The 144,179-nt window shown below is 39.8% G+C and overlaps 2 protein-coding genes across 7 annotated transcripts; one reads left to right on the forward strand and one right to left on the reverse strand.

The window, feature by feature from the left end:
• The first annotated feature begins 1,350 nt into the window (after positions 1 to 1,350).
• On the forward strand, positions 1,351 to 59,998 carry RAB27B (RAB27B, member RAS oncogene family). Of its 3 annotated transcripts, none has more exons than XM_004745517.3 (6): positions 1,351 to 1,810; positions 42,087 to 42,258; positions 43,930 to 44,015; positions 48,818 to 48,921; positions 52,132 to 52,255; positions 53,745 to 59,998. In XM_004745517.3, the coding sequence occupies exons 2-6, from the start codon at positions 42,106 to 42,108 to the stop codon at positions 53,932 to 53,934; spliced, it is 657 nt and encodes a 218-aa protein (XP_004745574.1). In that variant the 5' UTR covers positions 1,351 to 1,810; positions 42,087 to 42,105; the 3' UTR covers positions 53,935 to 59,998. The 3 variants fall into 3 exon arrangements, with proteins under 3 accessions (XP_004745574.1, XP_004745577.1, XP_044921589.1); XM_004745520.3 differs by lacking the exon at positions 1,351 to 1,810 and adding an exon at positions 22,050 to 22,388; XM_045065654.1 differs by lacking the exon at positions 1,351 to 1,810 and adding an exon at positions 37,831 to 37,985.
• CCDC68 (coiled-coil domain containing 68) lies at positions 55,827 to 115,966 on the reverse strand. 4 transcript variants are annotated; one of them, XM_045065653.1, is made up of 14 exons: positions 115,732 to 115,966; positions 108,762 to 108,841; positions 105,434 to 105,526; positions 102,664 to 102,794; positions 101,451 to 101,537; positions 97,564 to 97,704; positions 96,252 to 96,377; positions 95,858 to 95,986; positions 89,814 to 89,896; positions 82,963 to 83,068; positions 81,560 to 81,643; positions 71,481 to 71,557; positions 69,213 to 69,311; positions 55,827 to 55,937 (listed from the first exon to the last, which is right to left on the reverse strand). In XM_045065653.1, exons 4-13 carry the CDS (start codon positions 102,778 to 102,780, stop codon positions 69,251 to 69,253), a joined length of 1,011 nt encoding a protein of 336 aa, XP_044921588.1. In that variant the 5' UTR covers positions 102,781 to 102,794; positions 105,434 to 105,526; positions 108,762 to 108,841; positions 115,732 to 115,966; the 3' UTR covers positions 55,827 to 55,937; positions 69,213 to 69,250. The 4 variants fall into 4 exon arrangements, with proteins under 4 accessions (XP_044921588.1, XP_004745583.1, XP_012908174.1 ...); XM_004745526.3 differs by lacking the exon at positions 115,732 to 115,966 and adding an exon at positions 112,617 to 112,943; XM_013052720.2 differs by lacking the exon at positions 108,762 to 108,841.
• Positions 115,967 to 144,179: the final 28,213 nt, after the last annotated feature.

A 144,179-nucleotide genomic window follows, 5' to 3' on the forward strand; every position in this document is an offset into this window, starting at 1 on the left:
CTTAAAGTGGGGACAGTAAAAATAATAGATTCCTTGCCTTTTTCAAAGCAGTGTGATGAACATCAAATGAGATGATCTACAGGCAGGGCTTGAATAATAGCTATTTGGATTAATGTAAACACATACACGGGGGGAGGAATACAGATTATCACTGATGAGCATAGAAAATCATTTTTAAAATATTTTTTGAGAATCATTTGAAATTAATGTGCTGCCTACGGTAGAATAAATTCAGAGTTATGTTCTATCTTTTATCTCTCTCTAGGCCCAGGGACACACGCTTATTATATACTCAGATGTTGCTAATGGATACAAAACAGATTTGCCATTAATACAGATTCCCAGTACATTTTGAATATCTACAATTTAAACCTCCTATACTTTCTCCTAATAGTTCAGAATAATTTTTATTAATTGGACCTTACTTTAGGATAATGAAGTAGATCAGAGCTACCAAAATAACATGTATGAACAACACGTGTGTATATAGAATTTACAGTGCTAGGCACCATTCTCTTTCGCTCACAATAACCCTATCTAGGCATTTTATCATCCCAGTTTTCTAGACAAGAACCTTGAGGCAAAGGAAACAGAACATCCATATTTTCTAATAGAGTCTTGTGGGACCCAATACTTTCTCCCATCGTCCTCTTCTTCATTCTCACTACCAGGTGTGACATTGGGTTTTGGTTTGGGGCTCTTCCTTCATCTTCTCCACCCACAGCATTCTCAGGGAGATGCTCCCTAGCTGGAAACAGCGGTGTCTCCCAGATAGTCCTGAAAGCCCCCTGCCAGAACTGAGTCAAACAATTAAAATTTAAATAGCATCTCATTGTTTCCCAACAATGGTTTGGAACATTTAAATGTTCTTCTCGGAGGAATAATTCCATTGTTATTATACATATGTAACCTTGGATTCTCCCCCTTACCATCAGCCCATAAACTCTGGGATGCCAGAGTCAGTCTGAACTGTTCCCTCAAGAGAGCCAGCCAGGATCTGTGTTGCGGACAGAAGGAGCCAGCGTGCCTAGAGCTGGGTCTGCCACGTGTAGACACTTTATAATTATTTGTTCAGTGCATGTGGACGCTCTAGATTTTTCTTTGCTGTCATAGACATGAGCTCTACTTACTACCCTACCGCTCTGTGAAGTGACATTAGGAGGCCAAAAAAATTGGGAAGGTGCATACTGCTTAACGCATTCAAATGACCAGGTCCCAACTTTCAAAGCATTGATTTCGTTAGGTCCCCTCTTATTTCCCAGGGCAGTTCCTTGCTCTGCCCGCCGTTCAGGAGACATCCCCTGGGAGGAGAGAACGCCGTGCCTTGAAAGAAGCTCGCACAGTGCCCCGGGCTCTTTGAATAAGAGGTTGCAAACACGACACGGGAAAATAGAGGAATAACAGTGAGCTGGCTGCCCGGGCTTACAGCCCCGCAGTGGGGAGGATTTACAGGAGCCCCGCGCCTTTGAGTCACCGGCAAGATTGCCCGAGGTGAGCTCGGCACGTCGGCGTTAGGACGGGGAGACACGCCTTCTTCTCACACAGACCTTCCAGATCCCGGAGGCTCGGCGGCCGACCCGGGGGTGGTTCTCCACGTCCTGCCCCTGGCAGTCCCGACGGGCAGGGGCTGGGGACCGATCCCGAGCGGCAGGTGGGGAAACTAGGAGCTGTCCCCACGAGCGGCGCCCCGTAGAGCAGATCCCGTGCGGTCGCGGGCGCGCGGGAGCCCCGGAGTCCCGGCTTTGGCAGAGCGGACCGAGACCTCTGACACCCGACACCCAGCGCTCCCGCGGAGAGACTTCGCAGGCTGGTGAGTTGCGGCAGCCGCGCTGCCAGGGCAGGAATGAGCTCCCCGCCCGCCCCGGTGCTCCCAGCCGCCCGCCCGCGAGAAGGAAGTGAGACGTGGACGGGGAGCGGCGGGCCGGGAGGGGAGCGAGCCGAGCCCAGCGGAGCGTGTGCCCTGCGGGGGCCGGTGCGGGGCGCGAGCGCGCGGGGCCGCAGCGCTCCCGGGGCACCGCGGTGGGGTCGGCCCCGGAGCCCCGGAAAACCCGGGCCGGCTGCGTTCTGTCTGGGTATTTCCGTAGCAAACAGCTGGTTAGGATTAAACAAACACCACCGCCTCAGCCCCCAAAACAAGTCACAGCAATGCCAGCAACCTTCCGTCTGTATCCCCAAACAGCTCAAATAATTGATGATGATGATGATGATGATGATGATGATGTGGTGTTTAGAGAAGGGCAAGTATTTGAGTGATCCGAGCCAGCTAAGTGACAGGAATTTTTTTTTTTTTTTTTTTTTTTTGCTTCCACAGGTGTGGTGGCCACAGAGAAATCAAAAGTAATTTCTGTCTTCCCGTATTTTTGCTCAGTTATTTCCAAACCCTGATCCTTGCATGGCCGCTGCGAGGGTGTTTGCATGGGTGCTTGTTCACGTGGCCACGGTACCTTAACTTCCAAGAGCTTCCCACCCAATACAACATAATTTGATTCTTCGAAAAATACTGAGGCAGGTGACTGGCGAAGGCTGCAGGCTGTCTTAGGAGGGAAGAGCCATGTTTGGTTCAAGTCGCCACCCCTGCATCATGCTTAGTGGCTTTTTATTTCAAAATCTAAAATTAAGGATATAAGGTTCCAGTTGATTAAATGGTACATTACCAAATTAAGTCCAAGTTAATAAATGTGGTTCCAGGTGGTGCCTGGGTGGCTCAGTGGGTTAAGCCGCTACCTTCAGCTCAGGTCATGATCTCAGAGTCCTGGGATCGAGCCCCGCACCGGGCTCTCTGCTCAGCAGGGAGCCTGCTTCCTCCTCTCTCTCTGCCTGCCTCTCTGCCTGCTTGTGATCTCTCTCTGTCAAATAAAAAAAAAAATTAAATTAAAAAAAAAATAAATGTGGTTCCAGGGTTATTAACAACAAAATTATTATTTCAAATAACAGTATCCATGAATTTTGATATGTTTCTATTTTTTTAATGTGTACTTATTCTTAATATTTAGTTACAGTCATGCATATTCAGTGATGTTATTAATAAATATACATATTTATATGCATGGTTGTATAGTTCTAAATTTGAGAAGTTAACAGAGAAGATGGACTTCGGCATTACAGACTTAGGCATTTAAGTTTGTTGAATTTTCAAGTTATTATAAAGTCCACATTGTAGTATTAAATGAGAACCATACTTGCCTTGTGCCATTCCCCCTAAAGAGTTATTTTTCATCATTTCTTAGCATGATCCTCTACCCAGATGGGATCAGCCTTTCTTGAAGGCAAGAGGAGATTCTTATGGGTGACCCAAAAAGGGTCATCTTGACAGTTTTGTATTAGTGAGGCTTTTCTGCGTAAGGGTTATGGGCCTCTCCTAAATTGTTACCATCATTGCTTTCAAAAGGAAAACAAACATTTCAGATGAAACTGGATGAGCCTGTTCTCATAGTTGCCAAGAAGTAATAAAGGGAATCTGTCAAATGTGAGCAATGGCGGCTCTCATGGGCCATTTCTGGAACAGGAATATTTGACCTGATAACGAAGGTGACCTCAGACATCCATCCTCTCAGCTCCTGAGACACCAGCTTACTCTAAAATTATCTACTGGTTTCTGAGTTGCTTTTCATTTAGTTAACTGGTTTTTGGTTTTGTTTTGTTTTGTTTTGTTTTTTTCCTGGAAAAGTGGAAGTCAGCCAAAACTCCAGGTTGTTCCGAGCAGAAATCTGCTCTTTTCCCACCCTCACTCTTTGAAGTTTCAGGTTGGGTTTTCGGTCTTTCAGATCAGCAGAGCATGAAACATAGACTATTCACATAAAGCTCACCTCGCCATTAATCTAGTTTCTTGAGTTGATTCATCAAGGTAGCTTAGTCAATAGTTCAGCTCTTAAGCAAGTAATTGTAATGTTGATATGCAGGAAAACAATTACAGTAAAAATAGACAGGACAAACCAGGTGTTTCCCATTGGAGAGTATGTCACTTTCTAGAGTTGGTGTCTAAAGCAGAATGATTTTTTACTCATTATTAGGTGTAGTTGAGCTGAAGTTTATGATATAGTAGTAGAACGTAGCAACATCACTAAGCATAATAAAAGCCTATTGTAAACCCCATTCGTGGAGTTGAGAGTTTTACTTAATTTGTTTCACACAATCATTATTCGTGTTTTTCAAATACTAACTTTCTTTCGTAGGTCCTCCTTGAATGAAGGAAACTTGTCTAAATGACCAGTAATGATACTAAAACTCTGTTTAACACATAATTACAAAAAATACCATCTCAAATCTTTTTACGTGAACAACTTCCATGTATTAAGAAAAATTATTTAAGTTTCTTGTTCACTTATTTAGCAAGTATTTATTACTGCCAAGCACTCTCTGGGCTCTGTGTGGACAGAACTGGACAAAACAGACAACAGATGAACATCCCGGCCCCACAGAGTTTGCCTTTTACCGGTGAGACAGGGAATAAACAAGATACACAGAAGCTGAAGCTATACTTCATGAGAGATAAATGCTGGGAGAAAATATAAAACCGTGGGGGCATGGCCCAGCAGGTGTTGAAATTTTAGATCAGGTGCCCAGGGAAAGCTTTCTTGCAAAGATGATATTTGAATATTGGTCTGAAGGAAGTCAGGGAGTGAGCCGTGCGATTTTGAGTAGGAAGAGTTTTCCAGACAGAAAGGATAACAAGCAGGGCTTTGCCTGGCATCTTCTAGGAAACCAAACAGGCTGCAACACCTGGAAGGGGGCTGGGGTAGCAAAAAATGGGGGTGAGGTGATAATGGGGCTGGGTCACAGAGGGCTTTGAAAGTCCTGAAAAACATGTTGACTTTTGATTTTTTTTTTTTTTCTGAATGAATTGAGAAGACACTAAGATTTAGATACTGTCCATTGAAAATTCATTCAAGAGACTAATCATACTCTGAGCCTTGGTATTTTTCTAAGCCAGTGGGTAATAGAGGTTAATATCATGGAAATTACATTCGAGCTTAGAGATAGACACTTAAGTTAATATACAGATTAGCAATCATCCAGGTTTCAGTGCTATTTTAAAAAATGTAATGTGAAATAAGGAGAGTGACCTGGGAGGAGTAGGAGGATGCTGTATGATTTGGAAGCAAAGCCTCAGAGAAGGCCATCTTTCTGAAAGATCACCCTGTCCTCCTCAAAGAGAAGGGGGTATAGGGTGAGCAGAGAAGAGACCAGGAGACTAGATAGGGGGTTATGCCAGCAGATGACAGTGGCATAGATCGGGAATAGTTGTCCTGGAGAGAAAGAAATAGATTCAGGACCTCTTTGAAGACAGAGCCAACAGGACTTGCTGACAAATCAGATAAGGGGGTGGATTGAAGAAAAGGGAGAATCAAAATGATCATCAGGTTTCGTGTGGAGTTTTATAAGACAGGTGGTGAAGCTCTTTCCTGAGGTGGATGAAGCCAAGAGAAAAAAAAAAAATTTGGAAGGGAAATGCACAATTCATTTTCAGCCTTTTGAGATACTCTTAGGTATCCATGTGGAAATGTTCAATTGGGCTTTGGATATAGAACTAGGAGCACTTGGAAGAAGTCACAGCTGCTCATAGAAATTTGGAAATAGAGATTCTGTGGGAGCTATTAGACCTCTGGTCTTGAGGATATTACCAAAGGACCACACTCTGGCTTATTGTAACATCGAGGGATCTTGCAGAGGAGTCAGTAACCACCCCCGCCCCCCCCCAAAAGAGTGTTGTCACAGAACCCAAGCCAGGAAGTGTTTCCAAAAACAGGGAATGGTCACTTGGGTCAGACATTGCAAAGATGCAGAGTGAGACGAGGACCAGGAAGTGATAATTGCCTGTGGCAACTTGGAATCATTGGCAACCTTGACAGAAGACAGAGTTGTTAAAAATAAGGAATTCAGATAAACTAACTTTAACAAATGCTGGAAAGAGCATTTTGCAAAACCCCCAAAGAGAGACTACTAGAGAAATTCATGAGGCTACATAGAGGCTCTAGTAAAAGCCATTTTAAAAAACTGGCTTCTAGAACAGATGAACAAAGGGGCACATAATTAGAAATCCTTACAAAGGTGTTGTGAGCTGTCGAGAGAGAATGAAGAGGAGTAAAACCCAGAGTGGGCTGAAGCCTGGAAGGAGTGCTGAGGAGAACCAAAGATTCTTCTAGCGTTGTTTAAAGCGAAGACGTGAATAAGGAAGTTAATGGATGTGAGTGAAAGTAGAATTACTCAGTTTCTATTGTGTTTCCTTCTAATTTCTACAAAAAAAGAAAATAGTGTTCCAAAATGGGAAGGAATTGATAACACCAAAAGAAAATTTAAGTCAAAGGAAGTTGAGAAGTTATTGTGACCGGGAGTAACTTCTTTAAATGGGCAAGAGTAATGCTGGGTTTGGTCAAGAAAACCTGTCTGAGGAAACTTGTGTTTCAGTGGAGACTAAAGGATATTTGGGTGCGACTCAAGTGGGCAGTCAGGACAGAACGATCCAGATGGAGCCGAGGAACCTGCTGAGATCTCCATCTGGGAAAGAGTGTGGTGCCTTCAGTGAGCTGACAGAGGGTTTAAGTGGAAGGCAGGGGGTTAAGAGGGGCTGAAAAGACCACTCAGGAAGTCATGGCAGGGACTGAATACAACCAAAGAAGACCAAGGAATGTTCCACTCCAAAAATTCTTTGTTGCAGCCAAGAGATGGCCTGTGCTGGGAGGCTGCACCAAATGACCTTTATTATCCCTGATATCTTGATCTAATCTCTGGTATCTGGGGATAAGGGCATCTCCAGAGAGATGAGAGGGCGAGAGGAAAAGTGGAGCATAAGGATGGGTGTGTGCTGTCCTCGGATGGGGAAAGCTGCCTCAAGGCCCAGACTCGGTCTCTTCTGAAGGCCTGGTGTGCATCTGTTTCCGGTACAAACTGGGAGGAAGTCTTTGAATTCTATGCTGTGGTTTTCTCTGTCAAACGAGTGTGTGATGATAACTGAGTTGTTGCAAAGATGGAATGCCCTTGAATCATGAATGTTTCTTTCTCATTCCCAGCAGCGTTTCTAATCAAGTGTGGTCTGCGTGGTTCTCACTTCTTACAGTTTGTCACTCTCTCAAAGGACACTTTGACATTCAAAATAAACCCATGCATGAGGCCAAGGAAACCAGAAGTTAGTTTCCTCTCAGTTCCTGGAAAGTGTTGAATTCGGGTGATTTTTGTGAATAAAGTCTTGAAGTCTGGTGCCTTTGTTCTAAAGTAGTAATGTCGGTTCTTAAAATCAATATAGTAAATATCCACATGCAGGGAGAGTCTTGGCAGCTTGAGAACAGAGAATTATTTCAAGAGAAAAGAAACAATTCAAATTCATAAATGTTGACTATGTATTTAAAGAAAGATGCCATGTTTGCATCATACTATTTTATAACCAGTAGAAACATTTTTATTTGTCTTATTTTTTAGGAACTGTGTCTTTTGTTTGTTTGTTTGTTTTTTAAGAAAGGTTCTATTTTATTTTATTTTTTAAAGATTTTATTTATTTATTTGACAGACAGAGATCACAAGTAGGCAGAGAGGCAGGCAGAGAAAGAGGGGGAGCAGGCTCCCTGCCTAGCAGAGAGCCCAATGTGGGGCTCGATTCCAGGACTCTGGGATCATGACCTTAGCCGAAGGCAGAGGCTTTAACCCACTGAGCCACCCAGGCACCCCAACAGGAACTATGTTTTTTAAAAGTGTGTAGATGAAAAAAATAGTTCAAAACTGCTTTCAGATTAGTTTTTTTTTTTTACAGTAAGCATGTTATTGTGTATGATAACTTGATCCAGAAAATGAAAATAAGGACTCAAAGAATTATTGACACCCTTTGAGAAGAATCTGTAGAGCACAGATTCTACTGTAGAGCACAGATTCTACTGTAAAGCATAAACTTTAAAGAAAATTGAATTCGTTATCTCAAAGTTGACAGTGATATTCATTGCAATAAAAGATCTGCTCACCATAGTAAAACTGATTATAGCAATTTAACCTCTGGCATAATTTTTGTATATTTGAATTTTTTATTGAAAAAAGTCATAAAGTGCCTTTGATGTGTCAGCAACATATTTGGTATTTTGGTTGAAAAAGGCTGAATAAAGCAATTCCTGCTCTTGAAGAACTTAGAATCTGGTATGTTAGAGAGATCCTTGAAAAGATCATTTTAGTGTCACCAGCTAAGGTTTAAGTTAGTCTAGGTTTCAATGCAGTATTGTGATAATAAACAGGAAGAGAAATTTAAGGGGGTTAAAAACTCTAGAGAGATCAGTTAGGAATGGGAAATAACATCTGAAGTTAGCTCAGTGATTGTATGCTTGGAGAAGAGAAGTCAGATTAGAGAAATAATGAACAAGAATGGCATTGACCAGGGGTGTCTGGGTGGCTCAGTGGGTTAAGCCTCTGCCTTTGGCTCAGATCATGATCTTGGGGTCCTGGGATCGAGCCCTGCATCATGTTCTCAGGGAGCCTGCTTCCCTTCCTCTTTCTGTCTGCCTCTCTGCCTAATCATGATCTCTCTCTCTGTCAAATACATAAATAAAACCTTAAAAAAAAAAAAAAAAGAATGGTATTGACCAGATAGTAGGAGAAAGAAGAAATTTTTATAAAGTTTTTATTTATTTATTTATTTTTATTTTTTATAAAGTTTTAATAGCTGGTTTTTAAGGAGGCAATATAGATGGGTGAAAAGTGGTCCCCCAAATTGAAATTAGGTATCAAAAATGGTGAACCAAGTTAGGGGACAAAGATACACTGCACATCGGCTGTCTGTGCTCATTCAGTTGTATATGTTCAGGGTAATAGATTCTGGAATCCAAACCTCCTAGAAGAGGTCAGCCTGGTGACAGCGACTGAGATATGCTGGCTAAATCTGCAAGACCAAGTGTCGTCTCTCAGGGAAAGTAGTAGTCGGAACATCAGACTCTTGATTTTCTTCTTCTTCTGTCAGCACTGATCTGCTTTGGCTAATGAAGACACTTAAGTTCTGAGAAGAGGGGAAATGTAAGGTTATATCTAATTATATATATTCGTTGTCATTATTATTATCATTATGGTTAAATTGGAAGAACATATTAAGGATATCTTTACTCTTAGTTTATGAATAGGACATCATTTATCCCTTTCTGTAGGGCAGTCACTTTGAGTAATACTTCCTTTCTCTAGGATTCTGGTCTGTATTCTCTCTCAGCCCCCACTTGTGAAAAATGGCAAGTATCTCAGTAAGGAATGTGTTCTAGTGCCATGGAATGGAAACCCTAACAGATTCCCAGAGGGACTGAATCTATTGGTTTGGGCTTATTAATACCATGTCGTACTAACGGACACCCAACCAGTATCAATAAAAAAAAAAACCAGTTCCCTCCCATTTACTTCAGTAGCTTTGTTCTAGCTCTGCTATGACTGACTTTGTGTCACTTTTAATCTCAACCTCTACTTACCAAAACATAGTAAGTATCTTGATGTTCTAAGAGTTAAAGAATAATTCTCTAATAATGATTACTTTTGCTATTTCCCACAATATGTAAAATATTATCAAATGTAAATATATGTCAAGGGATTGACAAGTTTAGGGAGACATTCTCTCTCTGCTACCCCTTCTTTTCTCATCCCATTCCCATCGCCATGACAATATGCTTTCTAGCTCACTATTTGAAAAAGTCCTGGGAATAGGTCATTACATTTAAAGACATTCTGAATTTTTCTGATTATTTCTGATCAGAAGCATATTTCTGATTATTAAGTAACTAGTATAAGAACATTCTGCATGCCTACTTGTCAAATTGAGGTGTTCTCTCTTTCCCTTCTGGATTCCAGGTGTGTAAAGCATTCTTTGTTACAGATACATCATTTCTGACATCTTGTTCTGCACAAATGTGTTTTTCATAAAAGCTGTGACTTATGATGAACCTGTGTAGATCACTATCAATTATAGCTCTTTGATCCTGTTGTCAGGGATGAAAATTTGCATTGATAACAAGTCCTTGATTAAAGACTGACAACAACCACCATCATTTTCAGCTTTGAAATGTTACCACCAAAAGAATGCATTCATTTAATGCACCAGTTTTCAAATCTTGGTCATTGTGTAGGAACATCAATAGTTTGGTCATTTTCATTTTGATGAGCACAGTTTTGCAAATTCTACCTTTTCTTACTACCACTTTCTGTTTGGGTAGGTTTTTTTTTTTTTTTTTTTTTTTTTTTTTTTTTTTTTTTTTACATATATTCTTTTGAGGTTTCAGACATTTATGCCAAGCTATGAAAAGGATGAAAGAAGTTTAAAATAAGCATGTCTCACATGTCTTCTAGCCATGATCTTTATGAGTCTAGTTTCTTTTAACATTATTGCCAAAATCAGCCCAAGGAATGATTTAAAGGCAGAATTGAATTGAGTGATGTGGGTGACAGTGAGGTCTTCTCCAAACCACAAGGTCTTGATGAAAAGAAATTTAAGGGCAGAAGTAAAAGTTTTTTTTATCTATTTAAGGTTTTTCTCTTGGCCTGATATTCTCTCTAGCCCTCCAAGATACTGAGAACATATACCAAATCCAGCACTAATTAAGAAAAATCTAAGAAGTAGACTGAATCTTGAATAATATCTTTTTTAATTCTTCATTTTATTTTCATGTTTATTTAATATACAGTTTAGTTTCAGGTGCACAACATAATGATTCAACAATTCTACACATTTCTCGGTGCTCATCAAGATAAGTGTACTCTGAATCCCCTTTATTTCAGCCATTCCCCCAACAGCCATCCCTCTGGCAGCCATTAGTTTGGTCTCTGTATTTCAGAATCTATTTTTTGTTTGTCTCTCTCTTTTTTTGTTCATTGGGTTTTTTTCCCCCTTAAATTCCACATAGGTGTTAAATCATATGGTATTTATCTTTCTCTGACTGACTTATTTCACTTAGGACTATACCCTCTAAGTCCATCCATGTTGTCTCAAATGTCAAGATTTCATTCTGTGTTTTTTTTTTTTTAAGATTTTATTTATTTATTTGACAGAGATCACAAGTAGGCAGAAAAGCAGGCAGAGAGAGAGAGAGAGAAGGAAACAGGCTTCCTGCAGAACAGAGAGCCCAGTGTGGGGCTCAGTCCCAGGACCCTGGGATCATGACCCGAGCTGAAGGCAGAGGCTTTAACCCACTGAGCCACCCAGGTGCCTGAAAATTTCATTCTTTTTAATGGCTGAGTAATATTCCATTGTATATATACACTGCATCTTCTTTATCCATTCATGTGATGAACACTGGGTTGCTTCCACATTTTTTTCATTTTTTTTTTTAAGCAGCAAATATAATTTTATTCCCATTACTTTGAAATTACCCTGCTTAACTGGATCTGAAATGAATTGAGACTAGAACTAAAGAGGAAAATAAATATTTTTATGATAATCACTCCAGTGTCAAGTTTCCAGAAGTAGATTTATACACTAGCAATGGTGTCTATAAGTAAATCTCTAACATTCTTAAGAGTAATTGCTTTTGTCCTGAGGCTTTATTAAAGAAGAAAAGATTCTTTTTTTGGAGACATATTAGAGAGCTGATATATCCTCAGCTTCTTCCTACATAATTGGGAGTAAGTTAGGTTCTTATAAGGTCAAGCATTCTTATAAATTCCTGCCAGAACAAAAAAATGTATTGCATAGTCCATATTGTCATGGAGGTAAAATTGTCTCCTTGAGTTTTTTTCTTTGACATTTGTTGAAAGTGGAGCAAAGAACTTCCTTTTTAGTACATGTCAAGAGAAAACTGTTCTTTTTCAGAACATCTCAGAGCCCAATTTTCTCTCTTTTTAGTATTTTGTTGCTTCTAAGATGGGGAATTAGTGGCTTGTTGACTATTCTTTCTAACGACTTAAACTCTCCTAAGTAGCTATGACTGAAAACAGCTCATGAATTACTCTTCCCAGTGAGCATATTTACTTTATGTAGCAAAAATCCAAAGACATGCATAATGTTAGAAGTTGCAGGTGTAATGTCAGAAGTGCAACTGTAGGGGAACAATTTGGGGCAAAAAAAGAACTTTATAAATAAAAGCTAATGTGGTCCATGTTATTGGTGTTACTATGGCCTGAAAATTCTTGAGCAGCTCTCAGATAAAGTCTTCCATTATTAAGGACAGATCCTGGGCTAGATACGTGTTCAAACCCTCATTCTGAAAATTTTGTCACATCCCGTTATAGGAAGGATCATTGGTGTCCTTCTGTAGAATCTCTTAAGTCAGTCCTCAGGAAGGGAATAAGTCCTCTGATAGTTTGAGTCTTGCTCACCATTACTGTCCATAACACTTAACTATATATTCTTTTTCTTTTTTTTTTTAGAATGGGAAAGGGTGTGTGCTGATTTTTTTTTAAAAGACTTTATTTATTTATTGGACAGAGAGATCACAAGTAGGCAGAGGCAGGCAGAGAGAGAGGAGGAAGCAGGCTCCCCGCTGAGCAGAGAGCCCCATGCGGGGCTCGATTCCAGCACCCTGGGATCATGACCTGAGCCGAAGGCAGAGGCTTAACCCACTGAGCCACCCAGGGGCCCCTTAACTATATATTCTTGACAGTAACTTCTTCGTGTCCTGTCTCATGGATAAACATTACAAATATATGTAAGTAGACTCAGGTGGTAAACTGCCAGACACTGTGGTTAGTCTGCAGACGGAAGTAATTGTAATTGACTAATCAGCAGAAGCCTTTTTTCCCATCAGGAACGGTAGCATTTTTCTGAGCCAACCTCAGCCAACCGCTAGCATAAGAGATGGGCTTGTAAACGGCTCCATAACCTCTCAATGGGTCCAGGCCCACAATTACAAACTAAATGGCCAACCTTTTAGATACATGATACCAAAGATCTCTTGGTTGATTGCATCTGGGTAAATTTAGAGTGATCTTTAAAACCATTACTGTCCTTTGAGTTGTTACCTTCAGAAATAGACACCAGTATACTATTCAGTCCAATTTCTAATCTGTCAGTCTAGAAAAGCCAACTTACTACATCAAAGAAAATGGTTCAGAATTGAGGACTTAAACAATTCACAGGGATCACAGATTAAATAGTTTGACTTTCCTTAGAGTTAAAAATATACCTTACTGATTACAGTAAGTAAAACAGAGACCTGTGTTTGCCACATTAACTTATTTGGAAATGTTGTCAAGCAACAAGGTAGGTCAAGTGTCTGATAGCAGAGGCTTCTTTGTAAGAAATAGCCCAAAGTGAAACTAGCGAGTTCATCATGGGAAGATTTGGACCTGGGTTTCTGTCTGTACTTGGCTTATCTCCAAATAATCTCAAGTCACTGAAATTTATAAAACTGACATGGAAGTAGTTGACCCACTTGTTTGTAAGAAGGGTTATGTAAGATGTCATCTATTTATTCCACTGTAGGAAAAACCTGGGTCAGGTAATGACAGGAATTTTTAAGAGGGTTTTATGGGATTTTTAATTTTTTAATTTTAAATTTTTATTTTTTTGCAGAACTACTAGAATACTTAATCAAATGTACTGATTTTACTTCCAGTATCTTTTCAAAGACATGAGATTTTGAGCTATTTTTCAGAAAAAGAGTTCTATAAAGCTTTATGTTTGAATAGAAATTTAGACAGATATTTTCAACTAATTTTTCAGTATAATTTGATTTTTCTGGACAGTCTGAAGCCCATCAAAGCTTAGATGGCAATATCAAGAAAGACAAAAATAAATAAATAAATAATCGTTAGGAGCACATAAAGAGGTTAGGTAGAAATCCTTTTTTACTATGGTATGGGTCAAAACAGAAATCAAAACATTGGTTATAATATAGTTTAAGATATTTATTGGTATTAGGTTTTATCTTTTACTTTTAAGAGAAAAAATGCCTATTTAATAAATATTCTTGCTGCTACCTACCATTTTACCTTAGATTTGCTAGTTTTAGACATAAATATGTGTTGTAAATATCTTCAATTCATGCCTTTGTAATTTTTTGGCTTTCTATTATTTTTTAATGAACAGAGATTCTAAAACTCTGTAAAGTCAATCACTGTCCTTCAAATTCATGTATACCATTTATCACATTTGTGTCAGTGAGTAGCATAATCTGAGTGGGGTTTGTGCCACAACTTTTTCTGATGATTGAGATTCAGAAAGGCATTAAAATAAATTAGCACCATATGCAAAATTTAAATATTTCTTAAATATGTTATATTTTAATATTTAATTTTCCTATTTAGTATTTAATACACTTATTTAATACTTCTATTTAATATAGTTAAATATTTAATATTTAATATGTATTAAAGTTTTCTGGTAATAGTGTACCTATAATTTTAGATTTTTTAAAAAGATTTTATTTTATTTATTTGACAGACGGAGATCACTAAGCAGGCACAGAGGCAGGCAGAGAGAGAGAGAGGGAAGCAGGCTCCCTGCTGAGCAGAGAGCCCAATGTGGGGCTCAGTCCCAGGACCCTGGGATCACGACCTGAGCCAAAGGCAGAGGCTTTAACCCACTGAGCCACCCAGGTGCCCCTAACTTTAGATTTTTAATAAAATGTATTTTTTTAGTTGTTTTAGTAGTGCTAAGCTACCCTATAATGACAAGGTGCTTTCGATGGGAGAACTTTCTCTTGAAGTGATTTTAAATATAGCATCAAGGGTGTAATTGGAACTCATCTCTCCTGTTTTTTCTCCTGGTTCCCCAGGGACTATGGGTAATAGTAAAGATGTTGAAAAACTAGCATGGCACCTGCTGACCAATAAGAATAAAGGAGCATCTAAGACACACTGGTGTGTGCCTGCTGCATACCAGCTGGGCCAGGGGACCAGTGTTAAACTATTACACAGTAAAGAAGGGAAAACTGGTTTCTTTGCAAATGAGACATATCCTAACCTTCAGCTCAGTCTACTTGATCCCAACATGTTAAAATGTTATATGGTAAGGGGGGGGGGTTATTTCTATTCTTCTGAAATATAAATGTAAATGATGAAGTCTTCCTTTAAAAATTTCTTCAGATTTTATAAACTTTGGCCAAACTGGAGCTATACATTTTTCCTCCAGTTTCAGATAATTGAGATCAAAATAATAATAATAAATAATAATATATATTAATATATTAATATATAATGTATTAATAATAATAAATAATAAATAATCTTTAAAACCATGACTATGAGAGCAACCATCCCTCATATGATAGAATCTGTATGTCTGTTTCTCCTTCAGATAGGTTTAGGATCACAGTCCAAACGAAGGGCAGGAAGTGGAACTACCACAGAACTAGAAGTAAAACCATTCCATAACCATGAGATGGCTTCTATCATAGTAATCAGGGTGGGGTCTGAAATAACAAGGGTGTGACTTAAAGAACCAAGCCAAGTTCATGCATAAAACACAGGTACCATTATGGTTTTTCTATATATCAGTATCTTCCATGAGAAATAACCTTGTGGAAAAAGACATTGAATTAGCCATGAACCAACCATGACAGATAGCCATGAGCTGAGATATCTCTGGAGTGCCCTGGTGCTAATAGTCCCAGTGATTGTTGCTGAGTGAAAGATCGAGGAGGCTTTGAGAAGGAAAAGAGATGGAATTTTCACTTCACGAACTAATCTGTTTTTATATAGAGCTAATGCTAATATAGTTGATCTCTGGAGCACCTACTCTGTGCAGCATCCTAACTGAACAGACTGATCAGCTTTGTGATTAGTCCTACAAAATTCACATGTGTCTGTCTCACCTTTCTACCAGCTTTTGCCTAGTGTGTGTTCTTATGTTGGTGTCACTGAAGACAGAGGTGTAGGGGAGGTAAGAGTAGCTGTTCTAGTTTAATAACATGTTTCATCATCAACTAGAAAGAAGAGTCTCCCTTACTACTTTTGCTAACAACTTGGCCAAAATCAACACATTATGTATCAGGCTTCTTTTCCCTGAGACATACTAGCTTTTCAATACCAGGTCATATAGCCTGATATATTTTTTCTAATTTTAGGGTAGGAATCTATTGGAGAAGAAAAAAAGTTCCCCTGAGTTCCCCTAGTTAAGCAATAATGGTTATAATAAAAGGGTCACCGCAATAGGAAAAAGTATAGTTGTGAAATCGGTTAATGCTGTGTCCATTTTAGGCTCACCTTGCTTCTCCTATCCTTGTCCCAAGAACCTAAGTCCTTTGTCCGACTCCCTGGCAGCTCCCCTGGGATCTGCTCCTCTTGCCTTTGCTGTAAGCTTTCTCTCATTTCCACAAGAGAATCAAAGTGTACCTGTCCCTGGTCCCATTCCCTCAAGCCCCTCCTTTCCACTCCATAATCTGATATTCTAATTGTGGCTAACATGTTAGTTGGCCAAAATATAATAGTGTTAGTTTTGGGAAGTCATACAACAAATCCACATAATTTTCCAGTTGTAGATTATGTATTTGCCTATTAGTTAAACTTTATTTGTAACTTCAAGATCAAGATTTCTGGTATCTTTGTGGTCATTCGCAAACATGCATAGACATGGGGAAAATTGTGAGTCTCCTGATGTGCGTGTTCTTAGCTGAGGTCAAACAAGTTGATGCTGTCTTGTTTCAGTTTCTTACCTTTCGGTTTCTCGTGAGTGTCCTTTTCATGGTTTATTTAATGCCACATGTTTCCCATTTTTGTGCTTTTAGCTGGTAGTTTTCTGTTTAAAATGCCCCCAAGCATATGGTTGAAGTGATTAGTGTTCTTAAGTGCAAGAAGGCTGTGATGTGCCTTATGAAGAAAATACGTGTCAGATAAGCTTCATCGAGGCATGAGTTATGGTGCTATTGGCCATGAGTTCAATGTTTGTGAATCAATGATAATATGAAACAAGGTGTCCTTAACAGAAATACACATAAAATAAGGTTTATATTGAACAGTTGGTGACCAGAAGCTCACAGGAACTTAATTCTGTATTTCTCCTAGGAACAATGGCTCCATCTTCAATAATTCAGTATTTGTGTTGACTTTACGGAACAAAACTACCATGTTTAACAAGAATCAGCTATGTAGGGGCGCCTGGGTGGCTCAGTGGGTTAAAGCCTCTGGTTTGGCTCAGGTCATGGTCCCAGGGTCCTGGGATTGAGCCCTGCATTGGGCTCTCTGCTCAGTGGGGAGCCTGCTTTTCCGCCCCCACCTCCTGCCTGCCTCTCTGCCTACTTGTGATCTCTGTCTGCCAAATAAATAAATAAATTCTTTTTTTTTTTAAGATTTTATTTATTTATTTGACAGAGAGAGAGATCACAAATAGGCAGAGAGACAGACAGAGAGAGAGATGAGGAGAAGCAGGCTCCCTCCTGAGCAGAGAGCCCAATGCGGGACTCGATCCCAGGCCCCTGGGATCACGACCTGAGCCGAAGACAGAGGCTTAACCCACTGAGCCACCCAGGCACCCCTAAATAAATAAATTCTTAAAAAAAAAAATCAGCTGTTTACTTTCTCCCACAGAAACGTTTGTGATAATTTAGAGATAAAAACACTGTTAAGTAGCTAAAGGAACGAGAAAAAAAACAAGCAAAAACAGAGTCATGTAGTCCAGAAGTAGAGAGAAGTAAAGTAGTTTATCCAGGGATCCTTTAATCACTAAAACATTAAGGAAAAAACAAAACAGAACACGGAATTCTGATCTTCCAGGCAACCGAAACAAACAAAAATAATGAGGACCATAGCTTTTCTTATCAAATTAAAGAACGTATATCAATTTATTGGGAGAGACACATTTCTTTTTCTATTGTTACATTTTAATAGTAACTTCATGGCAAAAAGCCCATCATGGATAATGTTTTTAATTGTAGTTTTATAAATAATGTAGAAACGGACCTTGTATGATTGCTTTTATATTGACTATAAGAAAGCCCAAGACACTAATCTTAGCTCATTGTTCTATGAAGCATTTCCATGGGGATCTGAAATTTTCTGTATGTTTCCGGAATGCTGAAGTGAAATATGATACTATCACACAGGTTATACTGACATTTACATCTTTAAAGAACTTCAGATGAAATTATTAAAGTGATGGAATTATCCAGTTTTCTGGTAAATGGGAGGATTTGGTGCTTCCAAAATCACTGTAGAAAGAGGACATGTGAATTTGGTTTTGGGTTGGAGAGTCAACATGGAGCATCCCAGAAGAATATGGAAAGCTATGGCCCCCAACCCACACCAGAGACCACTCCAGTTTGGAACACTGTGTTAATTAGAATTATTGTGTTGATTATGGGGTGAGATATACCAGAAACTGACTCCACCAAGCCTGTCTCTTTTAAATATCTGTCCTCATTTTTATTTTTGAATTCATCTTACCACTGGTGCTAAGAATTTTCTGACACAATTTGGAGAGAGTCATAAAGTATAAGCTAAAATAGTGAGTAAAGAAATGTTAAGATAAAAACAAACTGAGGGTTGCTGGAGGGGAGGGTGGTGGGAGGGATGGGGTGGCTGGCTGATGGACATTGGGGGAGGGTCTGTGCTATGCTGAGAAAAAAAATATAAAGGAAAAAAAAAAAGAAAAAAAACCCCAGTTATTCAAATGTACATATATTTCCCCAGACTCTAGATAAGAAGATATTTAAGTAAGACTAGGCTGTTGATTATCATATGATCTGTCTGATATGAGGAATTTGAGAGCAGGGCGGGGGGGAGGTCGTGGGGGATTTAGGAGGGAAAAAATGAACAAGATGGAATCAGGAGGGAAACAAACCATAAGAGACTCTTAATCTCAGGAAACAAACTGAGGGTTGCTGGGAGTAGAGGGAAGGCATAGGGTGGCTGGATTATGAACATTGGGGAGGGTATGTGCTATGGTGAATGCTGAGAATTGTAAAAGACCAATGATTCACAGACCTGTACCTCTGATGTAAATAATACATTACATGTTAAAAAAAAAAAAAAAAAAGTCTAGGCTGTTGACCTACAGAGTGGAAAAAACAAGAGCTTCAGGAAACTGAAGGAAAACCTTTTTTAACCATCATAGTTTATAAACGATATAAACAATTCAATTTTCCTATTTTTAAAATGAAGAAGGGTAAATTAAAAAAAAAACTCAATTTAGTTACACATAATAAATCCAATTAAATGGAGATACAGGGACGCCTGGGTGGCTCAGTTGGTTAAGCAGCTGCCTTCGGCTCAGGTCATGATCCCAGCGTCCTGGGATCAAGTCCCACATCGGGCTCCTTGCTCGGCAGGGAGCCTGCTTCTCCCTCTGCCTCTGCCTGCCATTCTGTCTGCCTGTGCTCGCTCTCTCCCACTCTCTCTCTGATAAATAAATAAAATATTTAAAAAAAAATGGAGATACAGTTTGATTTATTGGAAATAATACGAGTTTTATGCAGATTTACTATTGGCAGTACTTTACCAGAACATAATGCATTCTGGAAAATACTTACTGAATCAAATATGTGTAAATATAGGGGCACCTGGGTGACTCAGTGGGTTAAGCCACTGCCTTCAGCTCAGGTCATGATCTCAGGGTCCTGGGATCAAGTCCCTCATCAGGCACTCTGCTTAGCAGGGAACCTGCTTCCCTCTCTCTCTTTGCCTGCCTCTCTATTTGTGATCTCTCTCTGTCAAATAAATAAATAAAATATTTTTTAAAAATGTGTAAATATAAAAAATAAATACATTTCATGGTATGGTATGGGTGATAAGAGGTGGGGAGGTATCTGTTTCCAGAGAGCTCAAAGTAATATAAAATCCTCCATTACTCTTGGCTATTTAGATAAAATCTTTGGTAATGTTGATCTAGCATTTAATACATATTCTTTAGTATTATATACTTTCAAAGAAAATGCTCCCTTTTATAAGGAATAAAGAGGAAAATCAATAGAATATTTAACTGAAGATAAAAATACTGCTCTACCAAGATGGACAAATCGAGCCATTGCCTGGCCAATAGCATCTTTGGGCATGGTTTTAAATGATCATTTCTGAAATGATTTTTACTGAATTCACAATCGTGATTACTGGCTGCTCAGAAGAGTTGATGTAGTTTTGAAGGCACGAAGTTTGAACATGGGGAAATCAAGTCTTGCCTTAACCTCAGTGTGCTGCTCTAGTAGTCAATGGGCTGGAGGGGACCCTTACCTGCCTTCAGCCACTCCTATCCCGACCTCTGACAGAAATCCTGGCAACTATTCAGGGAGTCTGTGGCTCTCTTTTCAATGGGATGATAGCTTTTGGTCAACTGTTTATAAAATTACTAATTTTAAAGCTCTTGAAATATTATTAGCCTTTGATCATCAACTCCAGTAGATAAACCCCTACTTCCTCTTCCGCACACATTGCCATCTAAAGAAGGCAGATCATTGGGGGATGTGTCTAAGATGTGTAGCTGAAAATAGATTTTGGAGAAATCTTTTAAAAAGCATTCACAGTAGAAAACTAAAGAGTCCTGTAACATATTCCTGTCTCTGATAAGCTATGAAAATAATACTGGTTTGGTAAGGTAAGTGACATTCTGCTTCTCTATTGCAAATATTTACTCATGCTTTTTAAACAATAAACTAGCCAAAGGTAGGCTCAAGGTATAAATTTAATTTAGCTGATTAAATCCTTTGTAATTTAGCAAAGTTTCCTCTCCATACATAAAATACCAGTAATATTTTATATTAAGACCCTCAACTCTGAAGGACAATTAACATATTCCTAGATGATCTCGTTTTGTGCCCTGCCCCAAAACAGTGAAACTGAGCTCATACTTATCTTCCAAATGTAACACACTTTGTTTAAAAAGCAGACTTCCAGTTTTACTCTAAATATGATTACATTTGCATAAATGTCATTTATAAACAACTGTCCTGGAACATAGGCATAGCATAAAGCAAGGTATACCTGTATATTTACTTAACAAAAAAACACAGGGCTGGCATGTTTCATAGCTCGGTGACTGATGCTGGCCTAAAATGAATGTATGCATTCGTTGTTCTTCCTTTCTGTATTGCTTTTCATGCTCAAATACAGATTTCCTGACTTTGGGAATCTGCATGCTGAAAGACAGTCCAGTATTGTCTTGTGTTTAAAAGCAACAAGCTGTGGATTCTGACTGACCTAGATTTAAACCCCAGGCCTGCCAATCATTAGTTGTGTGATTTGGGCAAATTAATTAATCTTTCGGAGTTTCACCCTTTTCGTTTGCAAAACCCCCAAGGGTTATTGTGAGGATTAAATTAACTAAAGTCTATAAAGTGCTTAGCGTAATAGCAACTCCACAGGAGGCTGCCAATATTAATTCCAATTATAATCTGGCAGCTCAACAAGTGATTGTTAATATTAATTCTATTTATGTCTACACTGAAAAACCAGAGTGTAATAGAATAAGATGTTTTGACAGATTCCTCTCAGTTTTGTTTTCTAAGCGTATAGTCTATATTAGTTATGTCCTCTCTATATTGATTCTTCCCTCCCATTACAATTATTTTTAATTTTTATAATGTCATTTGTTTTAAAAATAAGTAATACTTTCATGTGGTTCAAAACTGAAAAGGCCCAAAAAGTGCCTCCCGTCTAGTTCCCCTCCCAGAAGCAAATCTCCAAACTCCATTTCCTACATGTGTAATTGAAGAGTTAGCTACACATATTGTTGTTGCTCCCTTTTTTTTTTCTTTCTCCCTTTTTTGCACAAGTTATCACACTGGTTCGGGTTGCCAGATGAAATCCATCACTCCAGTTAAAGGAACAGTATTTGTGACACGATTATGCTAAAAAATAAATTGGTCTTTTTATCCAAACTTCCAATTTAACTGAGTGTCCTGAATTTTATTTGCTAACTGTGCCATCCCTAAATTGTTAGTCATGCTGTTTAGCATCTTTTTGTCTGCTTTCGATTTTTTTTTTTTTTTTCATTTGAGAATCATCTGAGCCGGTTTTAGGTTTCTCTATCTGAATCATTCAGGGTTGTACTTAGGCAACAGTATCTTCTCCCCTCCCTGGCCCAGTGGGGGTCTTTCACTGAGAAAGAGTCCTTTATTGCAGTCACAGAATGGGAAATGTTATTAATGTGTTTGCAGTTGCAACACTAATTACAAAGAAATGCAAAGATTACAAAGAAATTGTTCCTGATAGTGCTCTATACCAAGATTATTTTCACCTACTCAGGGTCTCCCCATTGGCTAAGTGGCTAACCAGGTGTTTTACAAATGCTGTAGGACCCCGTTTATGCAGGAGGGATCTGAGAGCGAGGTTAACTAATTTGTTCATGCCACACATCTAGTCATTAGAGGAACAGGAATTAGAGCCCTGTCTGGCCCCAAAGTCTTGTTGGGGTCACACCCTGCTCTGACCTAATTCTGAGATTCCCCTTTTCTTAACGCTCTTCAGAAACAGCTTGTTTTTAATTTGAAAAACAATTCAGAACAGCTGTTTCTGGTTCTCAGCGGATGACTGTCTCCGTTAAAATGCCTTCTGGAGAACCCTGACAGACAGAAACCGAACAGGTAAAATTCTTTGGGGTTCAAATTTCACTCGTCTCTGTAAATCCTTTGCAAGATAGTTCTGGATTTTGTGTTTGTTGGTTCACCTGCCTTGAGTCACGTGGGCATGAAGGGCTTATGAAAAAAACAGTCGAACAGCAATAATGACGAGCTATGACTTAGGGGCAAAGGAAGCAGCGGTTTTTGGTCAGGACCTTGATCACTGTGCTCAGAGTGTGTGTATATCGTTCCCATGTCTTGATGGGTAACTAAAATTAAGGCACTGGATTAAAATGGAGGGGTGCATATCCTATACCTACACACGCTGAGTATTTTCTTTCTCATCCTTTGTGGATATGTTTTATGAGATGCATGATGTAGAAACAGACCACAAAACCATTCTGGTTTTTGTAGCAGAGGACACAATGTGAGTATCTGTGTCAAGGTCACTTCCCGATAATGATATTTTCCGGTGAATTTGAGGCAGAGATTCAGGGAGGAGAGATCGAACTGAATCCCATTCCCGGCTTTGCTCCTTTTGTCTGTCTCTGTATTTACAGCACTTACGGTAGTCTTGCATACAGGTGATGTTCCGTAAATGTTAGTTGAGCTGTCTTGATATTCTCTTTTAAAATTGAGAATAGACTGTGTTCTGGGTAGTTTGACTATGCAGGGATATGAGGGGGGCTGAACCCGGGCACCATTTCATGGACCCAGAAACCTGCAGATCTGCACTGGGGTCTTAAGTTCTCTAAAGTTTGGTCATTTCAACTCACCTAGAAGCATCTTTAAAGGATCAACCAGCCTTGAAATCTTAACATTCAGCAAAGAGCAGATGTGAAAGAATTTCTTAAGGCCTGGTGAATTTTGGAGAGCAGGTGATGTCTGACAGTGCAGAGCGAGATGCTAAAAATAAATACATCAATAAAAATAAAAGAAAGAAAGAAACCACCATTGGAGTGATTCCAGTAGTTTGGAATTGGGTTTTGGTCCAGCATCCAAAGAATAATGCTATGACAGCAACAAAGAAATTTTAAGTTTTCTCGAAGGACTATGAAAGAAGGGGGGAAAAGTGGAGACCAGGTCAACTTCTTAATATCTTATTAATTTTCTTAGTGATTTGTTCATTTTATGAATTGGTCTCAAGTTTGTTGACTTTGTCTTTTTTAGAAGTATGACAATCACGTATGCCTTGCCACATAGTGGGTTCCCTTGCTCTGAATTACTGTTAGTGCACCTTGTCTAGGTGGAGGGACTAACCTTTATAAGCTCAGAATAATATTTAGCTCTTGGTGGGAGTTTCCAAAATTACCCTTTGTCCAGCCCAGGTCTTTAATTATCCTACTTCTAATGTTTTCACCTTCCTTCATCTTTGCTTTTCAGACCACTCATTTGAAGTTTTTGGTAGCCTTTTGCCTGTGGCTTCTTTGACATCCAGAATCCAGTAATGCAAATATGTCTTTATAAGTTATGGCTCAACAATTTGGAATGTCCCCTTTCCTGCTCACCTTTTTATTGCCTTTTTATTGACAATTTTTATTGTCCTCCTTATGTCTTTTTTCAACACATAGCTGCAGACTTAATGTATTATTAGGCAAAGTACAGATTATTATAGATTCAATTAAATGCCACTGGTAAAGGGCAGGGTGGTTTTCTTAAGTTAATTATTACAATAGCTTTTAGAATCTGAGAAGCTCAACCAATTATAATAAGGGTATTTAGAATGGGTTGGACATTTTTAGGGGCAGCTAGGAACAAAATTTTGAGGGAGGGGGAGAGGGGCTTGATTCTATATGCCCCCCCTCCTTTTTAAGGTGTCCCTCTAGCAGCCCATGTACTTTATTTTACTAAATTTCTTCCCTATTTTCCCATTCAGGAATTTCACTGATACAGCTATGCCTAAGTCTACTTTTGCCTCGTTTTCATTATTTATTCAACAAAATATGTTGTGTCTCTTTTTACCAGATACTCTGTTAATCAACATTTGCCTTGGAAGACACAGTTAGGTGACTGTGGGAGGTAGTGAGTTTACTGTGTCAACCTCATCAACACTAATGAGCAAATTAGTTAAAATATCGCCTCCTTGGTGACCTCTTGCTCTAATACAGTTAATATCCTTCTACTAGATCCTTAGGATTATCTGTTTCATAAAGAATTCATGAAGGTTTTAGGCACAGTGGCTGGGCAGATGCTAGGGTTCAGGGAGGTCTTTTAGGACACCTCAAAATACTGGCTACAGAGGCCATCGTTAGAGAGCAGTTACCAAAGAGTACATATGGAGAAACACAGGAGGTTTTCAGGCAGCTGACCTTTGTACCACACGAGGGAAGATCAGCCATAACTTTTTTTCTTAAGACGTAGAGGCTGAAATAAAGCAAGTGAATTAAGTAAAAAAGTTTGTAATCCTCTGTAAAATCTTTATAATATAGGTTCTGAAAACTCAGCACTAGCTGAAATTTGTTCCCAGACAGAGCTGCCTTAAGATTCCAGGTCCTTACTGAGCAGTTACTGTATGCTCTGTCCAGGAATCCAGGTCAGAGTGAAAACAGTCACAGACAGATCAGTGGTACTCTTCTTCCTTCAGGTTACCTATGATGTGAGTTATTTGCATTCTGTAGTGATAATGTTTTCTTCAATTTTCTTGCAACACTAGCCATTTTCATAGATTTGAAACAGGATCCTTGCTTTTTCTTGAAGTACAGGTTATTTTTATTTTGTACCCTCAGAATTTGAGATCTAAGATAATGGGTTGCTTCATTAAAAAAAAAACAAAAACAAAAACAAACTTTACATGGGAGATGGTAGAAATGAGGATTTGAGCCCATGATTTGCTCACATGAGATTCTACGATATTGTGATTTATATTATAAGAAATATATGTATTTGACCACTCAGGTGACCAAAATGTATTTGTCAACTATATTTGGTCTTTATCTTCAGTTCCTGGATCATAGCTCCAGAAGCCCTTGGAATTTCCGGAGGGGTAAGAGCAATGGAACATCTCTGTCATAACATCTGGTCTCCCCTTCTCAGTTTCTGACATAGCTTCAGAACCGTCAAGGTGACCTGGATGTCTCGTATATATAACAAATTCCTTTCCGTTACAACCAGGTCTATGCAATGAAACAACTTTTGGGAAAAGGCCAAGGGTTGAGGGAACCAACCAGGAAGAGAGGGTTGGAACTTTCAGTCCCACCTGCTAATTTCAGGGTAGGGGAGAGGAGCTGGAGGTTGCATCAATCACCAATGGCCAATGAGTTGACCAACATGCCTAAGTAATGATGCCTCCATAAAACCCCCCCAAAAGGAGGGGATTCTGGGGGTTTCTAGGTTGGGGAACCAGAATATTTCCACAGGTGACCATGCCAGGCCCTAAATTCTATGAGGACAGAAGCTCCTTTGTTTGCTACTTTGCCCTATGTATCTCTTCGTCTGACTGTTGATTTGTAACCTTTAACAATCTTTGTAATATATATCTGTAATCTAGGGAGGAAACAGGTTTCCTGAGTTCTGTGAGCAAATTAATAGAACTTAAGGAGAGGGTTGTGGGAGCCTCTGGTTTGCAGCCTGTTGATTAGAACTACATACAGGTCCCTTCTGAGCGACAATTGGCATCTGTATTGGAGGGCTTGTTGGAATCTCCAATTTGTAGCTGGTCAGTTTGTAGCACAGGTAACAACATGGGCTTCCCGCTGATGCCTAGAGTGGAGGGCCATCTTGTGGGACTGAGGTCTTTACCCATGGTTTGGGGAAGCCTACACACACACACACACATACATACACACACACACACACACACACACACACACACACACACATTTCCATTCCTGGAAATGGTCCAGGAATCCAAAGGAGGTTTCCTCTTCAGTCATCCCACCCTTAAGCACTTAACTAAAACCCTTTCTAGCCTCTCATCAAATTCTAGCCTCTCATCAAAATCTTCTGTATTTTAAGTGGACTTGTTTCTGAATATCAAAGGAGTAGAGGTAGGTATTCAAAACTGCAATTAGTAGAGTTGGAAACTGTACACTCAACTCCTAGGGTTCTTTAATTTTATAGCTTTATCCTGAACTTGTGAGTTTCAGATTAGTTTCTTCTTTGAATCAACATATCAGGTAACTTTGATGGTCAAGACACTGTTTCTTAGGAAGAGTGTTCAGGGATTTTCATGCACAGGCTGGACTTCTTCGAGACCAGCTGTCTCTGCATTACAGAACCACACAAATTCAATCTAACAGAGCATGTATTAGTGTCTCCAGCAAATATTTGTTGAACACCTATTTTTAGCTAGACTCCGGAGTGAACAAAGCGTGCGAGGATTCAACCCACTCGAGCTTGCAGCCTAGATGGGAAAGTGAGTGATAATAAACAAGAAGAACCATATCAGCTGGGAAGAAGGGCCACACAAACACTAGACGAGAAAGTGAATGGGAGCCTTTGTTAGATTTGGGATCCCTACCAGATCCCCCTGATGAAGACACATTTAAAGGGAGAAGCAAATGATAGTAAGAAGACCATTTGTGAGATAGGAGTGGGGGAAGAGTGTAGGCCGAGGGAACAGCCCATGCCATGGTTCTAACACAGGAGGAAACGCGGCTCCTTGAAGGAATAGAGAACTGGTATAGCACAGTCCGCCGGGTCATACAGCGCTTTGTAAGGCAGGAGAAAGGACTCTGGGTTTTATTTGCAGTTTGATGAATGCCACTGGGAAATGGGAAGCAGGACAGTGATGTTGGCCGACTATAATTCTGAGGAAAATTGGCTTGTTTGCTGGAGAAGGACGGAGGAAAAGGCAAAGCCACAGACCTGAAGACAAGTTAGGAGACTCTTAGTAGCTGCAGTGACCGTGCCCTTTGTTCACATGAGCCCCTTCTGAGAGTGAGTAGGCGTGGCAGGTGCGTATGCCGTCAGAACACGCAGTCCCTTGAGCCGTCACATTTGTCTTGGTAACGTAGTGGAGACTTCATGCCATTTCATTTAATCTCTGCAATAAGCTTGGTGTGCCTGGCACATGATCAGTGCCCAATAAATGTTTGTTGGGTGAGCGAAGGCGCGGAAGTGGGGGTGATTAATATCCTTGCTTTAGAAATGGAGCGGTGCTACAAGTATGTGTTGAAGACGAATTTTAACTATAAACCCCATCCTTTTTCCTCAGTTTCTTACAGAATGCCTCATTCTTGTTGCTTCTTAAGCATTTCTGGATCATCTCACATGTATTTCCGCTTTCCTCCTTCATTTTCTCCCAGCTCCTGGGGTTACTGTTCTACACACAGAGGTTCTGTAAATGGGTTTGCTGTACCAGTTTTCATCAAAGGCAGGGATCAGACTGGCCATTGACAGTGTCAGGGCCCCAGGCAACTTTCTGATCTTTCCTTTGAAGCACCCTGAGGCCTCCACCTGGGCAATCTGTCAGGGATAATTAAAGAGGCTGATAATGGGCGTGCCTTCATGTTCCCCTCGCTCCTTGCACAAATAACCCCCTCCTCTGTCCTCTGCTGCTCATCCAACAAACCGGCACCACCTTACTTCCAGGCGAGGAAACCTAGGACCCAGTACACTCGTTCTAGGCAGAGTAGCCCCTGCCTGTTGGATAGATTGCATCGAATTCTCAACGAAAAAGATGATCTCATTCTCCTACTTTGAATTATAGGCCTAGAAGAAAGTTCAGATTTGTATATTTTATATAATTTGTATTGTAAATTGTACATATTTCTGGCTTCCTCCATAAACATTCAAAGCAGATTTATCTTCTAACAAGATCAGTTTCAGTAGAGGACTGGCTTTTAGGGAGTGGTGTGCACAGGCCTCCTGATGTTTTCATGCTTGATAAGCCTCTGTGCCTGTGTGTGTGTGTGTGTGTGTACACACGCATGTGTGCTCATTATGAATCAATAGCTGATGGGACCTAGTCCATGCTGGGCTGGAGAAAAATGTCCCAGCTTGCATTCTCATACTTCTTCCTCGTATTTTATACTACTCACTTGTTTTGCTTAGGACAATGTAAACCTGTCTACCAGGAGATACAGTGTATCATTTACTAATATTTATGATTATTCAATAAGTAAACCTTACTTATTGCTGGGTTTATAAAACTAGTTTCTGTTTTAGATCTGAAGAAAAGTCTGCTCTTTTACATGCTGTCAAAGGAATGATACTAGAGTCCCACCCTTAGCTTAATTAGGGGAAAGACAGTGGGGGGTGGGGTGGACTGGGGGGGGCATGAGTCTGCATCTGTCATTGTGTATGTATGAGCAAGAAGATTAGCTGCTGAGTCACATTGTCAGGGAAGAGCAGAGCCAACTTTCTTCTGAAATATAATCCCCCTCACAGTCTTGCACAATGGTACATTCACCTTGATGTGTTCAACAGAAATATATAGATAGAACAAATCTGAAACTTCTCTATTTTGTTATTAAATGCAACTAGGAGTTTGACTTCTGAAATTTAATATACAAGCATTTAACTTCCATATTTTTTCCTTTTATTGTAATAATACCTATCCACGTGGGCTCAACTTGCGGCAGGAAAACCTTTACTTTAGCTATGATAATGTAGCTTGCTAAAAGAAATGGTTTGCTTATTGCTAGAACCTTAGGAAACAGACACTAAAGGAAGATATTTGGATTTTCCTTTTTAAAAAAAGCAGTGGAGGGGCATCTGGGTGGCTCAGTCTGTTAAGCATCTGTCTTCAGCTCAGGTCATAGCCTCAGGGTCCTGGGATCAAGCCGTGCATCAGGCTCCCTGCTCAGCAGAATGCCTGCCTTTCCCTCTCCCTCTGCAGCTCCCCCTACGTGAGCTCTCTCACTCTCTCAAATAAAGAAATAAAATCGTAAAAAAAAAAAAAAATTAAAAAGTAGTGGGAATGATATAGGAAGATCACTCTTTGATGTTGGGGGAGATAGATGAATTCCCCCAAATTTCTTAGAGATGCAGACTTTCCATAAACTGGAAAGTGTCAGATATAACAAATATATTCTTTGTGGCATATAGCTCGCTATGATTATTTTTCCCACTCAGATGTTAACCTTTTCCTTTCAATCTTTTGATTTAATATAGTAAATTATTATACTTGTCCTTTTGTTTAAAAAAAAAATACCGGAAAGTAAAATGTAAATCTCTGATGGAAAATGTGATCATGTTTTTCCTGGGCAGGAGGGAACTTGCGGGCGGTGATGTTTGCAGAGATGAGATAGAACATGACCCAGTCTGTATTCCTGTAGCACGCTACAGAGTTTTCTCTCCTCTTAAACCCCATCTGGCAAATAGAGGCAAAGCTAATTTCATAAGAACTGTCTTGTAACAAATCTTAGTTTAGAAAAACTCCCAACTCTTTGGCATTTCTTTGCTGAGCTCATGGTTCTTTATCAGTGAGCTCAGTCCCGGTGGATATGAACAGTCAAGAGAGGGTGTTCCCACAGGAAGGTCCCTTTCTCAGTTTAAAAAAAGATCGGACAAAAGCATAATGCAAAATTCTGAGTAGCAACCTTTTTAGGAAGTATAATTTAGCAAACCACTCACATTTTTAAATATTTTATGACTTTTCTCCATCTCGAATTGTTATTAACCAACAATGTTCACCAACTCTTAAGTTAATAAATATTATAGAATGGAGTGCTACCCTGGCCAGCGAGGGTGCTGAGCAAGGCACCCAGCTGCCTTCTGCTCTGCTCTGATGAGACTTGAAAATGCACCAGACAGCAGGACAAGAGTGCATAACTGTAAATATCTTTGCGCTAATGAGGACTTCTCTTTTCTCACCAGTAACAGCTGGGGGTAAAAGTCATCAAAGACAAAATCATAAATGTTTTATATTGGAAAATGCTAGGTGAGTCTAAGACATGGTCAGTTGATTAGGTTACTGCCAAGAAGTAAACAATAGGCTTATTAAAGCTGTAATTAGGCCTTGTGGACATACTGTATTTTTAATCGGAGCTTCAGCAGGGGATAAAGTAGCTGAAATAATCTAGTGCTTTGTCAAGTGGAAGTAAAGCCAGCTTTTAAAAATGTAGCTATGCCTTTTTCTTGGGATTTCTACATGACCTTTGTTCTGAGAAATTGGGTGACTTCATTTTAAGTTACAAAGTAACTTGTAGGAATTGATTAATTATTATGTGGTTTTCTTACATTGTGTCATTGATCATATGGTGGTGTTGTTTTTAATGGTTCCCTATGTTTTGGCGAGTTAAGCGTGGAGGGGAAATATAGGATGATGGAATGTATTGAACCACGTACTTTACCTACTTTACGTACCTACGACTGCAGGTAAAGACTGTAGGAATAGGGGGGCCTGGGTGGCTCATTCATTAAGCGTCTGCCTTCGGCTCAGGTCATGATCCCAGGGTCCTGGGATCGAGCCCCGCATCCCGCTCCCTGCTCTGCTGGGGGCGGGGGAGACTGCTTTCCCTCTTCCACTCCCCCTGCTTGTGTTCCTGCTCTCCTTCTCTCTCTCTCTCTCTGTCAAATAAATAAATAAAATTAAAACAACAACGACAACAAAAAGACTGTAGGAATCAAGGGTTATGTAGTTTGCCCATGGCCACATAGGGGCTAAATGGCTGAAACTGAACTTCTAAACCCAGGCCTGTGTCCTCCAACAGCTGCCTCTTACATCACACCACCATTGACACCTTATCCTGCAGATCCAATTTCTCCAACCGAGGCCCCCCAGAGTGCTGCTTCTGCTTCCACCTGAGCCGTATTGGCTGTAGCCTCTGACGCTGGGTATACCTGCTGCCTCCAGGACACGAGCGCTCTGCTCACCCCCGTCATTTGTTCTCCCCACATCGAACTCCAGCTCTCATCTCCCCTCCTCCATAAAGCCCTCCTGATTTTTTCTGCCCCCACTCCTGCATCATTTGATGAGTTTTTCTTTTTCTTTTTTCCTCCAAATTTTTATTTAAGTTCTGGTTAGGTAATGGACAGCGTAACGTTAGTTTCAGGTGTAGAATTCAGTGCTTTCATCACTTACCTACAACACCCAGTGCTCATCACAACAAATGGGCTCCTTCATCCTCATTGCCTAGTTTGTAGTACCTGTCTACCTCCCCTCCAGGACCCAGCAGTCTGCTCTCTGGAGTCAAGAGTCTGTTTCTTGGCTCGCCTCTCTTTTATTCCCCCCTATGTTCACTTGTTTCTTAAATTCCACATAGGATTGAGATCATATGGTATTTGTCTTTGTCTCACTTATTTCACTTAGCATAATACTCTCTAGCTCCACCTACATTGTTGTAGATGTAAAGAGTTCATTCTTTTTTATAGCTAAGTAATATTACATTGTATATGTGTGTGTATTCCATTATATGGAATATATAATATTCCAATAATTCCATATAATATATAATATTCCATATAATGGAATTATATATATGGAATTATAAATATATATAATACCATATATAAATATGTGAATACCATATGTGGTATTCATAAAGATTATATATGTATACACATATATACATATATAGATACATAGACATATATGTTTATATATATAGACATATATATTTATGTATGTGTATATAGATAGATAGATGAATACCACATCTTTATCCACTCATCAGTTGATGGACATTGGTTTTTTTCTATAAGTTTGGCTATTGTTGATAACACTGCTATAAACATTGAGATGCATGTATCCTTTGAATCAGTATTTTTGTACCTTTAGGGTAAATACCTAGTAGTGCAATTAATGGATCATAGGGTAATTTTATTTTCAAGTTTTTGAGGAACCTCCACACCGTTTGCCAGAGTGGCCGCACCAGCTGCATTCCCACCAACAGTGCAGGAGGGTTCTCCTTTCTCCATATTCTTACCAACACCTGTTGTTTTCTGTGTTGTTGATTTTGACCATTCTAACAGGTGTGAGGTGATATCTCATCATGGTTTTGATTTTCATTTTCCTGATGATGAGTGATGTTGAGCATCTTTGCATGTGGCTGTTAGGCATCTAGATGCCTTCTTGGGAAAAATGTCTATTCATGTCTTCTGCCCATTTTTTAACCGGATTATTTGGTTTTGGGGCTTTATGAGTTTTTCACTCTCTGAATACCTTTTAGATTTAGAGCCATAGATTTTCTGGTATAGAGCTCATTTCAAATAATGTATTAGATGAATAAACTTAACATTTACTTATTTTCTCTCCACTTGTAATAGCATTCTGTATTTTCCACTAAGCCTCATACATATTGCAAAAATAAAATTCTGATCCAGAAATTTCAATTAACATAAGCATCTGCAGAATATAGAAAGAACCCTTGAGATAAATAAGCACTTTCTTTGGACTAATTCCATTCTTTGTAGATATAATCTCTCTTTTTCAGCATTTATTAAGCTCTTAAAATGCTTCCTGTTAATTATCAACTAAAACAGCAGCTAGCCAACATTCTTTTCCTAAAGAGGTCATGGATTTTTTGTCTTTTTTTATTTTTGGAATTATATGGCTCTATGAGTTACTAGAATTAGGTTTAAGTGAGAAAATTGTAAGAATATGGAGCTCATCTTTTCATTTTTCTATAGATATGTGAGCCCACAGATGCTATCTAACTTGGCTTCCTCACATTTGAGAGATGCAAAATTTATGGGCAGATATTTTGATTAATATGCCCTTTCTCAGATAATGAGGCAAAGCAGTGGAAGTTTGGCAAGACTTCTCAAAGCAGCAGCCAGCTGGAAAATGATCACAGTTTTGCAAGATTATTAGACCAATGTCTGAAAACTTAGGAGAACATCTTATTAAATGCTCATCTCTTTAGCTCAAACTCATATTGTTCTTCTCTGAGGAGACGTTAAGGGTTGAAGCTTCTACTCGGTGTTTTCCATATGTCACATAACTCTACAGAAAAAAGAGATAGATTGACTGTCATCGTAGAGGACACATGCCCTTGTCATGGTGAAAGAAAGCAGCTCCCATGGCCGGGGCTGGTGGGCCCACTGAGGCAGGCACCTGTGGTGGGAAACGTACCCATCTTCCCATCCAACCACTGTCTTAGGAAACAATATGTCTTCATGAATGGTCTGTTCAGCTCTCCTGTTAGCCATATTGTGAAGCTAGGAGTTATTTTTGCTGTTGAAATTAGAAATAATTAGAAATAATTCAGCACCTTTCTGTGCTGAAAGGTAGTATGATGGTTCTTGGGGCACCTGGTTGGCATAGTCGGTTAGGAGGTTTTGGCTCAGGTTGTGATCTCAGGGTTGTGAGATGGAGTCAGCTGGGTGCTCAGCAGGAAGTCTGCCCCAGATCCTCTCTCTCCCTCTGCGCCTCCCTCTTATTTCCCCCTCCCCCACTTGTGTACTCCTAGGTGCACACACTTTCTCTCTCAAATAAAATCTTTAAAGGGCAGTGTGGCGGTTCTCAAACTTGACAGTAGGTTGGAATATTAAGGTTTTTGTCTCACCATCAGGAGTCAGATTTACATGATTTAAGGTGTGGTCTGGGAGTTTTAAAAACTGCCACATTTGAGAAATCACTAAGTTAGGAAAACCCATTTTCTGGTCTTGCTGACTGGCTTCAGGGAAGGTGTCAACCGATGTGTGTATACTTCCTAATGTGTTGTATTGCCGCAAAGGTTTTTTCCAGTCCTGGGAAAGATACAGGTCTTTCCATATGAGGCTTTGTTGAATTGCAAGGAATTTAAATTGATTTTTCTTGTTCTGGAGTTAAAGTCCTAGGTGAAAGGCCCTACAAAAGCATTTTGTTTTTCTTTAAAGTAGGCTCTCTAATAAAAAGTAGATCATGTGGCTCACTTATGAAGACAAGCATAAAACCTTTCCAAGTCAAATACTAAATCTTTCAAAAAATTCTTAACGCTTAATTTACTTAATTGCAACATTTATGCGATATCTTCCATGTTTCGAGTGAGTAAATAATGTTTTGAGGAATACTCCTAATTTTTAGGGAAACAAAATTTAGAATATGTGAGGAAACAAAATGAGACAGAGCTAGGGAAGCACGTTAAGGGCACTGCACTAGCGTGGATCAGCAGCAGAAGGACTCCAGCAACTCTGTGGCTGATGGCAATCAACAAGGGGAAATTTCTCTGGACAGTAACAAGATCAAATCAGATCACCTGACTCTTTTCTTGACCAATGGGTTTTTCCTACTCTGGAATGAGTTGCTGAAAGAGATGAAGAGTCTAACCTTCCGGAAGAATTTCCTGTAGACAGGTCTCAAGGTGAAAAAAAGGAGAAAAACAGTTCCTAAATCTGGCTGTTCTACTGTCATATTTTAGTGGAATTTTTGAACTCTTATGTTCCAGGGCCTGGCTGCAGAGATTCTGATTTAGCCCTTCTGGAAAGGTCTTAGAGTTTGTACTTGTAAACCTTCGAGGGAATACTGATGATCCCCAATGTGGGGACTCACTGGATGATATACACAGCCAAGTTCTTGTCCAGTGCTGTTCCACGGGGTCCTGATGACCAGTCTTCCCTGTTCTTCAGTGATTTTCAATTACTCCTGAATTGTGAACACATTTGCTCAGTAGACTGGCTATTGGGACCCTATCAAATAAAGAATTTTTTAAAAGATTATTTATTTATTTATTGGGAGGTTGGACAGGGTGCACACCAGAGGGAGAGGGAAGAAGAGAGAGAATTTCAAGCAGACTCCACATGCTAAACATGGAGCCTGAAGTGGGGCTTCACCTCAGTCCCTGAGATCATGACCTGGGCCAAAATCAGGAGTCCGACGCTTAACTGACTGAGCCACCCAGGCATCCCATATGAAATATTTTTATAAAAAAGAAATTGATATAAATGCGAGAATCAGGCTCATAAAGTATATTCTACAGGTACTTTCCATTGGGGTTCAGGAAGGTATTATTACCTGAATACACCTGATTCTTGCTAATAATTGACTTCATTGTAAACAAGTATTAATTAACACCTAGAAAGTAGAGCTCAGCTAAAAATTTTTTTTTAAATAAAATACGTTATTTTTACTTCCTTAGGCTTTTAAAATAACTCTGTGGAGTATAATTCATATATCATAAAATCTACCCTTCAAAAGTATACAATTCAGGGGTTTATTATAGTACTTTCACAAAAAATGTGGCCCCATTATTATCTAGATCCAGAATATTTTCATCATCCGTCCCAAAATGCCTCTTCCCCATCAGCAGTCGCTCTCCATTCCTTCTCTCTGCATCCCCTGGCAAATGCTAACTTATATTCTGCCTCTATAAGTTTGCCTATTCTGGGCATTACATATGTATTGAATCATAAAACCTGTGGCCTTTTACATCTGGCTTCTTTCACTTACAGTGTTGCCAAAGTTCTTCCATGTTGTAGCATGTGTCCCTACCTTATCCTTTTTATGGCTGAGTAATATTCCATTGGGTGGCCCTGCCACATTTTGTTTATCTGTTCATCCACTAATGGACATTTGGGTTATTTCCTTTTGGGGACAGTTTTGAGTATTATGTACAAGTTTTTGTGTAGATATATGTTTGCATTTCTTTTGGGTATAGACCTAGGTGGATAGAAGCTGGCTTCTATACATTCATTTAGAAGCTGGCTGAATGATCTATGGGAAGATACTTCTAGTCCCTCAAATTGTGTATATGTTAGAAATTTCTTGTAATAAACAGTACAGAGAAAAAGGAAAAAAAAAAAACCTTTCATAGATTCAAAAGTTGCCACAAAATGAAGCCAATGGAAAAAAAAATGTTACTTTAAAAAATATATATTTAGGTGAAATCATTCATTGGCTTAGAAGTGAGTTTAATATGTGAGAATAATTTTTAAAATATGTGAGAATAATATATCAATGGAGATAAATCAATTTAAAGATGACTTGTGTTAGAGTTTTTACCCTTTATTTTCAGGCCAAGTAAGCTGAACTTCAGAGTTCAATAACTTCTTGCTTTATCTCTATTACATTAGATCTCTTGATCACAGAATGAAGCAAAATGGATACTTTTATCTTTTAAAATAGATTTGATTGCAGTAAGAGACACAATGACCATTGTCGGCTTAAGTAAAGGTTGCTTGATTAACTTGATATTGATATATATTTATAATTGGGTTTGAATTTTCCATATAGGCTCACTTCCATTAATTTTAAATAGCCTTTAAGAAGAATCAAAATGAAAATCAAAACCTTCTTAACAGAAGAAAATGCTATTGAATACATAGTTGTTTTTTTTAATTACCCCCCCATCTCCCTTCCCTTCACAAGATGCCTCTGTTCTACTGCTGCGCAGACTATAGGTCCTTTGAGTACCATCCATAATTTATTTATTTTTTAAAAATATTTATTTATTTTGGGAGGAAGAGGTAGAGCAGGAGGGAGAGACAGTCTCAAGCAGACTCCTTCCTGAGCATGGAGTCGGACGCAGGGCCCAGTCTCATGATCTGGGGATCATGACCTGAGCCAAAATCAAGGGTCAGACAGTTCACCAGCTGTGCCACCCGTGCGCCCCAGTTTCTCTAGGACATGGATGTGGTTATGGGAAGCAGAATTCCAAGGTCAGACCATGAGAACCACCCTCAGGCGATCACTCAATGACATTTTGCTGTGGGAATGCCAGATCTCAAAATGTACCTACTGGAGCCCAATACAAACCAGTCCTATAAAGTTACATGGGAAAATATTAGGCATCTGTCCATTTTATGTTTGACAGCTTTGTTTTATGTAAAGCACCACGAAGTAATATCACTGATACTTTGTTTGTTATTTTAAGCTGTCTAAAGTGCCTTAAGATATTAAGTTGGTTTGGGGGACCTTGGACGGCTTCAGTTCAGGTCATGATCTCAGGGTCCTGGGACTGAGCCCTGTGTTGGGCTTTGTGCTCAGCAGGGAGTCTGCTTGTCCCTCTGCCCCCCTCTCCCTGATCATGCTCTTTCCTGCTTTCAAATAAATAAATTCTTTTTTTTTTAAAGATTTTTTTGTTTAAAGATTTTATTTATATATTTGTCAGAGAGAGAGAGCACAAGCAGGGAAAGCAGCAAGCAGAGGGAGAATCAGGCTTCCCACTGAGCAAGGAGCCCAGTGGAACTTGATGGATCATGACCCGAGCTGAAGGCAGATGCCCAACCAACTGAGCCACCCAGGCACCCCACAAATAAAATCTTTAAAAAAAAGAATTTAACTTGATTTTTATTAATTTAATAAGTTCAAGTCACAAGGTCATAGCTTTTCACAGCATTTTTAGGATTGTTACTTGGAGAGCTCACAAAGAATATTTTAAGTTCGCATGGGGAAGTCTGCCTGTACAGTAGCCATCCATACATATCTGTAGCATTTGTTAAGCTTCCCTCTAGAGAAAACAGAGTGTATCCTTGGAGTCATGCAGAATATCATGCGAATTACAAGGTGCCAGTGAGTATGTGTTAGATGGGTGAATGAGTGCTTTTATGGAGAAGCCCAGTTCTGACCCCTGAACTATTCAACTGACAAGTTTATGTATTCTCTGCCGATACAGATCTCACATCCAAAATTACAGTCCTTCTGTGCTTTCTCTTTTCCTAGGTTCTTTGAAACTGCTTCTCTGAAGATACAAGTATTCTATTTTGAGAAGGTTTTTATAGAAATAGAAAAATGAGCTCAGGAAGCCAGACCTGGAAGGTCCCACAGTGATCATTTAATCTAAATATTCCCTTCACAATTGAGGAAGGAAGGAGAATGTAAGTCCTGAACTTGGAAGGACTCCACTTCCACCAACTGCTCAAAGATTAATTTCATTAATTATGACATTTGCATGGCTCCGATGCTCAACACACATGTACTGATCCCCTAATCATGCCAGCAACTGTTCTGGACTCTGGATCCAGCAGTGGACAAGGGATATTAAGTTTCTGAGCAAATGAGATTTATGTTGAACAAGAATGAGGCATAGGAGTGGGGGGAAAAGAAAGAAACTCTGGGCAGCCTCATTTGAGATAGTCTAACAATGAAAATCATGCTCCTGGCAGTAACCAAAGAAAATTCCCTTCCCCCATAGAATGAAAATATTTCTACTTTCTACCTATCTAACCTACTTTTCATTTCAAATTATAATGAACAATGGTCTTGGATTTTATTGTTGTTGTTGTTAGAAACTGTCATCCCACAAGTAACATAACTTTTGTGCACATGACTTCTCCTCTGTAAGCTGAAGAGGGTTATTTAAAGTTCCTTCTGCCTTTGAGACTCTTCATTTAGTAGAGCCTTGCAAGTGTTTTTGGATTCTTTTTCCTTCTCTTCCAGCCCCTTACCTTCCATGAAGGGCTTGGAGGATGGTGCTTCAGGTTCGATATCTAGAAGACCTCTTGGCTCTTGTGGTTTAGCTTGTGACACAGTGATAATGGGAGAGAGTCAGACATACTTCCTGAAGTACAGCAATCTTCTGGCTTTTTCTTTACTTTTAGAGCCATAGAAGGAAGAAGTGACAAGAACATCAATCATTGTGCAGGAATAAATACTGCTAAACTTGTCAGCTTTTTGATCCTTCCCCGATCATTTTTTTTTTAGCTCAGTTCTTGGAAAAGGAAACTTTGCCAAAGCTTTTATTTTTCTTTGTGGTGTCATATTTGCCAGGCCAAGGATAGAATATCAAGGTCATATGATTTTAGGACTCAGAAAATCACATGGTAGTAAAAGTGGAACCTAACGAAATAATTGTATATAAGTGGTAATACAAAAAATGAGAAAATTCATTTTCGAAAGCAACTTAAAAGACAAACTGTCTCATACCGAGTTTACTTTGTCAATTTCTTTAACGAGTCTACTGGAGACACTAAATAGAGGTTTTCTATAGTGTCAAGTTTTGTACTGATTTCAGGTGGAATTTTTACTCAGTGTCCATAATCCTACATTTATAGAAGAGAGCCAATGTGAGCCACCATGAAACTGATCCATGGTTAGTCAATTGTTCACTCTGGATTAGAGCCTGACTGGGAGGCAAGTCAGTATTGCCTCAGGCAAGTTTATGTACCAACAACAGAGAACAAATTGCAGATCCGGAATACCTGGCAGGTCATGTTGTTGGCAAGTGGTGATAGTTTCATTGTACAAGTGGGAAGTCCTAGTCGATGCAGTGCTCCTGTATCTTCTCTCCACATACGTAATTCCTCCCTTTGTTATAAGATTAAATACAAGTTCATCTTGCTCTACGAAATCTTCACAGACCACTACAGCCCATGAAATTACTGTTTTGTTTGAACTAAAAACACAACTATTTGACTCATCTGTCAATCATATTTCCTCTTGTAAAGCTAGGTCTTTTTTTTTTTTTCCATCTTTAAGCCTTAAGTGTATGTATGCCAGATACTAAGATAATAAATCTTTAAAATTTTCATTTTTGGACCTGATACTGTATATTGGAGGTATTTAATTAGATTTGCTCAAGGCTTAGCTTGTCTTAACTCTGTCACAAAAATAGTGCAGAAAACATAGTTAACTTTAAGCAAAAATTGGAAGTACGCTGATATATCTTCTTGACTTTATTATGTTCATTTTTCCAGGCCAGGGGGCCACAGTATCCCCCAACTTTATCTTGTATTTAGGCAGCCAGTTCCTTTAATTTCCTCCCCCTGATCAAGACTTGTGCTCAGGGAAGAATTTAGCTTTTGTCACATATCTCAGGATAGGTTTAATCCTTCTTTCCCAAGAGAATCAGCAATTTCATCCAGTTCTATTAGTGAAATGCCAGACGTTATCACCCTTCAGAGGAGTTGCACATGGGCAAGTCTGGGAGGCAAAGAGAGAAGAAGGTCGAGTGATGGTGGCCCAGATAGACCCAAGTGGGGGGAATTGATGGCAATCTCCTCTAACAACCAATTTAACTCAGAGACTAGGAACAGCAACATCTTCAACTAAAACGTCCTGGTAAGTATTTAGAATCCTCTGAACTCAGAACTAGTCACTGCTAGGTAGTTAGTCAATGAAGACATTTTCCAAGAAGAATTTCAGGTCAGTACCTGAGCTATCTGCATCCTTGTATTGAAGAACACTGGTTGTTGATGGAAGCTAAGCAACTCTTCCTGAGCAATGACTATACTTTGTATAGCTACTAAACAAAAAGCAACAACAATAAAAGAACATTTCAGCAAACATTCACCTTGAGAGTCCTACTCAATGAAGAAAGCATACTATAGAAGAGGAGAGGTTTAGCATAGAAGTTATGTATTGGCAGCTCTCAAAACACTTCATTAATTAAAGAAAAATGCACCCATAATATATTTAACAGGATTTAGCGGCACGGTAGCTCAAATTTTAGAGAATTCTAATGCAAAAATTTTTCTGATCTTCCAAATGATGTAATGGTACTGATTTGCTAAGTACCTAATTATCATTTTCATCATTATTTATCCCTTTTAGTTTTGATCACTAACTAAAATGACTGTGTAAAAAATAAAGTTTTATTTGAAGTGATGAATATGTACATCATATTCTTACAGGTAAAAAATGATTAAAATTATCTAGCCATTTTTTAATAAGATTTTATTTATCTATTTGACAGAGATCACAGGTAGGCAGAGAGGCAGGCAGAGAGAGAGGAAGGGAAGCAGGCTCCCTGCTGAGCAGAGAGCCCGACAGACGTGGGGCTCAATCTGAGCTGAAGGCAGAAGGCCTTAACCCACTGAACCACCCAGGCGCCCCTTATCTAGCAATTTTTAGATATATCTGTGGGATAACTTATTGAAATTTAATTTTAATTGCCCCAGAACTGGGGAGTCTGATGTTTTCTGTACCTGTAGAAATGGAAAAATATTCTGCCCTTTCATCTAATCGGAGAGATACTTTTCTAAGAACTTCTTTGCAGGCTTTCCTCTACGTAGGACTATCTAACCTGTTTCTACAACTCACGAACCAGAAAATTTTATCAAATGGCAAATCATTTTGCTGACCTCCAGAGTGGAAACCTCCTTAAATATTCTGTAAGTGATAGTGTAATTCAAAGGTAATCACCAGTGCAGGTGTTCTAGGCAATAGCCCCTGGCCTTACCCAGAGTCCTTATAACAACAGGAGAAATTAAGACTGAGGCAAAAGAGGTCAGCACAATGGGAAAAATGGCGAATGGCATTCTTTCAGGCAGGAGAAATACTAGCAGAATTACCATAGTCATGTTTCTTACTAGCTTTTCTCCTTTTTCAAGGTCTGGAAAATATTCAGCAGGTTTGCCAAATACAACAGATTTGCCATTGGAGAACAGAGGCTTTGGTATTTCAAAACAGAAGATTTTTAGACACTGCTTTTGAAATGATTTCAAATCAATGTTTTTAAAGGTTGTCATCTCAGTTGTTAAATTTTTTAAATTAAAAGGGAATATTTTGCATGCACATAATAGAAAGCTCATTATACATGATTAGATGCAAAATGTTTCCCGCGGCTTTTCTCTTCCACTTACCCATATGTAGTTTCAATGTTTTCCTAGCCTACCTGCATCATCTTGGGCTGGCTTTTTGGTTTCCTGTGACTTCCTCCTCTTCCTGGCCCCAAAGGGCACCGACTGTAAAACTAAAAGCCATGGCTACTTTCTACTACTACTGTGGCAATGACTGTTGTGGGTTCCAGATAGTTTTTGTCCCATATGAACTGACAGGATGTAAAAAGATTTGTACTGAGTGAAATAATGGAGGTACTCTTGCTCCCTAGGCTGCTTTGAGCAAGTTAATTCATAATTTGACAAAATAGAAGTATCCAACTATTTTAACCTTGAAATGTACATTTATGTTGTGTTTTGAAGGAAGGTAGAGGGAAACCGAGTTTTATCATAACCTACTATTTTTCCTCTTCTACACAGGCCCACCAAGACCATCACTATGACAGATGGGGACTATGATTATCTGATCAAACTCCTGGCCCTTGGAGATTCGGGGGTGGGGAAGACGACATTTCTTTATCGATACACGGACAATAAATTCAATCCCAAGTTCATTACAACAGTAGGAATAGACTTTCGGGAAAAACGTGTGGTGAGTTTTTAACCATACTGTTATGTTAACTTTGTTGCTCATTTCTCTTCCCCTTGACCCATTGAAAAATAGAATTAAGAACCTATGTTTATTGTACCACAAAGTGTCTGTCTTTTTTATCACAGGGAACTTATAACCTGTCACTTTAATTCAATTGAGAATATTCTTAATGTTGTCAACTTTCAATAATATTTTGCCAAGAAAAATGTGGAGTGACACTACACCTGTCTCCAAAAGCATATAGGACAAAGAAATAATTTACAGGTTTATAGGCGTGTTTTCTGTGAATTCTCTAGGAGTCTTTCAAAACTTGAATGATCCGGGTTTTAAAACCCTTAACTCTTGATCTGAGTTAAGTTTCTCCATAATAACTAGTGTTCATTTCTCAACTCTTCAGAGAGAAGTTAAAAGAATGATTGGCAAATAGCTGGAAAATGAGCTTTGTAAGTGCTTGCTGCATTTTTATTTATGTGTAGACTCAGCTATCAATCACTAGCTTATTATGAACAGAATGTGAGACCAGTCCATGCTATTTTCCAAGATAAGGGAGCTTAAGTGAGAATTACAACTGCTTTCTTCTCCTATGCTAGACGCTAATGACAGGAGTAAGGATATTGTGACATGTGAGACGCGTAGCATAGACACATGAGCTGAGCCAGATTTACTGCCACCCAAGGTATTCTTGATTGCCAACATGGCTATGGCTTCTAGTTGATGTCTCAAATCTACTCTTTGCTCGAGACTTGGGGGGAAGAAAGGGAAATCACAGTTGAGGAGTTAAATCATGGTTCCGTATACATCCTGTACCTCATCTGAAGATCAATATATTTTAGGGTCTTCTTAGCACCCTTGCTTGCAACCCCTCCATGTTTTCCTATGACTTCACCCCTCCCAAATGCCTCCACTCACCTAGGTAGATAAGTCCTTGCGAAGTTTTCCCTTTGAACATTTTTACTAAACCATGCTTATGCTAAACCACACTATAAACATCTCTATTAAAGCGTACTTGAGAGCGCTGATGAAGTATTAAAGTTGTTAGGCTTTGCTTAAATTAGAAGCCAAAAGGCCATAATTTTGAAAATGGAAACATTAAGAAAAAAAGCATTTGAAAAAAATGACGAGTAAAAGAAGACTTGAAATATCTTGTGAAAATTTATTGAGAAATTCTATGTGCATTTCATGGGTAGGTCACTTTGGAAGCCCATGTCACAGCAAGAGATATTCAGGTATTAGTAAAGCTTTTTACCATTTTAAAAGTACGTTCATATCCGTTATGTCATGTACTTTCGCAGTAACTCTGTAAAGAAGGAAGAGATTGTGGGTCTCAGTTTGCTGTAAGAAAATAAGATTCAAAAACAGTGAAATGAAGGGTTGATACTCGAACTTAGAACTTGGGTCCTAAATCTAATGTTTGCTCCCTCCGTGAGGAAATGACAGAAGGTGTCTAATTTAAGTTTGCAGTATGCCTAAATTGTGTTGAAAATCATACTTGTACTTGACATTTAAAAGTGAGAGTATATGTGATACTTCTGGAAAAAACAGAGCAAATATTTATTCTGCACTATGAACTTTGATTATAGTAATTGAGAAAAACATGCTGAGTGAACCCAGAGAATTTGAATGTTGACAAAATCCAAAGCAATATGAACTGATGAAAATTGTATCTTTTAGGTTTATAATACCCAGGGACCAAATGGCTCCTCAGGGAAAGCATTTAAAGTGCATCTCCAACTCTGGGACACTGCCGGACAAGAGCGGTAATAGTAAATTACTTTGTTTCTAGCTACAAACAGCCGAGAAATACTTCAAGTAAATGTTGTTATGTGGACTTGAAAAGCACATGTTGTACAACTCTTCTCCTTGTTCCAAAATAGACATTTATGTAAAGAAATAAAAACAAATTATTTACAGTTAATTAACGATAACTAGCATTGCGGATTTGGTACAGATTTCAAAAATGGGATCTTCGGCCATCGCTGGAGATCCTAGTTTTGTGTTGTCTTTGTACTTTCTAATGGGGGGGAAAAACCTTCTCTAGAATTTAATTAAAGTGGGAAATTAACATGATTACGAGTACAGCCTGGAGAGGGAATTGAAGAAAGGGTGGTAAGACCTTTCCCATTTTTTGCCATTCTTCTGCACAGACTATCTGTCCTTGTCTCTTGACTGGGTTAATTTTCTAAAACTTGTGCCACACCATTGCTCTCTGGCTGGAATGTTTTTTTCCTTCCCTATCTTTCCCAATCCTCTCCTTTCATGAGGCCTGGCTCATGGACCACTTCCTCTGTGGGGCCTTTCTAAATGCCCATCTGGAACAAACTCCCTCTTTCTGTGAACTCCTACACCTATCCAACCATCCTTAACCTACTCAGTTAATTCTGTACCACCTTGTAAGAAGGCAAATCTTCGGTTTTTGTCTCTAATGTGGTTCTTCGATGTACCTGTGGCCTTCTTACCCCAACAAAATTGTCAACGTTATAGGGACAGACTGTGCTCAGTTTTCTAGCATCTTCTCTGGTACGATGTCCAAGGCAAAAGAAGCTCAGCAGACAAGAGGGTTGTTTGTTAGAGCTGGAGGTGCCGATGCATTATTTGATGGAAAGATGTGTCTTTGAGATCCAAGGTTTCAAAGTACTAAAGACCACAAGCTAGTGAAGCTTTACAATATCAGATTAAATAAAAATTGGCAGTAGATTGTCAGAGAAGATGTTTAGAAGGCACATACCTCCAAATTCTGCATCACATGTCTTAGAATGTTTATGCTTGTAAACACTTAAGTTTTTGAAATGCATCCAAAGTGTTCTCGCTTTCAGTGAGTGTAAACGCCAGGAGAGGTGCCGGGCCCTCTCCGTTAGCTCTTTTGACTGTGAATTCCATTTACACACATTCTTCAACACTGCTAGTTCTTCTGAAGTCATTCCTCACAAGAATTTCTGTTCATATGTCAGTTTTGTTGTCACAAAGATGAATGTTTTATAGACCAATTTAATTCATTTTTGAAGAAGTAATATGAGAAAATGTGGTTCCCATATGTCCTCACACATGATATGTCAGCCTAGCAGGATGGTAGGCTGCTCTGCTCTGCCCCCCTAAGACGGCTGCTCCCTGAGGGAAGTGAGGAAAACCAGGGACAGTCTTGGTAACACTGAGGTTATTCATCCCTTGATAATTTTGCATTCTGTATACATATAAGGTGTAGCCAGGCAACAAGATAAACAGTTTCTCACACCTCAGCCCTGTGCCTAAAAACACCTGGCAGTATAACCTGTATAAGATTATGGTTATTCATAAAAGTGGTATCATGGGAACGAGCTAAAAATTGAACACTTTATGCAAACCTCAAGGCTATAGGATATAGCCTTAGTTCCTAGTGAGGGAGAAGGTAATAATGTGACTCTGGGATTTTTTTGTTTGTTGTTTGTTTTGTTTTGTTTTGCTTTTTAAATGTGGTCCCAGCTTTCTCCACCCTACTGACTCACTGGACAGAATGAGATTGCTGAGTAAAGCTGGAAATCAATGACCTTTCCTGTGGAGTCACCTTGGGAAGAAGGGGGATAACAAGGGTGCTGGGCAGGATGGTCTAGGATATGAGCCTGTTCTAGAACAAGAATGTCCTGTCCGTGTTGCTGTCGATGCAGAAATGCTTACCCCTGTGAGATCCACACAAACATGTTTTAAAAATAATGTAGCCCCACTGGGGCGCCTGGGTGGCTCAGTTGGTTGGACGACTGCTTTCAGCTCAGGTCATGATCCTGGAGTCCCGGGATCGAGTCCTGCATCGGGCTCCCAGCTCCACGGGGAGTCTGCTTCTCCCTCTGACCTTCTCCTTGCTCATGCTCTCTCTCACTGTCTCTCTCTCAAATAAATAAAATCTTTAAAAAAAATAAATAATGTAGCCCCACTAAGCAGAATGGCCCTCTTGTACTTCCATGCCCCGCCCCCCATGGTGACAATGACACTCATCCCATGCTGCGTGTGTTGATTTAGCGTTGTCAGCATTGCACTGCGGCGAAATGCATATCAGGCTGTCACCAATAACACACATTTTTTAAAAAGAAACATTTACCAAGGGAGCATCTTTAGACTCTTTTTAAAACCTCCTCTGCCATGACTTGGACCCAGGAGGAGCCTATAACCTGGAGGGGGGGGTGGTAGGAAGGCTGCTTGGGAAAGTGTTATTTCCTCTGAGACTATATATATACACTCATACACAATGTATGAGTGAGTGAGTCTTATCCAGGCTAAAGAGGTAGGAGGTAGAGGAAGCATGAAGGCCAGGTTACCCACAGAAAGAACAGCATGTGTGAGAGCCCAGGGGAGAGAGTGAACTTTCTAAGAACTAGGAGAAGATCAGGATGCCTGTGGGTATTCAGGGGATGAAGCTGGATAGATGAGCTAGGGTCAGTTCACGCAGAGCCTGACAGTGTATTGATGAGTTCAGTCATCATCTTAAGAGCAATGCAGCCATGCATCACCATTTAGATGTTTTTAGCAGAGAGTTTATCTAGTCAGCAAGAAGGCATCAGTGAAGGGAAGGGTCCCAAGCAAAACTGGAGACAGGAAGCCTATTAAGACGACTGTTAAAGATACTCAGATGAAAGAGGATGGGGTCAAAACTAGAGTAGATGGACAGAAATGAGAAGATCAGGAGACGCTTGGTGATTGTATACAGCAGGTGAAGGAGAAGCTGTGGTCAACCCAATGATGGTAATGCACGGGTAGAAGAAGAGATCAGGAGGAGGGGCCAGGTTGGGTTTAAACCCTGAAGTTAGAGATGCCTCAGTTTCCTCCAACTGGACACAGCATGAAGAACAGGACAAATCTACACCTATCCATTCAACATATAGGTGACAACTGAGCCAGAGAAGTCGATGAGATTACTCAGCGAACATACGTAGAGTAGGAATGGGTTGAGAATAGAATGCCATGGAAACCAAAGAATCCACAAATGGGCTAAAGTGAGAGACCACACATTAGGAGTACATTGAGGATAGGAAGGGATTGTCTGTATTTCAAAGTTATGTGCTTTTCTGAAAACCCATTTCCAAATTCATTTCTGTTATTAGCATAACCCAAGCCTTCTGTGGTACCTGTGTGGGGTCTCTGGTTTTGCCCATTCCTGCCACTGAGTGGATCTCAGCACACCTTCAATTTTACTGAAGAGTTTGGGGTGGAGGAGGTTAGAGCAGAGGAGAGGAAGACTTTATACAACACATGACAGAGTATATTCTTTAAAATCCTCCAGTAGAGATGAATTTCTTGCTTTCTGTCTCCAACCACTACGTCTCTCTGACCTTGTCTTGCTTCCCCTAATCATCCTCCTCTTCCTCCTTTCTCCAGTGTTTTTTCCTCTTCCTCATGAGACAGAGGTGCCAGACTAAAATTCAGCCTTATCCCCACAGTGTTTATGAAAGTATCTTCCCACCAATGTTGTTTTTTCCCTGCAAAAGAACCCCAGTTCCAGTTACTAACAAGTTGTGGTTTACTTTTTAAAAATAATTTAATTTAATTTAATTTTGTGTGTGTGTTCCAAAATTCATTGTTTATGCACCACATCCAGTGCTCCATGCAATATGTGTCTTCCTTAATACCCACCACCAGACTCACCCAACCCCCCACTCCCCTCCCAAACCCTCAGATTGTTTTTCAGAGTCCATAGTCTCTCATGGTTCTTCTCCCCCTACAATTTCCCCCAACTCCCTTCTCCTCTCCATCTCCCCATGTCCTCTGTATTACTTCTTATTCTTTACAAATAAGCAAAACCATATGATAATTGACTCTCTCTGCTTGACTTATTTCATTCAGCATAATCTCCTCCAGTCCTGTCCATGTTGATACAAAAGTTGGGTATTCATCCTTTCTGATAGAGGCATAATACTCCATTGTATACATGGACCATATCTTCTTTATCCATTCATCCGTTGAAGGGCATTTTGGTTCCTTCCAGTTTGGCAACTGTGGCCATTGCTGCTATGAACATTGGGATACAGATGGCCCTTCTTTTCACTACATCTGTATCTTTGGGGTAAATACCCAGTAGTACAATTGCAGGGTCATAGGGTAGCTCTATTTTTAATTTCTTAAGGAATCTCCACATTGTTTTCCAAAGTTGTGGTTTTCTGCATATAATCACAGGCATTCATTTTTAGGCTACCAAGGGCTAGCTTTCTTCTAGGCACAGACAAAGGAGATTGAAGAGTATAAGTTAAAGTACTCATTTGAAAGTAGCTTCCATTTCAGTTATGGACCACAAGAAATCTGTGAACCAACAAGAGAAAGAGTCCAAGGGACTCTGCAAGCCATCATGTGATTGAATGTTACTAACTGTGTACATAAATGCTCTAGGCCATAAAGCCAGGATGTAGTCCTAAGAAAGGTCTACAGCCAGATGCCTTTCCCTCACCTTTCAGCCATCTTTTTGCTCACTCTCTAATTCTGTAGGAGAATCCATGGGATGCCATGGGGATTTCACATTTCAAAGGGAAATAGTGTCGTATATACTGCCATAATAATGTCTGTGGGCTAACTTCCAGAACTATCCATTGTGCTTTCTTGGCAGATTCCGGAGCCTCACCACTGCATTTTTCAGAGATGCCATGGGTTTCTTATTAATGTTTGACCTCACCAGTCAACAGAGCTTCTTAAATGTCAGAAACTGGATGAGTAAGTGGGACCAAGTCACTTTCGTTGGCCACTTTGGGCCCTAACACTCTATTTGCTGCTTTGCCTTCCAACATGGAACCAGATTAGGTTCCACAGATTAACCTTGGGATCCATGAGATTAGCATTTCCTGTGTCACCTTCAAAGTAATAGGCTGCGTGTGTGTGTGTGTGTGTGTGTGTGTGTATTCAAGGTCTTTATTATTGCAAATGAAAGGCTATTAATTCCACTTATCTAATTAGTCTTAAAGGATTTGTTACAGCTATGTGAGTTGCCCCATCTAATCCAGAAAAGAGACAGAGAAAAGCAGCAGTGTTTTCTGAGGGGTTCGCTGTCTCCAAAAAGTGTACCTTTGCACACAGGTTAACTAATGGATGAATTAATTAATGGATGGGTTAATTGGGTGGGAAACTGCTCCAGAGCAGACAAGCCACATGAAATAAGGTACGGTGTGTTGATCAATTCACATTGAAATGTTACATTTGGGGGGGGGGCATTCAGATATAAGGAAGACTTGAAATGAAAAATCTACACAGTTTAGACATAAGGTAAAAGTGGCCTAATTAAAGACGGATCAATAGTAGTATTTGGAAAGTAGTATTTGATTTTTCTTTTCCAAAAATTAATGTAACACTAAAGGAAATATTTCATTTGCATTTTCATTACAAATAAGAATTTTAATCCTAATGGAATATACAAGCAATTCTATGGACTGGTGATGGTTTGTCATTTCTAGATTTGTTGGGGCTATCTGTGGCGAGAGGGATTTTTTTTTAATAAATATTGGGGCACCTGGGTGGCTCAGTCAGTTGGACATCTGACTCTTGATTTCAACTCAGGTCATAAACTTGGGGTCGTGGGATTGAGCCCCGAGTCAGGCTCCTCGCTCAGTGGAGAGTCTGCTTAAGATTCCCTCTCCTTCTGCCTCTCCCCCTCCAAATAAATAAATCTTAAAAAACAAAACAAACAAACAAACAAACAAAAAGACACTGGATCATGTTATTCCCTTTCTCAAAGTCCTTCTGGGACCTCCCAACTCACTTGGAATGCAATCCAGAATCCTGCACTCTGCTGTAAGGCCTTGGTGATCAGGACTTAGATTCCTGTGTAATTTACTCTTATTCTGTCCAGCTCACTAGCCTCCCGCCGAACGTGTCTCTTGCTCTTCCCAGGACAAAAAGCACATTCCCTACTTTGTGGCTTTTGTACATTCCAACTTTCTCTGCCTTGATGTCTCTTCTCCCATTTATGGAGTATGATAGTTCTCTCATCTCCTTCCAGGGTTTGTTCAAACTTTATCTCTTGGAAGAAGCCTTCCCTGACCACCCGTCTAAACCAGTATGCTTCAGGGCACCTGGGCAGCTCAGTTGGTTAAGCATCAGCCTTCAGCTCAGGTCATGATCCTGGGTCCTGGGTTCAAGTCCCGCATCGGGCTCAGTGGGGAGCCTACTTCTCTGTCTCCCTCTGCCCCTGCTCCCCTGCTCAGGCTCTCTCTTAAATAAATAAATAAAATCTTCAAAAAAATAAGTAAGTTGGTATGTTTGGCTACTTTGTGTCTCCTCAGTACACTTTATGTTCTCTTTTGTCATGCCACAATGTGACGTTATATTACGTATTTCTTTGTTTACTTGTCCTTTTGACTCTTTGCCACTAGAATGTGAGCTCTATGAAAGTGCAGACTTTGTTGGCTTTGTTCCATTACAGTAACCCCAAGCTGGGATTAGTGTCTGGCACAGAATATTCCAAAAATATGCACTTCTATTCTATATTATTTATAATAAATACCTATCACTGCTTTCAATGTGAGTTCAGTAATATGGTTGCTACCATGAGGACAAATACCAACAAATTCTGCCTTCCTTCATTGCTTCTCCAACTGAGGGTCTATCCTGGGATTTGTCTCTATTTCCTTTTATTATTGTATCTCTTTCTCTAAATTTTGGTGGTTTTATTAGATTCTGAGGAGATAAAGAGATAATAAGATTATTAGAGTCTTTCAGAGAATGATTTGTTCATCCTTTTACAAGGCATATTTAAAAAAAAAAACAATCCAGAAGGATACTACTGGGATTTAAGGTAATTAATGGGCATATCTCATGACGCTTTAATTTTGAACACCCAAATAATCAGTGTTACAGGCAAGCCTTGTCTTCCTCCTCAGCAGAGTTGCGTACAGCAGGCCTTGAGAGAGGAATTAAAGTAATCCTCATGACTTCAGAAGCGTAGGTTCGCAGATTTCTTATCGTTTCTTTCCTTCCCTCCTTCCCATTCTCCCTCCCTCTTTCTTCTCTCTTTCGCACAGTGTGTCCTGGAGAAAAGGAAGAACAAGCCATGTGTCTTAAAATTGTTTCTACATGAGGGATGCCTGGATGGCTCAGTGGCTAAACATTTGCCTTCAGCTCAGGTCACGATCCCAGGGCCCTGGAATCAAGCCCAGCATTGGGCTCCCTGCTCGGCAGGAGGCTTGATTCTCCCTCTCCCACTCCCCCTGCTTGTGTTCCCTCTCTAGCTGCCTCTCTCTCTCTCTCTCTCTCTCTGTGTCAAAATAAATAAATAAATATTTTTAAATGGTTTCTCCATGAATTTGTGGTGGTTCAGAAATGTTCTGTTCTAATAGATCATCACCTTGGACTTTAGGAGATAGAAATGTAGCTGCCTAGGGGTGCCTGGATGTCAGTCAGTTTAGCATCTGACTCTTGATCTCAGCTCAGGTCTTTATCTCAGGTTCATGAGCCCTGAGCCCTGCATTGGGCTCTATGTTGGGTGTGGAGCCCACTTTAAAAAAGAAAAAGTAGCAGCCTCTTAGAGGAAAGAGCAGACTTACACACTTAAAATTCCTGTTCTATTATCTCTACTTATATCTGAGGAACAAAGAGTCTGAAGCAGTATGTCCATCTTGGAGAACGTTTCCCCAGGTATACAAGGGCACTGATAAGTGATCATAGGTGGTTTATAGCCAGCATTATGCCTATTCACAATCTGCAATTTTTGAGGCATCATCTTCTTTCATTTTATAGCCAAGGAAGCTGCAGTTGAGTGAAGTTAAGTCGCTTGGCTAATATGATCTAACTAGCAAGCAGCCAAATTGGAGGTGAACAATTAAATTAGGAATTTGAAGTAGGAAAAAAAGAAAAGGATTTCAGAGTACGAGCAATCATCTGACATTACTTGTTTATAACTAACGTGCTTGGTCCGTCTGCTTTCTTCCTAAGGCCAACTGCAAGCAAATGCTTATTGTGAAAATCCAGATATAGTATTAATTGGCAACAAAGCAGACCTGCCAGACCAGAGGGAAGTCAATGAAAGGCAAGCCCGGGAGCTGGCTGACAAATACGGGTAAGTCATTGACACAGATGTGTCATCTGACCTTGCCCACTGCTGCTTAGTAATGGAGCATGAACATGAGGTTGATATTGGAAGGAATCCCCTTGAATCAGTTATGGCCCCTGAATGAAAAAGATCTTTCAGGGGAATGTATGTGATCTTTCAAATTGAGTCCTTGCTAGTAATAGCAGCTAACATTTGCTGGATACTTACTATATGCTAACAACTGTCCCTAGACTTTAACTCATTTAACCTATCATAAGCATATATAGGGGATCTAGAATCATCCCATTTTATATATGAAGAATCAAGGCATAGAAGGATTAAGTAACTGATGGAAGACCAGGTAGCTAGTAAGTAGCAGAGGTTGAATTCAACCCAGGCAGTCTGAGATCAGAGCTCATGATCTTCAACAGGCTAGTCTACAGCCTTCCCACTAATAGCTCCAAAACTCTAAGAAATAACACCTGACCAGGACATAATATTGTAATTCTTATCCTAGCCTGAGCCTAAATGGCAGATTAAAAAAAGAATTAAAAACCCCCTACAATGATAAGTTGACTTCCAACACTGTCTTTACATTTTTGGATTTTTAAGATTTTATTTATTTGAAGGAGAGAGAATGAGAGAGAGAGAGAGAGAGCATAAGAGGGGAGGGTCAGGAGAAGCAGACACCCCGCTGAGCAGGGAGCCCAATGCGGCACTCGATCCTGGGACTCTGGGATCATGACCTGAGCCAAAGGCAGTTGCTTAACCAATTGAGCCACCCAGGCAACCCCCAGACTTTAAATTTTTTAAAAGATTTTATTTACTTATTTGACAGAGAGAGAGATCACAAGTAGGAAGAAAGGCAGGCAGAGAGAAAGGAGAAGGCAGGCTCCCTGCTGTGCAGAAAGCCCGATGTGGGGCTTGATCCTAGGACCCTGAGATCATGACCTGAGCCAAAGGCAGATGCTTAACCATCTGAGCCACCCAAGCACCACCCCCAATTTTAAATTTAAAGCAGTTTCATCCTACCTGCCAATTTTTTGCTGAAGAATTTTCCATGAAAGCTTTAAAAATGTATAACTTTTGATTCCATATAAATACAGACTATTTATTTACATGCATCTTCTATTCAGTGCCTGCTTAATTTCTAAGTCAAATTTCCAGATAATTGATTAGAAGGGAAGTGATATCTTAATGGTAAGATTTATCACTAGTTTAGGTATTTCTACCCTCTTAATTTTTTTGTGAAATGGTGATAATGCCCTAGCTTCAAATTCCCAAGTACCTCCTATTTCCTTGTCCATAAAATTGTTATACCCATATGAGAGAGCAGCCCATCAATTTTTACTCACTGAGAGAAAAAAGGTGCTTTCCAACTCAGTGGATGAAACCATGATTATTTCACCATCTCTCAGCCAGCCATGTTTTTGCCTGTGTTCCTCATGTGTACATCTTCTTGTGTCTTTTCTGATTTCTTCCTCTCAAAAATAATGCGTCACCTCTTCGATGCAAGTATACCATATTTTGAAACGAGTGCTGCAACTGGCCAGAATGTGGAGAAAGCTGTGGAAACCCTTCTGGACTTAATCATGAAGCGGATGGAACAGTGTGTAGAGAAGACACAAGTTGCCGACACAGTCAATGGTGGAGACTCTGGAAAGCTAGATGGGGAAAAACCAGCAGAGAAGAAATGCGGCTGCTAGACACTTCGTAGGAACTGATCATCAAAAACCCCACCCAAATATTACTTCCAAAAAACAGCGACAAACCACAAAATTGTTTTTGAGTAGACCATGCATAATGGCATGTCTTTCTTTTTCTGCCAGAAAAATCTATTTTAAGAAACCAGAATAGTCAACGGTGTTCAAAAGAATTCAAACAAGATCAGAGATTTCCTAATGTGCTCTCACGGTCATGGATGCACAATTTTGGAGGGTTGTTTTTTTGTTTGTTTTTGTTTTTGTTTTTGTTTTGGTGAAGAAGATGAGTATATAAGAAAATATTCAAGATGGTATCAGTGAGTTTTAAATCACAACAAAAATGACCATGTCACGTGGGAGAAAAGAATAGGCCACAAAAGGGAGAATATAGAAAGACGATTTTTTTTTTTTTAAAGATTGGATTTACTTCTTAAGTAGAATTTGATTTGTACTTTTAGTTTTGCATTCGTGGAACATATTAGCTAAAAATGGGTATACAAGGAACAATTCTAAATGGATCACTAATAATGACATTGCTATGTCCACCCAACAAGCTGTCCTAGGGTGACTCAAGCACTGGTAAGGTTATGAGATTATAGATCAGACTTCTGTTAAAATGTGGGAGATTGTGCATTAATGTCATTTTTCTATTCTTAATAAATGGCTGATAGACAAGAACAGGACTGTGAATGACAAAGTACAAGAGAAATGGCCTAAGAGAAAAAAGAAAGTATGAAAATATGGCATTTGGACAAATGAAATTAAATGTGTCTGTTACAGAAGTCTGGAAGGATCATTTAGCCAAATTTCCCTCAAGCTAATTAGAAGTTTGACATTATCAGTTGGGATTAAGAGAATCTCCAGAGGTTTCCCTTTCCAACAAAATTTTGGAAATCGGTTCAGTGTTCAGTTTCACATTTCATTTTTCTTAGTAAATGGTCCCAAGGGGAAATTAAAGATGGTCATTTATTAAATGTGTCTTTAAAAATGCAGTCGAGGAAAAGTATTTAGCCTTAATTGTTTTTAGATAAAATATGTTGGTGATATGAAAACAAAAGTGACAAATAATTGTGGGTTTCTTTTTAATTTATAAAAGCACTGGAAACTCTAAATCACACTTCTACTCTCCACACCCACCCTGACTTTTGAATCAATTGCAAAAATTATAGGTGTGTCACTTTGTAGATCAACAACTTCAGGATGATGGATTGATTTTATGGTCACTCTTGAGTTTTCATGTCATTCATCACATAAAAATTAATGATACCTCATGCCATATTACAATATATCTCACATTTGTTTTCATCTGCCTGAGGCAGAATACCCACATCTGAACTATATTTGGGGACAGGGCAGGAGTGGATCTGTATCTTTTCTCCAAAAATTTGGTTAATTGCTTTATTTTTTCATATAAAACTGCCTTTTCTTTTTAAAAATCATTACAAAAGTATTTTCCATTGGCTGGTTCTTATTACAGTGCCTAAACTGATATTACATTGTTTTCTTAATCTTTGTTTTTGATAAGCATAAGCAACTCCTATTAAATTGTTCTTTAAATATTTCCATTTCATCAATAACAAAGGCATCATGCTTCAATTTCTCTTTTTATCATGACTATATAATTTTGATAAGATGGTACTTCTTTCTGTGAAATTGCGCCAATTAAACATTTTTCCATACTCTGGCCATATTTTTAAATTATAAACATTAGAAAACCAAAACCCAAGCCCCCATTCTCCTTACCTTTGAACCTCTCTGTACAGTCTAAATCTGGTATAGAATTCATATTAGGAACACAGATCCGAGAGATTGTCTACAGTGTTCTTACAAAATTCTCAGTGTGAACTTCTCAGTTCTTCTGACTTCGGAAGCATAATGCCAGCTTCTAAGTTCCATTGTGCTTGGGTATTCCCTCCAATGCTGTTTTTCTCTGTGATGTGCTTCATGACCTCAGTGCCTGAGCCATGGGGATTAAAAACTTTCAGCCAACACCTGAGATATTTTGACTGAAAGGAAAGTGAGCAGAAACACTCTAATCAATGCTGTGGCAAAATCTGGTAAACTTCTACGGCTATTTAATCAACTCGCCTTTGGATTCAAATTGTGATGTCTCTGGCATTCCCATGATAGAGAATGCTGAGCCTTTATGAAATCCTAAAGGTATTCTATTTTGGATTTTTTTGTTTCTCTCTCTTTCCAGTTCTATGACTGACTGACTGACTTTTGCCAAGATTCTGTCATTGCTAGTTATTTGACAGGCATTTATTTCAGGGTCTATTTTAAGATCATTATTTGATAGCCGTAGCATGAAGCAGAGAGTGATGATGCCATTAATTATAGAATTCTGCCTATAAAAATAACAATTATTGGGCAACAATCTTAAGAGGCATGAAATTTAAAGAAGACAAGAAAAGTAATTTAAAGTTGTATTCTCTAATAAATAAATACTTGATCTGAGAAAATATTTTCTCTGTCAAGTTTGACATCTGATCCCAAATTCTATGTCACCATTACAGGAAATTCCTTTACTTATTATTACAGAATTAACTATTATGTAGAATTCATTTTACAGGTTCAAGCTGAGTTGGGAACATGAAGTATACAGACAGGCTTAAAGAATGGCATACCTCCTTTAACCCAAAACAGCATGAATTTTTAGCCAAGATGTATCCTGTTATTTGTTATCTCCCAAATGCTTTGGTAAACTATATTGTATTGGGGGGAAATATTTAAAATGTACATGAAATTCCTCTCTGATATAGAAATAATTTCTGGAGTGCTTACACTAGTTTGATGTTTACATTGCTCTAACACAGTGCCTCGAATACCTCTATGACCAAATTTGTCTCCAGCCACACAGCTCATTTCCTATCGTATCCTATTTGAGGAAGGCCTCAGTGAGACACTAATGCAGCTAAAGGCACTCTGATATCTTCAGCAAGGGGACAGGATGTTATTAGAATCTGGAGATAATTACCACCATCTCCAAGTCTCCTAAGCCTCTCACAGAGTGGAAGTGGGCATTGCTTGAAACTCAACTGTGAGTGAGCACAAGGTTACCTTTTGATACAAAAAAAGAAAACTCCTTTGAAAAATGTACCAAAAAATAGCTGAGAAAACGTGTTTGTCTTGATATGACAAGGGTCACAAGTCACGAATTGGCAGAAAATGGTAGGAACTGAGCTTGTGGGTCTCTACATAAGTTTTAGAATTCTTGCAAGTCACCACTCAAGTTGATTTGCTATCATTTCCATAGTATCAGCTACACACTGCAAAAAACTCAAAACCAGCATTTTCTGAAGTAAATATTTCATCTGTTGTTTTTCACCAGAAGGCCCATTCGATGTATCAGTAGGTGTCTTTGTTATGCTTTCTAGCATACGTATGCTCTGCCAACCTGTACAGGTAAAATGAACTGGGCAAGAGTTTTAATCAGACCTTTCTTATCTCCTCTGTAAGAGAGAGAAGCTTGACCATAGAGAAGCACATCACTATATAAACAATAAATTATTACAGCCAAAATATTCTACAAACTGTAAATTGAATTGCCTGGAAATCAACAAGTTTGATGAAGCTTATATTTACACTCATCAGCTAGAAAGAGAAGCAATATGTGTCACAGTGAATAGGTCTACTGGAAACCCAGAACCAGTGTCCATGACACAAGATTATTCACTGTTCTGTATCTCTGTTCACTTTAAAAGAAGGGTACATGTGCTTTCCTCAGTGTGTACCATAGTAAAACATTGAGGGAAAATTCTCATCAACAAAGAATCTTGGGGCCATAATCTCAAACTTAAACTAAAGAATAATATTGAAGTTTCTGTTTTCCTGAGATATTAACTCTTCCAAAGAGAGATCTGAGAGCTGATGTTAGCCAAAGGGAGGGACAAGTTGTCTTTCACTCTATATCACCAAGCTTTAAAGCATTAAAAAAAAAAAAAAAAAAAAAAAAAGGCTAGTGTATGTGAATATTTTAGGGATAATTTTGATCTCTAAAGATGTCAAGATGCTGTCTCTATCTAAAAAAGCTGTCTGAGAATTCACCAAAAACTATATTTTCTTCTTGCTCTTTGACCAATATGATATAAACTTATTTCTGGGGAGAGTGCAGAGTTCTTAAACATGGCATGTAGAAATAGAGTATTATCTGAGATGAATGTTGTTTCAATGCTTTATAAACCGATGAAGATATTTGTCTCATAAAGTAGGACTGATAAAAATCATTGTTAGAAATCTACGGAACTTTAGGAATGTATTGCCTTAGAATTATTGGGTGGAGATCTAACCATGATGACATTGTTGAGGAAGAACTATAAAGAGAGGTTAGAATTCAACGTGGTCTGATGAGTGTTCTTAAATAGTATAGACACAGAGAAGACCATGTACTTCAAGTCTGATTTTTAGGTAGACAATGAAAAAGAATTAGTAACCAGAGGAGTTTTTGTACCTCTATCCAAGGCAAATTTTTATCTGTCATTTCAATCTATCAAGTGGAAGTTTATGCCCTTAGAACTAAGCTAATAAACACATTTAAACACCAAGTATTTCATTAGTGGCATCAAAATGTGGGAAACTTTGAAACATGTTGTTTGCTCAATTTGAATTTAATTTTCTCATAAATTGCTCTTTGACTAATTTTTCAAGGAGCAGAATCACAAAGATGCTTCTCTACAGATCTCCTTTTACCAATAGTGTATTGGTTGGGATATTTTCTAGCTTCCCATAGAGAAAGAACAAAAAACAAGCAAAAACATTAGCAACAAAATAGTGGGGTTATTTAAAAGGGTGTCAGCTTTTGAAGAAAAATTATAGAAAGGAATCGTCTTTGGATTGAGTCATTTGAACTTGTTTCCCAGTTCCTTTTCTTTCCAACAGGTCTTGGAAATCATGGCTAATATCCCTCAGCTGACTTAGTCTTTAAGCCTCATTAGCAAATTTTGAGAAGCAGGCATGTTTTGTCTTTCACCTAATGGATCCTTTATTTAATCAATGGCTCTTGTCCCTATGTCCACTGGAACCTCAAAATGGTATCTGTCCTTAGCAAAGCATTAACATATTCTTATATTTACTCTTTTATGCTCCGGGTTATTTTTCCAAATGCTCTTTGAGAGGAAGCTCAGTATTATAGAAAGGAAAGTAGCCAGAAAGAACAATTTGGGGACCATGAGCATGTCATTGAATAGCATAGTGACTTCTCAGAGGGAGTGTATAAACCCTGTGTGCCCCATCGGGTTCATGTCAGGCTCCAAGGAGAATCTAAGAAATCAGTTTGTAAATTACGTTCCATTTCATAAACAGGCACTATTATCATAAGCTAAGCATAATAAAAAAATTATAGTAATTAAAACCACTTGTGAGAAGAAATGACATAGCAGGGACGAAACACTAATTTTAGTAGTGGGTGCTGGAAGCAATCAATGGTTAAGCAGCTTGAGATCATTGTATTTGATTAAAAATGTTTAATATATCTCAAGTTATTGAAAAAATGCGAGTTCTATTTTATTTTATATGTCATCTGGCATTTCTTCCAAGGAGTCCAATTGCATTCTAGATAGTATATTAATTACATCTTGGTCAAATCCTCCTTGTACAAGTAGGGCTTTTGTGTCCATTGCCTTGTAAAAGATACCGACTGCATCTGAAATTGCCTAAGAGAAATCAGTTATCCTGCTTAATGTGTTAAATATAGACAATGTTCTAAGATAATACTGAAGTGCTTCACTGTATTCCAACGGTCTACCTTTAAGTGATATTATTCTCATTTTTAGGCTAAGCACTTTGGATTGTTTTGTCTGTCGTCTCCATGGGTCTGTTTTGTCTAGTGCCAAAAATGTAAGTTAAAACCTTCAACATGGAGTTTTTATTCTATGTGTCCCCAGGTAGACTGTGGTGCCTGACAAATACTGTTAGATCATTATTTTGTTGTACCAAAGTTCTAGTGGCTTCAGAAATCATAGCATCCAATGATTTTGTGGTGTCTGGGTTTGAATACTGTGGTGGCCAACTGTATTCAGTGATTGTTTCTGCACATTTTTCAATAATAAAAATGCATTTTTATCAATTATTTTGTGGACTCAAAGCAAACTTATTTTGGGGCCGAAGCTGAATGTTACATCGGTTTCAACACGGAACTTGTTTCCCGTTTAAAATGGTATCCTTTAGGAACTCGGAAATAAGAAGTGACTTGGATTTAGCCAAGTGATTTTTATCCGTCTATCTAAAATTTTTCATTTATTATTTGTTTAAAGACTGGGTTTTGCAAGGAAAATGTTCTAGTAATTTTGAGAGATCCATGTGTAAAATTAGCAGTTAACATGTTGAAGTATTCTATGACGCATAAGCACCTCGAGTGCTTATGAACTTGTTTCCCGGTTCCTTTTCTTTCCAACAGGTCTTGGAAATCATGGCTAATATCCCTCAGATGACTTAGTCTTTAAGCCTCATTAGCAAATTTTGAGAAGCAGGCATGTCTTGTCTTTCACCTAATGGATCCTTTATTTAATCAATGGCTCTTGTCCCTATGTCCACTGGAACCTCAAAATGGTATCTGTCCTTAGTAAGGCATTAACATATTCTTATATTTACTCTTTTATGCTCCGGGTTATTTTTGTTCCGGGTGCTTTTTCTTCCTCATCATAAAATGCTGAGGCAGGTGATGGTAACTTCCTTAGTCCCAGGCTGGTGAAAGAACTAATGTTCAAGGCCAGTTGAAGACCACGGCCATACAGCTTCCTTTTAAATGTTCCTTTGCAAAAGCTGCCTTGTTCCCAGTGTTGTGCTCATTCCCTATGTTAGTTAGAGAGTCTTTGCAAAGATAATGATGAGTTTTTAATTTAAAGATAAACAACTCTCCCACTGCAAGCAAATAAATCCTTGGCACCATGCTTTCCACTTGACTCCCTGGTAGCAATCATGCTGTTTCACAGAGGCAGAACCTTTGCCCACCCCACCCCCTCGGCTTCATCTTAATCTTGATTTGTGACAAGTCATTAAGGACTTGCTTTTCCTAATGGTCTTATAGGATTTTCAAATAGTCACAGCATGCTCCATCTTGAGTTGGGGAAAAATGTTGATCTTGACATTCATTGTCTTTAACGAGGAAAAGAGAAACTTTTAAAAAACTGTATGTAGGGGCGCCTGGGGGGCTCAGTCGTTAAGTGTCTGCTTTCGGCTCAGGTCATGATCACATGAATCGAGCCCCCCATGGGGCTCCCTGCTCCGTGGGAAGCCTGCTTCTTCCTCTCCTACTCCCCCTGCTTGTGTTCCCTCCTTCCCTGTGTCTTTCTGTCAAATAAATAAATAAAATCTTTAAAAAAAAAAAAACTGTGTATAAGGTATTGGATTATTCGCGCTCTTATACCAAGAACAATTTCATTTCTAATATAAAATTCTAATTCTGAGGGTGCCTGCGTGGCTCAGTTGGTTAAATGTCCACGCTTGGTTTTGACTCAGGTCATGACCAGGGTCCTGGGATGGAGCCCCACATCGTGTTCTGCTCACGGGGGAATCTGCTTCCCCTTTCCCTCTCCCTCTGCCACTTCCCATGCTCATGGCATCTCTCTCTCTCTCTCAAATAAATAAATCGTAAAAAAATAAATAAATAAAGGGGCACCTGGATCGCTCAGTTGATTAAAAAGCTGCCTTTGGCTGAGGTCATGACCAGGGTCCTGGGATGGAGCCCCATCTCGGGCTCTCTGCTCATCGGAGAACCTGTTTCTCCCTCTCCCTCTGCCTGCCGCTCTGCCTACTTGTGTTCTGTCAAATAAATAAATAATATATTGAAGGAAAAAAAAAAAAAACCTTGAAAAAATTTAGAATTAAAATTAAAAATAAATAAAAGTATAATTCTAAGAATGTGAGCATTGTTCTTCTGTTAGAAGCTCATTTAGGTGACTTATGTTATGCTTTACAAAGCCAAGAGGCAAATTAGAATTTGACTAAGGTGATAGAATAGGTATTAGAAATGTTTTGTGATAATAATCAGATTGTGGAAATGATCAAAGCTTGAAATCACTTATGTAAGTCTCTGAGAAAATGACTCTTCCTTACCAAAAAGATTTTTAAAAAAAATAGCAGCCTGGTTAATAGCAGACAACTTCAATCTGTTTGCTTGAGTCTCCAGAGAAATTTATATCCTGACTCATTCACTGATTAGAAGAAGAAGAAGAAGAAGAAGCCGCAGCAGCAGAAGGAGTGATTTGGAGTCGTGCTAGTTAGTTTTTGGATTATGAATGCATATTACCTAACTTTATGGACCCTCTTCTCCTCCCTTGACTCCAAGAGCACTTCCTCCTGAGTCCTCCAGACCAAGAGCATAAAGTCAAAATAAGACCACCTGGCTGAACCTCATGAGAGTGTTCCCTTCACTGTGCCTTCCAGAAAACACGGGCTTTCTCAGTATGTTAGGAAAACATAGACAAACAAGAACCGAGATACAGATTCCTAAAACTCATTAGCTGACGACTGCTCAGAATTCAAAGAACTGGAAGGATAATTTACTATTCAGATAAGAGGAATGATTTATACAAAGGACACGTGAAAGAACATATTGCATGGAAAATGATTTAGACAATATTGGGACTTATTCTCCAGCTGCCAGTCCAGCTGCACTGATGTCCTGGCTATTCTGGGACACACCGGGTCTGCCTGTCCTCTGGAGCCGGTGCACCTGTGCTTGCTTCTTCCTGGACCCCTCCTCCACCAAATAACACCTTTGGTCACTTTCCTAGCCTTCTTCCTATCTTTGCTTAAATATTATCTTTAAAGAGAGAGGTTTTATTTAAAATAACTATCCTGGGACTCCTGGGTGGCTCAGTCTGTTAATCATCTGCCTTTGGCTCAGGTCATGATCCCAGGGTACAGGGATCGAGCCTCGAAATGGGCGCCTTGCTCAAGTGGGGAGTCTTCTTCTCTCTCTGTCTGCTGCTCCCCCCCAGTTTGTGCTGTCTTTCTCTCTGAAAAATAAATAGAATCTTTTTTTAAAAAAAAATGACTATCCTATTTAAATGACCAATCCATAGTTACATTTAAAATTATCACCCAGCTTAAAATTGCAACCACAAGACCTCCCCCCCAGTAACTCCTGACCCCTGTGTTCTGCTTTATTTTTCTTTACTGTCCATGGGATTGTCTCTGACTTTATTATGTTTTTTTTGTCCCAAAATATATTTACATGAAGGTAGAGATTTTTCCTTTTTTTTCGTCCCTGACACATGCATGTCCTCTTCTTTCTCTACTGTCGTAGCCCTGGCATCTAGAACAGTGCCTGGCAAATAGAGGGCACTCAATAAATATCTGTTGAAAGAAAAAAAATGAATGAATCTTATGTGAGAACCTGACGGGGTGGTTCAAGAATAACATAGTTACTAATTATATAATTATATTTCATAATAATATATTAAGATATTATATTCTATATTATTATTATGTTTTATAATAATATAGAATATGATATATAATAATTATAATTACACATAATTATAGTTATATAATTATATAATTAACTTAAAATTTTTTTATTACTTACTTTTTACTAATTTTTTTACTAATTTTTTTTACTACTTTATTGAAGTAAATATTTAAATTATACAAGGTATTGATTTTTGTCATGGAACACATCCATGACATTGCCAATATCAACACACCAAACGTGTCTACTCTCTGTTTCTCTGTACTCCCATGCAATCTTTCTCTCTGCTCGTGTCCCCAGGCATATACTGATTAGCGGTCATGCGGAAACACAGTATGTCCGCTCTCTTTTTCCTCTAGATTCTTCCACTAAGTCTAATGATTTGAAGTTTATCCACTGTTGCCTATATTTGTTTGTGCTTTTTGTTTCTTTTTATTGAGTTATATTCCAACACATAGATGTACATTTTGTTTACCTGTTCACCTGTTAATGGATATCTGTTTTGATTTTAGTTTTGGGGTACTACAAAGAAAGGTGCCATGAAAAATTCAGATACATGTTGTTGTGCGGACAAAAGCTATTACTTCTCTTGGGTAAAAAAACCCGAAGAATGGAGTGGCTAAGTCATATGGCAGGTGTATATTTAACTTCTAAAGGAATTACATATTTCCCGAAATACTTGTACCATTTTTGCGTTCCTACCTTTAGCATATGATTTGTTTGCTCCACAAGCTCTGTAAGACCAGTCTTTTTATTTTAACTGTTCTAGTGGTGGTTTTCGTGCTTATCTCTTAGAGCTTCTCATTTGTACTCCCCTGATAACTAATGGATTAAGCATCTTTTTTATGTGTGTCTTTGTAATTTGTCTATCTTGTTTTATGAAGTGACTTTCCAAACATTTTTTGCCAATATTTTCTATTGGTTTGTCTTCTCATTATGTTTTAAAAGTTCTTTAACTATTTGGAATACAAATCCTATACAAGTGCATATTTTCACCCATTCTGTAGATTTTTTAAAAATTTTTTTAGTGGTGTCTTTCAAAGAGCAAAGTATTTGAATTTTAATCAAGTCCAATTATCAATTTTTTTCTTTTATAGTGTACTCTTTGTGTACTATTTAAGTATCTTGCCTACCTTGTCTTCTCCTAGAAATTTTATAGTTTTAGCTTTATATTTAGGCATATTGTCCATTTAGGTTAATTATTATATATTGTGTGAGATAAGAATTGATACTAATTTTATTTCACATCAAAACCTGTACTATTTTTAGCACCATTTAGATGAATTTCCTGCCTCCTTTCAATGGCCTTGTCACCTTGGTCAAAAATTAATCACGTAGATGAGTCTATTTATGGGTTCTCCTTTCTATTCACTTATATATCGGTCTATGTTTTCACCAATCCCAAACTGTTAATATGTTGGGTTTTGTATTTTAACTTTGTGATCTGTGATTTTGTTGATTTTACTTATTAGTTCTAGTAGCTGCTTGGCAGATTCATTGACATTTTCTGCATCAACAGTTATATGAACAACAACAATGGACAGTTTTACTTTTCCTTTCCAATCTGTGTGCCTTTTCTCCCTTTTTGTTTTTCTTGACATATTCCAATGGCTAGGACTTACAATATAATGTTTAAGAAAAGTGGTGAGAGGGCGCCTGGGTGGCTCAGTGGGTTAAGCCACTGCCTTCAGCTCAGGTCATGATCTAGGGTCCTGGGATCGAGTCCCACATAGGGCTCTCTGCTCAGCAGGGAGCCTGCTTCCTCCTCTCTCTCTCTGCCTGCCTCTCTGCCTACTTGTGATCTCTCTCTGTCAAATAAATAAATAAAATCTTTAAAAAAAAAAAAAAGAAAAGTGGTGAGAGCAAGCGTCTTACCATTAGTTTTTCATCATTAGTTATATTTACCGAAGGCTTTTTTGTAAATGCTCTTTATCAGAATGGTAAAATTTCTTATTCCCAGGTTGCTAAGTTTTTATTATGAATGAGTGCTGAATTTTGTCAAATACTTTCCTTCACTTATTAAAACAATTACATAGCTTTTATTCTTTGTTATGTGTATATGGTTAATTATACTGATTGATTTTCAAGTGATAAACCAACCTTGCATGCCTAGGATAAATCCCAATTTTCTGTAATTCTAGTTCAATTTTTATCACTTATATATTTTAATAATAACAAAGCAATCAGATATGGTTATTTATTTATTTTTTAATTTCTTATTTTTTATAAACATATATTTTTATCCCCAGGGGTACAGGTCTGTGAATCGCCAGGTATACATACTTCACAGCACTCACCAAAGCACATACCCTCCCCAATGTCCATCACCCCACCCCTCTTCCCCCAACCCCCCAGCAAGATATGGTTATTTAAATATTTATTGCATCTTTAATATTTCCCCGTAAAAAAATTAATGAAGTGAGGAAGTAAAGAAGGGAGGAAGTGGGGAGAATGATAATGATGACATTAGTTGAAGGAATTTTCAGTCCTTTTTTTTTTTTTTAAGATTTTATGTATTTATTTGACAGACAGAGATCACAAGAAGGCAGAGAGGCAGGCAGAGAGAGAGGGGGAAGCAGGCTCCCCGCTGAGCAGAGAGCCCGATGCAGGGCTCGATCCCAGGACCCTGAGATCATGACCTGAGCTGAAGGCAGAGGCTTTAACCCACTGAGCCACCCAGGCACCCCGGGAATTTTCAGTTCTTGATGGACTGGGTCCCAGCTCAGAGGAGAGCTGAAGATTTTCAAAATAAAGAAATAAGAAAATGTTTGAGGAGTGTGTGTAATTTTATAATAATGCTGCTATTTTTTCAGATTCAGAATAAAAACTTAATAGATTACTTTTTCCATCAATTTGGATCCAGGGAAAATCAAGAGAAAAATTCAGGGAGCTATCTAAATTTAATCTATTCATTGGCCAAAACAATCCATTTGTGAAGGGTTATAATGTCATGAACAATCAAATAAAAATGACTTAATCCACTTATGCATAATAATTTTAATGTAAAAAGAAATAAGAACAAAAAATATGGTATCAATTTCTTTACTGTAAGGCATACCATAAGCAATTATTCAAAAGATATATGTATTATACCAATTGTTTAGACATTTCTTTTTGTTGTTGCTTAAACATTTCTTAATGATAATTTGTAACAATATGTAATCAAAGTGAACTAAGTTTCTCTTTATCTCCCACCTTCCTGTATTCACTTCCAGGTCCACCCCAGACCTTCTTATTTAATATATAGATTAGTGTAATTATTAGTACAATTATTTGGACTACAATTGAACTGGTGTTCCTTTTCCTGTATATCTTGTGTGGTACTACTTTTAGGTTAATGTTTTTTATTCCCCACTGTGATCATTTGTTTTATTGCTCAGAAATATGTATTCAAAAGACATTCCAAATGATAAAAACTGAAACAATAAAGATATAGGACATAAGCCACGTATGACAAATAAATGATACTGCTGATGTTACTAAAAAGATACTTTTGTATTTGAAGAGTCCAGACATTTTTTAAGCTTCTGAAACTGCTTGTTCTTATTCTTAGGAAATCCAAAGACCAATCCAGGGTGAACGTGGAGAACCCAGGACCGGTCCTATCACATCCAACTCTACTCCCACGTTCAAAAGTGAGCAGAGTTAAACCTAAATTAAATCCAACAGTGTCTTCCCATTTTTGACTCTAGAATACATTATTCTAATGAGAATCATTCTAGTTGTTAGGTCAGTCATATGGATCCATTCCAAATGCTCATATTTATTACCATCCAGCATGGTGATTAGAGTATAAAAGGAACCCAAAGTGGTCTTCAGGTGAAAGGTGAATTTGCTTACCACACCGCAAATCCTTGACAGAGTTCATGACCCTAATGCCCCTACAAATGTGCCTGAAAACATGCTACCAAAAAATCTTCCATGTGGCATAGGTCATGATGATAAATATAGAATTAGAAGATTTTTTAGTAGGGACATTTTTCTGAACTAAGTTCTCATGAGGGCAATCCAACAGGTGAAAGACCAACTTAAATGCAGAAAAACATTTACTTTATGAGTCAAGGTTGTTTATGACTGTCATTCACGGGATAATGCCTACAGCCGACAAGGAAGCTGTGCTTGTTAAAAGTAGCAAAAAGAGGTATTTCCATTGTGTGGCAATACCTCAGACCACCATGTGGGCAAATAGAAGGACTACTGATAGCCACGTCAGAGGTCCAAATCCTTGCTCCATCATTAGCAGGGAAAAGTCCTGGACCTCACAGGATCCACCCTTGGAAGATGGGGTAATAACATGACCTGCTTTTGAGGCCTGTTGGGAAGACTGAAGTAATTAATACAGGTTAAGTACTTAGAATTGTTCCTGGTATAAGAACTGTGCCATAAATGTTATTCAATAACTACACTTGAAAAACAAGCAAGCAATAAAAACATGAAGCATGAAATGTACACATATAGTTATGCAACATTTCAAGGATTACAGTACTTTGAGGAATTTATAAATACATTACTTTTTTTTTTTAAAGATTTTATTTATTTATTTGACAGAGAGAAATTACAAGTACACTGAGAGGCAGGCAGAGAGAGAGAGAAGGAAGCAGGCTCCCTGCTGAGCAGAGAGCCCAATGTGGGACTCGATCCCAGGACCCTGAGATCATGACCTGAGCCGAAGGCAGCGGCTTAACCCATTGAGCCACCCAGGCGCCCCATAAATACATTACTTTATCTCATATGTATGTATTTTTAAATATTTCATAGATAATACTGGTATTTCACATTCTACATTGAAAGGCTTCCAGCATCTTTCCTGAGAAAATGTTTACAGTCCTATGTCTGAGAGGATGATCAAAAGACTTATAAGTAATTCACCCTTCAGTGGGGGCTAAGGCTGCCCATTATTCCTTTAGTTCAAGGGTTTTCTCTTCTGAGTGTCAGCATTTTTGCATTTCTGCAAATCAGAGTCTGGTTTTCCTCATAGCAATCACAAACTTCACCTGTGATGAATGTCTGTATCAAAATGTAAATACACTTTCATTTCACAAAAGCACTGGACATTTAATTCCAATTCATGAATTCAGCATCTTCCTGGCTGCAGACAGTAGCCACTGTTCCCCTAAACCCAGAACATACACATTTTTATGGAGGTATGAGCTGACAGCATTGTGTTCCTATTCTTCCCTCCAAATATTTGCGTAGATAATATAATGAATCTTGAAAAGAAAATTAGTCACGAAGCCAGAGTCACAAGCTCCATTTCTTTGTACTTATTTGTAGGTTATCTCCAGCAACCAATTTTCAATCCCAACTGAAGAACAATGGCTTTCTAAGGTGTGGTGGGATGCCATGATTCTAGGTTTGGAGGGTTATGTGGGTTGGGGAATTCGCTAAAAAGAACCTACTCCTTCTCCTGTCCATAATGCTGTAGAGAGTAACTCTCCCATGAACACTGGGTCAGGAGATGAATTTATAAATTCATGTTGAGAAATTTTATTATCGAAAGCTAACTTTAAAATGTATCATTTACTCAGACACACATATACTCTTCCATTTTTTTACATAAAAACCACTATCAGAAAGTCATCATTGACAACCTTAAACCACTCCCTGCAGCAAATATCTGCAAGAAAGATTCAGATCTTTTTTTAAGTTTAAAGCAAAATTCCTCTTCCATCAAAAGCCCCTGATGTCTTCACCCATTTAGTAAGTTTTGAAGAAAGAGTTCCTTCCCTTGAATATACATTTGTTTGATTTTCTGGAATGTCATCTTCCTGCAAAGCTGTTGATGTATAGTAAATTCCACTGAATGCTGGCAGTGAGCCATTTCAACATGAAAGTTTACGCTGTGTTTCAAGGAATAAATAAGACTCACGTAGCAATCTTTCTCATTCAGATCTTCAGCCAGTCAGCTCATTTCCGGAGCTTGATCAACATCACATAGGGCGTAGCCGAGTCGACAGTCTTCAATTCGCTTTAGAAAAGACCATACAATTACCAAAACTGAGCACTTTTAAATTTTAGTGATGTAAGTGCTGTATCACCACCATTACCATCTCCACCACCGCTCTACTACCCAGTATGAGAACAAGAGTGAGGAAGGGGGTGGGGGAGAGAACTAGAGCCTGTATCTGCCATTCCCCACAGTGAAGACATGCACGGCTGTGACTTGGAGACAATAAGTAAATCAACCCTTCTGCCAGGACATGTTTAGTTCTGTGGGCTTCTCAGTCTCAGCTTCTCTCTTAAACTGCGGGAGTCTAGTATTTAAAACATATATGTATGTATATATGTTCACACACACACACACACACACACACACACACACATACACACGGATGCTTCTATGTGTGTTCTGCTGTTGTTATCTAAGAACATGACCCTGAATCTCCAGGAAACACTTCTTTCGGTGTTCCAGAAATATCTCTATGTTCTAATGCTCAAGGGAAACACCTTGCTTTTTAGTACTTACTGAGTTATATAGAACTACATTTTATAGATGATTAAAGAGATTTGCCTGGATTACTCTTTAGATGTACATGATTTTTTTCCCCCCTCAACAGCTACTTTTCTACTCCAGTCTCTCCCTTGAGTTATAATTCCATTGCCTACGGGCGAACCTAGACTTCCCAAACCATGCTACCGCTTACATTCTCAAAGCAGCTGACTGGATATATTTCATCTTAAAAAAGATAAGATCTACCAAGTCACAGGAAGAAAAAAAAATCTCTAAAACTAAAAGAACTTTGACAATTAATTTACTATAGCTAAAGCATTGGCGGTAGAAGCCATTCTTTCCAGCACCTTCCATCTGTACCAGCTAGAGTATCTGCATTCCGTACTGGAGTAGTTACAGTATAGAAACAACCAGCTTCTCCCTCCTCTACTGCACTCTGGGTGCCTTCCCTACGGGGTCAGAACCCCGTTCTGAGAATGGCCACCATGCCTCACCACTCCCAAGGGGACTGGTATCTGGTAAGGGAACCAAAAAAAAAAAAAAAAATCACCTTCCTTTCCCTTGGAAAGTCATGCTTACCCTTCTACTCTGGACTCTCCCTTTCTACCCGCACTGAAGTGACTACTTCTCTCACTGTTTCTGAATCGTGGGTATTTCACTTCCTCCTTTAATCCTCCTGGAGCTTAATTTCTTTTCTTTATTGAAAGTTGCAGGGCCAGTGGCCAAACAGTTGATAACTTAGCATCTGGGAGCCCAATTCTAGAAGACTCGATTCAGAATGGCTTCATCTCATCTCTAATTACATATATCATTAGCAAAGTGAAGCAGGGCTGCAGGGAATTCTGAAGAGGGAGATGGATCTACCTGATTTCCTGGACGGATGCTAAACACAGCAGGCCTGATTTTCTACCTCAGGCACTGCTATGAGGAGAGTTTCAGAAAATAGGCTTTTGCCCTAGAGGGATTAGACTGGGAAATTCAAACGCTGCTAGAACAGGAAGTTTTTAATCACTTTTTAAATGACTCATGTAATTACAGACTATGTTTTCTTTTAAATGATACTTTCATAGAATATTATGGAAATAACATTGGAGCCCAGAAGTCTTTTTTCTTTTTTTTTAACGTGTGATTTTACCACTAGAAAGTAAGTTTCATGGTTTCAATCATCATTTTGATTGCTGTCCTGGGCCATTATCATTGCTTGATTCAGTCATTATTAAGTAGTTACTGAAGACATTTGCCCTTAGCAAGGCAGGAAATAAAGGAACTATTCCTGCCTTCTTAGCATTGATAATCTACCTGGTTTGAGATACAGACGTGGGCATTGACGCCACAGAGCACAGGAGTTAATGGAGAAACAGGGATGACAGAAAAGAAATGATGCGGCTGCTTGGAGAAAGTGTTGGAGCCAAGACTAGGCTTGTTAAATGACACAAAGCAAGGAAAGATATCTAAATTTATTCACTCATTTTTTCAGTAAGTATTTCTATATTAGGCTTTGAGGGTTCAATGATGAACAAGTAACACAGGTCTTCTTATCAAGAACTGGGAAACCCAGTAAACCAACGACCACGTAAGTATTAATAGATTGGAGTATTTCTCCAATGGGATAAACGTCAACATTCTTGAATGCACGTCCGACAGAAGCTGTGAAGGCAGATGGCAGTGGGGGAAGGAAAACCTTACCTTGTAGAGACAGACTTAGATACAGTTGTCCTAGGCGTTTCAGACCAAAGTGCCACTTTGGTTTTTAGTTCTTTATTCTACAGTTGGAAAAAAAAAAAAAATGTACAGAGATCACAAAGGTAGCACATTCATTAGCCACATGCTTAATGCTTCTGATCCTCCCACCACCGACGTCCCTTCTTGGCACTAAGCTTGTTGTTTCGGGCACCCTATTAGAACACAGAATGTAGCCAGTTGAGAGTCCCTTAGGATCTCTGAAATTACAAACACATCTTGAAAAGTGCATAATTCTCCAAGAGATTAAAATGGAGTAGTCTACGTGAGCTTCCGAAATTTAACAGCTGAAATATGTTCTATTTCATATAGACAGATGCAAAAAAAAAAAAAAAAACTTCATAAAATACTTTGTTAAAGGGGCGCCTGGGTGGCTCGGTGGGTTAAAGCCTCTGCCTTCGGCTCGGGTCATGATCTCAGGGTCCTGGGATCGAACCCCACATCGGGCTTCCAGCTCAATGGAGAGCCTGCTTCCTCCCTTCTCTCTCTGCCTGCCTCTCTGTCTAATTGTGATCTCTCTCTGTCAAATAAATAAATAAAATCTTTTAAAAAAAATACTCTGTTAAAGACATCCACGATATTGATTACATTTATCATTCTTGGGCAATCTCTTGATTATAAACTCCATGAAAATAACACCATCTGTTCTTTACTATAGAGTTCATGGCATTTTTATCCTCCATTCTCCCACTGAAGCCGCAGATTCTTTTTTTTTTTTTTAAAGATTTTATTTATTTATTTGTCAGAGAGAGAGAGAACAAGAGCAAGCACGCAGACAGAGTGGCAGGCAGAGTCAGAGGGAAAAGCAGGCTCCCTGAGGGGCAAGGAGTCCAATGTGGGACTCGATCCCAGTACACTGGGATCATGACCCGAGCCAAAGGCAGCTGCTTAACCAACTGAGCCACCCAGGTGTCCCTAAAGCCTCAGATTCTTGATCTCTATACTAGTGGTCAATGATACACATCTTGTCTATCATGTATTGCTTGTTGGAGGAAATAAATCTCATATGACTATAAATATTTTGAATCTGGGAGCACTCTCATAATTCCAGGAGACAATTCAATAGCTGATAATGAGGAAGGCAAGAGTTTAAAGTTCCCAGGCACAAATCCTAGCCACTCAGTAGTTACGTGACCTCAACTCTCTGGGCCCAATTTCCTCATCTGTAGGATAGAATCGTAGTCTCTTCTTCATAGGTTCTGAAATGAGGTATCAGTATGTTCTCAGCTCAGTGTATGGCACAGATTTTAAGACTTAAAGACAGTTAGTGATGATTTTCTAGTCCAAGTACCATCTTTATAGCTAAACTGAGATCCAAAGAGCTTAAGTGTCCCACTTCTTGTTCATGGCAGAACTCAGGTTCAGAGTCGGGTCCTCCCAGTCCAGAGCCAATGCTTCCCCTATAGCATGGCCACACCAAGCACATTCATTTCACAGGTCAGGAACATGAGACTTAAAACAGCGAAGGGTCATGCCCAAGGTAGGGATGTCAGTGGGCCACACTGCAGGTCAGAGGTGTTTAAATGATACACCAGGGTAGCAGGGGCTAGGGCTGGAAGGTAGCTGGGTGGGAAGCTAACAGGTAGAGCCACGGCTTCAAAAAGAACAGTAACACACCAGCTCCGATCCCTAGTAGGAAACTAAGGAGTTAAACTGTCATATAATTGAAGTTGAAAAGGTATTTCCTAGAAGTCCACCAGATGATTTGAAGTAAGTCAACACCAAAATGCATGGTTTGGGGAAACAGATGTTAGAATTTTGATGGGAGCAGGAGAGTTCATAATTATGAGTGCCAAGCAAATGTCAAGACCTTTGCCAGGTGCTTTCCATACAACTTTTCTTTGATAACTTTTACTCTTCAGCATATTAAATAAGGGCGGCAAATCTCAAATTGTTCAGGTTAACTTGTTTCTGATGACCCATTCTGTAGAAATGTGCAGGCTTTATGCAGGCCTGACTCCAAATCCCATGCTCTCTTCCCTGCAAGATGTTATTTTTCTGTAACCAGAGGAATTAGCTCAGCCTCCTTCTATTACAAATAAGTAAATGGTGAGCCTCAGGAGGAATAGAGATTCAATGATTTCCAGACGGATTTCAGGTATAACAATAATGAAACAGAAAAAAAATAAACTGTCAGGAAATTAATCAACAATTAGTCTACTGCCACTGTCCATCGATCCCTCCATCTCTGCCACGTCTATGGCACCAAGCCGGGAGCAGAGTGAGTGGGAAGAAGCACAAGAAAACGTGCATCTCTCCCTCCAGTACACAGGACGCATAGTGGAGTGGGGGTGATAAAACAAACACGTGGACATCAAAAATGTAAATAAATAAAGGCAGTTCAGGAGAGGCCACAGGCATTAGGTAATTAATTACTAAATAGAAAGTATAACAGAAATCAGTGTGACAAGAATCATTTGTCACATTTTCACACATAAGGAGATTTCACCTGGACCGTGACGACAAAGTGAAATGGCCTAGGCGGAAAAGAAGAGGAAAAAAGACTAACGCAACAGTTCTTCAAGCGTGGAGTATGGACAGTATCAGTATCACCTGGGAATCGGCTAGAATTACCGATCCTCCAGCGAGACCTACTGAGAAACCCAAGGAGGTCAAGGGATGGGGTTTTAGAAGCTCACCGGAAGGTTCTGACATCTGCTCAAGTTTGAGAGCCATTGGACTAACGTACTAGTTTCCAGTGTTGGTTGTATATTGGAATTATGTGGGGAGACTTAAAGCTTTTAAAAAATATATTTTATTTATTTATTTGACAGACAAAGATCACAAGAAAGCAGAGAGGCAGGCAGAGAGAGAGAAGCAGGCTCCCCGCTGAGCAGAGAGCCCGAATGCGGGGCTCAATCCCAGGACCCTGAGATCATGGTCTGAGCCGAAGGCAGAGGCTTTAACCCACTGAGCCACCAGGAGCCCAAAACTTGTTTTTTTGTTTTTTTAAGATTTTATCTATTTATTTGTCAGAGAGAGAGAGAGAGCGAGCACAAGCAGGGGGAGTCGCAGAGGGGGAGCAGAAGCAGGCTTCCCGCTGAGCAGGGAGCCTGATGTGGGACTTGATCCTAGAACCCTGGGATCATGACCCAAGCCGAAGGCAGACGCTTGAAGGACTGAGCCACCCAGGCATCCCTCTATGGGGAGATTTTAAATCTACTCATGTTAGAGTTTCACCCCAGAGAATCTATTTAACTTGGTTATAGACTGGGTTCAAGAGGTTTCAAAACTCATGGGGCCCCTGGGCAGCTGTCAGTTAAGCATCAGACTCTTGGTTTCAGCTCAGGTCACGATTGCAGGGTTGTAGGATCGAGCCCTGCTTCTGGCTCTCCGCTCAGCTAAGAATCTGCTTAACACCTTGCCCCTCCCCCCCCCAACACCCTCTTTTCTCTAAAATGAAATAAATAAAACTTAAAAAAAAAAAAAAGTTTCCAAGACTCCGCCGGTGATTCTAATGTGCCTCTTAGATGAAGGGCGACTAGAGTAAGGAGAGCAGAGACAAGATGTGGATTTTGCCCCTTCTTATCCCTCAGCATTTATACTGCAGAATAACTCGAAAATGGAGCAAAAATCTTGACACACAATGATCATTTCACTGAGATGTTTCAAGAGTTAAGCACTTAAGTCTCACGTAGGAAAAGTACTTCAGATTTCACAAATTGGTGATGAAGATGTTCCTTGTACAGTGGAGATCAAGCTAATACGCACTCCTAACAAGTGTAGGCACGTATCACAGGCCAAGGACGTTGCTGAGAAAAACTCCTCTCTGTACAGCACTCTACAGGTTAGGAAGGGATAGGAATCACAACATCATGATGACAATGAATACAGGAATAAAAATAATCCAGGCTGGACAATTATTTAAAAGCTATTGAGAGTTTTTCCAAAATAAACTCCTAGTTTCTCAAGTTGCTGAGTATCAAATAATACAAAAGCATAAGAGGTATCCTGTTAGACTGTCTTTATGTTCATTTATGGATTTATTTCAGCTGCTAGATTTAGGTATTTATTTTTGATTCATGGGTGTTCATAGCATTTCCTTTAATTAGAACAGCCATATCTGGGGGCCTGAGTGTCTCAGTGGGTTAAGCCTCTGCCTTCAGCTGGGGTCATGATCTTGGGGTCCTGGGATCAAACCCCACATTGGGCTGTTTGCTTAGCGGGGAGTCTGCTTCCCCCTCTCTCTCTGCCTGCCTCTCTGCCTACTTGTGATCTCTCTCCGTCAAATAAGTAAATAAAATCTTAAAAAAATTAACAGCCATATCTGTGAATTTTATTACATCATTTCTTTATAAAATTACAAATCACTGACCAGAATATGTCTGCCATTATAATGACTATATTCAAGGATATTTTCTTGATGTGGCTTTCCAAAAGAACCTAATTTTTGTACCCTTTCTGTCAACACATTCTTGTTAAATTTAATTTTAGGGATCACAGTGAATATATAAAACAAAATAATCTTCAATGTTCAGAAAATGGAGGAATTTCTGAAGATGCATTTCCATATCAGCAGGTCATTAGTGAGGAAGTTAGAAATGCATGAGATGTGAGAGGGAAAGTTAGAGATGAAAATGAAGGTGATAAAGATATGGCAAAAATAGAAAAGAAAGTAAATAATTTTGGTAGAGTTAGGCAGAAATGTTCCAGTGATATTTTTTAGAAGTTTTAAAAGCCTTCAAGTTGTTTTTGCTGTTGTTCTTTTAAAGGATATTGTTATTTGAGTGAATATGTCTCCCTTCTGGAGAGGGAAAAAAACCTGCTAGGATTAAAAGAGCCACAGGAAAACAACTATTTGTTACCGTGACTCAAGAAATTGGAAAATGGAAAACACTGTAATTTAGTGACTATGAAAATTACAAAAATAAATATAAATAGACAAACTTAACAACTCTTCATTTCTAAATACATATCGTATACACACACGTATTTCACTCATGTTTTTATGCACATGCACATACACACTTATCACCCCCAACACACACTTATTTAATCATTCCAATAAATAGATTTTGTGTTGTCCATGCGGGGAGGGGAGGCATGTGCTTTCAAGACAGTAAGATTCAAATAAGTGATTTTGAACAAGTTTCTTAACTTCTTTGGAACTCAATTTAATCACTTACAAAATGCAATAAGTAATAACTTTCTCCCAGAGTACTTTTGAGGATTAAATAAAATGAAGCATGTAGCCTAAAAAAGAGATGAATGTTTTTTGGTATGGATGGTGCTGTCTGTGCAGTTTAAAAACATAGGTGATGTGTTTAAATGGGTCATTCAATCTTGGGTAACCATTTACCATAAATGGAATCAATTTAGCCTGTGATTTAATAGATTCCAGAATAGGCAATGGTCTTAAATCTGCAGTGCAAGATAGTATATCCCTGCATATATCATTTAAGAACTTCTTGGGGCGCCTGGGTGGCTCAGTGGGTTAAAGCCTTTGCCTTCGGCTCAGGTCATGATCCCAGGGTCCTGGGATCGAGCCCCGCATCGGGCTCTCTGCTTGGCGGGGAGCCTGCTTCCTCCTCTCTCTCTCTCTCTGCCTGCCTCTCTGCCTGCTTGTGATTGCTTGTGATCTCTGTCTGTCAAATAAATAAATAAAATCTTTAAAAAAAAAAAAAAACTTCTTAATAAAGCACCGACTAGGACCAGACCAGACGTAGGTTAACCGTGGCTCTAACCATTCAAGTACCTGGTCAAATATCACAGGTTCAGAGATGCCCTTTCTGACCACCATTACTCTATAACTAGCACATTGTCACATTCTATACTTTTCAGAGCCTGTGTCCCTCCCTAATTAAGTTGTTTATATACTTACTTATGTGTTTATTGTCTGTATCTTCGATTAAAGGATAAGCTAGAGGAGAGCAGCGAGTCTGTTCTGAGCATTACCTATATGTCCAGCACTTGAAACATTTCCTGGCCCACCCTAAACACATAAAACTATTTCATGAATCAATTAAATTAATGTGGCTTGAACTTTTTAAATCTGAAAGGGTCACTGTCAAACTCCTAGCTGTGAAGGAAAAGATTTATCTACTGAAGATAAGAAATTTAGAGAACATAAAGATATTCATAAGATACTGCTTTGTTTGAAGACTCTTTTATAAAAGAAAGCATTAAAAAAAAAAATAATAAAATAAACCAGACGCTTGGGCGCCTGGGTGGCTCAGTGGGTTAAGCTGCTGCCTTCAGCTCAGGTCATGATCTCAGGGTCCTGGGATCGAGGCCCGCATCGGGCTCTCTGCTCAGTAGGGAGTCTGCTTCCCTCTCTCTCTCTCTGCCTGCCTCTCTGTTTACTTGTGATCTCTCTGTCAAAAAAATAAATAAAATCTTTAAAAAAACAAAAAACAAAAACCAGACGCTTGAATCAAGTTACGTACAGGGAATCTGAGACAGTATTGAGAGGTGTTTACACATCGCTGCCGAGTCTGCAGCCAACCAAGGAGTTCCCATGAAGGTAACAAATCTGTTGTTTTCTTACATATAACACTGAGTGGCTAATCAGCAATTATTTGTTACATTTGGAAATATAGCAACAGAGCACAATAAAAGCAAATACATTGTTCCGGTCTAACTACTAACCAAAAGACCAATTGGATAATGTATTGCACCTGGGCAATCTGAGTTAAGCTGGCAGCCTATTTAGGACTGTAACATTTGTTTTAGGAATTATATAAATAAACAGACACATCTAAAGGACATAAAATTGGATTAAAAGCAGCAGTACCATGATACCTTGGTCGTGTGATGACAGCTAGCACTTAATTATATCTGGCCGGAACACAATGAAGGGAAAGCTCAGAGATTCATAACAATCTCTCCAATTAAAATGTGTGACAATGTGCCCTACTGCCCTAAAGCAGTAGGGCATTGGAGCCCAAATAGGGAGATACACCATTAGAAGAGATTTCCAACATAAAAACTCAGTCTAGGATAACGGGCACTTCAAATTCATGAAGAAAGACCAGACTTCTCAATAAAGTGAGACAACTACGAAGTTAGATCCCTACCTCACACCAAACTTCCTGATTTATACATAAACTTAGATTTAAATGAGATTCCCAGTCCAGAAAGGTAATCTGAGCACATGTGTTCGTCATCTCTCCCTTCTTCAATTTTATTAAAATAATAACAAAGGATTTCTATGTATGTCAATCCCTTAATGATGAAGAGGGAAAAAATAAGACTAAGAGCAGATCAGAAATATCAGGACTGAAGGACTGAAAGTGAGCAAAAAGTTGACTGCAGAGGCAGCTGCAGGTGGGGCTGTGGCTGCTGAGGGAGATGACTAATTAAGCAGAACCCTGAGAGTCAGAGAACACACTACCAAAAATCTGAAAAGTGGATATACTTTGAGTTACCAATTCCACTTCTAAAAATTTATCTTAAGGAATGATCAGTGATATTTGTATAAATACACTGAATTCAGTGTTTTTTACAAAAGCCAATACTGAAAAACAATCTAATGTCCAATAATAAGGATTGAGTTCATTAAATTACTGAATATCAATACAGTGGCTATTTTTTTAAATATTTTATTTATTTATTTATTTGAAAGACAGAGATCACAAGTAGGCAGAGAGGCAGGCAGAGACAGAGAGAGGAGGAAGCAGGCTTCCTGCTAAGCAGAGAGTCTGATGTGGAGCTCGATCCCAGGACCCCGGGATCAGGACCCGAGCTGAAAGCAGAGGCTTTAACACTGTATGGGGTGCCACCCAAAGACTTCTTGTTATATTGTTATATACAGAAAAAACCCACAACTCTTTGGCATGGTTTATGATCTAGCGCCTTCCTACATTTCCATGATCATCCCATGCTATTTCATTCAACTAGATTAGGAGCACTCACAATGGCTCTCTGTCGCTCTTTCTGAGAAGCCCTACCACCCAACTGTTCACTAAACTCAGATTAAAATTCATTTCCTTAGAGAGCTTCTTCCCACCCACCACCACGCTAAGTCCTCGATCCCGGTGTTACCTGTCATCATCTTCTTTCCCTGCCAAGTGCTTCTATAATATTGCTAGTTACATGCTCATTTATGTGTCTCTCTCCCTCTCTAGACAGTCAGTTCCAGAGTACGGGGTCCATGTCTCTTTTGTTCAATATTATTTTCCCAAACTTAGCCACTTCTCCACCTTAGCCAGTTCCAAAACTCCTATGTCACAGTAGCCACTCAGTAAGTACTTACAGAATTAACAAGATTGATGATGTGAAAAATGAGAGAAGCTTAAAAATACAATGAAATGGGCATAATGTCCTGCCAGTATAGTCTATATCTTTAATACATACACATAGGTATGTAACAGGCAAATCGAGTCCCACAGAAATACAGATGGACACAACTGTGCAGAGTGATTAGCCACAGACAACAAGTTTGCATGATTTTCTTTTTATATGTGCTTATCCATATTTCCTAATTGGTACAGAATGAATGAATATATATTAGTTACATAAAAATAATATAAGAAAAAAATATTTTATCAAGTAACATCTGCAACCAAAAAAAAAAAAAAAAGGCACGAAGTACAAAAAAGCAGTGAAGAAATCCCCATAGGGACATTTTTGGGGATGAAGAGGCTCTAATGTGGTCTGAATCCCATCATCTGAGCCCCTCGATGTAAACTGACCAGTCATTACTGGGCACTTGAGTGGACACGAGTTTTGAGCCAATCATTCCCCCATCTCTGCTGCACAGAGTTGCAAGCATTGTCTTTCTCAAACAACTGTGTGTAAGCTAAAGAAGGTGAACATCTAAGGAGGCTCAAAGGGCTCGCCCTCCAGAACAGAGACAATGGTGGTCCTCTGGGAAGGGAGAAATGGCTCACCATGGCTATGGTTACAAAATTTAAGATGTAAAATGATTTACAACCTCTTTATGTTTTGATGATTTGTTCCTTTTGTTTGGGGAAAGCTGAGAGAACATGGTGGTGAGAGAAAAAAGCCCCCGTGTGCTGGGGGCGTGGTCTATCCCCGGCGAGAAAAGCCCCCAAGGATGATAGGGTGTCTGGGGGCAGTCAGAGCATCTCTGATTCCACAGGACAGGACAACGTGGCAGGGAGACAAGCAGGAAGTCAAAATACTGCAGAATGAAGTAGAATGGTGACCAGGTCCAGGGGAGCAGTGGTGAGTTTCTGATGGAGGCCACGGGGCCAGAACTGAGCCTTGAGCCCAGGGGGAGGGGGCGGTGGTGTCCTCAGACCCTGCAGCCTCAGCGGGCTTCGCTGCACTTCCTGGGGGGCGTGGGTGCGGGGCTCTGCCAAGCCTCAGTCTACAGCTGAAAGCCTGTAAAGGGCTTCCCTAGTGTAGAGGGGAAGGAGTGGGCAGGAAGAAAAGTCCATCTTATCACAGTAAATTATGAAGTGTTATGTTACATTTCAAATCATTGAAAAATAAGAAAATTACAAAAGGCTTCTTAAAGGGGTTGAGCCCTGAGGCAAAGTGCGCCAGCGATGATGGGGGTGAGCGGTAAAAGAGGGGGAAAGAGGACAAGTCGGGATGGGAAGGAAACAAAGACATGACAGCAAACCCCGCTATCTGGCCAGAGCTGAATTCACCCAAGATGGTCTTGACCCAGCTTCTAATTCAAGTCCACATGGAGAGATGTTCTTACCTGCCCCCCCCCCCCCGCCAAAAGAGCAAGCATTCTGGAAAATTTGGGTGAATTTTTAAGTTATTTAATATTAATAATTTAATATTATAAAATAATGTTTAATACTTCAATAATTTTTAGGAGTACCCCCCTACAAATCTATAATTTCTTATGCATGGAAGATGCACAGGCACACACATTCACAAAAGACACTCATAGACACATGTGCACTCATACATAGATGCTCAGGCACGATCACACACAGACACACACCCACCCACCTCCAGATACACCGCGTCACCCTGGTACACCAGCAGACACATTTATACACAGGCTCACAGGTACACTGAGCACACACGCACACACACTCACACACACACTCACACACATTCACATTCGCACTGAAACATACAAGAGATTCCCTCCTTACCCGGGCCGCAAGGATTTTAACTTTCTCCTTCAGGTCTTCAATTCTCTTATCTTGTTCTTTTAAGTTATTTTTTAATCCTTCCATCTAAGAATTAGGAAACACAATTGGAAAAATCTTGTCAGACAACAGGGAAGTTCCTTAAGTCAGAACCTGCACAAGTTTCTGGGGTCCCCTCACACCCATCAAACAAAAAAATTACATCCCAAAGCATTGGTGGATTCAGTAGGCGATAGAAAATAGCAGGGCAAAGTGGCCTCTGGGGGTGAGAGCACGCAGGCAGTCCTAGTAGACGTCGTAATCTTTGGAAAACCTGTTTAAACCAAATTCAGAGGGCATGCTTCCTGTGGAAAGCAGCTTTGGCTGTCCTTCTATGTTTCCAGCACGCAATGAATGCTTTCATACAGCAGATGCAGAGGCTGGAGCCATCACGCAAGGCCATCACCCAGCGTGGGGAAGCGCCCCAACGCAGAGTCCTGGTCAACCGCGGCATAATGAGGTGAGCCTGCTTTGCTGGGGAAGAAAAGCATCTGCTAAAAAGCAACATGGAACTGGGGAGGTAAAGTAATGACCAGAAGAGAGTGGGAAGAGAGGAAACCTGTGGATTCCAAGACTGATTCTGCCATTTCCAGCTCTGTCATTTACCTACTGTGAGCCCCCATTTTCTCCTTTGGAAAACAAGAACGTGGGATGCGCCCTAAGTCCTTCCTGGCTCCCAAGAGCCATGACTCAATTCTCCGGCCTTTTGGTGAGGTCCTAGCCAAATGTTACATTTGTATCAGGAAGGCACTGGAGTTACTCGAAATGATTCCTTTTGGAAACAAATACTCGGTAGTAAAAAAATGAGTGAAGGTCTGATTTTAGGTCTAAAGGACACAGCCCAAACCAGATCAATAGATTTCTTGAAGTAAATCATATGAGTTTACAACCCACCGTCAGCCGGCTGCCACCACCATGACCTCCTCTCTTTCACCTGCCAGGATGTCCCAGAGAAGCATGGCCAGGCGACAGTGCTGTCCCACACACCTACTAAGTAAATTTACTTACTAGGGTTATAAAAACAAATCATTGCTTCCTCAGAAAGGGCTGAATTTTCTAATCTCCAAAATCTTCTAAAGAACAGTGTACATTCTCTGGCTCAGAACACTTTAAAAAAAAAAAATCACTGAAACAGCTAAAGAGCAGTTAAATACAATTTTCCCAATATCTTCACTGAGAACACTACAGGTGTTGGCATACAGACTGAAGAAGGCATTGAAAACAGAGTCAGGTTGCACAGGATTAAAAAAGAAATGTCAGTGGGGAGAAAAATCTCACTGCTCGTGAAGTCCGGACAAGCCGCCTATATCCAGTCTTCTCCCTGTAAACACACCATCTACCAGAGAAACACACTCGACTCATCTGACCTCCTGGATGACACCGCGCAGGTTCTGATGCTGGGAATGAATTACGAACTGCAGATGTGAGATCTGCTCCTGGAGAAGGGAAATCTCCGTTTGAAGATTGTGGCAACTGGAAACGCAAAAGGAAAAAGAGACATAAAGATGTGCTGGAGCCATTGATTATATCCAGGCTGCCAGGTTCTCCCCACACAGGACACTGTTACTGGGCATCAAGTGGGAAAGATGCTGGGGGTCCCACGTGCCTCACAAGACACGGAAGATCGGGGCGCCTGGATGGCTCTGTTGTGAAGCATCTGCCTTCAGCTCAGGTCATGATCTCAGTGTCCTAGGATGGAGCCCTGCATCCGGCTCCCTGCTCAGCAGGAAGCCTGATTCTCCTTCTCCCACTCCCCCTGCTTGTGTTCCCTCTCTCTGGGTCCCCCTTTGTCAAATAAATAAAATCTTTAAAAAAAAAAAAAAGATGCGGAAGATCAACAGGCACAGAGCAGCCTCGGAGGAGCTCAGACAGGTCTTGAATGAATATACCCATTCATGTCAAAAGCTCCCTCCCGCCCAGCTGTGCCTTCCCTCCCTCCAGGAGAGACTTGAGCCAAACTATTGAGCAGATGAAGCACTCACGGAACTCAACAGTCTGGCCTAGAAGCACGCACACCCCCAGCACTCAACAGAATGCCCAGGTAAAGACAGAAGGATAGTGGGGCCAGGATGAGCGGGGGCTAGGAACGGAGATTTTACATGTAATGGGAAAACAATTTTCAATGATACAGAGTTAATGTATGTTGTGGATTGCCTGTGTTTGTCTTTTATGATTATGATCACTATTATTACTTTGGCTTCCTGCTTTGGGTAATTCTACTACCTCTAACTAGGGCATAAAAAAGAAAAAAAAAAAGGAAATTAAATTAAGTTAAAATTTAATTAAATTAAATAAATTTATTTTATAAATAGTAAATTTAATATTTAAATATAAATAAATTTTAATTGATTTTATAAAAAAATAAATTAAACCAGCTAACATTGGAGCTCACACTGACCATGGTGAAAAAAGAGAGATGAAGTTTGAATTTAGATTATTCATACCTTCCCGGAACTCCTTTTAGGTAACTGGAATTGATTATACAGCTTTTGATAGGCCAAGATTTTCTTCTTGCCAATACTACCGGAGTTCTGAGGCGGCGTGCCTTGTGGCAAGCTCCCCAAACTTGGGAGTGTTGTGACTGGATTCAAACACACTTCCTCAGCCTCAGTGTAACAGATAGAACAATTCTACCTATATTACTTTACAGGGATATACTGTGGGCTTAAGGAGGTAAGAGAATATGCTTTTAGAAAATAAGCTTTTTTAGAGAACAATGTGTTAATATTTCTTTAGCTATTAAGGTTCTAGAATCAGTAGGCAACATCCAATGCACTCGCAATTCCGATTTTTATAGTCTCTGCAAATATTGCAAAGGCCGTGGCTACTCATGTGACATTACAGAACATGTTCTCATTTGAAAGAAAAGAGAGTCTCATTTTGTTTCACATCATGTACTGAAACACTGCTTCTCAGACTTAATATGCATATCTATGTATAATGATAACCATTATTATTTACTTACCCTATGGAATGAAATAAGTTATACTATAAAAATACTGTGCAATTACACAGAATATAAGTAAAATGTAGTTCATTATTGTTCATAGCATAAAAATTAGAACACTCTAAATGGTTATCAATATAGAACCAACTAAACTAATTATGCTCTATCTGTACCACGTTGATTGTACATATACATATATATCACAAGGATAGGCCAACAGACTTGATTTGTATCAAAGACAATTCTGCAGAATGTTATAAAAAAGGATGACCCTTTCAACAAATGGTGCTGAGACAACTCTACATTCATCTAAAAGAAAGAATATGAAAATTAATCCTACACTCACCTCATAAGAGAAATAAATTCCATGTAGATTGTAAATAAAGCTGGGGCCCTACAGACTTTCAGAAAATAATATAAAAGCTCATCCTCACGAATGTGCAATAGGTGAAGATTTTTTAACATAGAACTCAAAACAGTATTAAACACAAAGGGAAAGACTGGAGTCATCAAATAAGAAGGAGCTGGATAGCCTCAGAACATCAGTAGCTCAAATGATTAATAAAGGCATTGTGCCCAGAATATCTAAGGATACATCTACCGATCAATAAGACAGATACCCCCGTAGGAAAATTAGAAAGGGACTGGAGATCCCGCACACATACACAAGATGAGTTGAGGACGTACAGATCAGAAGAGCAGAGACGGCAAAGAGAAGCGTGCCCACAGCTGCTGGTGCTGAGCCTGCCCCAGGGAGTAGCGGAAAAGGAGGGTCGTAGGGAGGGGGCAGCCACACTCGGGACTGCCCTGGGAGATAAGGAGAAAGCACTCAGGATGCCTAACAGAGGCATGCTGGCTTTGAATACTCATAGACTATTCACGAGCCCGTAAGAAAATTAAATTGTTTTAATTTATAACAATGTTAAAGATGAATATTCCTAATGGTCTTGTTGTGTGACCCAGAACTCAGACCAGAGGAGAAAAAAAGTGGCTTTAGAAAGATGGATTGGGGGCGCCTGGCAGCTCAGTCCTTAAGCCTCTGCCTTCTGCTCAGTTCAGGTCATGATCTCAGGGTCCTGGGATAGAGGCCCTCATCAGCTCTCTGCTCAGCAAGAATCCTGCTTCTCACTTTGCCACTCCCCTGCTTGTGAGCCCTCTCTTGCTGTGTCTCTCTCGGTCAAATAAATAAAGAAAATCTCTTTAAAAAAAAAAGAAAAAAAGATGGGGTGGGTAGATGTTATGCTCCTCAAAATACAGAGCTCTAGAGATTTCCCCTAATAGTCTGTGATTGTATGACCATAAAAGTCACTGTAGAAAAACAGAAATCTGAAATAGGTCTCAAGATGGAAGAAAATAATTTCTAGAAGCACTCTTGAAAACACGGCTGTCAGACTTACCTGCATTAGTACACTAGAATGGGGACTAACAGACGTTACAGAGGTTCTCTCCAAGGATTGTTCAATAAATACGAACCTAGTCACCCATTTAAGGTCTTTAAATGTGAGACTATCCCGAAATAAACCACCCCTTGAGCTCCCTTCGTCTCTGCTCTTTATCTTTCTGTTAAAGCAACTCTATGTTAATAAAGAGGTACTAAAGCAAAAGCAGCAGGAAGGAAACATTACAAAGGTCAGGCCTAGAAAAGGGCACGGAGCCCTTCTAACAGATGTCTAATTCATGCTCTGCCTCCCAATGTCTCCATATAAATACACAGTACCTGCTGAAATCAGAAGAGAATTGAAAATCTTACACTTTGGGAAGACATAGCCGTGTTTTTCCTATCATTCGCATTGAGTACAACCAAAAACCTAGAGATTATATGCAAACGAACACAAGAACGCTCTGACAGGTGGAGAGAAGGCAGACCAGCTCAGGACCTTAGAACCCAAGGCACAACACAATGGTGAGTTCCCTGGGTTTTCTTTTTGCCTCATGTATCCCAGACTTGGAGCTGAAAAAGTCTGTAGTCTGGGAATACCAAAGAGAGCGAACAAGAAAAGCCCCATCAAGAAGACAGGAAAACCTTCCCTATTCTAAGGGAATCGAGGGTCCTCTCTCCATTCGGCACTGAGGGAGAGTGCACAGAGCACCACTTCTGACATTCTTCCTCTGAGATTCCTTAATGTTCAAGAGAGAAAGTCTATCCTATCTTTAAATTGCAGACATGGGAAAACAAATGGCTTAACCTTTAGTAACGTGGGATGATTGTAGTGTAAGTACTTGGCAAGAAGCCTACCCTCAATCACTCTGATGACCAATGTCTGCCAAACACTTAATCAAAGGAAATTGAATTAAGGGAGGGTTCGCTCTCTATCCGTTCATCAGGATACTCTAACAATCTATCTTTGGGTAATTTACACCATCAGAGTGCAGCATTCTTCACCCACACCATACCTTACCCTCTGCTCTCACTGTTCTAATGGCTTTGACTTCATTGTTTGCTGGCATCAGGCTATCCTTTTTTAAAGGATTTTTCTGAGGGGCAGCTCCTATGTTTCTCCAAAAGAATAACTCTAAAATGGACCTTTGTGCTCGTCCGTGATGTCACAGGACAGAGAGACAAGCTGGGAAACTGCCTTCTGCTCATAGACACACAGGGGAATTAGGAAACCAGTCTGAGGAAAGGCTCTGGAGGTCTCCAGAAATCAAAGAAGGTCAAATCTCTTTTATAGCAAATGAGCACGGACTGCTGTGAGATTTCTGGAGCCCAAACTCCCAGCTCTTACAGCTTCTGAAAGGCTGTATAATCGCTTCACCATCTAGAAGCTCAGTTTCCTCCCCGAAAAGCTGATGAAAGGATTAAATTCAATAACGTGCCGGGGGTTACTCCATCAACAGCAAGGCACAATACATGTGTTGGTTAGCAGCGGAGTACAAATACGGAGTCAACCTCGTTTTTCATGAGATGCTTCTGCCAAGCATCTTAACTCTCGTTAAAAGTAATTGTGGAGATTAGCATAATATAACTATATATTCATATCCATATGCAAAAAAACTGTCATTTTCTCCTGAATTATAGAACACTTAAAAGTCGTCATTTTTAGAGATGCTTTTTAATATTAGAGACGCCAGGTTAGAACATATTAAATCTTTTCATCAAAATGGCAGAGAATCGTGGCACCTTTCAAACCTGCCATCTTGCCCAGGGGAAATTTAGTCACCCAGAACCCCCTGCTCAGAGGAGCAGCTCCAGGCTCTTTTGGCGGTAAGGGAAGTCCACTTGTAGGACCAGGCATTGGTGCCTGCCAAAAGGCCGTTGGTTTGATGAGGAGGTAGGAGTCTGGCGAACACGAGCCAGCTGCCCAATACAGGAAATAGTATTAGGCTCACAAACTCTTTCCTCTGCAACTGGAAAGGAAAATGAAGAATATAAGCCAGCTGGAGAAAACCACCGAGAAAAGTTAATAAATCACACAGGGAAAACAAGGAACAAGGAGGAGTGAAACTGTACAAATGCACATAACTGAAGAGGAACAACAAAATCGTGGGCTTTTAAAAACCCATTAGTGCTGAAGGGTGGTCCTCCTGCCTTCCCACGAGATGCATCTTCTTTATGGCCCTCTCTGTTCAATCTTCATCTACCCAGGAATCTTCTTATTTGTGGTAGCTTAACCAACTCTTTATTGCTTTAACCAAAAGAGCCTGACTCCTACTGATTCCATTTTCTTGTCACTTCGCAAAGTGAATACCTCTACACACAGACAAATAATAAGTAAGATAAATATTTGTGATGCCTACAATCTATGAAAATTACACAAGCCTGGATGTTCAAACACCTTTCTAGAAACACAAAACATCCATTTCCCTTAGGACATTTCTAAATCCTCCCTAAGAGTTTTCTGAGAATTCCCTATAACAACTGCTCATATACAATAGAACAGAAAGAATAGTTCAGTTTGGTTTTTAAAATGGTTACGTTTTTGGCTCAAAGACTGACAAAAACCCTATTATCAATAAAAATCACTTTTAAAGAAAAAAAAAATCAGACTCAGATTGTCTGGGCTTTTGATGGAAAGCATATTGTACCAGCCAGTAGTTCTGCTGCACGGAGGGGATGTTTTTCAGAAAGAAAAAAAGAAAACACAACATAATCCACAGATTTACTTAGAGTTAAGTTAGGAGTATACGCAAGTGATTCTGAAGACCTATGGATGTCGTCCACAGTACTTCCTTCATCTTCTACAGAGAGGCACAGTGCTACCTGCCCTCTTAGAAAGCCACCTCCTGGGGCTATATGTTTGTTCACAAGGAAGAACATGGGTAAATGAACATCAGTGGTATTCCAGCATGTTCTGAATATGGAAATGCAATTGTTGGGGTCAGCCCAGGTCTGGACTTTGGCATATGTGGTCCACTACATGAACATGACCTAGACAGAAGGCTGAAGCTTTTGAGAGGTGAGGAGAGAAAGAGAGATCATTGGAAAGAGAAACAGAAAAAAAAAAAAATCAAAGACCAAGAGAGAGGGATATTTGAGTATATGTGGTTGAATAAGTGAGAATAAGAATCTGTAATTTCTGAGGCTCATCAGAGTGCTTGATAGCCTAGGAAGCAATAGTTCCAGGTGGATACAATCACACCTCAAAATGGGCTTGACTTTGAACATGATATCAGGACCTATAGCAACAGTGCCAGGTTCAGAATGAGAAGGGACGGGAAGAGTAGGGAAGGGAAGCGGGGAGAGCGAGGAAATTTTATATGTCATGAGGATTACATGATGTTCCACAGAATTTTTCCAAGTGCCGTGAAGTAATCCAACACTTGGGAGGTACCCACGGTCCACCCCCGTACTCGGGACTGTAACAGCTTGTGAATTACGAGTATTCGGAAATAAGTCCAAAGAACTAAGAATGCATTCAGAGTAGTTCCTTCATACTCTGCAAAGTTGGGGAGGACTGGGAAAGGACCTGACAGTTCTGCTTGAGGGCTAGCCGCTTTGCGGCAGGCTACAGCTGAGACCCTTTAACAAAATCAGAAGCATTAGGAGGGAATGAAGCATCCTCTTCAACACCCCCCGTCAACAGGGAAGCAACAGGCTCATTCATTCTTCAGGAGGATTGACCTTGCCCTGGTTTCCAGTACCTCCAGGGAATTCTGCCCAGTGGGAGGGAGGGGAGGCACATGGCTGTTCATATTAAGAAATCTCCCTTTGTCCTGCCCTTTCAGCCCTCCTGTCTCCTTGGAGGGTGCTAGCCTGCTGTCCACTGGCCAGTGGACAGCAGAGAGGAAAAGTGTCAGGAACCGCTTTCGTAAGGAGGGAGATTTGCAGACCTTTTAGCATGCGTAGCATTGGATTTGAGTTGCAGCAGCTTGTTTTCCAAAGACAGTTTTTTTTCTAGCAGTGTTTTCTTTTCCTAGAAGGAAATAAAATATAATTTTATTTCTTTCTGTGCATGTGTGCATGTGTTTGCTAAGTCACTCTTGCAAACTGTTGGCAAAAAGCACTTCTTATAATATTAGAAAATATTTTTAAGCTAAAGAGCTCATTTCAGATGGCGCTGTTACCATCCACCCCAGGGAGAGACCCAGCCAGCATCCTCCTGTGCGGCTTCCAAGTCGCTCAGTGACAGGTCAAGACGAGCTGTCCTCACTCCCCTTACTTGCCTGGAGAGGTTCTGCTCCTCCTCCGGCCAAGAAGGGAAGTTTGCCTTGCTCAGTCACCGGCTCCCTCCACCCCACCCAGATCCAAACTGGCAGCTCATCTCTCTAGGCGTCCGCTCTCCCTCTGTCCCCCCTGCTGCCTCCGCATTAGACCAAGTCGCTGGTACCCAAGGACACTGTTGACCCTATTCCCCTCCCTGCTCACACGGCATCTGCCAGAAAGCAGAAAAGGAGCAAATGAGCTTTTCGTGAAGGAGCAAGGCCACACGTAATGAAGTCACTTCCTAGTTAGAATAGAAGAGATATCTTGACACGGAAAGAGAAAACCTAAAAAAGACCTGAATATCATTATTAAACCAAATTCTTTCCAGTCAAAAGAAAAATAGTAATAAAAAGAAAAAGAAATAATAGTAATAAAAATAGTAATAAAAGAAAAATAGTAATCCATGAAAAACCAAGCTGGGATGATTGTGGGGGGTGGTGGTGGTGGTGGTGGTTGTGGTTGTTTTTTAAAGATTTTATTTCTTTATTTATTTGACAGAGAAAGATCACAAGTAGGCAGAGAGAGAGAGAGAGAGAGAGAGGGAAGCAGGCTCCCCGCTGAGCAGAGAGCCCGATGCAGGGCTCGATCCCAAGACCCTGAGATCATGACCTGAGTCGAAGGCAGCGGCTTAACCCACTGAGCCACCCAGGTGCCCCATTGTTGTTGTTTGTAATCATTGACGGCAAGAGATGCTTTGACACTGTTTACAATGCTGTTTAAAACCACTCCTGCTGCAGTATTTATGCGGGTAAATTAAGAAATGTGGTGTTATAGAGCGAAAATATGGGAATCTCTTTGGACATGGACCGACCTAGTTTTGAAACTGGGACAGTAATAATTTTTGCCAAGGCTTTAACCTCTCTGGGCCTTATGTTTGTTAAGAAAAATTAGCCAAAACTTGGAAATCAAGATCATCTATGAATTTAATGCCCTACTGGGTTACTGTTGAATAACCAATCCTCATGCAGAATGTCTCTGTTTGACTTTATTGTTTACGATTTGATTAGAACCCTGACTCTGTGAAGTTGTATGTTCATTTGTAGATTTCTGCCTGGTAGAAAAGATAATCCCACAGATTTTGGTTTGATTGCCTCCAAAAATACTAAGCAATTTTGTATCTAATCTAGTAATCTGATCCTATATTCCTTTTTTCAAAATGCCTATACTAGCCTGTTTCTCCAAATCTTCTATTTAAACTGGTTTTACCATCTTACTGCTTCCCTTATTAATGAATGAGTTGAGTAAAATATCTGACATGTATTCATTCTATATGTTTTTAAGTCACAGTTTTTTAAAGTCATGACTTTTTGAACATCCCTAAAATAGGGATAATGCTACCTATTTGAAAGGGTTGGGATGGTTTGGAGATACTATATGTGAAAGCCCCACATGCTTCTCCTGTACATATTAAGACCTCGATTTATAATAATTTGAAGGTGCCAAACACTTCCTGTCCTACGTGCCATCATTTTTAAAGTTTATATTAAATTCTTTCAATTTTTTTCTCTAGCATTCTTGTCACATATAGGAATTTAACTTGTGTTCCCTAGCTGTGTTCAACTTATTTTTGAGGGATCATGGGTATGCCTTGTAAGCTTATTATGATACTGATCACCCAAGAAATGCATCACTGGTAATATATTTTGACTTTGTAGGGAGGAAAATGATGTTTAACATCCCTCCTAATGGACTTACTATCCATGAATGGATCTTCATAACCAGGGTTCAAGCAGACTGGACAACTGGACAAGTAAACATTCGACTCTGGCCAAGGTTCCACCATGGAGCCTGGACTCTTAATGCTTCCTCTCTGACAACACGGACAATCACACCATGGGTGCTGGCACTTGTTCTCAGGGACAGTGTCTTGTGGAAAAGGAAAGGAGTTCACAGCACCACCCAGTGGGCAAAACACTCTTCCCAAAACTGCCCCTCTGGGGAGCTCAACCGCTCCCTCGCCCTACCGATCAAAGTGGAGTAGACACCAATTTAAATAATTGCCGTATGTTAACATCTAAATGATTTAGGAACCAAGTATATCATTTTTATCTGACGCCAGAGAAGATGGGGACATCATGGAAAGCATGTTGAACCGGTAACTGGAGGACAGTGGAATCGGTCCTGGCTCCCACTATCCTCATTTATAAAATGGTGATGAGGAAACTAGGTGGTCTCAAAAGCACCTCTGAGCTCTAAAATTCCAGTAGAGCTAAATCAATGACACTGGAAAACAAATATGAAGCGACAGAATTGCACTGCTAGCAAAAGGAACATATGCCGTATTAAAACGCTCTTATTGGGCGGTTCTGCTGGCTTATCGCTGTGTTTACGGAATTCATTCCCACTGCATTCCTGATTAAAGTGGGACAGATGGTGAAGGTTTTAAGTAATGTGTTCATTACCAGACCTCATACCACTAATGGCTATTTACTGGAGCAGTGGCTTGTTCAAGTGAGTAGAAAATGAATCCTTCTCCAGGGGCCACCCACTACCAGGGCAATATTTATCAACTTCTGCGTGGGTGTTCATTTTTAATTTTCATTTTCTTTCTGAACTCCTATCTTTCTCCTACTAAGGCAGAAATCCAGAGTTACCCCTCCTCTCATTCTGATACACACCCCCTACCTGAGGAACCATTCATCACAGCCTTAAAAGTATTCTTGGTAATACCCTAAAATAAGAAGGTATTGCCAAGTTTTGCTCCTTATAGTTTAATTTGTTTGCTTATTTGTTTTACAGATACAATATCCCTTTTAAAAAACTCCTGCACAGCAGCCTTCCATCCATCCTCACCTACCTCCTCCACCTCCCTGAGGTTCCAATAAGCCCCACTCCAGGAAATTACTGAACTAGAATATTCTGGAAGGTTCCTGCATGGCCATGAACCATGGACATCCTATCCACTTACTTTGTCACAGAGCACCTAGAGACAGCCCACCATTATGGGTCAATATCAAAATAAAAGCCAAAAAAACCAAAAACACACAAAAAAGATAAATGCTAAGCTATTTCTTCTCAAAAATGCCTACCGGTATCTGAGCCAGTCAGCTTTATTCTGGGGTACTTTCCCCTACCTTCAATATGGTTGTTTGCTTCCCTAGGAGAATGAATGAAAAGAAGTAGGAGAAGTTCCTGGAGTACCATAGAACCCAGATAGCCTACACTGCAATTTCCACAAAGACACTACACCTGGTCCATTCACAAAGAGATACCCAGCCTTTAGCTCTGACTGGTATATGGTAAGTACGCAAGCATTTGTTGAGTAAACAGTCAAGTGACTGTAACCCACAATTTTGAGATGAACTCACATCCAGTACAGACTTCGCAGGATTTCTAAGAAATAGAAACAGCTGGCTATTAAACCTGGCTTATTGTTACTGGGTTGGGGTTGGAGGTGATCACAAGTCTAAATTCAAATGAAAGCTGGTTAATCAGCCCTATTTGCAATCCGGAATGGTCTTCCTTTCCTAAAGGCAAACGTTCTTTGTGCTGAGATTGTGAAACTATTTATTACAGGATAAATATTCTAACACTACAAAGTAGTCATCCAAATGTTACAGTTTGTCCAAAATATCCTAACTATAAACTGTCTGCACTGCAGCAAACCAGCTGCTTAAGGATATTCTAGCCCAGAGATTCTGGGGACAGTAACACATTCAGTGACCCACCACGCAACATACACAACATAGAGGTAGCTATATATTATTATTACTAGATTCAGTTAAATTGGGGCTTGTTTAATTTTTGTAATTTCCTCATAGGACCTTCATTGGCTCTACAAATTCAACCAAACTCAATGTTATAAATTAAGTGACTGGGAAATATGTCGAAAATAACCAAATTCTTTTGGCAAGAAACATGAATATTGAAATGTGATGCTTCTGAAGTGACATTTCTCAGATGGCATCAAGTCAAGGAGACATCAAGCAGAATAAGGCTGAGAAGGGAAGAGGCCAATCAGGGAATTACTATAATAAATATAAAAATTTATTGACAGGCAGCAGTCAAAGCCTATATTCTTTCTTTAAGATTTTATTTTTAAGTAATCTCCATACCCAATGTGAGGCTCGAACTTACAACCCTGAGAATAAGAGTCTCCTGCTCCATTGAATGAGCCAGGCATCCAGGCACCTCCAAAGCCTATATTCTTACCTACCCCAATTTCAATTTCAGAGAGCCCAGTTTTCTATTAGTTTGTTTTGCCACTAAAACCCCCGTATTCCTCGGTTTGTCTGTATTCTAAATTCTAAGGGATGCGTTATTTAATGGATGGGCTCACCTTTTGCATATATTTGGAGTGTGACCCCTCAAGGCACGCTGCCTGAAGTTTTTAAGAATTTTTTGCTTTGTCCCGACTCTTCTCTAAATTGTCTCTTATGGAAGTTCTAATTCCTACAGGAGGTCTTTTCTTTTCTTTTTTTTTAAAGATTATCTTTATTTATTTGAGAGAGAGAGAGATCACAAGTAGGCAGAGAGTCAGGCAGAGAGAAAGGGGCAAGCAGGCTCCCCACCAAGCAGAGAGCCTGATGCGGGGCTCCATCCCAGGACCCTGAGATCATGACCTGAGCTGAAGGCAGAGGCCCAGCCCACGGAGCCACCCAGGCGCCCCCAGGATGTCTTTTCTTAATGTGAATTATATCTGTTCTAATGCAGCCATAGGTATTCACAACCCTAAAGTGAACTCGGGCAGCCACCGTATGATCATGTCCCTGACTCTAATACCAGGGCTGCCGTGATTACAGGGATCCACTATATGAGGACTAGTAATAGGTGGGCTTGCGATAGTTCCTATTGGTTCTACTCGCAGCCTCATCTGCTTCCCCTTTCTAAGGCAGACATGCACTACAGAAAGTGACAGAGGCTGATATGACCGCAGTATCTGTAGAGCAATCAGGGACTATTCAGATCATTCTAAGTGTGTAAGAGGAAGAACTAACATTATTGAGTGCTTCCTGCAGTCTTAGTAATTGCAAAGAATCCTTCTTTCAATTAATATCTCACTTATTTTAGGGGTGCCTGGGTGGCTCATGGGTTGGGCATCCTGCTCTTGATTTTGGCTCAGATCGTGATCTCAGGGTCATGAGATCAAGCCCCCTGTTGGGCTCTACGGTCAGCAGACAGTCTGCTTGAGATTCTCCCTCTCCCTCTCCTTCTGCCCCACCCCTCCCCTCCCACTGCTCGCTTTAGCATGCATAATTTCTCTCTAAAATATATTTTATTATGGGGCTCTTGGTGGCTCAGTCGTTAAGGGTCTGCCTTTGCTTCAGGTCATGATTCTAGGGTCCTAGGATCGAGCCCCACATTGGGCTCCCTGCTTGGAGGGGAGTCTGCTTCTCCCTCTTCCACTCTCCCTGCTTGTGTTCCCTCTCTATGTCTGTCTCCATCAAATTAATTTTAAAAATCTTTAAAAATATATATAATTATACAAATATATTTAATTATATAAATTTATAAATTAGATTGATATAATATATAAATAACACATGTAACATACATATAACATATATAAATATAAATAGATATAACTATAAATGTATATGTATGTGTGTGTATACATATGCACATATATATATACACACACACATATATCTTATTTATTTTAGAGTTACTTTCTTTCATTCTCTCCCTAACCCTGTCCAGAAGAAATTCCTTTCTATCCCCAGGAGCTTACCTTTTCCATCCTCTCTACAAGGTTCTCCAGCTCTGTGATTTGCTTATGTTTTTCTTCAAGCTTTTCAGCAACCTGATTCAGATTTTCAACATGTTGTTTCAGTTGCTGTTCCTTTTCGAGTTTGTTAACCTTTGGTCGGAAAAACAACTGTCAAACTCTTGCTTTTATTAAATTTACACAGATATTTTCTTGTTCTATAATGCTGAGTAGTGAAAAAGAATTTTATAATTCACACTGGATTGAAATGACCCTTTTGAATTCAGGGTTTCCTTCAAAACAAACCCGATGGGCTGCAACAACACTGAAGCCATGTAGAATTCATGAGATACTAGTTACCAATCCTAGATTGGTTACATGTGTTTGTTTTCCCATTGACATGGGGCTAGCTCCTTACCTCCAGCAAGTGTTTACCAGCCTCATGGTTCTTTCTAACTTCTTCAGACTGTGTCTGGTAGATTTCAAATAACCTCTGGGCCACGTTTCTCAGAGCTGCTGCTCCTGTTTGTCTGGAGGCTTCCAGCTGGGAGAAGAGGTCATGAATGTTTTGACATTTACAGCAAAAATGGGTTAAGGGCAGAACAGTTTGATAAGGGGTAGAAAACAGGTTGTAACTGTACCGTTTGCACCCTCCGAGAACATAGAGCAGAGAAATGATCTGGTAAGAGGAAAATGTACAATGAGAAATGCCCTATTTAGGAAAACTGTCGTGCAGAAGGATTTGCACAACAATTGACCAGGCCAATCCACAGCTCCAAGCCAATGTCCTGTGTTTATAAACTGCACCCTTCAAAGACTGCACAGTGCCTTCTCAGATTATACACTTATGTGTGTTGTACCATTGATATCCACAACAGTACTAAGAGATGTATTTTCCTAAATTAGCCATGGGACAAGATGTGAAGATTAAGGGCAAGTGTCATGAATTTCTCAAAGGACTTAACCTAAAGAAATAATCAAGAATGGCCACAAAGATTTACCTACAGAGCAATTCATTGAAGGACTGCCTACATAACAAAACAAAAAAAAAAAAAAAAAAAAAAGGAAAGAAAAGAAAGAAATATAAAGCATCCAAGAATAGATTAATTAAATAAAATGAGACATTTGACGTTGAGTGCTCTAATTAATATTAATTAACCATGAAAGACTTAAAATTATTTAGTAAGAATAGTTAACATGAGACTGACCCTCCTAACTCATTATTCAGTATAAGACACGGTATTAACTGTAGGCACAACAAAGATCTCTAGAACGGATTCATCTTGCACAACTGAAACCATATCCGCTGAACTTTTGTAAAATCTTTTCAATAGTAAACGTCGTCTCCAGAATAAAACAGTGAGATTTAATTTATGAAATGGAAAGTGTTTCTCTAAGTAGATGAGCATCCGTGTGGATCTGTGGATGTATAAGGATGTCTGTCTGCTTTTACACATCCATGAAACTATCTTATTGGCTCAAAAATCCAAAATTATAAATTTTTCTTAATGGGGCAGCTGGGTGGCTCAGTCAGTTAAGCATCCAATTCTTGGTTTTGGCTCACGTTGTGGTATCAGGGTTGTGAGGTTGAGCCCCACGTCAGGTTCCACGTTCAGCAAGGAATCTGCTTGAGAGTGTGTCTCTCCCTTTCCTCTTGCCCCTCCTCACTCTCTCCCAAAATAAAAAATAAATAAAATCTAAAAAAAAGAAATTTCTCCTGATAACCGTACCTTGATTTTCAATATTTCATTTTCTTTGTTCATTTCTAAGAGCTGCTCTTCTTTTCCTTTCATCCTTTCCATGAGCAGATCGAAATGGCCACCAGAGGAGTCCACTTCAGAATCAGAGCCATTTTCAATGTTTCGACAGTGCTGAAATGAAAAACATGAAAATCATCAATCTGACTATTCCGTTCCTCTACAAATTTGACAATAATTAATTATCACTCACTATGACATATACCAAAAAAGATTCAGCTCAACACAAAGAAAATACTGTATTTTGAATTTCAAATATCAATGGGGAATTCTAGATGAAGCAGCTGTTTTCTGTATTTGCTCAAAATTGATTAGATTATTATATTAAAAAAAAAAAAAGGGAGGGGCACTTGGGTGGCTCGGTGGGTTAAAGCCTCAGCCTTTGACTCCAGGGTCCTGGGATCAAGCCTCACATCGGGCTCTCTGCTCAGTGGGGAAACTGTTTCCTCCTCTCTCTCTGCCTGCCTCTCTGCTGCCTACTTATAATCTCTGTCTGTCAAATAAATAAATAAAATCTTAAAAAAAAAAGGTAGCAGTGCATATTTTATACTATTACATTTCCTATAATTTATATATACCATTAAGTCCTTTTTAGGAGATAAATAATATCTACAGGACCAATTTTTTTCCCTTTTTTATTTGAATTGCAGACATAAGTACATTTTGATTACATTGTATTATAAACTAATATAATCAGGCTTAATAGTTACCATACATAATATTCAACATTCAATGATGCTTCACTGTAATCACCCCATATAAAATTTCAGAGATGTCAGAACTGAATGTTACTGCCAGTATAAACTCAGTATAAACTCTAGCCCTCTGAAAATACACTTAGAGCATAAGATAAATCTCACCTGGAATCAAGGACACGTAGCAGTGGAAAGGAAATCTGAAATTATCTAATTTAACTACATCCATTGTACAGATATGAAAAGTGAGGTACTGAGCCCAGTTTATGCAGTAAGTGGGGAGCTCATGAAACAGCCACTCGAGTATCCATCTTATGCTTTCTGCTCTTCCAAATTATTTCGAGACAGACTAAGGAATTACACAATTCTACATACCCTACGTGAAACATTAAAAAATAACAGCTTCTCTTTGGTAAGCATCTATCATATGCCACATAATCTTTTAGATGTTTGATAAACACCCCTTTGTCTGAATACTTAAAACACTAGAAGGCACTATGCCCCTTATACAGAGGCGAAAATGGAAGATGAAAGTGTTTCACTAACAAGCTTGAAGTTATACCTAAAATAACTACCAGAACCAGAATTAGAATCCAAATTTGTTTTACAAAGCCAATATTCCTTTCATTACAAAAAATGGACTACGTTTACAGAAAAAAAAAAAAGAGAGAGAGAATATACGGCATGTGAATCATATAGTCACTATAATTCCATCAGGGTTTTATTTTCTCTACTCTAGACCCTACTACATACTCTCACTCTCTCTATATAGAAGTTATTTTGTTTTTTAATTTGTTAAAGAATGCTTGAGGGAGAGACTTGTAGAAGGCAGGTTGCTGGCAGCAGGAGCTAGCTACAAAGGTCATGGATGAGTGCCTGTTGAACTTTAACGTGCTTATGAGTCACTTGGTGATAGATCTGGTGAAAACACAGATTCTGATTCAAGAGGTCTGGGGTGGAGCTCTAGATGTTGCGTTTCTTTCTTTCTTTCCTTTTTTTTTTTTTTTTTTTTTTTTTTTTTTAAGCCTTAGAAGAATATTTGTCGACATGGGAAAATGTGAACAATATACTTCTACATGAACTATGCAGGCTATAAAACCATATCCAGTGATACCATTTTATAGAAAGAAAAATAGCCATATATACAAAATCATGCACAGGAAAAAAAAAAAAAAAACTGAAGGATGTACCTAGCAAATGTTAATAATGATTATCTCTAGAGAGTAGAATTAGAAGCAATTATATACAATTTTTTCCAGTAAATTTCACCTGCCCCCCAAACAGTATCTGCTTTGGGCTCTTCTTTCCCAGATGCTGCATCTCTAAAGAGCTCCCTGAAGTATCAGGGACTGCAGCCCACACCTGGAGAGCAGCAAAGCCCGAGATCATGACGACTAAATTCCTACATGGACGTCGTTCAGATATTGCGGGGGAAGGGGCGGGTACCTGGAGGCTGTTACTTGTCTGCCAATCATCTGAGGTTTGAGATGACCAAGGCAGACCCACTAGCTGCACAATTCATCTCTATTCCCAAGAAGCTCCTCCTATCAAGGACCTCCCCATTGTTTTATGCAGTGGTCAAGGTTCACCCCTCAACTTATTTGGCCCATAGGCACCATTTCACACAGGCGCTCCTCCTCCCATTTCTGAAACCCTTTTTCACTCGTCTTCAGTGACTCCAGTCTCTCCTGGTTTTCCTTCTAATTCACCAGCTTCTTTCCGCAGCCTGCCATGGTGATTCTTCTTTCTCCTGAGTGTTGGGTATCTCAGAACTCAGTGCTCAAATACTCTGTCCTTTCTTTTGGTTTTTAAGATTTACTTATTTATTCTTGAAAGAGAGAGAGAGAGCTCCTGTGCACATGGGGTTGGGGGGCAGAGGGAGAGAATCCTCAAGCAGACTCCCCACTGAGCACAGAGCGGAGATGGGTCTCAATCTTAGGACCCAGAAGATGATGACCTGAGCCAAAACTAAGAGTCCCAGATGCTCAGGTGACTGAGCCACCCGGGTCCCCCGGTCATTTCTACCCACACTCGTTTGTTTGGTGATCTCCTCCAATTTTGGAACTTTAAACGTTATCCCTATTCCCCAAATCTCTGCCGTGTAGCCTGAACCGTCGAGCCCAGACCCTTCAACCCCAGAATCAGACATGCAGGACTCACTAGAAACCTCCACTTAGAGGTCTAATAAACAACTCAATAGAAACAAAATGGAATTTTGTATCTTTCTTACCATTCACAAACATTAACCTTTTTCCCCCTAGTTTCTGAGCACTTAATATAAGAAAATATTTGGAGCTAGTTGTGTCAGTTTGGGAGGCTGCGGATGATAAAGGGAATAATGTTTATGCCTCATATCCTACGTGCTGCATTCTCGGTGGCCATACTATCTAGAGGACAATATTGACATTGATGAGGTGCACTTGGCTGAGATGAGTTCTAATCTGCATAAACCAGACAAGGCTACGTGTAGATTGCTTCATGTAAAGAATAGAAGGCCAGTTGAAGAGGAGAGAGAAATTTAAGTTTATCAATAATCTGATCAATTGGCCCCAAATCCTAAAAGCTTCAACTCTGTGTCCACTGGTGTAACCCAGACGAGTCTAAAAGGTTGTACCTCCATCCGTCTTTAGAAAATATCACTGCCATATATCCTGGCTAGGATGACACTTCCCATATACTTTAGATAAGTAAGCTCCATTGAAAATATTCAAGTAGGGTCTTGAGTTGCCTGGGTGGCTCAGTGGGTTAAGCCTCTGCCTTTGGCTCAGGTCATGATCTCAGGGTCCTGGGATTGAGACCTGTGTTGGGCTCTCTGCTCAGGAGGGAGTCTGCTTCCCCCTCTCTCTCTGCCTGCCTCTCTGTCTACCTGTGATCTCTCTCTCTCTCAAATAAGTAAATAAAATCTTAAAAAAAATTAAAATAAAATATTCAAGTAGAGTCTAGTCATTCCAATCTGAGCCTACTAATAACATCTGTGGTTAAATATTTCATACATATGCCCATTAGCATCTTTAGATACTGACAAAATATTTAACATTCATCATTCAAAGCTTCAAAGGATAATTTAATAATTGTATCTTTAAAAAGTTATTAAAAATAAGGTTTATACTGTTTTATGTTTATTTAATAAAGGAAGAAAGTGGTACATTTTGATCAATTTATTACCTTTGTTTCTAGTTTGTCATTTGTACGCTTATGTCCTACTTCATCTTTAAAAACTTGGTTTCGGATCTTTTCCAGAGTAGCTCGGATCTAGAAGAAAAAAAAATATTTTATTTTTTTTCAAAGGCATTTAATGGCAAATATTTCTTTTCTTTATACAAGCTATAGTATACCTGATTTATCTGGAAAGTAATACATAAATACTGATCTCAGATTTAAATAACTGCCATGAACCCGAGTTGGATTTGGGCTAATATTGTTTAGATTGCAGAAAATGAACATTTGGCCTTTATAATTCTTTCTCAGTCAAACCCAAAATATAACCTAAGTGAATATTATACTAGAAAATAATTACCACTTAGTAATTAGTATTTAATACTATTTAATTCTATTTTTCCTATGTAGTAATTTAGTACTAATTTACTATTTAGTAATTACTATAAAACAATTACTATTTAGTAATCACTACAAAATAATTACTAGCTAGTAATTACTAGAGAATAATTACTAGCTAGTAATTACTAGAGAATAATTACTATTTAGTAATTACTACAGAATAATTGCTAAGAGGAGATGATACAAATGTATGCAGGAGATATAAACCCCATGTCTTACTGACCTCTCAAACTGCAAAATACTCAAAGATGAATTAATCGATCTGAATAAGTTACCAACAATCTCTGTCCAAATGCTTCCCTCTGTTCTAAGAAACAGTTCCTAAGAATATATACTTTTGTCAGCCATTATCCCTGGAATCTCATAAGATTTCACATTTTTTAATGAAGTATTATGCCACCATGGGTCACTGAGGGGAGCAACCCAGAACTGTGAAAAGGAAGTGGCCAAGGAGAGACAGAAACTCAGCGAGACTCGTAAACATCTATTTGGGAACACAGTATCAACACTCATGAAACAACTGAGAAATGATATACAATGGTAGGAAGTGCAGTGGTGAATGTTGTAGGGAAAATTAAGTGCTGACAGGTGTTCTGAACCCTTCTCACCCATTATTCAAGTTTACTCCATGTGGGGGAACAAAGGTTCATGTCCTCAAGAGAAGTTACTAAACACGTGTTGAAATTTCAGCTATTGGGATTGTCCTTTGCCAAATGTACCTCATAGGTTCTATGGAGGGAGAAACAAAGCCCACGGATCCATATTAGATTGCATTTCAAAAAATCATATCACACTAATATGATCCCATGCACCTGCATACCTTTTTCACATATTCAGTTTCTTCAATAACATGAGCTGATGTGGACTCATACAAGGCAGAATTATCTTCTCTTTTACCCCTTGGGGGGACTTCTGTGGTCCTTGTTACCGTTGTCATTGTGAATTCTGGCTCTGGAGAAACATAAATAGGTTAGACAAAACTAACTTCTTTTTGATGATACAATAACCAAAAGAACTAAAATAAACTAAAAGAAGTATATAAACTAAAAGAAGTCTGTATTAGCACTGTAATTAAAATAGCAGAAATATTGTAAATTATTGATAGCTGTATAGATTCATAAATAAAGGAATTAATTTAAAATAAAAACAGTACCAGCTGAAGGATTCATTGATTAGAAGCATAAAAATCAAATTATCTGAGAAGGAAACACAATAAATGTTTCTTTTTATTCTACATCATATTGGACTATAAAACCTCAAGACCAGGGACCACATTTTATTCATCTTTGTATTCTAGCACATCATAAGTGCTTAATAAATGACTGTGGAACGAAAACAACATAATATAACAAAATCATATGTACATATCACATATATACATATATAAACAAATATATATATATCACATATCTAACTCTCAATATCCTATAAAGACCACCTACTGGAGAAATATTTGTAATAGAAAAATGTTGGGAAAAGACAAAATACTCACAAAAAGATGACTAGTTAAATATCTTCTCTAGGATGCATTATTCAATTAAAAAAAAAAACAACATGGTACAGAAAAGGATATATAAAGGATAGATAGCATCGTAATTTCTAAAAGAATCGAGATGTGGATAGAAGGGTAAAATCTGTGATCTAAGTTTTGACACTGAACAATGTAATTATTTGACCTCATTATAAAATTAAATTAAAAAGAAAAAATGGAATTCTTCAAGATAAGAAATAAAACAAATGACTGTATCTGTACACCAAGTTGGTGACACATCCACATGAATTATTTGACGTGACTTTAAAGCACATGCCAGAGACTACTTATCCCAGGTGTGCTCTGCCCTAGGAACAAAAAGAATTGCAAAACAACCATAAACTATACTCACTAATAATATTGTTAGTGGAAATAGTGATGTGTCTACCTTGAAACTAGTGTATGTGCACGGGCACGCACATGCATGCACCCACAGAAGCGCACGATGTAGAATAAAGCCACAAAGTCACTGTCTTAACATCATTAAGAACCAAGATTCTGAGCATAAAGTAAAAGTCCTTACAGTTAGAACAAAAATATTCTGTAAAAACCTTATAATTCAAACTGAAATGACGAGTAGAAAATAATGATTCATCTTTCCTTAAAAATGTATATTCTAGGTCCAGCCACTCAAAAATTTAGAAATATTAGCAAGTCATGCCCTCAGTGTCCAGACTGTGGTCGCAGTATACCATTTTCTACTAAAAAGAAACCATGGCTTCTTGAGTGATTTAGGTCCAGGACAAGAAATGTACAAGGTAACCCTGCGATATCTTGTTCTGCCAGAAGGCAAAAAGTGATCAAGTACTACTAAGATAAGACACAAAAACCAACCTGACAGAGAAATGGCTGCGAAGGATTGAAAAATATAAAGGCTTTTGATATTGCTGATGTCACAGTAAAGGAGAAAAACCACCACCACCAGCAGCCATCATCATCCAACTCAATGGAAAGAGGCCACCATGATATGAACATGAGCTCAAAAAAGGGAGTGAGAGGTCACCAACAAGCATTTATCTTGCCTTTCTTGTGTGTGTTATATTTCATGGTGACCAGACAGTTGATTCTTCTTTCTAAAGAATTCTTGCTAATAAATCCAAGTGGATTGATGGAAGACCTACATTTTGCAACCCCTTATGAGCTAATGGATCGGAACAACAGTCGTCAACCAGGGCTAAAATCACTCGGTGAGAGGTTGATGCAGAAGGCACTACCCTGGGGAACCTCACTAATCAATGTTGACACAAGTAGAAAGAGACGCCCAGACATTTTGTCCTCTAGGTATGGTACAACTGCAAGTAGAAAGCATCACCTACAAAGTTTGCATTAAAAAAAAAAAGAAGAAGAAGAAGTGAACTTGAACCTCATCAAGCCTCTGTACCCAAGGACGATAAGTATCTGAACAAGAGGAAAATGTTCAAGGACTCTATAAGGGTGAAGGTTGCAATTAGCCACTTCCAAATTAGGTGACATCTATTGGACAAATAGCTAGTTCCTTCCACAAATGACGTAAAGAAAGATAGGAAGAAGAGAAGGAAAATTGCCACAAAGGAAGGGTCTTAAGAAACATGACCAGATGGAAGACAGGGACCTTCTTTCGCTCTTGATTCAAATAAGCCAGTTATATAAAGACATTGTTGAGACAGCTGGGGAAACTTTAAATCTGACTGGGGAACAAATGATGGTAAAGAATTCTTGGAATTTCACTAGGTATGATATTAGAATTATGATATTCTTTAGAAACAGCTTTTCCCTTAGTCATGCACAGTGAAATATTACATTTGGAATTACTATAGAATGTTCTAGCAGAGAGAAAAAATGCGGTGGGATAAAGATGAAAGAACTTTAGTGAAATGCAGGGAATCACTGAAGCGGATCAAGGGCACGCAGGGTTCACAAGACTCCTCTGTCTATTCTGGTTCTGTTAGAAATTTCCGTAACAAATAGTAAAGAACTGAAAAGATAAAATAAATAAAACGAAAAGCTCTGTGAAGTAGGGTTATCCGTCTCATCTTACTGATAAGGAAGCCAACCAGGATTCCCGTAGGTGGTAACTTACCCAATGTCACCGCAAAACTAACAGAGCTGAAACTGAAGCCTTTGTCTTTAGGACAAGTTCAAGGGTGTTTGCATCACATTAAAGCTGGCTTCCCTAGTGAAAAAAAAAAAAAATTAAAATTTAGCAATGACCTAGACTGGTAAAACATGCAAGGAATTTTCATATTTGCTAACATCACTTTAAAACTAGATAGCTACTGGGATAACTCTAAGTCCTGCATTTATCTTTTAATCTTCAATTTAATTGACAGAGGACGCCAAGAATTTTCCATTTTATTATAAATCCTTTAGACAGGCACAATGGCTTCTCTTTGTGTTGCTTGCAGTCAACTTGGCAGCTGCACTTCAGCAAGTCTGCTTTTATAAAATGTGCCTGCATGTGTCTCTGCTACTTGGTCCTAGGAAGTCTCTTCCGGGATGAAGTCCTTGGTCCCAAACAGCATTTAAATGTAATCCAGAATAAAAGAAACACCCAAAGAGACAAGAAGCTATGTGCCTGAAAACCAGAGGGGGACGGTCAAGCTTGAGTGGTGGTCAGCAAACCACAGGAGCCCCATCTGGCTTCCCACCTATGTGCACAGCCTACGAACTAACAATGGTTCTGACAATTTTTAATGGTCCAGCATGAACGTGCACTCGCATCCACAAAACAAAAATCAAAACACACACTGCATGAAAATTATATGAGGTTCACATTCCGTGCTCCTACATGAAGGTTTGCTCTACAATAACCACAGCCATTCATTTACGTCCGTTTATGCCGCTTTTGCTTTGGAACAGCAGAGTTGAGAGGTTGCGGCAGAGAAGTTTGCAAACTTTTTCTGTAAAGGGCTAGATAGTAATTTGAGACATAGCTTGCTGCGTTGGGGATGGCAGAGAGTGGGAGCAAAATCTGGGGGTTAAAAAGAGGCGAGGAAAACAATCAATTCGGTCTGAATTCTGTTTGGTCCTCCAGTTCCATCCCCCCCTCCACCCCATCCATGGATCCATTTGATTGATTTGCTTGCTTGTTTTTCTTTTTAGTATGTTACACACCGTATACATTAACAAACGGTAAGAGACACTTCGGCACAGGAATAAATCACTCTTCAGAATGCATTCTCACAGTCTTTCATAATTTGAAAATCACCTCGGGACCCACGTTATATTTCCTAAACATTTTCTCATCTGTGCCTTTTATGCTAAAAACAAGAAAACCTGCTCCTTAATCACCTGTATTTCTCAAAACATCGTATCTCTTCTACTCACTGGTTTGGCAATCTTAAACAAGTTAACATAAGATTTTAGCCTCAACTTACCCATATCTGTAAAATAGGGATAAAACGGTTTTTGTTTTTGTTTTAGATCGTTGGTTGCAGCAGGCACTCAATAGACGGTAATGGTTAATATTGTCACTCTATTATTTTGTATTATTAATAACCACAGAAGACACACAGCCCATAATAGTGGGGACAGTTTATGCCGATCTGATTGCAAAGTTTATACCCAACTGTATTCAAACGACATCGAATTCCATTTCTCTCTCTGATTCAGGAAATTTTTGTGATCACAGTCCTTGATTTGTATAAAGAAACCCAAGGGGAACTTAAGCCAGCAAAGTCCAAACTGCCATATGGCTTTACCATCCTGGGAAAAATCCAACTTAGCATTTCATTTCTGCCAGAAGCAGATTAGGCAGATAAAATTTTCAAAATAAAACACAATCAGTTAATTAAAGTGAGAAAAGAATTGTATTTGTTTTATGCTAGAGTGGATTGAAGACAGCTTATAAGTGGCATCATGCCAAGAGGTGTTATTTCCTGGATCAGGGCTTTGCAAACAGGGCTCCCAGAGGGAAGGGGCGGTGCGAAGCAGACTGGGCTTGGCCATCTCAACTTGAACCAAAGCAGTTCTGCTTTGTTCTCTCACACACTGAATTTCTCCATGAGACTCTCTGTGAATAAAGAACATTCTACGGATAAGAAGGTTTGGAGCCAGACTGCCTTGTTTCATGGCCCGACTCTGCCACTCGGGAGCTGTGTGACCACGGGCAAGTTTCTTAAGCTCTCTGTGCCTCAGATCCCTTATCAGTTAATTTAACTGATAAGGGATTAATTAATCAGATAATATTAATGATTAATAATGATAGAAATAACAAACAACATAGGGTTGCTTGTGAGTTAACATTTTCCCAGAACCTAAGACAGAGCACAGCAAATAATAAGTGATGTGTATCTGTTTGCCTAATATGTAAATAAAATATGAATCCATTATCCACCATTATTGCTGGTAAGCCGTCTGAATAGTAGAGAAGAACTAGGTAATATTTTAAACAGTCTGCAGACAGAGTTAGCTTATAAAGGAAAATCTGCTTCTGGAATTTTAAGACTAACAAATCTTTCCCAGTAACACATCAATAATTCATCCACATCCCCAACTGATTATTCTAACATCTAATGAATAGCTTCCGATTTACAAAGCAATTTATACACAATATTTGTAATCTGAGCAATAAACCAACACGTCTTTGGGCGCCAAGGATAATGTACTCCTCTGTTTAATGATGTAAGAATGGCTTATTCGTTATACAATAAACACATAGGAGGCACTGTTACGGGGTTGAATTTTGGTCCCTCTCCATTCATAAGCTGAAGTTCTAAACACCCCCTCCCCCAAGAGGGGGTGGGTCCCCTAATCCAACATGACTGGTGTTTTATAAATATTTGGACACAAATGCACACAGAAGAATGCCATGTAAAGTTGAAGGTAGAGATCAAAGTGATGCTTCTGCCTGCCTAGGAACATCCCAAATGGCAAGCAAATCAAAGAAATTGGAGGAAAAGCATGGAACAGACCCTTCCTTACAGCTTCAGAAAAGCCCAACCCTGCCCACACCTTGATCTTAGATTTCTGGTCTCCAGAACTGGAAGAAACCAATTACTATGTATAAGTCACTTAGCCTGTGGTACCTTGTTACAGCCATCCTAGGAAATGAATACGGGTATGGTTTATATTCTAGAGCTTCTAACAAAGGTATTTTCTTTTCTTTCTTTTTTAATTTTTAATTTTTTATTAACATATCACAGCACTCACCATGAACTTAACTGACTGGTTTGCAACCAAGAGCCCTGACTGGTGTTAGCACAGTTTCTGAGTTCTGAGCCAAAAATACTGAATATCATTTTATCATCATTCTTGGTCACTCTTCTAGAGAGCTTAGATATCAGAAGCTAAAAAAGTAAGTTGCAAGAAAAGTGAGCCAGGGTAATTAGGTTATATGAGGGAAAGAACATTAACAGATCTCCAACCCTTGAAGTGACTGACCGTGTCTTGAATATTAAATAGCACACCTGTTCTGCAACGACATTCTACAGCACAATGGTGACATCCAGTGTCAGCCAGCTAAATCTCAGGTGACTGTGCATTTTACCTGAAAACAACACACACTGTATCAGAAGACATGCTCATGAACTCTTAGCTCCAGTAATATGACAATGTTTTCAAGTAGTAATTAAGATTTTTTTAAGTAGGATTAATTTTATTCATTTGTGATACTCATTTATATACAAACAGATATTTACAACATAGCCAATGTTATAGAAAGCTCTAAGGTAGGAAATAAAAGTTATTCCATTTTGAAAAAAGAACTGAAATACTGGCACACACACAACATACAAATCAATGGGATTGACAAATACTGGACCATTTACCGAAAAATCGTTTACTATATATTGTCAAAATTACCATTACACTCTGTACCACTATACCTATTATCTATATATCTATAGCTATATCTAAACCCATCCATGTATGTAGGGATAATGCAACCAAGTCACAGAATAGTGATACAAGTTTTTCAAGGTCATCAGTTGACCTCTCCACCTGAATCCAGATAGGCTGACCTTAGATCGAGGTGTCTTTGTCGTGACATAATCTATCTTCATTGTTCACTGGCATAATTTGAAATTTTCAAAACAGCTGAAGATTTCACCCAGTGCCCAGTATAGCAACTAAATTGCAAAAAGGAACAAATCACATGAATCCATTCCCATTTGGGGGAAGACTCGAGAGAAGGTACCAGAGTCTGCTGAGTGCCTACTGCATGCATGCTAAGCTTAGCTACTTTTAATAATCCTCACATACACCCTAAGAAGTCGGCGTTATTATTTCCACTTGACAGATGAGGAAATGAGGCTATACAAGATGAAGCTAAATACTGGTTAATGATGGTCGTGGATCTCAAGCCCGAGTCTACTGGCTCTTTCCAGGTTACCACCATGCCTTCTGCTGTATTCTGAGTGGATTTCTAAGCCTACTTTCTTGGGCCCGAGCCCAAATATTCCTCTATAGGCCAATCCTACTCATCAGTAAGAGGAATAAAGTACTGAAGCCGAGCATTTTCCTGACCAAAAAGAGTCAAATCCCGGAGGCTACGTACCATCGTTCCATTTGTATGAGATCTAGAAAATTTGAAATTATGGGCACAGAAAACAGATCAGTGGCTACCTAGGGACTGGAAGTGGGGAAGGGACTGACTACCAAGGGAACACAGGGGAATTTTTCTTGGGGGGGGGGGATAATATAACATAATTGTTCTATAACTTTTTAAAAAGATTTTATTTACTTATATGAGAAAGAGAGAGAGTGAATCTATGGAAGGGTAAGGGTGGGGGCAGAGTGAGAGGGAGAAGAAGACTCCCCACTGAGCCGGGAGCCTGACATGGGGTTCAATCCCAGAATCCCAAGATCAAGACCATGAGATCATGACCCAAGCCAAAGGCAGACACTTAACTGACTCAGCCACCCAGGTGTCCCATTACTGTTCTACATCTTGATGGTGATGGCGGTTTCTTGACTGTAACCATTTGTCAAAACTCACAGAACTCTGTGCTAAAAAAAGGTGAACTTCTGTACTTTTATTTTAAAAATAATAATCATGCAACAGCAGCCTAGAGAAAGCAAAGTACTAATGAGATTTCAAAAGCGAAGGACCTTCACTGATTTTATCACAACTAACTGGAAGCCACAATTAGCTGGATTTGTTTCCCTATTCAAAGTGCTGACCCCAAACAATGTAAATGGCAAAAAAATAAAACCAAACCAGAACAAAACAGTGATGGAATGAGGAATGTTAAAATGTAAAGCAGAACCATTGTTGCCCGCCAGAAGAGCCAGTGGAGCCTGACATTCAATAGGGTGACAGAGGAGGCCCAGGGAAATCTTCAACATCTTAAGAAAGTTCACTACACTTATTATTGACTAACATGGAAAAGTAGGAGGAAATCTATAGAAGTATACAGGAAGTAAATAATATTTGCTATGATGAGATTTACGTTGAATTCATGAACCTAGAGCTCCTCATGTCATCTACACATCCTCTTCTTGTTTTCTAGATGCATAACATGTTTCCACTCTTCACCGCAGCCCATGTGCAGGGAGACAACTGGGTCAGTGACTCCAAAGTCTGTCCAGGATGGCCGCCTTCCTGTCCAGCAGACAGGAAGATGTCATACTGATGCGGACCCACAGGGCAGCGTCCTCCCAAGATGTGAGATCTGGGAGCTCACAGAAAGATACCAGGGTGAGCACGGCTTCTGGCTCTGGGTAAAACCGAGCTCCTCATGACAGATCATGTGGTCGAGTGATGAAGGAGTGAGCTCATCAAAATAATTCTAAGACTCTCACACCTCAATGCTGATCCAGCCTTTCTCCTGTGAACAGAGACAACACGGGGGCCATGTGTCCCCGCCAACTTCAGAGCATATAAAAGTGGGAATGATGGAGACAGATTCCTGTCAATGGTATATGACTCTTAAGAGACATCTGAAATGACAGTCCGTGGAAGTCTAGGAAAATGTACCTGTTCTAGAGATTTTTAAATCCTAACCAGGTTAAAAAAAAAAAAAAAAAAAAAAAAAAAAGACATTAGCCATACAGACTGATTAATTCATCCAATCACAGACCATCAAAAGCACAATGTTCCCACCCAGGATTTCAGCAAGTTGTTCTGATATTTCAAGCAGAAAAAAACTGAGTTCCAAAAGAGCACATTCAGCTTTGGAAAACTACACTATTTAATCTAGACTATCTTGTTTTCAAATTTTAGAATTTTAAAAATAAAATCCTTTGCATTCTAAGTTGTCAATAAAACAGACCTTCAAGTTATATTAATGCTCTTTTTTTCCCCAGCAGGAAAGTGTAATTTCTAGCAGTAACTTGCAGGCGTGAAGAGACATATTGTCTTCTCTTTAGTTTCACGGAATTTGCCAACTTTTTCTCGAAGGGTTTCTACTCAACCAGAGAAATCCTTCTAAGAGGATCTTTAAGCATAAGTTGCCAAGCGTAAACTCCTAAGAATGCATTTACTGTCGTAGTTGGCACAAAGCCGGGTGAACAGCAAGGGAACAACTCTAACGGAACTGTTGCTCAAGGTTCCTGATTCCTAAGGAGTTCAAAGGTCAATGTTCTTGCAATGTTAGAAAGTTCCAATTTGGTTTATTCTCTGGCCGAAACACAGAAAAACACCACCACTTAATAGGAACCCAGAGTAATTTACAATTTTGCTCTAGCTCCTTAAAAAGGTCCTAGAGAAAAACGAAGTGGCATTTTTTTTTCTGTTTCAGATTTTCACTCATCTAAGAACTCAATCTAGTGCCTGATTTTGTAAATAAACAGTTGTATCTGTTTCGTTTTTTAAAGCAGTCATAGAAATCATAGACTAATAAAATTAAAAGCACATAAATTCACATGCACTCCCTTCAACTTTTTAAGGCTTAGGGCTATACATGCCTCACGCTTTACGTTAAGTGTGCCACTTAAATATGTTATTAGGAAGCACTCAGATTTTTGAGAGTACTTCAATCCTCACTGTTAGGTCAAACAATCATCAAAATTCACCCACTCTAAACGCATTATTTGTGAAGAAAATATACCAAAGGAGATACGAATTCTCTTTTGCAAACAAGAATGTCAAGAGCGAAACATCTTCAAAGTCCAGCCTAGAATCCCAAATGATTGATGATTTTTGCTACTTGCACAGGGTTAACTATTTACTATGTTCGTGGGAGTATCACAGAAAGATCATGGAAAATAGCAGTAATCCATATCGGGAATACAGTTTTCACAAATATAAATAAGAGGTTGGCTCCTATCAATTACTTTTGAATTATGCTACCATGGAAGCCGGACCAAAGTATCTGTCTTACCACTTAAATGTAAATGCAGAAATATCCACCAGCTGGTGAACAAAATGTGGACCAGCCATAGAATGGAATGCATAGTAGTTAGCAAAAACAGGAGCCAGCTACTGATCCATGCATGCTACACCCTGAATGAACTCAAAACCATTGTTCTAGGCTAGGCGAAGGGAGCCAGATGCAAAAGACCATCTATTGTCTGATCCCGCTTGTGTGCAATGTCCAGAAAGTCAAATCTAAAAAGAGAGAGGAAAGTAGATTAGCGGTTGTCTAGGGGTAACAAATAGGAAAGTGGGGTCTTTTGGGGATGCTGAGAATGCTTTAAAACTGAATTGTGGTGATGGTTGTTCAATTCCAGAAGCCTACTAAAAATCATTGAATCGTCCATTTGGATATATTTTGTGGTATGTAAATTATACCTCCAAAAAAAAGCTTTTTTTTTTTTTTTTTTTCAAAGATTTTAATTCTTTGACAGAAAGAGAGAAACACAACGAGAGAGGGAACACAGGCAGGGGAGTGGGAGTGGGAGAAGCAAGAAGGCTTCCTACTGAGCAGGGAATTGAGGAGCTCAATCCCAGGACTCTGGGATCATGACCTGGGCTGAAACCAGTCGCTAAACCAACTGAGCCACCCAGGTGCCCCAGAAAAGCTGGTTTTTGAAAACAGCAACAATGGCAACAACAAGAACAATAAGCAAGAATGCTTTGGACAAAGTAAATCTTTTTCTCTGGGGTAAAATAAAATTGTAGTCATATTTTCCTAATTTACGGGAAAAAGAATGTGATGGGTAGAATTTTCTCAATTTGAAGTTTTTCACTCACTGATTTATATACTAAATTATTGGCACCCACTACTACAATTTAGTTTTTATTAAATTTGCATGAAATTGATATTTAGGCCTCACATCTCCATTCCTCATGATATTTAACCCGCAACACGTGATTCCTAAATTCTTCCCCAATCCAAGCAAAAGAGAAAGACACAGACCTGAATAATATGTAAGTTCCTTTACAATTTTAGAGCTGACTATTTAAAATGGTGAAAGAGAGTATGTGATTTGAAGATAATCTAGTTCCAATCACTGTCAAAACTGATAGATGATTATTGATGTGGTTCTTATCTATGATCTGAAGGTGTCCTGGAGGTGTCCAGCATTGTGCAAATTCCAGGAGGACAGGAATGTGACTTATTTACACAAAGCTGTATCACCCCACCCTCCCAGTCTGAACTCAGAACAAAGTGCCCTAACCAACAGGTACTCAGCACGCGTGTGAATAGGGTCCACAAATCCGCGTGGGCACCAAATATTTTCTAAAACTCAGTGTGCACACACTCATGCATTTGCTTTCCAAACCCATGTAGCTGGCTGTTTTCACGCTTAGTAAAATGCAAATTCACCTAAACATGTTATTAAGTTGATAGGAACACTTTGCCATTATGAATTTATTTTCTATTCATAAATGGCCTATAATTTTGATATAAATATCTCAGTTCAAAACATTTGAAACCAGGACTTTGAAAGGCTTTTAGATTCTGTTCATAACTTTTAGTTCTTTCCTTTTTCAGTCTTGATCCCAAATGAATAAATATACGCCTAATTTTTCAGCTTCAGCTAGAATTTGGGCGACACCTAAGCCCACTCGCTGTCCAGCGCATTGTAAATCAGTCAGTGAGCAAATAACATGCCTGTTCTTAATTCACGAAATCATATAGGTGAATGATAAAACAGAAATAGTGTCTGTATTTATTTCAAAAGTGTTTTTCATTAGTGCCTGTTTAGTTACCGAATTTATTTAGCAAATCACAAAGATTGGAACCTTAGGAAATTTGCAGGAAGTATAAGCTGTTTTCATTCTTTCTGTAAGTAGCTGAGGAGCCCCTAGGGTATATACCCTGCCTTAGGCACAAATTGCTCTGTGTCAGGGACCTTTGCTCTAAAACTCTCAGTGCCGGGGGGAAAGGGACAGGTCAGTAACAGGAAACAAAGCACCAACTGTGTCCACCAGGGTACCTGAGACTCTGGCTCAGATCATATTTCTGAAAAACCAGACTTCTGCAGAACTGAATATTTAATATCATTAGGTAAAATCAAAAGGGCAGATTATCTTTTCCTTACTGCAAATGCAGAATAACTCCCTTTGATATTTCATCTAGTCTATATATACCAAGAAAAGAAGAAAGTTATGATTCCTAAAATAAAACAACTATAGTATAATGGAAGACAGACCCAGCTCAGTTACGTTTGGGGCTTATTGCTTCTTCTGATCCTTATTTTATATATATAATATATACTTATATATATTTTTATATGTTTATTTAAATAAAATATTTTAATATATTTGTATATCTATATATTATATCTTTTTATATACACAGTGCATTTATATATTACATATCATATATAATAGGTATTCATCGATATCTTTATATACTTTACATATATATATTCCCCATCTTTGAAAAAAGGTGAAAAATTTACAGCCACGTCTTCACTCAGTCTAACAACTATCCTTGCACTGTCCTGTACTATATTCTTCAGTAAGATAATAAAGCTTCTTTGCACACCTGCCAAGAGCTCTGTAAGTTCCCGCTCTAAAATCCCAAGGCAGTAGAAAACTGTCAGCCAGCGGGCTGTTCTCCTTTCGCTACATGCACCTGCCGCTGCAGACGCCAGCAGGAGGGAAGGAAGGAAGAAAGGTGAAGACAACCACCTTTATTCATTCATTTGGGGTCTTAAGAATTGAGGGCCCAGGGACCTGTCAGAGCGGCCACAAGGTGACATCAAGTCGGCCGGTCCTCTCACTCTCGGGGACCCCTGGCAAAGGGACTGCAAAACAGTCCCCTAAATAAATAACCAGATGTGCAGCGGCCCAAAGGAAGGTCGTTCTTTCTCGGGGAAAGGCAACTGTTTCTCTAGCGAGAGGCGCTCAGACTTCCCGCCCGGGGAATCGGAAACTTCCCGCCCCGAGCGGAGAAGGAATCCAGGGAGGAATCCCCTCCCCACCGAGAGCCTGTTTCTGCCGTCGGGGCGCCGCGCTGGGGGAACCCGCTCCGAGGGCCCCGACGCCCCCTCCCCCGGGGGGCTGAGCTCGCGGGTCGCCGCGGGTCGCCGGGGCTCGCCTACCTTGGAGCGCGCTGAGCGAGGGTGGGGTCCCGGCCTCGCTCTCCCGCCTCCCGCCCCGGCTCGGCTCCGTCGGGCGTGGGTGGCTCCGCCGCCGTCACCTTGGGCTCCGCCCCCCCAGGGTGCGCCCGGGGCAGAGTCCGGCGCCTGGACGACTCCGGGGAGGAGCCCGCGCTCCCGCGGGGACGCACACGCGCTGCTCCACGCACCCCGGGGTGCGCTCCCTGCGCCCCCACCCCCGTCCGGAACGCTGCGCTCCCGTCGGTGGCAGCTGTTGCTGATTTTGAAGAAGGTTCTGTTTGCGCCCTCAGTTCCTGAACTTTTGTCTTTGTCGTTTATAATAAAACTTTTTCTTTTGGAGTAATTTTAGGTCTGAGGAAAAGTTGCAGAGATAGCACAGAGTTCCCTAAACCCTTCAGCCAGCGTCCCCTTAATATTCACGTCCCACGTCTCCGTACGTGTGCATGTGTACGTGTGCATAGTTCATGTGTCAAAATTAAGAAATTAACACTGGGCCCCTGCTATTAACTAAATTCAACCTTTTACAGATTTCACTAGTTTTCCGCTAAATATCTTTGTGTACCAGGATCCCATCCAGGGTTCCACGCTGCATACTGCCATGTCTCTTTACTCTTTTCTGGTCTGTAACAGTTTCTTAATCGTTTCTTAATCTTGATCGTTTTAAAGAATTCTGTTAAGCTATCTTGTGGATATCTCTTTATCTCTCATTTTGGTTTTGTCTGTTGCTTTCCTCACGACGAGACTATGGTTATGGGTTTGGTGGAGGAAGACCATGATGGGAAAGTGCCTTTCTCATCACAGCATCCTATCAGGGTCCATGAGAGCAACAGGACTTAACTGCTGGTGATATTAATCTTTAACACCTGGTTAAAGTACTATCTGCCAGCTTTCTCCACTGCACAGTTACTGGTTTTCTTTTTTCCATATTCTTTTCTTTGGATGGGAGTCACTAAGTTCGACTCACCTCAAGAAGGGAGGGTGGAATGAAAGTCCACCAGGGTGTGAGAAGGAGTATCTGCATATATTATCGGAATTTTTCTGTAAAGAGGATTTATTCCTCTTCTCCCATTTATTTATCTATTTGATTATTTATTACATCAGCATGGATTCATATATATTCATTTTATACTTTGAGCTATAATTCAATACCACGTTATGTATAATATTGTTCAGATTGTTCTAGCTGGGAACAAAGAGCTCCTGGGAGCTCTTTCGGGTTGGGTCCTGTGTCCCTTTGAAAGTTCATGAACATATAGGGGCTGCGGATAAAAACCTCACTAATTATTGGCTCCACCCTTCTCACATTTAACAGATACAGAAAACTGAAACCCCAGCCCCCTAATATCTGAGGACTATTCTGAATCTTCCTGGGAATCCTATGATTACTGCGTTTCCAGCCCCATTTAAAAAAAAAAAAAAAAGGAAAGAAACAAAGAAATATTTTGTCTCTTCGTGTGTTTTCTTAGCAGATGAGCTTGTAGATTGGGACCCAACTGGAGAAGTGAAAGTTGATGTTTCTTTAGAAAAATTTTGGTTAACTAATCCTTGTGGGTCTATTAATAGATATATGTGTATTTATAGACAAATGACGTTCCAAAGTTAGCCATGGGTGTTTATAATGACATTAAACATTGAAGAAATCCAGCTTTGTTATTTGTTATTCATTGAAGAAATCCTTTGTTATGTGGGTTTCGATTGCTTGTGTTTGCATAAGCATAACATGGTCCCCTAAACACTACATTTCCTCCTTCTGAGCTGGAATCTGGGATACTGCCTTGCATTCGGTGACCCTCACCTCTCTCTCTGGCCTTAACCTTTCTCAGAGAGGGAAACCTACTCCATTAGTCCCAGTTTTGCCAGGTAAACACAGGATGGATAGCCCAGTGAGTAATCCAGGACCACGGAGTGAAGAGATTTTCTACTCTTTAAACATTTTTGACAAAGTTACTAAAAGTAGTAATACTTAAGTGCTTTTCTGTTTTGAAAAACTAAACATTTTCCATTTTGTATTTAAGTCCCACCATATCCCAGAGAAACTGAGAAGATCAGAGGTGAAGGTGAGACTTCTGTGCACTTTCCTGGAGGGAGAGAGGACTTTAATGGAAACGGATCATTCTGGTCAGTATCAAGTACTGACTGTATTTCATAGTCCTGCAAAAGTACTTGGTTGCTTTAACGCAATAATTTTAATAACTTTCTGGGGGGGAGAGCAGGGACCCACTCAGAATTAGGGAGAATACGGAAATATAAAAAACAACCTGCATAGTGCTGCTTAGGAAAATCCATAAACCATCCTTAAATTTAAAACTCCAGGGGGATGTCTCAGAGGATGAAAATAGAGGAACGGTAGATCAATATTTATGGATTTCTCTTATATCTGTAGCATTTGATTGCTATTTTTATGTCAGAAAAATACATAAATCATTTTAAATACCATATATTCTAAAGCCGCTTTTCTTCACATTTTACCTATGGTTATCCACATTTCAAAAAAAGTATTGGTATTTTAGTATTATGTATTTTTTGGGATGGCTTGGGTTGTAGGGACTAGAGCACCTTAAAGCCCCCTCAGCACCCTCCCTATATAAATACTCTGACCCTGTGTCCGGGGTTCACTAAAAAGGAAGGATTGGGGGGGGGGCGGGCCAGGGAACAAAGTAGCAGGTGCGGTCTGCCCCTTAGAGCACACTATAGATTGTTGTCCTGGCTAAAAGTGGATCCGACCGTAAATCAGGTGCCCACATTCAGAGCCTCTGCCTTGTGGCATTCAGACCGGGGCTCATATCTGAAATCACTGTTCTTTATTTCTGTTTGGGGGTTATTTGTTAAATTGCATATAATATGGGATTTTTTGTAATGTGTATTTTTAAATGCAAATCCTACCATGTCATTTCAGCTCTTCCCCCTCCCCCAATACACACATCCACATCCCCCACATCCACACCCCACCACCACTACCATTCATTAAAACCCCCTCATGACCTTGGGTTTAAAGCCTAAACCACCCTCCCTCCCACCCCACCCCCAGCCCCCAGCAGAGAAGTCTCCCACCCTGCTTCCTCTCTTGCCCAATCCCTACATTGTCTGCCAGTCAGGTGAAATGGCTTGTACTGTTCCACACCCTCTCTTGTTTCTCACTTTATATTCCATTTTGCCTTAGTTCCCCACTCAAGCACACCCTCACCCACCCCCACCCCCCCATAAACGAGAATGTCTTTCCCCCTCTTCTTCACCTGGAAATTCCTGCTCCCTTTCCCTGGTATGTGCCGGGAAGCCGTCCCTTGAGATCCCTCACTGACACTGAGCAGCTCACTTAGGTCTTCCCTCAAAATGCTCCATATATTGCATTTGTTAGATTGTTTTAGTTTTCCATGGCTGCGGTAACAAATGACCGTGAACTTGGTTGCTTTAAAAAAAAAAACCCACACGTTTATTATCCTACAATTCTGTGGGCTAGAAATCTGATATGGTGCTCATTAAACTAAAATCAATACATCAGGGGTGCCTGGGTGGCTCAGTGGGTTAAAGCCTCTGCCTTCGGCTCAGGTCATGGTCTCAGGGTCCTGGGATCGAGTCCTGCATCGGGCTCTCTGCTCAGCAGGGAGCCTGCTTTCCCCCACCCCCTGCCTGCCTCTCTGTCTACTTGTGATCTCTGTCTGTCAAATAAATAAATAAAATCTTAAAAAAAAAATAAAATCACTACATCAGGAGGCTGTGTTGCTGTGAATCTGTTCTCTTGCCTTCTGCATCCTTTCTAGAGGCTGCCTGCATTTCTTGGTTCTTGGCTCCTTTCTCTGTCTTCAAAACCAGCAACTTAGTCTCTCTCTGACTTTGACTCTTCCTGTTTCACTGGCAAAAACTCTTGGGATTACACTGCATGCACCTGGATAATCTCCTCCATTGTAAGATTCTTATCTTAATCCCATCTGCAAAATGTGTTGTGCCTTGGAAGATTACATATGCACAGGTCCCAGAGATTAGGGCCTGGACCTCTTGGAGGGGCCATTACTCTGCTTGCCACGGCTGTGCTGCTAAATCACTTTATGACTCAAATGTTGAATTTTGTTATTAAATATTACATCTTTTATGCCACAAAATCAAGAAGGCATGGCACCATTCTCGAGGCATGCTCCCATTCCTTTTTAGTGATGCCTCTGTCTGCCTTTCCCTTCTTCTCTCTCCCCTTCCCATGGCACCCTACTACCCCCACCGGAAGGAGTACCGGAAGTCAGTGCCCCAGAGAACTCCTCAAGAGGTAGTAGGATTTGGGAGGACCAGGACCTTGAGGAGGCTAGCTACTATTAGGGAAAGGTCATCTAATAAAACCTTAGTCGTGAGACCCTTCAGATCTATATGGGTGAGCCATAGGCTTGGGGGATGACTGCTACCATATATCTTGGGGGTTAGAGAAAAAGGAAGTTTCCAAAGGAGTTTTTATATGTTAAAGTAGATTTACAGGATCCTGGGGGTTGGGTTAAGGTTGCCTTTTACCCTTAGCAAAGTATTAATATCAAGACAGCTGAGCTCCTAGAGGAATGTCACTTTGCCTGTTTCAAGGACTTGTCAGTGGCCTATGGGTAGTAAGCAAATTGAATTTTTCTTTTGCCTGTGTTTCCCACATCAGTACCATGTTCCATGGAAGGGCATAGGAGCCTTTTGAGCTCAGGCACGGGCAAAGGCACAAAGAAAGCAAAAGTTCAGGCAGGTTTGTGAGCTATCAAGAAGACCAGTCCAGCGGGACCCGAAGAGACTCATAGGAGACAAAACGGAGAGATGCGAGCAAATCACGTGTAAAATACAGAAGGGTCAGGTTAATAATTTATTTTTCTTGTTCCTCTCTTCTAAGAAAAGAAGGAAAAATCATGGTGGCAAATGAAACCCAGATTATTGTTCTGAGTTCATCAGTAAAGCGCTTAACAAATATTTATGAACAATAAATGAGTGTCTGCTTGTATATACACGTCTGTCTAAACAGGTAGATCTTTTTCTAAGACTCCTTTCACATAATGGACACAGAAACCATAACATAAGCAAGGGTAATGTTCAAAATATGCGCCTACTGATTGAGGCGTGGCACCGACCGACCAGTCAGAAAAGCTACTGGTTATAATGGACTCGTGTGGACGAACCTATGTGACCAGTTGAAACAGGCCTTTTTCAAAACTATTATGCTATCTTAGCATAACTAGATGTTCTTTCGCTTTCTTTTAAAAATTCCCGTTGAAAGCACACAGTTGGGTATATTCCTTTGGAACTAATCAATTTTGATTGTTACATCCTCTCTTTCTGTGATAAGCTGGTTTGCACTGCGTTAGCAATAGCTAGAGTAATAAGTGTCCTTTCCTTCTGTATTATAAGGATGAGAAAAACATCCAGGTCTCTAGCAAAGACCAGCTAGCCTTCGTTACATATTTTCATTCCCTGAGATGATCATCTAGGTCCCTGTTTGAGAGTCTAATACAAGAAGCAATGGACAGGTTGCTTCTGGTAATCACCTGGGTTGCAGATGCCTGATATATCTTTTTCATATTCTTAAATGCTCCCTCAATGGGTTTGAATAACTCATCCAGGAGTAAAAAGAGCAGGAAACACTAAACCTTCTCCAGCTACAGGCAATATACTCAGGACATCCTCCTGACCAGCAAAATCGTGGCAACAGTAAAAAGATGCATATCCAAGATGAATGCCCTGCGGTCTAACATTGTTTATTTTTGGCCCAAATCTGGGGGGACTAAAAAGAGAAAAGCAGCCCCTGTCAGCAGAAGATAGCATGCTACTGCTAGCTGGCTTGGTACCACCAGGAGATGGCTGGCACTCAGGTCAGGGAAAATGTAACAAGACTACTACAGGAGTCTTGGGAGTCAGGGTCCTGGGATCGAGCCCCACATCGGGCTCTCCACTCAGTGCAGAGTCTGCTTCTCCCTCCCACTCTACTTCTGTGCTTTCTCTCTCACTCAAATAAAAAAATAAAAACTTTAAAAAATAATTTTACTTGGAAGAAAAAAGAGTTATTACCTCCAATTGCTCTTTTCTTTCTTTCTTTCTTTCTTTTTTTTAATTTAAAGACTTTATTTATTTATTTGACAGACAGAGACCACAGTAGGCAGAGGAAGGGAAGCAGGCTCCCTTCCTGCTGAGCAGAGAGCCTCCATGTGGGGCTGGATGCGGGGCTTGATTAGGAGCTGCATTAGGGGCTTGATCCCAGGACCCTGGGATCATAACCTGAGCTGAGGCTTTAACCCACTGAGTCACCCAGGCGCCCCACTCTTTTCTTTCTTAAACAGACTCCTGATGCTGAACTCCCTTACCAACTTTTAGTCTTTGCTCAGATGCCACCTTCTTGGTGACATTTCCCTGGCCACCTGGTATAACCACGCAGGCCTTTTTCCAGTGCACCCTGATTTAATTTCCTTTTTTATTTTTACGAAACACTTCCTACCCGCTAACACACTGGGGATTCGTTGGGGTGTTTTATTTGATGCTTCATTTCTGCCTCCTTTTTTTTTTTTTTTTTTGGTTCATAGGTTAATTTTTTTTTTAAGATTTTATTTGTTTATTTGACAGAGAGAGATCACAAGTAGGCAGAGAGGCAGGCAGAGGGAGAGAGGAAGCAGGCTCCCTGCTGAGCAGAGAGCCCAATGTGGGGCTCAATCCCAGGACCCTTGAGATCACGACCTGAGCCGAAAGCAGAGGTTTAACCCTCTGAGCCACCCAGGTGCCCCCACAGGTTAATCTTAAGCAATATCTGGCAGATCAGATGTACTCAATGATATTTGTTGAATAAACTAATTTATGAAATTGGGTTAATAGAAGAAAGAGGGAGTTTCAGAGAATTGAGTGTTTTATTTTCAAACTTTTACAACTAATGTGCCTGTTAGCTACCCTAACCCTAACCCTAGGGTTAGATAGTTGAATATACGAATCTAGAATTCAAGACTGTGTTTCCATAAATACAGAAAATGAGCATATATGGATTATTAAAGGTACAGGAAAGATCTAGAACTGAACAAAGAATCAAGGGAATGAGTCTCGAGAAGAAACATTGAGACGACAGAGCCAGAGGAGTTTGTAGCAAAGATTGAGACGAAACTGCTCAGCTGGGAGAAAAGCTGGATTTACATAGTTTTAAGAGCCAGTTTTTTTGGTAAATTTCATGACACGGTGACAATGAGAGTATTCAATTGAAAGTCAGCTTGACCTATTAAGCACTATGACTGGTACCTAATCATTTAAAGCTTACGTGTGTTTTCCTTATGTTGAACAGTGAAATAAGAATAATCATCTCTCTGGTACCTCATCTCCTGTTCTGCAGCACTGAGTCTCCCTTGGCTTTTGGTTCCTTAGCACTTCCACACTTGACTCCTAAGGAGACACTGCACCCCTAAGACTTTAAAGAGACTCTTGAAGGAGTGATAGTTACTTAAAAACTGAGCTGAACCAAACAACTACTACATTACTTTGGGGAGAAGTTTTTTCGCAACCTGAAGTCAAATACAGTTCTCACAGATGTCGAGTTCCAGAGCCATGGGTTTGAGGTGTGTTTCCGTTGTTCTGTGAGTCGCGGGTTGTGTTGTCTTGTCACTGTTTCCCATTTGCCTCTCTGGCCCTTTCAGAGCAGAGTCATTGCCCTTCTGCTCACCTCACTCAGCCTTACTAGTGTCCCTCAAGCTGGCGCCCGTTCTTGGTGTAGCAGAAAGAGAAACAAGACACTACCAAGATTTCCCTGGGCTTCTGGCCTTGTAGCTATTTCTTGCCCCCCCCCCAGGAATGTCTTCAAGTCTCTTTTCCCATGAGGCACACCCCCCACCCCTTGTCTCATCTCCCTCTGCATCTCTGTCTGTGCTATACAGCTGGTCAACGCCACAGACACCACTGCCTTCCTCAGGGAAGTGAGCCTCTTCTTTTGTTGTCCTGAGCCCAGACTTTGGATGGTCCCTGAGACTGCCATGTAGCTCAGTCTTCACCTTGAACTTCTTGGTGGGCATATCTCTTTCCCAGACACGAGGGACAACCCCAGCCGTTCTAGTTTCCAGCCTCTGGTTCTCCTCTAACCCTACTTTTCCAGGCTGAAAACAACGCCCCATTCTTGGTTTCTTTGCAGAATGGAGGTTACTGTTAAGTCACATGCCAGAGGAATGAACTCCTTTTTGTGGAGTCCCTACGATTCACTCCAGTACTTAAGAAAATACTTCTCAGGCTCTGACAATGGTGAAATGATTTAAATGGGCATTGAGCATGACATTCAGGTCATTCCGACTAAAAGCAAGGCAGGAGGAAAAATACTTGTCCACAGTTTCTATATTCAGCTTTGCCTTCAACAATGTAGTTTAACATCCTTATGAGTATAGTAATAGAAATATGCTTTTGGGGGCACCTGGGTGGCTCAGTGGGTTAAAGCCTCTGCCTTCAGCTCGGATCATGATCTCAGGGTCTTGGGATCGAGCCCCGTGTCAGGCTCTCTGCTCAGCGGGGAGCCTGCTTCCCTTCCTCTCTCTGCCTGCCTCTCTGTCTACTTGTGATCTCTGTCAAATAAATAGATTAAAAATTTTTTAAAAAAGAAATATGCTTTTGAAATTGAAACAAGAATAAAAGAATGTATTTATTTATATTTCACCTTCTTCCAAAAATAGCTTCGGGTAGAATATCATAAATATTCCCAATTACTCTAATAGTTGGGAGCATATGATATTAACTAAGAACTGAGAATTTAAAGTGAGCTAAATATCTGAGTGAAATTAACTGAGAGAAGGGGCTCCAAATATTCAAATATTGATTTTCACTGCAAAGAAATACTGTTTCTAGCCTTACAAAATTAATTAAGCTCTGTGTTAATTAATCACTACGCCTCTATAATGAGAGGCTGCCAATCACCCTGTCAGATTGTTTACAGCTGAAATCCTAGCCGAAAATTCATCTAGTTAATGATCTAAGTTAAATTTAACCCATGTCTCAGGACCTCAAACATAATTCCAGATCACAGCAGTGATCATGGATTTAGAATGCCTTACGTGCCTATTTGTTTCTCTACTAACTTGTAAGCAAGTTTCAGATTCCACAAAGCCTCAGGCCTACAATGGAGACTTATCTGAACCTCCCTTGGCTATGAACATAGAAATAAAATACAATCTGTACATATTTTTTCAGTCTCATGGAGTAATGCATCTGATCATTTCTTTTTGATTTTTAAAAGTAAAAACACTAAACTGTTTGACACATTTATATCAATACTTTTCAAATAAGAGATAAATATACCACCCACCTGTGAAAAATTATAAATGAGGGTTTCAATTATACCCTGTTTATTTTTTACCCAGGAACTTAAGACTTTTGGGCCATTACTTTGTGGTGATTTTTCTTTGCTTTTACTTGGGTTATTTATATGAAGCTAATTTCTTTGAAAATGAAAGCGATGGGATTCAAGCTATTCTAGAAAAATGCTAGTCTGACCAACACCTGTGATTTTAAAAGTAGATTGACTAAACAAGACCTCGATAGGGCTTCTTGGTTTGAGACTTTCGTGAAGTCTCCCGTGTGAAGGAAAAACCGGTCCAAGCCCAAGGTTCAGTGAACTCGTGCAACATTTCAGCCACTTCACGTTACATTGGACGGGCGACAAGGTTGCTGTAAGCCTGGCTCTTTATTGTTGACATTGAGATTTCCATTCATGTGGTTTCCCCTTGAACAAGGGCTCAGGAGAAAGGAGAGGAAGGGCAAGGCTAGGAAATCAGGAAAAGGAAAACTCACCGGGTACAGTTGGCCTGAGAACTAGCCCCAGCCTGTGGTTAGAGAAGAGTGAAGTGCTTGCACCTGTTGATCACTCCAAGGTTGGACCCTGTCCTCAAGCTCAGGGTCAGCCAATAGTTCCAAACAGTGCTGTCCAATAGGGCAGCCACTAGCCACATGTATCTACCAAGCATCTGGGTTGTGGCCAGCCTGACTGTAATGTAACAGAAGCATAAAATACACACCGGATTTCAAAGACTTAGTGTGAAAAAAAAAAAATCCTGTAAATGGTCTCATTGATTAATTGTAATGATTATAGATTAAAATAATGCAATTCGGGCATGTTGAATTAAATCTATTATGAAAATGTATTCGCCTGTTTCTTTAAGTCTTTTTCTGTAACTCAAAAAATTCTGTAAGTTACGTCTGTGGCTCACATCGCATTCTTGGGAGAGCTTTGGTTTAGAGCCATATTCTTAAACAGAGATAAGCCAACCTTCCAACTGCCCCTGGAGGAAAGGGTATACAGTGGGGTCCTGTAGATACCTGAAACTCATTATGTCCAGTGAGGAACTTATTTTCCTGCCCATGCACCTGGTCTTCCTACAATTCCCACCTCCGTTATAAGGTTTATTTTCATGTTCACTATTGCTGATGAAGATAGCCATAGTCTCTACTCAGAAGTTTTCTTTCAATCACTGATTTGTGCATATTTAAAGCGCACATTCAGACAAATCTAATGGTAGACAATGGTTCTAAATGTGGTTCCCAGATCAACGGTTTCATCCAGAAACTTATCAGAAATACGAATTCTTGTGCCTCATCCCAGCTCCGCTGAATCAGAAATTAAATTTTGAGCATTGTGGCCTAGGACTTTGTGCTGATGAATCCCTCCAAGTGAGTCTAATGTTTGAAAACCACTCACTGCTCTGGACTAACATTAAAGTGGGGCTGCCAGATATAATCTAGGATGCACAGTGAAATTAGAATTTCAGATCAACAGCAAGGAATTTTTTCATATAAGTATGTCTCATGCAATAGTTGAGACACATACAAAAAAATTCTTTACTATTGATCTGAAATTCTAATTTCACTGGGTGTTCTGCAGTTTTGTTTGCTACATCTGCCAATTCTACGTTAGAACAGTGGGTCTCAACCCAGACTGTAAATGAATTAAATTCATCTGGTGTGGTACCTAAGCATTGGGATATATATATATTTGAAGTCCTCAAATTACTGTAATGTGCATCTGCATAAGAAAGCATTAAAATAACGCTTTTTAAACTTCTACATGCATTCAGATCATCTGGAGGTGTTGGAAAAATGCAGATTCTGATTCAGTAATTTCGGGGGTGGGGCCTGATGTTGGGCGTTTTTAACAAATTCCCGGGTGACATCGTTGCTTCTGGTCTGGGAAGCACATTTTGGGGAGTACTAGATAGGGATTGCAGAGATGAGAGCCCTGACATCTGTTAAAACGCCACAAGACCATACAAAGCAGAGGAGAATATGATGCAAATCTTAAGTACCATGAGAGTGGTTCAAAGTACTGTGCAAATCTCCAAAAAAGGAGAAACTACATTTGGTAGGGGAGGAAACGTTCATGGAGAAGATGGCATTTAGAGTCTTTTTTTTTTTTTAAAGTTGTATTACCTTAAAAAATATGATTGTGATATTTTTGAAAGAGACAATTGGCTATGCAGGTGTTGCCATAGCAAAAGAAATGCAAACATGGGGCATTGACTTTGTGCCCAGACAGCAGGCAGGGGCTAGCAGAGCAGCAAGGAAGCTGATGGCGGGGTCTGGAAGAGCAGGGGAGGGGAAACAGCTGGAGGAAGCTGGCAGGGTGCTGCCCAGACCCATGTTTTGTGGCAGTTAAACAGGTGGGCAACCCGGGCCTGGAAGACAGCTTGGAGGATAAAAACGTGTCTAATGAACTTACTGCTCTGATTAAGGAGATGGGAACAATTTCTGTCTCGGTTCTCCAACAAACGACCCGAACATTTAGTAGCTTAAAATAACAGTTCTCGTGATCTGATTCTTTAGGTCACTCATGAGGACTTCAGCTGGAGGCTTGCTGAGGGCTGGGAGGGCTGGCCTCTCTCCTGGTCAGCTTTCACCCTCTAAAACTCTAGACCCGATTTCGTCACATGGTGGCAGCAATGTTCTAAGAGGGGCGGGTCCCAGTGGAGAAGCTTTTTTCTAGCCTCTGCTTCTGTCATATTTACTAATGCCCCCTTCGTCAAGAAAATCACAAGATCAAGCCCAAGGTCAATGCAGGAGGGACTCCACAGAGGCATGAGTACCAAGAGTGAAGATTCACGGTCAGCCTTTACTGGAGTGATTTACCCCAGGTGGTAATTTATTGACTAGAGACCAGGATGTCAGTAAGGAAATAGTAAGAATTAAAACTAAAGAAGTAGACTGCTGTGACTTTTGGGAGGCCTAAAACTCCATGGTGAGGAACGTACACATCATTCACCAGATCAGAGGTGAACACTGAATGTTTGGACAGCAAGACCCCCATTGTCTTTGGCCAGGATAATTCTTTAAGTTGGAGAATCAGGAAGCATGAAAAAGTAACTGTGCCCTAAGCAGAGCTGACTGGATTAATGAATTGGAAAAAGATCATGGAGTCAAAGGAAAAGCTGGACGACCAGGTCTCAGGAAGAAGAGAAACCCAGAGAGCTTTCCTAGGGATCTAGGAACAGGACCCCTGGAAACCTCTCCAATGCACTGATGTTACCGTCAGTCATCTAAGGATGGTTTTGGTTTTCTCCACTCGAGGTTCAAATTTCTAAGAGAAAGAATACTCTGATCTCTATGTATCTGTGGTTCATCATTTGGCCAGCATCGGGAAGAGCATCTCAGTCAGCAGTCCTGTCACATAGCCCACTGATAGGCAGAAGACTTGGGAAGGGGCCCCAGCTCCGCAACTGAACCCCGATCCCAAATCAACTCAATCCCCCCTAGTTCAGGAAAAGCCAGCCCCAACACTCCTTCTTGCCATTTAGGGCCTTCTTGTTACTTAGACTGTGCTCAATAATATAGCCCTATCTTTCTGTCTTCTAATCCTATTTCCTCTTATGGTTTTTCCCTTCAATCTTACCCTCAGCACTCATATGTGGCACAATTTTCCCGGCTCCCCCCTGACAACGGTATGGATTATTTTTGTGAATTCAGCTGACAGGATCTACAGGGTTCGTACAGGTTGCTTCAGGAAACCCTCCGTGCACCCCCATTCCCTTCATCCTCCCCCTCGCTCACCCTCTGTATCAAACCTATTCCTACCAGGTCCCACAGATCTTCAAGTACGAACGGCACAACCTGCGTAAGACTGTCGTTTAGGAAGACTAACCTGGCAGCAATGGATACAGCAGATTGGAGGCCGTGGGCTAGCTCGGAGGTTTCTGCAAAACGGAAGAGCCTGAACTTGGACTGAACGGGAAATGCGGACGAAGCGGGAAGGGGCTGGGGATAAACAGAAGACAGGCAAGACTGCCATCGGCTGTGGGCGTTGGGCTCTGGGGGGGATCGCTAGTGATCACTGCAGTCTTGCCTCAAAGCATTCAGGAGTGAGAAGAGTAAAGAAATCGAGGCAGGAAATGTTTGACTACTCTTTAAAGAATTTTTTTGGTGAAAACATTGGTAGTGGGGTCCAACAAGTTGGCTAGAGTGGCATAATCACAAAACAATAGTATGTAGATTCTTTAAACATTTTACTTCAACTTAAAATGTTACGTGTATGTTTATTCATCAGTATTTTGAGGTGAGGCAAGGTCTTCGGTAGGTGGCTGACCTCTGATGAATCATTTGGGGCATCTCAGCTCTAAAAAAACACACTCAAATGGGCATGGTCTAAAATGTGCAAATTCAGATCTTTTAAAGAAAAGCAAGGACTTAAACAGACTTGTGAGACAATGTCAGTGTAGGATCTTCTAGACTTTAACTGTTGCTGCTGATGCATTAATTTTCTTACCTACACCATATTGAGAGGAAACATTTTCTTAACAATGACGGAGTTTTAGAATATAAGTGAGGTTCAGTGGGGGTAGAGTCTGGAGCCGACGACCAAGAATTCTTGAGACGTCTTTGGTGCAAAATGGTGGTTTATTAAAGCACGGAGACAGGACCCAGGGACAGAAAGAGCAGCCACTCCGTGGTTGTGAGGGGTGGCTGATTAGATACTATGGGGTTGGGCGAGGTAAGGGAAAGGGAGGGTTTGAAAGAACTTTCTTACGCTAAAGAGGACCTACAGGATACCATAGGCCTTGCCATTGTCAAGTTAAGGTTGCTTTTCCTTTTAGTAAGGCATTACAGTAAGATAGTTGGGAGCTTCCTAAAGGAATGTCATGTTCCTGCTATCCCACACCCTTATCGATGAGTTTTAGGTGAGAAGAAATTTAGCTTTATTTACATTTACCCTCTGCCTCAGCCTCCCTCAATTTTATGGAGAGGGGGATGATGTCAGAGATTCAAGAACTGAGTGACGGCTCTCTGGAAGTCAGGCTATTGATAAGAAAGCTTCTTCCTTGTAAATCACTAGGACATCTGTAAACTGAGGGAGACTCAGGTCCCGCAGAATGGCGATCTCGACAAGCTAACTATTTGTTTTTCCTTTAGGGCAGCCAGGAGTGCCTGAGGAATGCCACATATATCCCATGGGGGCCTGGTGGTGGCTGGATGTCAGCTTCTGCTTTGTCCTCTGCTTGCTCTCTGTTCCCTCATCACCTACATTTTTTTTTTTTTTTTTTTTTTAGCAACTCACTTGAGTCTTTTCAAAGCATTCAGCTTATTTTTCGTAAAAACAACTACTCATTTTTTGGGTACTCCATCTGTTTATAAAATACTTAAATAAATTACAAACCCAACATGTCGAATAGAACTGACATACACAGGTTTGGGAAAAAATGTAATACTTAATAATCGTGCAAGTCACTAACATGAGTAGAGTGTCTGCAAGTTCGAGAGCGTTCCCTCCCCAGCTGCCAGTATCCAGAGACAGCGAGCATGACTCCTAGAGTTTACCAATGGAATGGACCTGAAAGCTTTAATTCTGGGAGTCGTTCGGTGAGGATCAGATGAAGAATTTCTGTGCAGATTCTGTGCTGGCCTGAAGGCTACCAACAAGATGGTAGTGCCACATGTTTACTGAGGATGTGAAAGGTCGGTCATTCATTAGTTATTAAACAATGTGGGGTTTGTTGGTTTGGTTTTACATGCACAAGCCCTTTATTTAGTAGAGAAAAACTCCGGTGGGTACTATGGGTAAACTTTTATTTCTGATTGCCAGTAGCTTGCTTTCCCAGCATTGCTAAATGTATTACGATTGTTTGTTCATTGTCTGTTTTCCTACTAGAACCTATGAACCATCGTGAGGGTGGAGACAATGTCTGTTCGGATCACCACTGAATTCCTAAGGCCTTTCCCAGGAAGGCAGTACATATTTGTTTAATGAACAATGATATGCCTTGTTCTCGCTAAGGCTAAGTTTCCAGCTCTCTGAAATTACAACTTAATTTTTTAAACGATTTTATTTATTTATTTGGCAGACAGAGATCACAAGTAGGCAGAGAGGCAGGCAGAGAGAGAGAGAGGAGGAAGCAGCTCCCTGCTGAGCAGAGAGCCCACTGTGGGGCTCGATCCCAGGACCCTGGGATCATGACCTGAACTGAAGGCAGAAGCTTAACTCACTGAGCCACCCAGGTGCCCCCATTACAACTCTAAATAACTTCTAAACCATTCACGTACAGATCCTGTGTTCTTTGCCAAACAAGCAGATAAACCCCTACTATATACCATTAGAAAATATTAATATATTATCACAAGTGACTTTCAATATAATTGGAGGGTTATAGTCGATGACTCTCCCTCAATAGTATGTGTTGTAATCAATATACCTCCCTTTCCACCATGCATCGCAGCACCATCACTAACAACAGCAAAAGCATGTGGAGGCCGAGAAAACTAAGGCCATCCCACCTCAGGTTTAGCTGATGTGGGAAACAGAGGCAGGAGAAAATCACTCAAATTCCCCACCTACTGACAAGCCCTTGAAACAGACAAAGTGGTTCTCCCCGGGGACTCAACTTGAGGTTTTGCTAAGGACAATCCTAGCCTGACCGACCTCCTGCTCCAACAGGTCCAACCAGGATCCTGTAAGTCTACTTTAGGAAACTTTATCTCTAAATCGCCAAGATAGTGTCAAGAATCATTCCCAAGCATATGGCCCACTGATATACATCTAAAGGGTCTTACGAAAAGATTTTTATAATTGGTAATAAATAACCTTTCTCCCAACAATAGCTAGCCCCTCAAGGTCCTGGAGACCTTGCTTCCAAAATTCCTTAGAGACTTATGCCATCTCTAATCCCCTTTGTCCTGACCCACAGCTGAGTCCTCCCCTACTCTACCTTTAAAAACACTGACTGTAATCTGGTTCGGGGTTCAAGTCCCTACTCCTCTGTGCCAGGTATACTTGGGCCCAAGCTTAAGCTTGTCAAATAAACCCTCGTGTGATAGCGTCGGTGCTTGGCTCCTTGGTGGTCTCTCGGATGCGAAAACTTGGGCATAACAAGCAATTTTAAATGTTGCTTAAAAATTTGAGTTTGAGAATGCTAATTTGATAATAGTCTGGAGGTTAATTTCCTTGAGTCAACAGTCAGAGAATTCATGACTATTTCAATGAAAAAGAGAAGACTTGCCATACGTAGAGATCAAGGATATATGATTATTTTATTCCAGGCAGGGGGATTTCAGAAGCGACGCCCACAGACAGCCCACAGACACATTCAGGATCTTACTAGTTAATATCAACCATCCCCCATCCATTGAAGGCTTTACAGTAAATGTAAATAAGTGATCCAGTGTGCATGGCACCCAAAGGACTCGGGAATGTATTCAATATGCATTATTGAAAGTAATAGAGCATTCCATCATACAAAGATTTCCTAAATTGTGTCCTTCTAATGGTTTGGTTGTGTAATTGTGTTGCACATATGACCTGAAGTCCGTCTTCTGGATGGAGTTCTTTGATGCCGGTTGCCATCAGTGGGAATGTTTTCTCCCTCACTGACAAAATCTTGTTTCCGCTGACCCACCCCTCTCTCACTGATAGCTGCTTCCAAAGCCTCACTGAGGTTATATTCACCTACTTCTTCCTTGCTCCTTCCTTTCCTCTGCCTCTCCAACTAAACATGCGACAAAGAAATAGCAAAAGAAAGTAAAATGGAAGTTCATTTTAGAGAGATTACTTTGATAGTTGTGAAAAATGCCAGCCTGTTTCACCACCCAGGCAGTCCCATGTGCTGTTGATGACTTTGGGGTCTGCATCAATACTTGGATCTAAACATAAAACCCACAAGTGAAGAAACTTTTCTCTCTTTGTCTCTCTGAGTTGCTAATGTCAGGGCAAATGAACAGAAGGGCATGCAAATGAAATTTTTTGAATCACAGAGAAAAACATCCAAATTCTTCATCCTTTGTCAGGTAGCCAACAAGTTAGAACACTTAAAGATCAAATAAATAAGAGCCTAAGAATAGGAAATAGGTAAATCCTAGAGTATAATAGTTAACATTAAATTCCTCTTATGATACAAGGATAATCAATTCAAACATGAATTAAAAATATGTTCTTTTTAAAACAAGAAGCCACTAGTGGAGCATTTCCCCTTCAAATAATAACTGTAGCCAGTCCATCTTTGTTTGTGGCAACAACATTCTTAATTATGTGAAAGGTGAACATAGTCTCTCAGGATTCCAGTTACAAATTTATGCAGCGAGGACGGTAAAGATGACAACATGTCGCCACCTAGTGGACATTTCATAAAATTTCCAGACATCCGGTTCCCAGAGACCGTTACTTAGGATCATAAAACGCTGGGTTTGTGGGGAACTTTGACACGATTCTAGACAACCCTCTTGTTTGACACCATCACCTTCGACTTCAGACTCATCAGAATTTGGATTGTAAAGTTGAGAATCAAAGTCAGGTGAGAGAAATGCCTAACGTTTATTGAGCACCTTCTTTGTGCAAAGATTTACCTAGATTATCTCTTACCATCGTTACAGCAGCCCCGTTACTATACTAAACCCTCTTTTTACAGATTAAGAAATCAGTGCATAAAAGTAAGTGACTACCCCAAGCACGTGGTCCCAAGCTGTGGAGCTGTGGCTTGAATGCAAAGCTCAGGTCATCGTGTGAACAGAGGTGACTCGGTTTATCATGAGCCAATGAAGGGGATTGGACCTAATTTGCTAAAACATGGCTTCTTGGGGGCTAATTTCACACTCTTTACTGAATGTATATGATACTTGAAGTAGCTCGGCTTCCAAAAAATGGAAACAAGAGGACCTCAAGCCACATGTCCCCTGCGTTGGAATAAGGAAGCCCACTTCCTCCCTAGTCCCACCAGACAGAGCACTTGTCCACTGCCAGAATTCAAATTTGAGTGAATTCAAATCCACTTTTTAAGGGCTGAAGCACTGTTATCTGGGACAGTAGCCCAGAAGCTGTGGATATGTGATCAGTTAAGCCATTTCTGCTTGTCGTTTCTGAACCTAACCAGCATCTCTTGCTGGGTTAGAAGTGAGGAAGTGAGGGGCACCGGGGTGGCTCAGTCGGTTGGGCAACTGCCTTCAGCACAGGTCATGATCCCGGAGTCCCAGGATCCAGTCCCACCTTGGGCTCCCTGCTCAGCAGGGAGTCTGCTTCTCCCTCTGACCTTATCCCCTCTCATGCTCTCAGAAGTGGGAAAGTGCTGAATCTCAGAGCTAGTAAACAAGGAATTGTCTGCAACACTGGAGATGGAATTTGCATGTCGAGCAAAGGATATAGATGACTTCTCTCCACTGCCCCCCCCCAACACTTGTCCAGAGCTTTACTTACAGGATTTGGTTATATTCTATTGAATATTTCAGTCTATTCACTAACCTCTTACTTATCTCCATCACTTCCACTGCTGCCTCATACAGGTGTCTAAAAGCAAGAAATGGCATTAAAAAAAAAAAATCTCTGGACCCTCTGGTACTTAGCATGTTGCCAGGCTCACAGTATTTACTCAGGAAATATTTGCTGGATAGATGAAATAAGTTTAGTATATCTAAAATTAAGAACCTAACTGTACAATTTGAGATTTATTCAACTCTGTTGTTACCCTGCAGTTGAAATGATGATGTAGGGGGTGCTTTGAAAGATTTTGTATTGATTGGTCATTGGCGTCCCCAAACAAAATTCATAATTTGGAAGTAATAACTGAGCCCATCAGGATGAGAAACAATCACACCATGTATGCAGAGTTTGGGTCAATATAATGGAGATGTCATTTAAAATATAAATAAAAGCAAACAGATATTGAAAATCACCATCCTTCTAGAATATCAGAAATCTATGGGTTTCTGGGTTTGCTTAAATAGAGAGTGAATCTAGTTTTTCCACTGAATCCAGAAAGCTAGATCTGGTTTTACCTGGGACAGCATATTTCTACTTAAAGGGCTAGCAGAAGGTTCAACCCTAACTTTCCAAAATGGAACTAACTCCATCCTTCTCACAAGTCTTTCCAGTTCAAGTAAGGGCAACCCCATCCTTTCAGTTTCTCCCGGCCAAAGCCTTACAGTCATCCTGACTCCATCTCCTCTCCCATGTTACATCCCATCCACCAACAAATCCTTCTGGCTCTACCTTTAATATACACCAAGAATCTACCTGCTTCTTCTCACGCTGTCTGCCAGCACTGAGCCAGGCCACCAGCCATCACTAGGAATCCTGCAGTAGGTGCCTAATGGATCTTCTGTGCCCCCCACCCCACACGAGCATCTGGCTTCACCTAGCTAATGGCTGAGTCTGATTATGAACAACTTTAAGCTCACCACCACCCTCCAAAAGCTCCCATTTGTTCCCCAAGTACAGCAAAGTTCTCATAATGGCCTTTGAAACTTGAACAGTGTTGCCTCCTACTACCTCTCTGACCTCTTCTTACTGCTCTTCAACATCCAGCTCATTCCCAGTCACCATGGCCTCTTGCTGCTCTTTACCCATTGGCAAGAGACCATGGAGGGCCTTTGCTGTAGCAGCTGCTTGGACCTTCTCCCTTGGATCTCCTCCCACGTCACCTATCGCTCACCTCTGAATCTCACCTTGAAACTCTAACTGCTCCCCCACCTTCCCTGTGGCACCACCAAATGCCCCTTTCCTTACTCTACTTTTTCTCTTTCCACTGTCGTGTACCACTTTTCAGCCTATCATATCCCTCACTTAATATATTTGTTGATTATTACATCTTCTCCTCCACTAGGACGGAAGCTCAACAAGTAGAGGGAGTTTTTAAGTTTTGTTCATGGACATTGTTTCAATGTCCAAAATAGTGTTGGCATATAGGAGCTGCTGAATAAATACTTGTTGCATAAATGGATAGATCGGCCCATCTCTTCAAGACATTTTTTCAAAGGTTTTATTTACTTATTTGACACAGAGAGAGAGAGTGAGCAAAAGGGGAGCAGCAGAGGCAGAAGGAGAAGTAGGCTGAGAAGGGAGCCCAATGTAGGGCTCGATCCCAGGAACCTGGGATCATGACCTGAGCTGAAGGCAGACGCTTAACTGACTGAGCCACCCAGGTGTCCCTCTTTGAGACATTTTAATAGATTCCAATGTCATTATATCTCATATAGGAATTGTACCACATTTAGTTGATTTCATTTTGTTTTATTTCCCCCAAGTTACCTGAGTATAGTACAGTTGGTATGGCCCACTTATAAAATATACTCATGTCTCTTTTAGTATTTTCCTCATTGATCATTTGAGGCTCCCATCCCCCCAGAAAGCTCTGGCCTTTGAGCAGGAAGCATAGAATCTCTACCTTTTGTCCCCCTCAACTTGCCAAAAAACCTCTTCCATTTTATCAGTCCAAAAGAGGCCAGTTCTGCTTCCTAGTAACCAACAGGCTTCCCAGCAAGAACCAACAAGTCCAAGGAATACGAGTCTGGTGGCCCCCAGTACAGATGTGTCAGAGGGGACCTTAAAGAGCTATAGCTGAATGAACACCAGTCCCACTTTCCACAGCTGCAGTGAACCCTCTGTGACAGTGACCTGTCACCACAGTAATACAGTGTAACATAGAGCCTCAAGCCTTCGGGCCATAAAACAATGAGTGTTTTGGGGGTTCACAAAGGGTGTTCACAGGGCTCAGTCAACATGGTCTGGGCTCTGCTGATCTTGGCTGATCAACACACATTTGCGATCATATGTTTAGTTTGGCTTTAGCTGGGACGATGGAGCAACTCAGCTCTGGTCCTGTATCTGGTTCAGCAGGCTCACCCAGGCATGGGTACTTGGCTACAGAAGAGGAACAAGAGTAGAGCAAATGGGAACATGCCAGGCCTCCTGAGGCCCAGACTTGGAACTGGCACACCATTATTTCCTCTGTATTCAATTGGCCAAAAGCAAGTTGCAGCATCAGCTCAAACTTAAGGAGAGGGGAAGTGGAGTTTACCTCTTTGCTAAAAGTACAAAACCCGTGGGCAAAGGGCATGAGTTCAGAAAGGGGTTGAGCATATTTGGGGCCATTAACACCATCTATGATACCCTTCCTGGCCCATGCTCTGCACAGAACCGAATCGTAAGCCATACTCAGGCTCCAGGGGTCAAGTCCCTGAGCCACCGTGTCCCAAATCTCTACACTATTCAAGCAGATCTAGGTTCAATGGGCCTAGAGCTTTAGTCAATTACTGCATCAGAATCAACTGTGCTCTGAAATTTGGTACCACTCTAATTTAATGAAGCAACTAACATTTTGATTACCTAAGGCAAATTAAATTTAAGGGATAAATAGATGAAGAAACAGAAATTTTATAAAGCACCACTCTATGCCCAGATCCATACTGGAGGCTGGGGGAAGGATGCAGACACTGTCATCACTAGGTTGTAATTCTCTAATGACCTCAGCATGGGATACACAAATTATGAAGAGTGGAGGAAAGATTTTAAGACAGCAAGCAGGGCAGAAGGTGGTGGAACTGAACACAATCAGGCTAAAACAAAACAACCATATTTGTTTTGTTCATATTTTTCAGCCCATGACCACAAAACGGGGGTGTACACATGTGCCACATAAAATTCACCATTGCCACCCTTTCCTCCCAGTTTCCTTGGGTTTCTCCTCAATAATTTCTTTTCCTTCGAAGCCTGCCCTTATCACATACTTTAAATAGATTTCCGTTCTATGAGACGGGTGTAGAATGACGGTGACCTAAAGAGTATGATTTACTTTGGTGTTGAACCACCGAGTCAATGAATCTGGGTACAGAAAGGTAGGATAGAGGCCTGGCTCTTGAGAGACTCATAATATAGTTGGACTAGCACGCATGAATTCACAGTAAGCAGGACAAGACAGACTGGATTTGGAACTAAATCCAATGGTGTAGACAAGGAGCTCTAGGGAGACCAGCTACAATTAGGAAGACACAGTTCCTGCCCTGAAAATTAGCCACTGCCCCAATGGATTTTGGAATTACAACGCTAATAAGTCATGTCTAAGACCCTAGATGAAAACACCACTTCTTCATGAAGCTTTCCTTGACTTGTTTCTCCAACCTCAGAAATTACTGTGCACCAAATCCTTGGAACATTCAGAATCTGTACCACATAATTGAACACCTAATTGTATTTTTTTTAGTAACACTTGCTGTTTTTTTCAGGATGGTTAGTCTTCCACTCCTACCAGATTGCAAACCCGCTAAGGCCTGGGAACATATGTGTCTGCATAGAATTGAATGAGACCTTCGAGATCATTCTGTATAATCTTTTCATCTCTACAGCTGGGAAAATCAAGGACTGACAAGTTCTGACTTGCCCTAACTCATACAGCCAATAGTGTTTAGGAGACTCCTTAAAATTCCATTTGTCTTGATCTCCCCTTGATTGGTAAGGAAAGGATAGTGGGTGGAATGCTCCAAGAGCTTTGTCATATGGTATATCATTTTCTTTACACTTTGGGCACTAGGAGTAGTAAAAGGCATAACCCTATACTTTGGGTGTAGAAGTAAACCTTGGAATCAGATAGTGTTCGTCTCCAAATGTGTTCTTCCTTTCCAAAGTTGTTTGGAGTATGCTAGGCCCTATGTATTTCCATTTCTCAAAACTGGCTTGCCAATTTTTGCTAAAAAGGTTGTTGGGATTTGGGTTGAAATTGCATTGAATCTATATGTGAACTTAGGATGAACCGCCATCTTAACATTATTGTGCCTTCCAACCAATGGACATGATATATTTCTCCATTTATCTAGGTCATCTTAAATCACTCATAGTGATGCATGGTAATGTTACTTTAAGTTCAATTTTTGCTTTTTGATTACTAGCAAATCAAAATAGAACTAAATTTTGCGTTGATTTTGGGCCTTGCCATCCTGCAAATCCCACTTACTAGTTTTGGTGTCTTTTGTTTTATAAATTTCAGAGAGTATTCTCCATAGATGAGCACATTATCTGCATACAAGGTTGCCTTTCAAATCTGGATGCCTTTCATTTGATTTGTTTTTCTTCTTGTATTCTGCTGGCTACAGCCTTTAGAACAATGTTGAAGTGGTAAAAGTGGACATCCTTTTCTTTTACTTGATCTTAGAGGAAAAGGGTCTAATCTTTCATCTCTAAACATGATGTCACTTGTAACATTTCTGTGGATGTTCCTTATCAACTTAAGGAAATTCATCACTTTGAGGAAGCTACCATCCAATGCCCTGTGAATCATAAGATTTTTTTTTTTTTTTGGTCTGGCTGATGGGGAGCAGGTCCTATTTCTGACCTTGAGTGGGTTCTCCGCCCTCTCCCATTAAACATGTGTAGCCCAATATCAAGTTGAGGGAATTCTCTTCTATCCCCAGGTTGCAAAGCGCTCTTATGAATAAATTTTGTCTAATGCTTTTTTGGAATTTCTTGTGAGGATCATGTGGTTTTTCTTGTTTGGTGTTATCACGTAGTAGATTACAATGACTGATTTTTAGGTATTCTTTTTATGAAAAGAAAGCCGCTCCATCATAGGAAAAGATTCTGAAACTTCATTCAGGCTCCTCAGACAACAAGGGGACAATTGATGAATGAGCCTGAATGGCATATAAGAAGTGGACTAGCCATTCGGCCACTCGGGTACCATGAAGTTGCCATTCAGTCCCTCAGCGGCGATGTATTCACCGAACACGCGATGCTTTTGCCTGGCTCCTTGCAGCCAACTTGCTGGTTACTTTTGCTTATGAAATTATGACAAATGCAGTGATGCTGGGAGAGAGGCCTCTGAGCCTCCAGTGTTGTGCAACTTGAAGTTCATTACATTTTTATGTTATTAAAAAAATTACCCTCTTATCAGGGAAAAAAAAAAAAGAATCTGATAGACAAACACCAGGCCACTGAGTATATTGAAGAATAGAGCTCCCATTTCTTCTGGGTAAATGTATCCTTTCTTTCTCAGTTTGGACCCCATCGAGTGTGATTGATCTAAAGAAATGTGTTTTCTTTTGAAGTGTAGAGTGTTAACAAGATATTGGCATAGGCATCATTTCTGCCTATATCACCCATTCCTCCCTAACCCCACATGCCATTCCTTATGTCCCTTGCAGAGAAACCAATGAATGGGGAGAGATGCATTCTTGGTATCTGTCCTGGAATTTGGAATGCTTTCTTAGTATCATGGGTGACTAGGTGTCATTAAGATATCGCTTCTGGGGCTTTATGCTGCTTTATTACAGTTTACATTCTTTCAAATTTTTCTTGGAATCTACCTTTTAATGCTACCACTATTCCACTGAGGAGATATGTAACGTACTTCAAATGATTAATAAAAAGATTTTTGGGACTTAACCCATTTGTAAGTTGGAGACCATCTGAGGATTGTGATCATACTAAAACTAATACATATAAGCCCCATATGCATTTAACAATAAGTGAAGGCATTTGAGAAGGCAACAAAAAAAGAAACTGGGTTTTCCTGGGCAACAAAACAAAAATTGTAGGAAAAAAATCTGACTGCTCCTGAACTCTCTGAGACAGCTCACGTTGAAATGGATTCTGGCAAGGCCATTATGGGGGTAATTGTCCAAGAGAATGTTTTCTTACAGAGGAAATTAGAGAGAGGGAAAACATTATTAAAAGTAAAAATTTGAAGATTTTTGCCAGAATGTGTAGCAGCTATTGTATCCTCTTATGGGATTAACAACTAAATTGAATTTTACTTAGACTCAGATTTTGAACTGAGTTCCAAGTTGAAGAACCTTTGAGAAGGAGGGGAAAAAAAGGCAGAGGGATTCAAGATGTTTTTTGATACAGTGAAACCAACCCCCACGCCCAATCACATGTTTTACAAAGTTACAAAAAAAGGTAAAATGAGGGGTTTTATTGCTTATATTAAATGAAAGATCAAAATGTTTTGATTGATGCCTTAGAAAAAAATCTGGTCATGATTCTGCACCAAAATCCACCATATGTACATGATTCTACAAGTTAGATATGACAAGATATGAAAAATATCTGTCACTAAATCTTATGATTCAACTCTGTGGCAAAATGGAAAATTGATTGACTGATCCAGGAATTGGATGTGTGTTTATGAGCATGTGTGTGTGTTTGTTGTGTGTATTTGTTGTGTATGTGCTGTGTGAGTGCATGCTTTTCGAAAGGGAAGGGAGTAGCAAGATTCAAAACATTAATTTAAAAGAGAAGTTCTTGAGTATCTGCGTTATAGTAGTGATTCATATTAATTAATATTGCCAAGGGGTCAGTTCACTTTTTGTTTGACTTACCTACCTATAGTCCTTAGATTTTCTTTTAAACCTGTAGCTTTACTGATACCATAGCTTCTACCTCTCTGCAATAATTTAAAGGCATAGCGATTACATTCTGTCATGTAGATAGACGTTTTTGGACTAGACATGATGTGCATTCATTAACAGCTCATTTATTTACCATTATAAGTTTTTGCATAAGTGACTTTTCCAGAAAACCAAAATTAAATCCACAAAGTTTTAATTTTAACTATTTTAATGGAAAGGTCTCAACTTTCCTCATCTCTTAAATGATGAGGATTGTGAGTAAGTGCCAGATAATTGTGAGAAAGGAATTCTATTACTTAGTGAGCATGAATTAGAATATAATGTACAATTTAAATGATATTTTTGCATGGCATTTGATGACATGGAAAATGCTTTCTCTGTAATGTTGAATGGAAAAAGAAAGATGTAAAGTCATATTCTGTATTACCCCAATAATGATCTACAGAGTATGTACAGAAGAAAGTAGATCTTTTGATTTATCTTTTAAAGATGGTTTACATGTATTCATAGGAAAATATGGAACACCTCAAACTGGTAATATGGTTTTCTTTGAATGGAGAATTAAGGAAGATTATTTTTTTTCTTCCTTTCTTTTATTTTTTAGATTTTCTACAATAACCTTTTTAAATAATCACTTTTTTTAAAGATTGTTGGCAGTTTTTAAAAAATTATATAATAAATATCCTATTTATCTCCTATGTAACAATGACTTACATATTAAGCAATGAATACATATCTTTTATATAATAAAAGCTCAGAGAATATTCATTCATTTTGGCACAAAAACATTCCTTCAAAAATTGGGAGAGCATTTTCATACACAGGCTACTCTTGAACTATTTCACTTAAGAGACAGCTTTTTTTGTAGTTTTCTTGGATAGGCTAAAATTTTCTATAAATATGTATTTATATATCACAGAGGTTAAGGGTTCTACTAGAAGATAGAATATAGGTAACTAACCAATCCTTCATCTACATTTTATGAAGTGAAGTAAGGACAAGCTATTTACAGATTTCAGTTAGAGTCAACCCTGGAGGATGTGCTATTCCAGCTCAAAATTTCTGCCAGAAGCTAGAAGTTGTCTGAATTGCAGCTGACATTCATCCTTGACTAGAAGACTCTAATTATTTCAGTGCTCCATACATGTTCTCAACTAACAGTTAAATCTCCTCTTCAATTCTCTAGATAATCAAAAGGTAACAAGAAAGAAAAGGAATCACCTTGGCTAAAATGCTGGATAGTGGCTTCCAACGTAATTATACTTAACCTTGAATATCATTGAGGAATGGATGATCAACAATGGCACTGTTGTTATTTTTTTGGTTATAACTACTTAAAACATCCTTGAGTGGCCATTTGACCATGGTGCTGTTGGTTGTCTAGTCCTCACACCTGGAACCATACATCCTAAGTTATGGAAGGCAACACAAAAGGTGTGGTTATTAGAGTGGGTTCTGAAAGTAGAGCACGTGGGTTCCTTTTAACAGGACATCTTGAGCAAGCTACTTCACCTCTCTGTTCCTTAATTTCCTCACTGTAAAGAGACTCATTGAGAGTCAATCTCATAGGGCAATGGAGCAAATGAAATGGGATAATTCTATACTATACTCAACATAGTACTTAAGACATAGTAAGTATTCAAGGAATGTCATCATTATCATCATCATCACCATCATCATCATCATGAGCTTTTCTTTATGGTTAATAATTAACATAACTGTGCATGTAAATATTTATAAATTTTTTTTAAAAACAGTTTGACAATTTCATTTTTTAAATTTTTTTTTAAATTTTTAAATGTTTTAATTAACATATAATGTATTATTAACCACAAGGGTACAGGTCTGTGAATCGCCAGGTTTACACATCACAGAACTCACCATAGCACATAACGTCCCCAATGTCCATAACCCAACCACCCTCTCCCTCCGCTTCTCCCCCCCAACAACCCTCAGTTTGTTTTGTGAGATTAAGAGTCTCTTATGGTTGTCTCCCTCCTGATCCCATCTTGTTTCATTTTTCCTTTCCTACTACCCAGACCCCCCACGTTGCCTCTCAACTTCCTCATATCAGGGAGATCATATGATAATTGTCTTTCTCTGATTGACTTATTTTGCTCAGCATAATAACCTCTAGTTCCATCCATGTTGTCCCAAATGGCAAGATTTCATTTTTTTGATGGCTGCATAGTATTCCATTGTATATATATACGACATCTTCTTTATCCATTCATCTTTTGAAGGACATCTAGGTTATTTCCATAGTTTGGCTATTGCGGACATTGCTTCTATAAACATTCAGGTGCACGTGCCCCTTCGGATCACTACATTTGTATCTTTAGGGTAAATACCCGGTAGTACGATTGCTGGGTCATAGGGTAGCTGTAATGTCAACTTTTTAAGGAGCCTCCATGCTGCTTTCCAGAGTGGCTGCACCAGCTTGCATTCCCACCAGCAGCGTAGGAGGGTTCCCCTTTCTCCACATCCTCACCAGCATCTGTCATTCCCTGACTTATTAATTTTAGCCATCTGACTGGCGTGAGGTGGTATCTCATTGTGGTTTTGATTTGTATTTCCCTGATGCCAAGTGATGTGGAGCACTTTTTCATGTGTCTGTTGGCCATCTGGATGTCTTCTTTGAAAAAATGTCTGTTCATGTCCTCTGTTAATTTCTTGATTGGATTATTTGTTCTTTGGCTGTTGGGTTTGATAAGTTCTTTATAGATTTTGGATACTAGCCCTTTATCTGATATGTTGTTTGCAAATATCTTCTCCCCTTCTGTCAGTTGTCTTTTGGTTTTGTTAACTGTTTCCTTTGCTCTGCAAAAGCTTTTGACCTTGATCAAGTCCCAATAGTTCATTTTTGCCCTTGCTTCCCTTGCTTTTGGCGATGTTCC

The sequence above is a fragment of the Mustela putorius genome, unplaced genomic scaffold, assembly GCF_011764305.1.
Source record: "Mustela putorius furo isolate JIRA1106 unplaced genomic scaffold, ASM1176430v1.1 tig00003858_pilon_pilon_pilon, whole genome shotgun sequence".
Classification (NCBI taxonomy): domain Eukaryota; kingdom Metazoa; phylum Chordata; class Mammalia; order Carnivora; family Mustelidae; genus Mustela; species Mustela putorius.

What these genes read in the sequence shown, in the direction of transcription:
- CCDC68 (XM_013052720.2), bottom strand. Translation starts at nt 102,780, where the DNA reads ATGACAACGGTAACAAGGACCACAGAAGTCCCCCCAAGGGGTAAAAGA. An exon ending in TTGTAGAGAGGATGGAAAAG is followed by an intron (nt 89,897 to 95,857) that starts GTAAGCTCCTGG and finishes ATTTCCTTCTAG; the next exon opens with GAAAAGAAAACACTGCTAGA. An exon ending in TCTAAGTCTGTCTCTACAAG is followed by an intron (nt 69,312 to 71,480) that starts GTAAGGTTTTCC and finishes TCTTTTCTAAAG; the next exon opens with CGAATTGAAGACTGTCGACT.
- RAB27B (XM_045065654.1), top strand. An exon ending in AAATGTCAGAAACTGGATGA is followed by an intron (nt 48,922 to 52,131) that starts GTAAGTGGGACC and finishes TTTCTTCCTAAG; the next exon opens with GCCAACTGCAAGCAAATGCT. An exon ending in GAGCTGGCTGACAAATACGG is followed by an intron (nt 52,256 to 53,744) that starts GTAAGTCATTGA and finishes CTTCGATGCAAG; the next exon opens with TATACCATATTTTGAAACGA.